The following is a 119,247-nucleotide window of genomic DNA, read 5'->3' as shown; positions in this document are numbered from 1 at the left end:
TGCAGTGTCAGTTGGCACAGATACTTTAGAGGAGGATGCACTTAAAATAGGTAGAATCCAAAGCACGCCTACCATCATTATGATACTCTGTTAAAGGGGCACTGATGCGAAGAGAATTATTTTTCTCGCAAACGGTCTAATTACGAAACCAAGCTGCAAATTGGTCAGCACTCGCTCCCTCGACCGTGACGGACAAAGGGACTGGGCTTCTGTCTACATTAGTAGAATTTCTTCACCCTAAGCAGTCAGGAGGCCGGTTGGGTTACGAAATCACCGCGTCTACGAAAACACCGTCTCCCATGCCCATCACATACCATTACTTAAAAATAGCCACGGTATTCCTTGTCTGCTTGTAACAAAATATCACTGCAGTGTACTTTATTTCTGATGTCTGGATGGTATAGTGACTGATCCAATTTCATCCTATTTCTGTATTTTTTACCTCGTTAAGCGTTACCTCGCCTGGTGTAAGGCAGACGTTTAAGAAATAAGCGCCGGGTCTCTAATAAGCGCCTGGTACGCGTGTTATATAAATGTTTTCTTTCTTGCTCCAAAAACAGACGGCCGCTACCTTGAAGTGACGTAATGCTCACTAGTGGTGACCCAGTTAATTGAAACAATCGAAGCTTGCTCGCAATGAATAACGACCAAGCGATCGATCATGTTTTCTCATAATCGAACACAAACAATTTTGGAACACTTGTTTGTTGTAACAGTGTATTTCACAGAATCAACTTGTCATAGTTGATTTTGCCTGTTGAATTTTATAAGCACTACAACCTCGTTCTCAGTCATCATTTATCTTAAAGACACCAGGAAATGTATGTTCCTATCATGCTACTTATCCTGTGATATTTGCAAATGCAGTTTCTGCAATTTGAAAAAAAACGACCTACGTGTTTCTTTATTTATTTATTGTGCATTAACAAACATAACCAGGAACATTTGATAAATAATTATAACTATTATTTTCGATGATTTTATCTGTTGTTATGAACCAATCATCAATTATGAGATCTAAACCAATCCACAAAGCTAATATGCTCTGGATCTCTAACAGTCTCTGTCCGTTGAAAAAGTAAGTTCCAGGGAGCTTATTAGAGGAAATACGGTATTGATATTAAAGTCTCATTTTCGCGATGTCGGTTACTTGTATTTCTGTATAACAATTTTATGTGCTAGAAGTAAGAGACAACAGATGCAAAGGTTAGAAGTTGGTGAGTAATAAGACATTAAGATACGTGATAGATGACAAGTTTTTTATGATATATGATGCAACGTTTCTTAAAGAATACGGTAAACAAGGACACCATTTTTATTGCTACTCAAAGACAGATTGAACATTCACACTTCCCGCGTTTTAAACAAGACATCACATGACTTGAATCACATGATATAAAGATGGCGGACAATCCACCAGTTGTAGGCGTGCCTCCAGAATCGAGAGAGAGGTGATTTTTTGGTACACATTATCGCCACAGCAATGGCACTTATGCTGAGGGTTATCCTTAGCCCCAGTCTGTAGTATACATTGAAACATTTTGGTAATAATGCATATCCATCCACCGTACCACTTGAAGTAAATCTAATAAACAAAAACATTCCACGTGGCATGTTAAAGAGCAAACATTTCTTCTAGCCATTATTGTATTATAACCATCACGGCATGATATCAGGCCATCTCCAAAAAGTAGTAGTGAAATGTTTAGTGATTTGGCTTTGCTTGAAGCCTTATGAATGTATGCTGCAGTTAGAGTATTGTTTACTTTGTAGTTGTACAGATAGCTGACTGGTAATCAAGTATATATCTGTACAGATCACGTGTATAACTGTCAAGAATTCCCAGCTATTCCTTCATCGTATGGATGAGAACTCTAACTGCATAGTTGTAGATATTGAAAATCATGTTGTTGTTTTTTCATTTAAAAAGATGTACACATTTCATTTCGTTAGGTATGTTAAAATTTTATGTCTCTTAGTACGTGCTTGTCTATATGATCATACACAAAACTAGATACACTTTCATTTGGCTAAATGCTTCTTACAAACTTAGAAGGCCAAATAATAAATGCACTTGCATGTCATATCGTGTATCATCACCCATTTTTGAAGGCGAGAAGTGCTGTTACACGAACCAATCTGACCTCTTCTTTCCATCTCATAATTGCAAAGTAACAGTTTAGTCAACCAGTCTACACGTTTAAGTGAACATGGTTGACTGAAGAGTTACTTTGTGAAGCTCATTTGATGGACTGGAAGCACACCAGTGTTGCTAATTATATATATAACTCACTAACTGCATTATGTAAAATGTTGGTATTTCAGATATGATGCAATTAAAGCTGCATTCAAATCCAAGTTTGAAGCAGATCCCACTTTTTATGCCAGAGCGTCAGGACGGGTGAATCTCATTGGTGAGTTTCAAATACAAGACTAAAGAGTGAAGAGAGTTGACATGTATCCATTGTTTGCAATACTTTAATTTGCCAATTGGCCATCATAACTATCAGTTTTAAAATCTACAGGCCCTGAAGGAAATCTGCAGGTCCATTTTCTTCCAGTCAAACTAATAAAAGCATAATAGACTACACTGGTAACAGTTTCATGCTGTTTCTACAAATTAGCGAATCCCATGCCATTGAGATGGTTTTATTTGTTAAAGACTGATGTTGACGTTTCTATGCACAAAGCACTGAAATACCTAAACATGAAACTAATTTATTGAAACATGATGGATCACAGATGATTCCAGAACATTAATAAAGGTTAAAAAAACAAGGGAAAGATTCTAGTTGTAAGAAAAGACAGATAATTTACTGAAGGCCACAATGGCCTGCAGATATTTGAAACTGCCAGCTCAAAGCAATAACAACCGGCGCTGGGTCTCCAGGCTACCAATTATTTCAAACACTGCATGTATCCATGTCATACGGAGAAAGATAGTTGAAATTCAATGTCTCATTGGCTCTGTTTCAAAGATTGGTAGCAGCCATGTGATACTGAACACATTGAGCTGGGATACCCAAAAGGCTTGAAGTAGGAAGTAGGTTTTACAGAATATACAATTTAAAATGGCAAAGAGGTGACCCTAATTTTATGTCATTGTTATTCCACATTATTTTAAAGGAAATGCTTTGCAAAACTGACATTACAATAAAACGTTTACCTCAGTTGAATTGATCTTATAGGTGAACACATTGACTACTGTGGCTATGCTGTTTTGCCTATGGCAATTGAACAGGATGTTGTCTTTGCTGCCAGACCTAATGACTCCGGAAAGATTACCATGTCCAACACAAACCCCAAATATCTGTAAGTATATGCAGTGTGATATCTCTCCTTCATGCATGGGCATATGAGAACTGTATTGCTTTCCCACTTAGAGAGTGAGTGAGTATGGTGTTGTGCCGCTTTTAGCAATATTCTAGCAAGATCACAAAAGGGAACAGCAGAGATGGGATTTACACATTATTTGTATCCATGTGGGAAATCGAACCTGGGTCTTTAGCAAATGCCTCAACCACTAAGCTAATACCCACAAGTAGCTTTTGCCCACAAGCCAAGACTTGGTTTGTTAATGTTACAGGTATCGTAAGTGCTTAAGAAATTTATCATTATTGGGGCCAGAAGATGTGCTTGATTAATTTCCTTCCCTAAATAGTAGCTTTTCTCAGCGTTGGGCTTCTCTACTGTGTCTTTGTCTCCAATACAGTGATTTTGAGACTGATGTTGAGAGCTTCACCATCAGCAGCTCTGACCCACAGTGGTACAACTATGCGCTGTGTGGCATCAAGGGGGTGATGGAGCACATGGGCAGCAACGGGCAGGGCTTCACCTGTATGGTGGAGGGGACGGTGCCACAGAGTGCAGGTTTGTCCAGTTCCAGTGCCCTAGTCTGCTGCGCTGCCCTCACTATGATGCATGCTAATGGCTGGACAATGTCCAAGGTGAGAGTCTTCATAAACAGTTGCAGCAGGCTGTTATCTAGGATTCCAAAACCGTTATAGCAGGATGTTATCTAAGATTCCAAAACAGCTGTAGCAGGATGTTATCTAGGATTCCAAAACAGTTGTAGCAGGATGTTATCTAGGATTCCAAAGCAGTTATAGCAGGGTGTTATATAAGATTCCAAAACAGTTATAGCAGGGTGTTATCTAAGATTCTAAAACAGTTATATGTGGGTGTTATCCAAGATTCCAAAACAAATATAGCAGGGTGTCATCTACGATTCAAAACATTTGTTGCTGGGTGTTATCTATGATTCCAAAACTGTTATAGCAGGGTGTTATCTAGGATTCCAAAACAGTTATAGCAAGGTGTTATCTAAGATTCCAAAACAGCTGTAGCAGGGTGTTATCTAGGATTCCAAAATGTTGTAGGAAGGTGTTATCTAGGATTCCAAAACAGTTATGATTGGGTGTTATCTAGGATCCCAAACCATGTGACATTGGAAGAAAGTGGTGATATTCTTCAGTGGTGATAAGTTTGATTATTTTAACATTCACATTATCGTAGATTCTGAGGAACGGGGATTTTATTTCTTCAAAAATTGGTAAAATGTAGGCAGGAATCTAATTCCAGCAGATGTACTTCTGTTGGGATATTCATAATGGATGTTGATATGGGGTCAAATGTCAGCCTCTGAGCTGGTCCACCAAAGTCTAAAATGTTTTTCTCTTTCATGCTGAATTAGTATTTTTCATTGTACTGATAAATTGTTGTATTTCATCAGAAAGTGTCAATCTGGGTGTGAAATGTAGGAATTTATTGTTGTGGTTGATTACGTGAGAGAATTCTGGGAATTTTGGATTATGTTCATATGTGTCCTTACTTGTTTTCTTTCTTTTATCCATACCAAGTATGGAAACGCTCTATCAGTGATGCTTTGTCGCTCACAAGTCATTGTTACAGCTCTACTAAATAGAGTATTTAGTACCTATTGGGATTCTCATTGTGAAATAAATCCCCAGCTGGCAATGCTGGTCATATGAGTGGTCAGGCTGCGTGGTTGATGCTATGGCATTGTATTCCAATTGCTTAGACCAATGCTTATGGTGACAATCCCTGTATTGTCAGGTCCTTACTCATTGTTTGCAGAGCATCGTTTTATCGCTCTATCTTCCTTTGTATTGCTGAATATTCCTGAGTGTTGAACATAATGAATTTTCTGGATTTCATTTTCTTTATTCTTTGATACAACATTTCGGGGTCTGCCCCGATGAAGTCCACAAAATTCTTTGTTTTCATCAAATCACATCTTTTAAAATGCTAGTCAAGCATTTATTCCAGTGTTGCATTAAACAAACAGTAAAACTTTTGCCCTGACACTGACATTGTTCACAGAAAGAAATAGCAGATGTGTGTGCGCACTGTGAACGCTACATCGGTACTGAAGGGGGTGGGATGGACCAAGCCATCTGCTTCATGGCTCAGAGGGGAACAGTGAGTATACGAAGAATAGGAACTCTGTACCAAAGTGTTCTTTGTACAGTGATGCCAACCCTTGCACTTTGGGTATACAGTAATTATTACGATTTCGACCATTAAATTACAGTAGCCATTACACTTAATCTGTGAAAATTACGCTTCACTACTCATTTTATGAAAATCAATGAAGTGGATGCAATTTTACAGGGAAGTGTTTCATTGCACACTGGTGCAGAGGTTCAGAAATGGCCTTACACCAACAGGAATTGCTTACTGTTAGCATCATGCTCATTCCAGTCAGCTTGATCGGAATTATGTGTTTTGTGTGACATGAGCAACAGTTTTTTATGTATGGAGTTTCATCTAGGATATTCCTTATGTCAGAATGTGCACCATGTCATGCACTATGTTCTTTGAATTAAGGGAACAAGTGGTACATGTACTTTCAGTACTCATTGCACACACAATATATAAAGTCAGTCTCTGGTGTGCATTTGATTCAATAGCTGTTTCTGGTCTCTTTTAAGAACTTAATTTGTGGAACATCTATTGCTCTTTCTCTGAAATAAACCCCTAATGAGAAACATTAATTAAAACACATAACTTATACAGCCTTGAATGTAGGAACATTCAGAATAATAAAGTTCAACAATTTTTCGTCATTTCAGGCAAAGTTGATAGAGTTCAACCCCTTGAGGTCAATGGATGTAGAGCTACCAGAGGGAGCTGCTTTCGTCATCAGCAACAGCTGTGTTGAGTCTAACAAGGCGGCAACATCCCACTTCAACATCCGGGTTGTGGAGTGTAGACTTGCAACACAGGTGATCAACTAGACTTGCTCAATGATAATTCATAGATTATATGTCTTATACAAACAAGTTGTCCTTGTACTGTGTGCTTTCAGACGTGCCTATCGGGAGGATAGAAGCACCATATATTTCTGGACTTAGTACAGTGGTTTTGCATACAGACTGTTGATCACTGGATCGTCTGGTCCAGACTCGATTATTTACAGACCGCTGCCATATAGCTTGAATATTGCTAAGTGTGGCGTAAAACTAAACTCACACACTCACTCATTGCATACAGATCTCAGTTTTGTTTAGACAGCAGTCTGAATTAGACAGAAATCTAATTTCTGCTAAGAGTTATGTCCCTTGGTATCTTCACTGTGAAAGTCTTCACTGTGTCCATTGGCTGTAATGCCACAATAATAAACCTTGGAGATCTTGCTCTATATTTCACAGAAGCAAGAGATGCCATGACAAGTACATCCAAAGTAATATTCCCAATAATATTCAAAATTAGTTCTGATCTACGTCTGTCAAATAATCCCGTATGACAAAATAAAAGAAGAATTACAATACCTTTACAGTTAATTTATAGTACAGGTAATACAAAGAGTGAAAAAATCGAAGTGCATATTATGAACTGTGTGTAAGTACATGTATTGAAGTTATACTTTTCCAAAATTAAACCCCAATCCTGAGCCGTAAGATAAGCAGATTGATTTGTTGATTTTTATACCGGTCACCTGTAGGTGATGGCCAAGGCGAGAGGGTTGGAGTGGCGAGGTCTGAAACGCCTCGGCGACCTGCAGCAACAGCTAGGTCTGGGCCTTGAGGACATGCTAGGAGTGGTGGAGGACGTCCTTCACCAGGGACCGTACTCAAAGGATGAGGTGTGTCAGATCCTGGGAGTCACAGCTGATGAACTTGCCAGCACCACTCTCAGTGCAAATACTCTCACAAGTTAGTACAATACAACACAAGTTCATGTTCAGATTAAATTAATTTTTACTTAGGCCAAAATTGTACCTTTTATGGAGAAATGACTTTAAATGAATTCATTACCGCGTGTCCCTGGTGCCTGATGTTTGGTACATGACTGATAATTGATATTTCAAATATCAATTTCAGTCTATGATATTTGATGTACAGCCTTAAATTATGATGCAGGACGTCAGTATTTGATGGTATGGCTTTAAGTTTGCACATACCGTGAAGTAGTTATCTGAGAGTATGGTACACAACACAATTACAATGCTTTACAGGCCCCTCATATTACCAGCAAGGATCCATGAAATGTGTTGATGGGGGTCTTCTATGATCCTAAGGTTAACCCCTTAGGGCCTGATATTTATTGTATGAACAGATGTTAATACACAGACTATATTTAATGTATGGCTGTGAATCTTGATGTATTTCCAAACTGTTTATATATGCCTGTACTGGTGCACAGGTGTGATGACAGATTAATTTGTTTTTCAACAGTTCAAAGCTTTAAGCTTTACCAGCGTGCTAGGCATGTATACAGTGAAGCTAATCGCGTGTGGCAGTTCAAGGCCGTGTGTGATGACAAGCCAGCCAATGGCATGGAGCGTCTTGGGGAGCTGATGAGTGCGAGTCATGAGAGTTGTCGAGACCTGTATCAGTGCAGTCATCCAGACCTGGACAGTCTTGTCGACATCTGCATGTATGTGTGCACAAGTGTATTAATCATTTTATATTTGGAGAATCCTGAACTGAATGTCACAGTTTTGTTTTTAATTCACTGTTCAACTTTTGGTAGTGAAAGCCTTCGGTTCATCTGCTTTTGATTGTAGCTGTCCTGCATAACCTCCCTTTAATAGGCAAGTACTGTATGCAATCTAGCAAGTGCTGCTCTTTCCCCACACCTGTTAAAATCTTAGAGAACTCCAAATCATTTTCTGATTTTTATTGGACCTGTCTTCATATGTAGAGCAAAATGTTCAACTCAAGTTTATAATAACCTGTAATTGTGACTTGATCCTGAACACAAACAGGTTTCTGTGGCCAGAATAGGTCGTAAGGCCTCACTACTTATGAGCATTGTGTGGGCCCCAACAACTCAGATTGCTTCACCTGTGTAAAGACTGTCTGTTTGTGCAACATTGTTATGTATTTGTGTTCAAAAACATCTCACTCTCAATTTATCTACAGACCTTGAGCATAGGCTATCCATACTCAGTTACAACACAGACTGTGTAAACAAACATTGTAGGATGTGGGAATACAGTTTGTAGTGACTTATTCCATCTTCACATATATATTTTGTTGTTACTTCTATTTGTGCCCCTACAAATAGTGTGTATTCACAGCACCCATCCATACGTCCGTAGATACGTACATCCCTATTTCAAACACTTGTTAACACAATATCTCATCAAGTCTTTGAAGGGCATTTATCTCATGCACTGTTGTACCCAGTATCTTCCAATTTGGTGACAGCCTATATTGGGGGATTACTCCAGTCGATTTGAGTGACCTTGACCTTACATTAAAGTCACCTTGAGACTTTGATCACACAAAAGGTAGTCTTCTGTGTTCCCAAAAGATATAAACTAGTAGATTTCATTCATTCTTCTTTTGCGACGGGGAACATTGTCATGTTAGTCTTGCTTTGCGTTTCAATGTGTATGGTTTTCAATACCATGTGTCAAAGTGATATCATTATCTTGATTTGAGAAACTACTGTATGGTAATATACCGAGCTCTCTGTCACTTTTGTATGGCTGTGTATTCCAGGAAGGCTGGAGCACTAGGGTCCCGTCTGACTGGAGCTGGCTGGGGAGGATGTGCTGTGTCTGTAGTGCCAGCAGATCAAGTCAAGCCATTCCTGGCCAGAGTGAAAGAAGGATACTATGATGGTACCTCACGCCAGTCTCGAGTAGCATTATCTTTGTTTGGCACCCAGCCTGGTGGTGGTGCTGCGATATACACAGACTGAAAGATGTCCCCAAACTGCAACAAGTGCCTTGTACTTCTCTCTAAAATGGCCACATTGTTCCCTTGCCTGTTACTATGTGAAATTTTGTGTCAGCTTGTATGGTTAATATCATGTTCCTTGGGAGTAAACTGACTGTTTAAGTCAAGTTCCACACATCTTGGCATCACATTATTACTGCAGTGAAGACTTGGAGAGTACAGTCAACTAGGCATCAGATATTTTCAAAACCATTTCATGTTATTTATCAAGGCACTCAAATAACCTGTTGCACTTCATAAGGTAACGCCTTTTATTTTACAATAATATCTTGATTATCAGTTGGATTATGGTGACTCTGCTCCACCAGATGGAATCTGAGTACAGGTATTGGATGGCCATGACACTTTTTAGCCACTGGTGGCGCTGTCATCCAACCGCAAAGTTCCACCCTGTTTTGGCAAGAATTGGAAACTGGAATTCTACTAATCCTCCAGAGGATTGGTTAATATTTAGAACAAAGGACAGGCTGTATCATATGGATACCAGTAGATCTACAGAGCTGAAATTATCTCATTCTTTTTAACACATTGTTCAGCTGTGATGTGAAATAAGTTATATATCAAGGTGGACAGAATGTAGTCCTGTGTTCGGTGCCATTGTAGACTAGTTGTGAGGGAAGATGCATTCAGAAGGTAATTTGGCTTTATTGTATTTAGCTTTATTGTAGTTGTATGAAAGGAGGATCACAGTTACGAGGAAAGATTTGTTTTGTTGTGGCTAGTGTCTGAGAGTCCTTGTATATTTAATGTGGTAGTGAATCTGTCTATCCTTCAATACACTCTTCTAGGAAGAGTAGAATGTTATAGTATTGTCAGTGATACCTAAAATGGTATCACTTTGGGAAGTTATGAGTGAAGAACGCACTGAATAAATAATGTTTTGAGATTAGGATATGAGCACTCGGTTTTCTCTACAGTGATTCTATATTTTACTTTCACTGTTCTACATGTTATGCATTCCAATAGTGTCAAATAAGCATACGTTTGGTTTAACAAATAGAGAGACAAACCAGTAGATTATTGTTTAAAAACTAAAACCCACTCAAACTAAATATGCTTTATGGTTCAACTTCTTTATTATACAAGGTCACAACCATAAAGCATATTTAGTATGATTGCACCAACTTCTAAATGCCATTGAAACAACTTAAAACCCACTCACTCTCTCACTTACATACTCACTATTGTTGGTGGTAGGGGGTGCTTAAAAACACAAACCCATTCACTCACTCTCTGTTGTAGGGTGGTAGGTGGAGCTTAAATATTACACCCCAATCACTCACTATTGTTAGTGGTAGGGGGTGCTTAAAAATAAAGCCCAACTCGCTTACTCACTATTGTTGTTGGTAGGTGAAGCCTAAAAACTAAACCCTACTCACTCACTATTGTTTTCGGTAGGTGGAGCTTAAATACTAAACCACACTACTAACTCACTCAATATTGTTGGTGGTAGGGAGTGCTTAAAAAAGAAAACACTCATTCCATCACTATTGTAGGTGGTTGTGATGATGTGCTTTATGTACAATAACTCTGGCATTTTTATATTAAGGGAGAATACTTGTAATATAATTTGGTGACATGAAAGGATGCTTGAGTCCATCCATTACCCAACTCCTAATGAAGTGTTTCAGTGTTTGCACTCCTTTGTCACAAACATGCATACAAGGCTGATGACATAATGTCTTCATTAGCATTTTCATTTATATTTTGGCAGCTGTTGTTTTGACACAACACTCATGACTCTCAGAGGCATTTTTTTTATTTCATTCTTTTTTATATGTACACAAAAACATATATCACAACTACAGCATTGAGTTTGAGGTAAATAGAGGAGGGATCTTTGTTTTATAAACAATATGTTTTCCTTATATACAGACCTTTCATGATCTTTGTACACTGTTTCTAAATAAAGGTATTTCTAAAATGTATGCTTCCTTCATGATTCAGTTGACTGCTTCTGTTATTGTTATGTAAAAACATGTTCCAGTAGAAAATAACACTATGTGGCATTAGTGTCTGATTACACTTTTTATCATGCCATTGTACGTTATTTGAGAGGCTTTTTTAAGTGAACCAACAATGGAGTGAAGACATAATGTTCCTAATCACAGAACTTTCTTTTCAAAACATGAACACCTTCTTGTTTTTGACTGCAAATCAGGTAAGGGGATTGTCAGTTTCCCATGACTGTCCAGAGTTGGCGACAGAGTGTGCCCCTCTCAGAATCATGTAGATGAGGTGCATGGCTGTTGTCAGACATGTTTCCTGATGTGGATGTTATTCCTTCTCCTCCACACTGTCATCATAACTGATGCTGCTGTCATCAGACAACTCCGGCGTATCCCTGTCTGTCGTCAGTAGCGGGGTCATGCGATCTCTATCCTGCATTAACAATAAATCATAATTCTTTAGCTTAAAGTATAGGAATTGAAAACAACATGACAGTTCAGCATTTCAGAACTTGAGTGACTTAGTCATCAAAGGTGCAGCAATAATCATGGGCAGTATATCACTTATCCTAGGTTGGAATCCATGTCTCGCCCCAATATGTTTCTAGGTCTGTTAGCAGTCTAAGTAAACTTATCCTCAGTACTTTTCGTTACACTCAACTACTGAGTCTAACAAAACCTTATGGGAGGTCGCGTCAGGTAACCTTTGAGATTGACCAATCAGAACACAGCTTACCAAATCACGAAAGTGGGCATTCGCACATACCTTTGGAACTTTTTATCCCGAAAAGGTTCATACCCGAACGATTCCGAATGCTATTTAGCATACGCTCGTTTCCGGGTGATGCACACGGCGTACGTACAACCATGACAACGGTGAGTAAACATTCAAGGATGTCATCTTGCGGGAATATTAGCTAATTGTAACCATGTCAACAGAAACCCGAAAGCGTATATACTGCAGGTCAAATAATTGTGTTATATGCGGATTTTTGTTTATAGAGAGATCTGTGTCAGTGACCTGAATATTTTGAAAGCCCCTCCGATTCCTAAATAGTAGCCGTTGTCTGATTGGTTAAATCTATTTAACCGTCTAGCGTTTGATTGGACGGTCATTAGTCGCTCTTAGATTACCTGATGCGACCCTCTACTAGGTTTTGTTAGACTCAGGTGTGTGGTGTAACGAAATACACTGAGACTAAGTTTACTTAGACTGGGTCTGTTAGCACCATAACCTTTTATGGGTTTAACTGAAGTAGTAGGAGTTTGAGATATACATCTCTTCATGATTTTCTCCCAGCATAACACTGACAGGCTTTGATATACAGAGGATATTCGACAACCTTCTGTGTAATTCCATCTTTATTAAACAAGTCAATGATTTGTATTAAATGAATAAAAGGAAGATTGATAATAAATCTTTCTCTATTTTAATACAAATGGTATTTCACAGAAGTGAGTTTCATGTTCTCTTTATTACTCTCCAACGTAAATTGATGGAAAGTGCTTATGGTTAGATGACTCTCACCTTTCCGCGAGTCAAGCAAGGTCTAATACCATTCTGACAGAGGTACTAGCATTGTGACATAACTGTTATGATATCATGCATCTATCAGTATTACACTACTGTAACACATACAGTATCTTCCATGTGTGAATAACAAAACTGGAATAATGTTTAAGCAGTGTCAGACCCACCTCATTGGTACTCGTACAATGAGTGAAAACCATTTCTGGTGTCCCACACTGTGATATTGCTGGAATATTGCTAAAAGCAGGGTAAAACTATACTCACTCACTCATATTAGGGGTGTAATGATTGATCAAACTTTTGATATGCATACAACTGTCCTAGATGGCAACATACAGCATCAACAGATGACATGCTAGACAAACAAAGCGAAAAAGCTGCATGATGACAGCCATTCAGAATCTACATATATTCAGACAATACAGGAACCTCTAACAAGTGCTGGCAGACAGATATAATACTGCTCCCAGTGTTATCTAAAGCAGCAAACACAAGGTTGACATGTTGAGCATCACCTTATGCCAGATGAATAGAAATATAAATATATTGGGATGGTTAATATCATCCATTAGGAATAAACATTGTATTTAGCGAGCCTTGATGTGGCATCACAAACTCTGTGACACAATTTTCTACTGATCACTCATTTGACTGCATTACGTTATCTAGTTCCCACTAAGCTTTTATGTTAAAGAGCCTGGTATTGTCAACAAATCTTAGCTTATATTTGAAAAGTAACAAACTCGTGCGGAAGTTTGGAACCCATTCATAAACCTATAGAACAACAAACACACTTTATCAATGTTCGTGTGACATCCTGTGGCCTTCTCTCGCAAACACTGACAGTCGGTCGAGGAATTGATGTTGGTATCTTCATAAGACTATGGATTTCTACCTTCACCCTCGATGCCATGTTTGTTTACACTGTGACAGTAGTCCCTAAAATTTCCATATGACCTCTATAGTTTGCATCGATATCCACATATGACCCCAATGGATACTGAAAATATCCGTTGGCCTTATCCTGCCGAGAACATTATCCATTGTATGATAAATAAGCTTCCCCAACCATTTGTACTTGATTTTCAGTTATGGTATCTGCAACACACATTGTGATCAGTGTGGCCTATTTCCACCATCATTCAGCGGCGGTGGGGTAGCCTAATGGTTAGCCTAGGCATTGGCTTGTCATGCCGAAGACCCGGGTTCAATTCCCCACAATGTATGAAGCCCATTTTCTGGTGTCCCCTGCTGTGATATTGCTGGAGTATTGCTAAAAAGCGGCATAAACCTAAACTCACTCACTCACTCCACCATCATACCTTAAGTTCCATGATTCTTTCACTGAGAATCTTCAGGTCCAATGGATTCCGTGTAAACAGCAACTCCTTCTGTAGAGCATCAATCTCACGATTCATGTCTCGCTTCTTCCTCTCAAGCTCATAGATCTCATTGTTTGTCTCTTCACAAATTCTGCAACCAAGAATTATAGCAATCCTACCTTATCCTTGATCCAGGCATGTGATAGGCATGACAAGAAGGGACTGGGCAGACTTATCTTTGCTAACAAAGGCAACATAGCATAACCAAAGATTCCTGATGACAGGATATAAGTGCTGATTGTAAATGTACATCATCATGAGCCTTTGCAAGTGAATGTAAATCAAATAGTCTTTTCTGGTTTGTGAATACATATGTAAAGAATACAACCTTAAGTAGAATGGAAGTTTGCATAAGCACAATTTTTGTAAGCTTTCAGAACCTTTCAATTCTGATTAAATACTTTCAAGACAAATCTGTTCAAGAAATATTTTTAAACATGTTCGTCAGTATAAGTGTGTGTGAACTAGATTATTCAAGTTATGGTCTCACCTCTGGTATTCCTTGTTGAGGGCATCAGACAATGCCAAAGTGTTATGGATCAGCTGTTGGTACGTCTGGCCTGCTGGAGTCAATAGGTCAAGGTCATACTACTCCAGGATGATGCTGGCATGGCCATGTCTTAATTAGTGGCTTTTGTCTCATTCTTATAACTTCTTTCACAAGAAAATGTCATATTAACCCAGTCTGCATTCTATTTCATCTCAAGGACTGATTAACATAGTGTATACATTAGATGAAACAAACTGGTGGCATTATGTAGATGGCGGGTCTTACTCTTGTTAACATGTAATATTAAGGTAGGGCAAATCATGCTGCTTATGCTAGGATTATTCTGTTATGGCCAATGGTAACCTATGGGACAAAAGGCCAAAGTGATGCAGTTCTCAATTCGGTGAAATCCTAGAAGCAGATCTGGCTGAACTGTGATTGAACCAAGAGACACAACTTTAACACATCACAAACTGACAACAGGGGCATCTGTGCCTTCCTTTCAGAGATGTCTCTGGTGTTCATGAGTAGTTCCAGAAGGGTATTCCTGTAATTCTTCAACTATTTCTGAATATAAACACTGAACTATTGCTTCAACTCACTATAGCAACTGTAAAATAATTTAATGTAATCAATCTTAATTCCTGTGCTCTTTCCAATAATCTTTAAGGCATCTTTCCAAGCTTTTGTCTGGACAAAAGAAATGTATCAGCATGAAATAGAGTAGAAAACAAAGAACACAATGTGGCTGTAACAGCTCCAAACATGCACGCATCCAAACTGTTCAGATGCAGTAAATGTCACTGTAAAAGGATATGGCACTTGGGATATCTCTGTCCTGCGGACCTTCCTGCCAGCCTGCTTGTAGTGCCGCAGTTGTCTCATGTGAAGATAGTGAGAGATTAGGGGACTACGACCCTTCGTGTTGAACTTAACCCTCTCGTACTCACGCCCAGGGCCGATCTGATGAGACTGTGGAAGAAGAGTAGGCATTTGCTGTCTAAATCTTCAGGCGATGTATGGAAGACATGATCTAATAAGAGATGTTGTTAACTTGTTCACTTGTTCACCAAGTTCTGTGATAGTTGCTTATAGATCCACAGCATTATGTAATTTTCTGTATAAAATTGATATTTTATACATATCCTGACTCATGCTTAATTGCTTACTCTCCTCTTCCTGGTGAAGGTACTGGAACACCTGAAATCCCTAGAAGTTCCCTTCTAAAAGAAGCAGACGTAAAATCACACTCACCCAAGTATTACCTCCCTTTTCCCTCCACATGTTCAGCTGAACGCCATGATATTTCACTCTCTCCTGTAATCGCCCAACAAGAATGTGAGAATTCAGTGTGTCAGTGAGGGGCGGTTGGGAGGGCTTTCGCCATGAGTCGGGATAAGCATAAAATGTCATTTTTATTCAGAACATTACATATTTTTCCTTATCCTGACTCATGCTTAATTGCTTACAGAATCAGACGGAAACGTCGGTGGGTCAGGCCACCCTCGATTCTGCTGTCGCTTGTAACGGCGTTAATTCAGTCTTATTCTTCTCATATTCGTTGTTGATTTTGGGGGAGAATCACATCCAGAGGAAAAAAGGTTTTGTTGACTGATACGTGATGACACTAATAAATGTAGTGTCTTGTTAGTTTCTGATGCAACTGAATATCACGATATAACAATCGAAACTAGTTGCGACCTTTCTTCATGTTCAAATATCTTCATAATGAATATAAGGTCATAATCACTTATGCTAGTCTGTCCAAGACTTTCCACCAAAATACTCCGCAGAGCGTCTGGCTTCCATAAGTCACGTGATAGATCGGGTGAGTTAAGTCAGCATCATCGGGGAACTGTTAGTAGCTGAGCAACAACAAGTGGCCCAAACTGATGAATGCCAGTGACTTCCCCGTGGCTATGTTTCACAGATAATGGTTGGCGAATACTGTATTTGACCTCCAAAAACAGCCTTCCATAATAGTAGATAGCAAGCAATTACCAGGTAGTGCTAGTGTAGAGGCTAGAACTCTGAGGCTCGTGGAGGGTCTAATCCTGCTGCTTTATACACTCTAAGTATAACAGCTTTGATCCAGACTGAGATAGTGTTGCAGGACACTTCCGTGGTTGTCCAGACTGAGATAGTGTTGCAGGATACTTCCATGGGTGTCTCAGTAAATATAGGGATAAATAGACGCTTGAACTGTTGTCTTCAAGACTTGGTACGTGCAATGCATATTTTCAATGCTCTCACTGGACATAATGATAAATCTTGTGTATCATGTGGTCCTAAGACTGAAGACAAAGGCGGTATACGGAACTGTCTATCTGGTTGAACTGGCAGTTGATTCTTTGCTATGAAATCTCATCTTAGACATAAATGAGCTGTTTCCTGGTAACTTGTGTCCAAGCTTGTTCGATTAAAGTCTAGAGCATGAATTTCTGATATTCTTGCCGCTGTAGCCAAGGCAAGTAAAAATAGCGTCTTTTGAGTCAACATTTCAGCTGAAGTTCAATCAAGTGGTTCATAGGTATCACTTTTGAGATGTTGGAGTACAATATTTCGATCCCACGCTGGAGCTCTAAATCTGTGTTGCTGATCTTACGAATGTAGTAAGGCAATGAGCTCTGGTACTTTAGTCAGTTTGGTCCTTGTTCCCATGGTGATGACTGAGCTGAGAGCAGCTAAGTATGTAGATAATGTAGAACCCTTCAGACCTGTAGACTGATGTAAATAGCATAAATAATCTGTTAATTGAGGATGAGTTGCCTTGTTCACAGAAAATCCCTTTTTCCTGGTGCATGTCTCAACCGTTTCTACTTGTCATCATAAAGTGTGCGAGTGGATTTCCGTAAAGCTAAGGTGACTGTTCTCGCTGAATATCCTCTGCATTGCAGTCTTAATACGGTCCATACATGAAGACGGAATACCGACGGTTGGCCATGCTCTTGTTTTGTGTGGGGATGAATGAGAAGATTCTTCCACTCTGGTAACTGTAGTTTTGATTGTCCTAGCTCTCCTATAAGTGTTCGAAACCAATCTCGCATTGGCTACCAAGGGGCAACCAATATCAGTTGTAACCTCTTTGTTTGTCTGATTTTTGGTAACAGTACTGGAGGGAGAAATGTGTACGCATTTAGTCCTTCCCATGGAATGCTGAGAGCATCCATTGCCCAGGTTAAGGGTTCCAGTACTGGCGACACAAAGGTTGTTGTCTGTTTGTTGAATCTAGTTGCAAATAGGTCTATTTGTGGTGATCCGAAAGTTTGACTGATTAGTTGAAACACTTCCCAATGCAGCATCCATTCTGTTGGAGATGGATGCAGGCAACAAGATAAGGCGTCTACCATGACGTTGCAGACCCCTGGTATGTGACATGCTTTTACTTGAAGATTCAGACTGTCGACTAGGTTGAACAGTTGAAACATTAAGCGTAGCTGAGAGACAGCGATCTTGTTGACCTTTGTTGGTTTATGTAAAACGCTACTGTTGAGTAGCTGTCGACCAGTGGTGGATGGCATGAATGACCGCTTTCATTTCCAATTGGTTGATGTGAAGAGCCTGTTCCTCTTTGTTCCAGATTCCTACTGCTACATCATTTTCCCATCCTTGTAGAGATGCGTCTGCGTAAAGGTGGTTGTTGAATACCGGCTCTAACATGTAGGTTGCTGCACAGACATTCGATCGGCAAGTCTGCCACATCAGAAAAGGCTTCAGACTGTCTGGGAGCGGAATCTGTCCTCTGTTGTTGAGATGAAGATTCAAAATCGTTGTAAGGGATGCAACTGCAGTCTTCCTCTTCTGGTCATATCTTGCGCTGATGTGAGGAGGCCTAATAGACACTGCCACTGTTGAAGTGTTAGTGGAGAGAGTAGAGCTTGCGTTATTATTTCTTGAATCTTGACCCACCGGTCCTCCGGAACTACAATCTGATTCAATGTAGTGATGAAACGAATCCCAAGGAATTTGATATCTTGTTGAGGTTCCAATTCTGACATTAGGTGATTCACTAACCAACCCAGCTGTGTTAGTAGCCTGATCATGAAGTCTAATTGTAGTCTGAGTTGACTTTTCCAATGATGCGCTTGTATCCCGTCATCCAGATAATAAGCACTGAGTAGCCCCCTGAGGTGTAGATAATTGATGATGGGCTTGGTTATCTGTGCAAATAGCCATGGGGTCGCAGATATTCCAAATGGCAGGACTGTCCATTGATAATGCTGGCCGTTGAAAAGGAAACATAGATATTTTCTGGATACTCAATGTATTGGGATATGCAGGTATGCATCTTGTAGATCTATGCTGGCTAGATAGTTCGCTGGTCTGATGAAGAGTCTTAGTTGAGGGAGATGTACCATCTTGAAATGTTCTGGCTTCCATAGAATTTTTTTGTTGAATTCCTTCATATTGTAAATGAGACAGAATTTCTCTCTGGAATTCTTCTTCCGTACTAGGGAAATTGGAGAGTAAAATCCGGCCATTAGATTCTGTGGCTGTATTACTTCTATTGCTCCCTTCTGCAACAGTGTTGACATAGCATCGATCAACCTGTCTAGTTGATTGTTTGCATAGATGATGGGAGTTGGTAGTTTTGTGAGTGGAATCCAGTGGAATCTTGTAGCCATCTCGTAGAATATTTATGACATAGTTGTCATTGAGGATTCCCCAATTTTCCCAGTAGCATTGAAGACGTCCACCCACTTGAGACGGTTGTACAGGAATGGCTGGGGGTGGAAGACTCCAGTCATTCTGAACCTGATCTTCAGCGTTTATATCCTCCACCACCCCTAGACGATTTTCCTGATGTCTAAGAACATTTACTTCCTCCATAGGGGCGACGAAATGAAGAAGACGATTTCTCCCCTATATCGTTGAATTTCTTGTCCCTCGCTCTTCGAACCCTGGAAAACTTGGACTTGCAACTGTAACGTTGATTTGTCTGTTTAAGGACAGAAGTCAAAGTGTCGATGGATTTTATCATTATAACTTCCCTTGAATCTTGAGTAACCGATCTCGCTACCCCTTCAATCCTACCGTCGAATACCATAGGTGCAGACCATGGGACTTGATACAATGGTTTTGTGAAGTTCTCTCTCCATGAGGTGGTAGAGAGGAGCCCCTGCCTATGAAGTAGATTAATTCCCGCAGTGGTAGAAGCTAGATGTTCAGACATTAACTGTTGATCCTTCCATTGTGTAACAAGTGCTGACAGGATCATCCTCTCTTCCTCATTTACTGGATCGCTAAACTTAGTGATGAGAGTCTCATTGATGGCTCTAGATCGAGCTAATCCAAAAAAGCTTCACCTAGTTGTAGTGTCCAGTTGCGCCAGTCTTCTGTCTTCCACCTTGTAAAATCTACTTCGAGCTGGGTTGATGACTTTATAGCCTTTGTCGACCTCAGGCGCTCTGATGAATGGTTCCATATTATGAAGAGAGAGATGACGTGCGTTAAAGGGTGACACATGTTGCTGTTGAAATTTGGTTGCTGTAGATAAAGTCTCAGGTATCGTAGATACAGTAGGTATCAGCAGAAATGTTAACTTATCAATGTCATCATTCTTCATCATGTATGTGTTGAGTTCGTTGGTATCCTTAGATGGAGAAGCCAGGTTTAAACCATCTGTGATCCACGATGAGATTTCCGAATCCGGAAATAAGACTTCCTACGGTGAAAATTCACGTTGATGTCTAACTTCAGTCCTCCAAGAGAGAGACGAATTCATAGATCGCTTACGATCCTGACTGTGTGAGACCGAAGGGAAGGATGACTGCATACGACATCTTCTATGAACAGGGGAGACAGAAGGAGACCTTCTCTGCTGACGAGTCCATCCACGAGTGCACTCACGCGAGCGCGTGACGTCACTCACCCGAGTATAGATACTCGGGTGAGTGCACTCACTTGGCGTTGGTGTATCCTTCTCTGCACTGTGACCTGATGATCGGGACTTGGATCTTCTGGAGTGCGTGCGTGCATGCACCTACTCTTCATCCTCAGACGTGAGTGCCAGTCTAGATGAATGATCTCGCTTATTCACAGTCAATATCGTAGACGAGTGCATTCTTTTTTCCTCTTCCAATCTTCGGTCCATGAGGTTCATCATCTATGTTGTAAATTGTTGCATGTGCGTGCATTGACGACTGTGTTGAAGAGTTGTCTACGATGCCCGTGAATGCAGTTGACATCTGTGATGTCTGTTGTAGCTGAGATGTGTCTGTGTCGATCTAGTTGCCGATGTCTGATGCATGGTGTCTTCACTCCATATCATTAACGGAGACTCGTCAAAATATTGACGTTCTTCTAAGGGGACTATCTCATCCCCGAATGACTTCTTTATCAGCAAGGGATGATTCTGCGATGATCTTGCAGATGACGACTTTGACTTCTTAATTTTGAGATACGGCTGGCCTCTCACTGGAATGAATCTCAGCATCCACAATTGAACGGTTACTCGACTTTATTTCACTAGATTTAGACATGACTAATGCGAGCCGACACTGCTTATCTCTAGCACGTCTGTGAATAAACCGTAAATATAATAAGAATTCTGCTTCAGACAATTTAAAGCAAAATACACAACGAGTATGAGCAGAACATAAAGGTTTACATGCCTGGCGGAGTACATGTGCGTCAACTGACGACAGCTTTAATCTGCACTGAAAACACGATTTCATCAAATGAGACTAAGTCTCAGTTGACGAAATATGTGTTAGAAATAGACACAATAAATACAAAATTGTATAATAATAATAAATATATACAAGCCAAAAACCGTATACAGCACAAATTTAGTTATAAAAACCGAAAGTAAGAAAGAGTTATCGCCGTGTATGGGACCCCAGGTGCCTCCAGCCGCCGTCGTCGGGCGATAGGGAGAGAGTGAAGTGTCATGGCAGTCAGCTGACCATGTGGAGGGAAAAGGAAGGTAATACTTGGGTGAATGTGATTTTACCTCCCCTTCTTTTAGAAGGGAACTTCAAGGGATTTCAGGTGTTCCACAACCTTTGCCAGGAGAGGAAAGTAAGCAATTAGTCAGGATAAGGAAAAATAGAGAAAGATCCACAATCCAATTGTAACCAGCCAATCCTCGTTTTGGACAGCTCCCTTAGCCCATGGTACCATTATACAGTCTAAAACAGGATTGTGTGGTCACTGTATCAGACATGCTGTGCAACTTTCCTCCTAATGAATCTTTGGTTATGTTATCAACAACCCTGACTCCACTGTATACAGGATGTCAATGAAATTATTTGTAATTTTGCACACTGAGGTATGACCACAAATTTTCATTCAGTCACGTAATAGTTAGTTGTAACAATAATCATGGGATTCTTACTTCATCCCCTCAACTTAGCATTGATTTAGGTGCAATACATAACACCATCAAGTCTCTGTAGAAAACACAATCAAAATAATCTACTCACTTCTTTTGGAGGAGATTTGTGAACGTATGGAATCCTAGACTGGGAACTGGAAGGTATCGTGGTCTGTGTAGTGGTATTGGTCACCTTGGTCAGCTCCTTTGACATGCCCAGCGGTGTGCCTGACGACACACCAGACTCCTGCCCCATCTTGTCCATCACCTTATTGAAGGACTCCATGTCCAGAGAAAGAGCAACTGTAAAGAGGACACATATTCAGGAACAGCTGATCACATTTTGCTTTATCCAGATCCTATACTCCACAGAGGTAGCAATATTTGCCATTTTGACAATCTCGAAATTATTGGACAAAACCATTTTAGTGCAGAGTCACTAGTGAAGATGCTTGCTGTCCTTTTTTCTCAGCTCTGCTTTTCTTTTCATCAAAACTGAACCAAAATTTGGCGCTATCAAATTATCTTTGCTGCACAGTCATAATACAGTGATTATGTTTACAAAGTAATAACATACAAAGTAATAACATACTGACGAAAATAATTAACTGTTTTTTCTATCTAAATCATTTGCTGTATATTTTAGTTGAAATATGCATAATGAACTAAAATTAGATGTCCCTTTAGTTTGTTATAAGTGTAGTTCTCTGCATCTTCTGGATGACTGATAGATGAGAATGCTTGACTTGAGGTCAAAATGTCTTTGAAAGAAATACGTCTGCTTTCCAATACCTTTATAAAGGATGTGATATCATGAGATAGAGGATTACAACTGACCTTCTTTGTTGAGTGCTGCAGCCTGCATCATCTGTTTGGCTGCAACTGATGCCTCATCTCCAGCTAATTTAGGTTTTAAACGCTCATCATCCCACTGCTTCCATGTGCCAGGGACAGGCTTCAGACCTAGAACAGTATCCAGGATGAACTGATGTCATGTCTCAACAAGGTCAGCTCAACTGTACCTGGCTGATATGTCATATCATGGTCATATCCGGGACGGAAATAGTTCTTGAAATGCTAATGCACCCTAGTACAGTGTCACTTGTAAAATCATTTGTTCTGATACTTTTTCCACTATATCACTATATTCTTGTTGATTATTTAAATAAACAACATAATTAGCAATGGAAAGTCAACTGGGCACCGGTACAGCATGATATACCAATTGGCTTGCCCGACAGAAAAAAGCACTAGACTGGGATGTCGGGCAATGGGTTATTTCCACCAGTGCATATCATGGTCATATCATGGTCATATCATGGTCATATCATTGTCATATCATGGTCATATCATTGTCATATCACATGGTTGGGCGGATGACTTTGAGTGCTTATTAGGTGCCTGATACTAAAGGTGTGGGTTTGAATCTCAGATTTCTAGAATGTGTGCTTTGCTGAGAAAGTGCAATCACAAATTTAACTTGTGTTACATCTTTACTCTGGGGTGACTGAATGCTCATTTTGAGTAAACCACATGTTGTAAGTGTGAAAATGTTTAAAACAAATAAAACATTGTTGCTACCATTGGTTTCCCAAAACATGTTGTAAATGAACTTCCATCTTTATTTTCAAGTCTTCAAATGCTACTTACCAGTGACCCACTCGTGTACAAGATAGACAAGCTCCTGCTTAAACTGGTCATCAAACTTGGTTTCTGATTCCGGAAACGCTTCCATATATGTAGAGTAAATAGACTGAGCCAAACAATCCGGGTACACCTACAGCAAAGGACACATCATGAGTGTAATTCTTGATAATACAACTGAAAATACTGCTAAGTTTGAGTACAAAGAGTTTATAACTCTTTTTAAGTTAATTTTGAAGGAAAACAATTATATTAATAAAACAATTGCATTTTCTTTGTAAAAGACCTCCAGACGTCTCTGCCCATACCTTGAAAGTCCACAAAATTCATATAATGTAAGAGGCTGTGGGTAGCCTGGTGGTTAAAGTGTTTGCTCATCACACCAAAGACCCAAGTTTAGATTCCCCACATGGCAATGTGCGAAGCCCATTTCTGGGGTCCACTACCATGATATTACTGAAATATGCCTAAAAACTGAGTAAAACTAAACACACTCATTCATACGGCATTATGTCTGAAAAATGACAAGTAACTTCAGATGATAAATTCTTAGCTTTACTGAAACAGAAGCTGACTATGCTACTCACAGACATGAATTTGTCTTTGACATCTTTGTGGATACTGGCAAATAATGCCACAAAACTGTCAGCAATTCTGTCAAACAGGCGGTCCTTGTCCTTCTTGAAACCTCTCTGAATTGAAGCAAAAGAAACACACATTCAAACCTAAGAAAAAGACAAGAGATGGCTCTATCCATCTCACTCACAACTTTCTAGAAAATGATGAAACTGCAAGGTCATGGAGAATACCTGCCTGACAGTGACCCTTTTGCATTGGTTGTCAAGGATGCAAAAATTTCTACCTTGGACATTTAAATACAAGACAAACAATTTTACACCCCAAACACCAATACAGTAACACACAGTCCAAATCAAGCTCAATATTTAAATTATCACACAATAGGAACATATAGTTAGAGTCCCACTGTAAATTATATACATGTGCACAAATGACATAAGCTGATAAGGTCTCTTGAGTCAAGGGAGCTAAGAATGTAGGCCCTTAGAATCTCCCAAATTTTCTACTGTATTATCACAGTACATACATGTTACAATCGAAATGAATTCTACACTTTCCAGCTTTGAACAGAAACTCCAAACTTTCTGATTGTGCAAAACACTGGCACAACTGCACTGGATTTGGAGCATGAATCTTTCATGAAGATGCTTTAGTCTTTAGTAGAGTCAAACAGTGACACAGAAATGCCACAAAAATATGAGTGGGGTAGCAACTGCTACACCCATAAGAGTAATGAAGAAGAGAATGGAACTTGGTCTCGAAGGAAGAGGCCATGTATCTGGGTGTTCTTTACCTCTTTGTTGAAGCGATCCAAGAACACCCACCAGAATGTGTCCTGCATCACTGCTACTGATGCCTCCGAGAGAAACAGCTTTTTCCAGAACTTCTTGAATCCAGACTATAACATCAAACAATGGACTTGAACTAATTTCCCCGAGTACAGAACCTCAGTGAATGAGGTTTAAACACACACATTGAAATGTATTTTGTGCTACAGTAGTTTCTAACAAATCTGTTCATGTAATCTAACATTTGTGTAAAAAAAATAATATGAGTAAAATAGAATAAACGACACATTTTCCTTGGTTCGTTGGTTGCTACACAGATTGAAATCTTGTGCACTTGGGGCACTGAGGAGACTTACGACATTACTTGTGATTACTCACATTGAAGTCCTGTGCATTTGTGACTCGGTTGAGTAATGGTGGGGCCTCCAGCTGTCCCGGAAGCTCCACTAGTTCTCCATGACGGAATCCTGGAAAGGAGCAGTAGTCCAGACTTTTCTTCCGAGTCTCCATTAGAGAGTCCACAAAGTCCTGTAGATATGATGGAGTGAAACGTTAACTGAAACAATGTCAATACTAGGCTATCCACCATCCCAGCTTTGTCAAGATTTAGTAATGCTGTTCACCTTCCCAACATTGTCTAGACTATGCTACCCACCATCCCAACTGTGCCATGACAAGGCTACCCACCATCCCAGCATTGTCAAGACTAGGCTATCCACCATCCAAACTGTGACATGACAAGGCTACCCACCAACCTAGCATTGTCAAGACTTTGCTATCCACCATCCCAACTGTGCCATGACAAGGCTACTCACCATCCCAGCATTGTCAAGACTAGGCTATCCACCATTCCAGCATTGTCAAGACTAGGCTATCCACCATCCCAACATTGTTAAGACTAGGCTACCCACCATCCCAACATTGTCAAGCCTAGGCTATCCACCATTCCAGCATTGTCAAGACTAGGCTATCCACCATCCCAGCTTTGTCGAGACAAGGCTAACCACCATCCCAGCCTTGTCAAAACTAGGCAAATCACCATCCCAACTTTGTCAAAAATAGGCTGTCCCACCACCCCAAATGTCTCAAATGACTACTGTAGAACACAGATGTGACTATAAACAACTCTGAATTAACTCACAATACTTTTATGTCCTCGAGCACTGCTGTGTGATTTCACCGCATCGGACTCAGACATCTCCGTCATAAATGCTGAAAATTAGAATGATAGATATCAACTTCCCTCACAGTGGGACTTATCCTGCAGTCACTCCATCTAAAATACATTGATTCTGTACATGTATACATGATAGGTCAACAGAACAAAATCCTAAGACAATCTGGAGTCATTTGTTGGTTGTAAACCCACTTTAGTGCAGGGACAGGGTGCTGACAAACACAGAAACATACACTGGGAATGGAACCCACAATATCCTGCATTCTAATGGGACACAACTCTATGTCACATTGAAACTGTGCTCTTCATCTGTTCTTTCTCCACGGCACAGTCAAAAGTTTCACAGCCTCGATGTAGCTTCTAGTGAAGAGTACTGAACTGTCATCTGAATGTAATTATGTACTCATTCAGTGAAAATGTGTGATTGCTTTAGATGCACAGTGACTTTGTCTTTTCCATTGCCTTACCAAGATACATGCATAGAGAGTATGTGTTGAATTTTATTTTATACCTGGTATTTTGTTTGGCTTGATATAAATATATGACATTTTCATACATTGTTTTCTGTTTTCAAAAGTATTCTTCTAACAATATGTTTTGGGTCTTGTTAAACAAAAACAATCAAAAAAGAAAAATGGTTCAACAAGAACACCTAGACATGTATCATATTTGATGATATATACTGCAATAAACTCCATCATCACATCCCTAGTAATCTCTTTACACAAAATACCATTACAATAACACAACAATATGAAGGAAATCTTACTTCTGGAAGGAGAGTGGAACAGCCTGTCTGTCAGACGAGATTCTCGCTTGTTATCAGTGACAATACGATCTGCAAAATATACCAGCTTCTCCTCGAGACACATCAGTCTATCCTCCAGTTTCTCCAGCATGTGCAGACCCAGGGCTGGTGCAAAGTCAAGGGAAACACTGCGAGTGAGCACACAACACTGCTAACTTAGTTCTGTAGTGTGAGTGGGATGTGTTTGAAAGCTGCTTCAAAACAGCAGTTATCTAGGTATTCACAACCATGGTATGCATATCCTGACACAGAGAAGGGATACAACTCTTCACAGCAAGATGTGATGTGTTTTTACTTTGTGAAACAAGAGTCATCAGAAGATGACATATCACCCCTGGCTTCCACATACTTGCAAGGACAAATCATCTGACAGTTACTTGATGTATTTTGAGACAGAGTTTGAGTCGTTTCCATGGAAATCATGAAAAACATAAATGCCATACATCTGTAAACAGCAAAAGGCACCACTGCAAGATATGTCTCATATATCTGCCAAGACCTGTTGAAAGATATCAAATGGTTTTCAAGTTGTACACAGCCAATCGCTCTCTTTTGAGACTAAGTACGAATCATTTCCACGGAAACTGGGACAAATAAAAATGTCAAAAATTTGTAAATAACAAAAGCTACCACTCTGGGGTCTAGCTCACATATTTGCCAAGCTTTGCAGAGAGATATTGAGCAGTTTTCATGTTGTGCTCAGGAAACAGAGCACATCCCTCCGTTTTGAGACTCAGTACAAATCATTGCCATGGAAACCCAGAAAATATATCACCAAATTCTGTAAATAGCAAAAGGCACTACTTTAGGGTCTGCCTAACATATCTGCAAAGTTTTGCAGAAAGATATTAAGAAGTTTTGAGTTGTGCTCTGGAAACGAAACCCATGCTTCCATTTTGAGACAAACTGTGAACAGTTTCCATGGAAACCCAGAAAATCATAAATCACAAAAACCTGCAAAGTGCAAAAGCCACCACTTTGGGGTCTGCTACACATATCTACCAAGTTTTACTGACAGATATTACTGGTAAGAAGTTTTCGAGTTGTGCTCTGGAAACTAAACACATCTCTCACTTTTGAAACGAAGTCCGAAACATTTTCATGAAAGCTGAGAAAATAATAAATCACAAAACCCTGTAAATAGCAAAAGGCACCACTTTAGGTTCTGACTGATATATCTACCAAGTTTCGCAGGAAGATATCGAATGGTTTTTGAGTTATTCTCCGGAAACGAAGCCCACTCCTTACACGGGCACAACCAGAGGTTCAGTTTATTATATCTTCCAATTTTGGTCTAAAAATAATGAACAGTTTTTCAGTTATGCTCTAGAAACAAAATGATAACTGACAGATGGACAAGGCATCGACTATATCCCCCCCAGCATTACATGCCCGGGGGGATAATGAGCTCTGACCTATCTAAGTTGTATCAGATTCTTCTTTGCCAAAGGTCCTCACACAACTGACTAGTATTAAGTGGCATTTACCAAGAATTCTTACTTCTCACACTGAGAGATTCCATTTGTTTTGGGGGGGTGGGGTTAAGAAATAACATGTTATATAGACAGATGATCAAAACTTGATTCCCTCTTTGTATATTGGTCGATGCAGTGTTAAGCCCCTACAAACGGCACTGCTCTGTCTAGTCATGAAGTACTTGAGTTAGTAAGATCACCCAGGACTTAATAAAGATATCTGGAATTTATAACAATCAGGATATTCAATATTTCGGATAATCAGGAATTAAATGATAAGACACTGCTACGACTAATCTGACTGATCATGTTACTTATTTATCTTGTACACAGAGTCTGCTGAACATGATTTGTCAATGATAATATTTCCGTTTAATACTTTCTAAATTCAACATTCTTCCATGAAAGTCTGAGGTAGTTTCATGAACATAGGCCTCAGTGTAACCAATACATAAAATGTGATGTGGAGAAGTACAAGTGACATCTTAGAGGACTTACTGACACCTAACCATCATGATCATTGATCGCACAATCCTGTAAGGTAATGCACTTCCTGAACTGTGGTCTACATTACACTCTAAATCAATTGAGATGAAGCTTTGAGTAAATACACAAAGAATATCCCATTATGAGGCTGACAAAGTGGTTCTTGAGGACTAGTAAACGGTACAGCTTAGCTCTTGTTACAATTTAGTAGACAGAAAATATGTAATGTCAAAAGAAAATATAAAAGAAAATTAATAGGTATTATGGTGTTACACTGTTTGTCTGATTATTCAAGAAAACCTTGAATGTTTTTAAGCATCTGAAATACCACAGATATGCATGATGACAATTGTTCATTGCAATCCGTACTGAATTATTTTACAATGTGATTAACCTGATCCCAACAACAGATTTGTATTTTTGATGATGTTAAGATGCATGATCACAGGGCAACTGTTTTTATAGGAGCCACAGATTACTCTGTGCTTTAACCGAATCCGCAGTATCGCGAAGAGTGTTATTGTGAAGGATGATTGTAGTTATTTATAAGTTGACATAAAATTTAAATAATATTCCCTAGTGCAAGTAGGTGACTAGAATAATCATTGCATGAATAAAACTACAAGCTGCGAAGTTGATCACCTCAGGCTTGACAAACACAGACAAACTCAGACATTGACATACACAGACATTGAGATACTCAGATATGAATCTTCAGTCAAGGTAGTTTTGAGTGAGTGTGAGTGAGTGCTGAGTTATGTCAGTCATAACATGGCACATGGGAGGATATCGTGATGAGTCTTGGATTCTAACCCTTGAGCAAGGATATCAGACTAAACATATCAGGGCCAACTTGGGTTATGAACCCACAATCACAGTGTCATGGCAACACAGCATGGCTTATTGCGGTACCTTTAACAAATGGCTTTGATCATCTAAAGAATTTGAAGACGATGAGATATCATTTAGACCTCTCATATACAGTACTTTACATACTTCATTCAAACAGGACCCGTGAAGATCCGTGTCAGAAGTATAAGAGAAAACACGCTTCCGAGTTTCTGGTAGACAATTTGAAACCAGAGGGGGAGGGAAAGCGTGACTCTGATGATTTTACATTGTCTACCAAAACCGAGGAGAAGTGTTTTCTCTAACATATATACCATCAACGATGCGTAATTACATTGTAGATGATCATTTAATGAAGCTGCATAACAATAACTGAAGTGTGCATAAAATCAATTTCATAGATGCTCACGTCGTTGATCACTGGATTGTCTGTGTCAGACTCAAATATTTACAGGCCATCTCCATATAGCTGGAATATGGCTCAGTACTTTAAACAACAAACCAAACCATCATTCAAACAGGAAGAGACTCAGTGTAATAAACGGCAATAATTTTTTCATTTGTTTATTTATTCTAAGTCTTAGCCAAAGAACAGCCTACGGGTGCCAGACAAGGATACGAGCTGCTTCTCTCAGTATGTCAGAGATATCCTCCTGGGATCCTAGCAGAGTTCCTTCTTTGTTGAAGTTCAAGGGTGGAAGTCCACTCACAGGGTGTGGCCAGTCACGCTTAAATAGGAAATCAAAGTAATTTTACATATTCATACATCTGAGCCTCAAGAGAATGTAATTAATTTTTCTCAACAAATTCATCAATCCACATACACCTTTGATTGACTGATTGAGTTTAGCTTTGCAATATTCCAGCAGTAACACGTCAGGGAACACCAGAAATGGATTTCACACATGCCACGTCTTCGGAATGATGAGAAGATGCTTTAACCACTAGACTACGCCATCCCCACACGTCTCATGCTCCCAAACAACTGTTATGACAGTTAGGTATGTTTTATAGATCAGCCAAACCCAGAAATTTAAATGTATATAAGGATTCTGTTTACCCCTTTGCTCAACAATGATTAGAGATAAGTCATATATTTAAAGGAGTAGTTTGGAGGGGGTGCATCAGAGTGAATCATGGGATGGTCCCCAAATACTATGAATGAGTGAGTTTAGTTTTAAACCACTTTGTAAACAATCTTTTTGAGAAAATATGACAAGTATCACGGGAGGGGCTTTATTGTAAATATAGTGTTGTATCAAAATCTTTAGAACATCCCTACTGGCAAACAACCAGTTATCGCTGCATACTAGTGATCTCCAACACCTGGCTGTAGCACTTGCACAGACAGCTAGCTTGACTTGTACCTCAGTAGAATTTCACACACTGACACATCATAAAAGCAAGAGGCTACCAGAGTTAAAATCAAGCTGTTGGAGCAAGAGCTACATCCAGGTTTTGGAGATGGCTGGTACGCAAAGATAACTGGTCACTAGCCAATATGGGTAGTTAAGATACCTAGCACTGACATACATGTGTCTTAGCTACCCTATGGAATAAATGACCTGACCCTTAGATTGGTTGTAAAACTTAATGTCCACATATAAATTTCACGTTATGCGAGCTTTTGCAACGTAAAACTGCTTAGTAAACATACCCATCCCTCAGCCTGCAGGTATTCCTCCAGGTTGGTAGGGGGGTTATCTGCATCATCCCGATCCACAGACGTCACTTGTCTCTCCTTCTCCTTGTTCTCTAGCTTGGCCATAATGGCTGCTATTTTGGGGTCCATCTTGTGTAAATGCTTAAGACCCGCTCTTCTGAATCTCTATACAGTAGCTGCAGTAAAATAGTATGCTTCAAAATTTTCATTTTTGTCCATTTGATTCGCTTTTTCCATTCATACAGAAGTGATTGTGGCTGTAGTGAGTAAGTTTAGTTTTAATTTGCACTCAGCAATATTCCAGCTATATGGCGACAGTCTGTAAATAACTGAATCTGGACCAGACAATTCTGTGCTCAACAACATGACCATCGATCTGCACAATTGGAAACCGTTGACATGTGTAAACCAAGTCATGGAGCCTGACCACCTGTATTCGAACTGTAACTACATAGAAGATCTTAATGACATTTATGCAAAACTTTATGATTGAATATGCTGATCTCTTACAGTGAACTTCAGAGTCAAAGACGGCAGGTATCCGGTATTCGATCTGTAATCATTCCAACAGTTCATAATGCATTAGTCTACACTCAAATCTGTCGGAACTGACAATAACGAAATGTGGAAAACAAACGCATTTTAAATGTTTTAAACAAGCAGTTTACACTTTATGTAAGGATACACATATCTGCACACCTTACACAACATGCATGGGAGCCTGAGCCATCGAGATATTTTGATATTTAGAGCCTAAAATAAATCTATCAAATCCATCGCTGATCTCAGATAATCTGCTCCTTATTTTTATTGGTGAGTTGATACATCCTGAGCATTACCTTAGCATCAATATGTTCACAATATCACATCGAACTATAGCGATCGGCACATGAATGTTGAAAACACTGTGCTCTTCGTTACGCTCATTCTGACAGTCGAGTTGCTAAGAACGCCATAGATGTACTTCCGGTGGAATTAGAGTTACCTCCCCTGACTTAACTTGCACGGGAGCTTTGTTCTGGTTAGTAAATAATATTGCTTATTTCTATATTGTTTCATTCTAATGGCAATGCGTTTCACATAATTAAGTTGGTATTGAATGGAATAATAAAAAAATATCAGGTATCACACAACACATGTTGGAGTCCTCATCATCAGCTGCAACATCACACAATCAACACGCTTTTATCCCAATAATTTATTATCCCATTAGTATCACCACTGTCCATGCTCGTCGACCCACTAGCCTTTAACGATATGTCCTTTATTAAACTATTCATGGCGAATTCGTAACATCAAGCAGTAAAAGCAAATATTCATAAAACGGTGCTGTTACGTACAAGAAGTTGGACATCCAGAAACGGAGACACAGTGGTACTTGTCGTTTTTCGTTTTTAATTTCCAGGGAGTGAGAATGGTTTTACGCCGCTTTTAGCAATTTTCAAGCAATACCATCAGGGGGCACCAGAGGCGGGCATCATCACACATTGTACCAATGTGGAGAATGGAACCAGGGCCTTAATCGTGACGAACGGACGCTTTAACTGTTATGCTACCCCAACGCCCATTTTCATTATGAAGGGCCAATACATTACTATACTACATGCATCGTGTTCTTCACTACTGAATCATCCTTTCTTGTGGTTTCATCAGAGATAATGAATTATATATACAGTCCCTGGTTTCATCTATCACACGTTGTGAAAATGTTCATGTTGAATGCGCACCAATTATGATTTATACCACTTCAGTCTTTGCCTTTATACATGCTTCAAATGTCCTAATGCGAGAACTTTAGGTATCATCGCGATTTGGAACATCGTTTACTTTCCATACCTGCATGTAATTGACAACGTCAATTAGTGAGAATAATGAGTGTCCACTATGAGAGACAAATTGTTTCTTTTTCCTTGAATACATTCGTTTATTATATGGTGAAACATCTTCTGTTGGGTGTCAATTGTTTGCTAGTTTGGTGTTTACCGCCTTTGTAAACTGTAAATAATCGAATCTGTGATCAACAACATGAGCATCGATCTTGGAAAATGGGATACGATGACATGTGTCAATCAAACTACCGATCGTGACCACCCAATCCCGTTGATCGTGATCGCGGAAGACCGATCGAGCTGGGATCTTCACGGGTCGGGTGTCAAAGGCAAAACACATGAACGTTTTCAAACCAGATTTACGGTATTAGGGTGAGCATGTTCTCTTGTGTCGGTAGCAACAGCCCGAGTCACAACTACTATTAGCATTTGTGTGCATGTTGCTTCTCCCAGAGAAACAGTAATGGCAGTGAAATAGGTCTTAAGAAACCTGCGAATAGTTTATCAAATACATTTATGCGAATCGATTGGCGGCAATGCATTAGTCTATTGACGAAGTGGTACCAGGTAATTGATTAGTTTCTTTTCCCTCTACCTTTCCAAAGAAAACCTGCTCAAATAAAAAAATAGTTATCAATCTTTGATAATAGCATTACCATTGCCATAGTTAGTTATTATCAGTTTGACAAATAACATAATCTTATCGATTAGACTTGGCTTAAATTTTGACACTATAGATAAATATAGCTTTACACCGGTTTCTGTCTATTGCCAAATAACGCTGTACTAATATAGCTTTCCATTAAGAAATTACCATTTCGTAATTGTTCCTAGAGAATATTACGCACGTATCACGATTGGTCGAGGTAATAGAAGAAGAGTATAAGAATGATACTGATGATGTAGTCGTAAATCGATGTATCTATCCACAAGGTGCAGGCACATACACATTGGTTCTACGTGTTGGTGTCTCGGCAGTGCTTGCTTGTAACAAAACAGTTCTACATAGGTTTGTCTGAAGTTTATTCTGTTTATATGAAATATGTGTTTATGTCGGGGACACAGTCCTCATTAATGAGGTTACCAAAAGGATCGATCGCACTCTTGGCCCTTATTTAAACACACGATCAATGCTAGGAAATCAAGACAATTGTCGGAGTGTATCGATAATTTCGTTATTGACAACTAGAGTAATGTTGTACTAACTCTTAGCAACCCGTGTCAACCAATCAGTGATGTAGGCATACGAATCACGGGTAAACTAAGGGAAGTATTTAACCCTTGATGACTGTTGTCAACCTACGAATTCCGTGGCTCACACAGACCGGCATCGGAGGACTCCAGGTAAGTTGTTTTTGACTCGTTATGCAACACAAGCAGTGGACACATTAAATACATTAACTCCACAGGGGAAGGAAGTTGTGTGGAATTCAATCCTTTATTATCAGAACAAATCGTGTTTTGTTAGTCAATTGCCAAATGTAGAAAGAAATAACTGCACCCATATCGATGGCTATTCAACGCTAAAGCTTGTTGACCGAAGGCTACACCACACCTTTGGTTGACTGGTTGGTTAACGCCACACTCAGCAATATTCCAGAGAGTTGCGGTCTATAAATAATAATCGAGTCTGGACCAGACAATTCAGTGATCACCACCATGAGCAGACAGGTGGATGCGCCCCCAGAGGGCGCATAAGGCAACAGTAAGACATTTGGGAGACTCCCCAATATGTTTCATTACACGCTATGTATCAACTGTCCTGATTACTGAAACTACCTATTATTACATACTGATACACATGTCAACAAATTTAGTGTCCAGCATATATTGGAAATCTGTGTGTAGCATCATTCAGAATAAATATTTCGACTGTCTTTTTTAAACATACTGTTAGTGAAGGAAGATTGTCAATAAATATAATTTGACCTTCATTAGTTTTTCAAGGAGAACATAGAGCCATCCTTTTTTGGTAAGAGCAAGAACAACATACCACGTCGTTATATGGCATAAAAAACAATTCACCAGTTCAGTGAACCTTTCAACAGTGAATGTGGAAACATTAAGCACGGGTCCTCTCGAACTCGCTGAAATCAGATCCTATATCCCGAGTGGAATCTCTCCTCATTTAATGAAACTCGAATTGTTCGTTTTCAAACTTAAACTCTGAATATGCTTACGTGCGAAACATATATGCATAATTAATGTAATACTGATTCTGTGATTTCAAAGCCTGGGGTCGAATGTTGTCAAGGATTTATTATACGCGCTGAGAAGCTGATATCATGTCCAGAGTCTGAAAGTCATGTTCGTAAAGATAGTCCTAAATAAAGTAATGTCGGAAATAAGACAAAACCACTGTTTTTCGTTTTTATATCTACAATGAATGTAGTTAATATGTGAAAGTGTGAAACATTGGCCTAACTACAGTCTCCGTTTTAGTGAGATAGGAAAGGTAGAAAAGGGACTTTACTGAGGAGAGATTAATGCGGCTTTTACCCAAGTCCAAATGCAAATTAGTGTGAGATGGTATTGTATTTTAAAGGACATTTTTTATATACCCATCATAAAATCAAACTCTGCTCCATTATAAACGACTGGTGATGTAAAACGTGCAACATTAATACTGGAACTATTAATGATGTCGTTACCAAGGAGTCTAACATTAATACTGGAACTATTAATGATGTCGTTACCAAGGAGTCTCTTACTTTGAAAAGAAACAAGTAGGAGGCGTCGTCTCAAACGGTGTGTCAAGACGGGTGTCACGGACGGTGGCTGGAGTCGGATTGGGAATAGAGATATCGGCTGAGAAACGATAATCTTTTAGGGGAATTCAACTAGGGAAGCAAACGGCATGTCATAACAATTTACACACAATATCCATATCCATCTAGATTCGTTTCCGACAGTACTTTAATGTCCAATATATGCTATGCTGCTATTTTAACCGTGTCTTGTACTTCCAGGGCTGGAAAACCAGTATTAAACAGGAGACTTAATGCTTTGTTTACTGCATAAAATGCAACATGATAGTTGTTGAATAAATGTTATATCCCCCTTAAATAGAACCTTTAAAATCCCCATCTGGAGCTATTTGTTTTAAAAGTTTGCCAAGAATAGTTGTCCGAATTGTTTTAACGAATACTGAATACAGGGCTTCATAGATCGCCAACAGTGCTGTACGGATCTATATAAGACGAGGCAGTAACCAAACAGAAGAAATACGCGGACTATACTGACTCGAGAAAGACAATGGACACCAATAAGTATACCAGAAATGGCGCGATGGGTGCACATTATTTGACAAAAAAAGAAAGACCCATGTTTGGCGTAAGAGGCGACTAACAGGATCGAGTGGTCAGGCTCGTCGACTAGGTTAATGCATGTCATCGTACCCAGCTGCGTATAGATCGATGCTCATGCTGTTGATCATGGTTGCTTCCTTCACACTCAGTTATTTACAGATCTCCGCCAAACAGTTGAAATGTGGCTGAGTGCATTAAACAACAAACCAAGCAATCATTCAAACTGGAAGAAAGTCATGATGTCAATCACGGAATAGTCTGATCTCTAAAGATGTGTATACATGCACTCAAATATCCCCGTGGTATATTTTCCCGGGAGTATATCTGCCCCCACGAGGGTATTATATGTCGGGAAAAGGCATATACCCCCGGGGGTAAATTTACCCCAGTGGGTATATTTGCGCTTGCTCCAGAGATTATTTGCCTACGGGAGAACATTTACCCCCAGGGGTATTTCATGCATATAAACGCATTTTTAACAATATACAGCGTTGATCTAGGTGTTCTTCTGGCTTCTTCTGCACTCGATCAGACAACATTCTGTCCATCTCAATCAAAAGAACGTTGGGTGACATCCACCATTGAAAGCTTTTGATGAACAGTTCAAGTTGGGACATTGCATTCTGAATGTTGATCGGTTTAATGCTGACGTACAGCTAGCTGTTGGTCACCTGCATAACTGTTGAAGAGAAGAGAATGTTTTTGCATCAGGATTCCGAGTGGCTGAGTGCAAGAGAAAAGATCAGGACCTAGGACAGATCCCTATGGAACACCACACGTCAAGTCAGTAGATTGAAGTGTGTTGTTGTTGTTTAAGTTCTTTAACAGTTCGACTCACTGGAAGTGAAGCAATAATCCAGCAATATGTCGACGATCTGTAAATAGTCTGGACCTGGCAATCAAACCAAGCCAGCGGGCCGGTCTCGACAAGCCTGTGTTGCTGAAGACCAATTAACCTAAGGCTTGCATTTCTTTGAAACCTCCTTCTTATTACGCTATGTAACTATGTAGATCCAAGCATCTAATTATGTTGTAACTTAATGTCAATGCTCGAGACCATTTTATAAATACACACCCAATTACACGCATCCCAGGCCGTGATATTGCTGGATATTGCTCAAACCATACTCACTCATACTATAAATATTGTTATTGTAGAACAAAAGTTTGTCTCTTCAGTAAACGTTTTGTCTTGTGTATTTCAAACTTTATTCATATTTATTTATCAGTCTGACATGTCGCTGTGGTTATCAACAGGAAATATATCCAATAGACTCATATCTGGTCGACATTTTAGTAACGATCGGTTTGTAGTTCTGATACATCACCATAGCAACAATCACGCAACACAAAACTCAGCTTGATTCCATCTACCGTACTGATAATTCTAATGTAATCACCATTTAATCTTTGTTCCCACTTCGACACACCTGTACCCAATTCACAATGGTTAATGATTTTATCCAAGACTTCGAGGTTTTCGAGCTTTCTGTTTGCCCAAATTGTCAATCGAATGGTATTTTCAATGAACAAATTACCTATAGAAAAATGATTGCCTACAAGGTATGAACATTTACAACCACCAGGATTAATTGATCCTACCTGATGTTAGACGCCGTCTTCAAGGTTATTTCCCCTACCCAGGAAAACATGCAGGTAAAAATATGTGGAAAGTATCGGCACCGTTAAGGCTAACGTCTACAAACAATGTTCCCAAAGAATTCTCATAAGAATAATGAAAGAGACTTTCTTCCTCAAACTGAGGAAAACTGGACTTGCCGCATATTCTAGACTTGCGAGGGATTTCTTGGACATATTTGTTTCAACGTCTGTTTGACAGACTAAATTACCGTTTACTGTGCGGGTGCAGGTTTAATATTGTTAGCCTGCCTAGGTACCGTGCCGTAGTTAAATGTTTAAACCTAGGTATTCTCAAAATGGTGAGCTTGTCATGGCTCCTGTCACAAACACTAACAAGGGCAAGTCAATTATTCTTCGAAATAAACAGCAAGGGACATATAGTACAAGTTATAATGAGGATATTACACAAACTGGAGAATACCCTCCACGTTTACCATGAAATGTTTGCAAGCATATTAACTATAAGGCCTTATGTCCTGCAGCCCTGACCATTCAGCTTTTGTTCAAACATTTTAGTATGGTTCTCCTATGCCCAGCGTCCTGCTTGTGTTGATTGATTGTCGCTGAATAAATACACCCACACTAAATATTGACTCCAGAAATCTGGACAACAACTGTCAAATAGACGACAGAGAAATGACATTAATCGATCAACTGCGTGTATTGTAATATAGCACTGAAGATTTCAAACGGTGGAAATTCCTAAAATCTCGGTCCAATAAATCGAAAACTAGCCCCTCACCTATTACGTCATGGATCGTGTCTGTACGAAGCCAGATGTTAGAGGGTAAGTAAATTTACAATCATCCAGGGTAAGTCACTAACGCAATACCACTCGCACATGTCAAGCGATCAAATTAGGGTTAACCGACATTGGTTAGAGAGAGAGAGAGAGAGAGAGAGAGAGAGACAGAGAGAGAGAGAGACAGAGAGACAGAGAGTGAGAGAGAATTTTTCAGAATTTTCACAGAGAGAGAAAGGCACTTTATATTTAGAGTGAGTGCGGGAGTGAGTGAGTGATTAAGGTTTAACGCCGCTTTTAGTAACATTCCAGCAATATCACGGCAGGGGACATCAGAAATGGGCTTCACACAATATACCCATGTGAGAATTCGAACGAAGGTCTGCAGCTTGTCAAGCAGACGTGTTAATCACTGGGCTACCCCACCACCCTTTTATATTTAGATATGACTCGTCACTATAGACAGTTACATCTACATCTGCATGTTGTGTCATGATGACACATATTACAGATGCGCAGTCAATGTAATGTTTTGACACATCATTTCAATATACGTAAGCATTCACCCATTATAGTTGCAAGTGCATAGCATAATATAAACAAGTAAACACTGCATTACACCTGTAAATACAGACTTAAATAATACACTCGTGTTCCTATCTTTATTCCAGGACCAGAACAAATGTCTTCGATGGAAAGCCAATCACTAATCTGCAAAATTTTAGCAGTCACATGTCTCATCAGCGTAGCAACGTGCCACTTTCAGTTCAACACGAAGAATTTCAAACTGTACCGGTTGTGGGACATGGATGATCGAATGCCGCCCTTTCCCCCTCTCAGTCCCATCACCTGTAAGGAGGAGTGCGCCATGTTCTGCCTGAATGACGTCACGTGTGCAGCTTTCACATACGGAGAATACGTCAAGTTCTGTATGATGACCCCGGAAGTAGTCCGACCTTACGATGTGTCCATCAGCATGTCACTCCCTGGCTACACACACTACAGCATATACGAAGGTAGGTCCACTCTGTGGGTGTAGCTGGTCAATTGTAATATTCAAAATACCAGTCACCAAAAAGGATAATTCTTTACGCTTCGTCCTCAGGAAACTAAAACTGTGTTTTAGTATGCTCAGCCACAGATAGTAGCACATGTAGTATTTCATATATATAAAAACATACATATAAAAGGATTCCCATGAGTACACACATTCCGTGCAGCTGTTGTGAGCTGATACAGACTTAGAAAGGCATTACGTCTTCAAAAGAGAGACGCGCAATGTTCAGCCATATTAAATCCCTTTGGGCAGTTTTGGCGCAATGAATGTTGAGATTTATGAAATGAATGGCTAATGAATGATTCTGTTGGTTTGGTTTCCGAATAGTTGCTCAGCACCAACTTCAGACCACCGACAATCCCCTTGGAAATCCACGCAAAGACTTCAGAACCAACCTGTCAAATATTGCACAATGTAAGAAATGACAAACTACCAATCGAAACAAAGGTATAACTCATAAAATTAATTCTAACAATAGCGTAGCCGGTATACGTAGGGTTGAGTCCTATCCTGGATTTGAACCCATGCACTCGGAGTTCTGAGAGTCAGACGCCAACATCATGACTCAGAGAATGCACTGAGAAAGTGTATTGCCTACTATGACACACTTAACATGTTTTATACCGGTGCTAATGGTATATCATTTCAGCTAATACATGTGTATAATTAGTGAGTAGTTGATATGAATATTTAAACACTGGTCGCACGCTCGACTGACAATTGTCACCACAGGTCCCGGCATCCCCGAATATTTACAGACAACCACAGACTCAAATTTACTTTATGTTAAGATACACTGACTAACTTTTCAACGTTATATGGTTAGCCTCAAAGGACGGAGCGAGTTATTTGCGAAAAACAGTGAGTTTTTAATGACTCTTCATTTCTCCTCAAGGTAGTGAATTACAACATTAAGTGCCACTACCAGTGGTTGTATTTTCAATTACGAAATGAGTCTCTTGTTACTCGTGTCTGCTCATGGCATTGTCAATGATCCCATAGAGATTACTGTTCAGTGTAGACTGAATGGATGATTGGATATTCAATACTTACGAAACATGCAGACACTCCTCATGAAAACTAAAGCAACAGTCGGTACTTTTCTTTCACCTTTAACAGAACTACCGGGCAAAAGAAAGTTATCACACTTAAAGTAATTGTATGAAAACGTAGGGACGTAGGGACTTGTATCAACACAAGCCTGAAACATTCACCAAAACGTAACATGGTCCTGATAACAATGCAGCTGTACGAATCGTACATTTTTCAAAACGTGAAAAACGTCATTGTGGCTCAGATCCAAATGCACGTGCATGATTGTGGTATAAATACCTATGTTATATCTGCAGCCAATATTGGGTCTTCACGTCACTCCGGCTTCGGTTGTCTAATTGATAAACCGCTACAGCAAACAGGTAGGACCCAAGACCTCCCACGATCGGGAAGACCAAGCGTTCGAAGATCACTACATCCGACAGATTCACCCCCGGAACGTATTCACATGGGTGATGTCAACAGCAGCGGAAGCACTAGAACATGCCATCAGGAGAGGAACAGCCTTTCTACGACTTGGAATGGCTGGTATACAACCCTACTACCCTTTCCGTGGAATGGCCCTGACCCGTCTTCACAGGCAACTGTAATGGACATGTGCGCCTGTGGCAGCAACGTGACTTTAAGAACGTCCTTTTTACAGATGCAGGTCGGTTCAGTCTCTTCATAAACAAAGGCCGAGATCGAGTATACTACGTAGAGCAGATGCGCCAAGCTGTGCACGAAGTTCGGCGGCTGTGAAGGCGTCACGGTTTAGGGCGACGTGTGTGGCCTGGTTAGGCTACATAAAAAAGTGAACTCTTTTTCGGGCATCAGCGCATCACTTATTTTTGTGGGCCTAACAATTTTTGTTGCCATTTACAAAAAATAATTTCGAATTGACCGCGTCCCGATCATCCTAACTGTAGAATGAGTGGCTGTAAGAGCGAGTGTGTATGGCTCTACAAGTCAGTAACAGGAGCTAAAGTTCCAAAGCTGTATTTCTGAGAGAGAAAAAATAAAAATGTGTCACATTTTTCTGTCAAACATTTTAAAAAAAGACCTACCGCCCTCGTCACCTTTGACAAAAATGTGCCCGAGAAACATTTATTATTTTTTTATGCAGCCATATCATCATAGGAATCTGAGTATCCCGCGATACAGGGCTGAAGTGTTAAAAGACCGTTTGTAGTACCATCGCGTGAACCCCAGTGAACATCTCTTGGGTTATCGTGATCGTCAGTTGAGACAGCGTGTATCACCTTCAGCGAACCGACAGGAACTAAAATGGACTCTCTCTTGGACTTATGGAACGGGATTCTTGCTGACTTCATCCGCCGACTGACGATGTCAATGGGGAGACGTGTGTTGGCGTGTATAGAACTACAGGGTGGCCGCACTCGCTGCTGATGGTGTGTTCCCAGAGTGAGGGGTGTTTTTCTAAATGGTTCTAGATAGATGCTTTTCCAATCAAGGTGTCTATCAATAATATTTTCCCATTTACGTTCAAATAAAATGTTAATTAATGTTCACCATTTCAGTCATTGTATAATTATATTCAAAACGTTCGATCTCACCGTGTCAGACATTCTATGTATTCAAGTACACTTCACCGTTTCAAACATTGTATAAAAATACTGAGTCTCAACACGTTCGATGTAACTGTGACAGACATTGTATGTATTCAATAATATTTCACCGTTTCAGACATTGTATAATCAGATTTAATGAGTTCGATCACACGATGCAAGACAGAAGTTTATTCAGTACAAACATATAACAAGAACAAGAACATTGTAATTAGTAATTGTAATTAGTTCATTTTCATACAGTCAAGTTTAGCTTTAGAAGTATTGCAACTGACTTCAATAGATGTGCATTTGTTAAAAGAAGTTTACATTTTAATCTTGATGGAAACGTTTGGTAGAAACTAGGTAGATACAGGACTTGGAGACTTAGTGTTTCACATGTCTTCGACCATATCAGTTTGTTGTAAAAACAACACCTAGATATTTATGACGTGATACAAAATTCATTTGCTTTCCATTATGGAACCATATTTCTAATTTCTTAAGATATTCCCACTTAGAGCAAAAACGATACAAGGTATCAAGTTTTCTTTGTAAACCGATAACAGTGCCATCAAGAAAGGTAACATCATCTGCAAAATGCAGTAACAAAATATCATTAAAACCATCTTTGACAAATATTCCTCTTAATTCTCAATTATTCATTTCTACACAAGCTCATTGAGAAAAAATGTAAGACAGAGCTGGACTAAACATGTAACCATGGTTTACACCATATGGTGGGTTAAAGATTCAAGATCTCTTATTTCCTACTTTAACGCAAGCTGATACCTATCATCATATATTATCATACATATCTTTCGGCAACTTGAACATTTTACCATGGACACCTTTGACGAGAAGTACATGTACATATATAAAAGCTTATTTCTATCTACAAAATTAAAGGCTTTTCTAAAGCCAATAAAAACTGCATAAAATCGATGTTTGGGTTTTCTTAGATATTTCTGGCATAGAGACTGAAGGACAAATATGGTATCGACTATTGTATAGACAGCTCTAAATCCTGCTTGACGCTCATGTAAAATCGCATGCAATCCCCAACCAGATACGAATTCTGGAGTCAAGGATAGAAGTAAAACTTTTACCCAACATATTCAAAAATGATATATCACGATAATTCTTCGGGCCATGCTTATTACCTTTCTTATACAATGGTGTAATCATACTGATGTCGAATACAGCGTTGTAAGCAATCCTAAGTCTGGGATAAAAGCAATCCCAAGTCTGGGATAAAAGCAATCCCAAGTCTGGGATAAAAGCAATCCCAAGTCTGGGATAAAAGCAATCCCAAGTCTGGGATAATGACATGTGCGACATTTATTGTGTATTATCAAAGCGTTTGATTTTACTCACAATGTCACTTTGGATTATCTGTTCTGTCCAAAGTTTAATAGACACTATAAACTTTCTTTACAACAAACATAATGTAAATCACAACATTTTACCATCGTGATATTTTTGCAAGTGGCAACCAACAGATATTTTGCGTCAGGATGTTTTTTGTGACTTGCCCAATTCTCAAAATTTAATTGCAACTGAAAGTCTACCCTAAGGTAAATCCAGTCACAAATGAAGGTTGCCGCTAGTCTTGAAATGAACTCAGTAGATTACTTCCACGTGTATGCTGTCAGTAATGTTTTCCTGAAGACAACATATACTGCAATGAACAGATAAGCCTGAAACACTTCAAAGGGATTATAATAAGTGGAATGCCCCTATTGTTTTTTTGGACTCGGGAGCAAAGTATAATGAAGTTGACATCGCCAAAGCTGTTGATCTCCAGATAAGTGTGATAGAACCTATCCACACCCATATCTACTCTTGATGGTGTAGACCAATCAATCGGGTGGTATTCCGTACGTGGACGGGGATTTTCCGATCTTGAGGGATTTGATATCCTGGGCCCTTATTCTCGAAACGTTCGTAGCCCTAAGAATTCGTAACTTTGATCGTAGCCAATGTGTTAAGAATGGGCGTAAGAAGTTCGTAAGGCTACGAATGTTTCGAGAATAGGTAGCCAGTTCTGTTTCACTTCTAGTTACTGGATCTGATAAGTAGTCGTCACCGTCACGATCTGAACAGTTATAACTTGATATATATTCATGGCGTTTTCATCAAACCCTTCATCATTTACATTGGTTGCAGGATGAAGTAATTTCTTGAAATGTGTAACCCATTTACCAGTGGGAATACAGTTATTTCCTCCCGAACCATCTGTAAGGGATTTTACCTCTGCAGCTGCTACAAATATTTCATCAGCAATCATGCTACCACATTGTCGAGATTTTTACCGGTATACACTTTTGAGATTCCTCTTTGCATAATATTTGAGAGTTTCTCTGGCCCCACATCTCCGAAACGTGTTCAGGTAAAAGAATGTTTTCTCCTAGCACGCTCAGTCTTGATCCAGCCACTAAGGTAGTGCAGGCTTATGTTTAGTTACTTTATGTACGTCAGTTACACGTAAATGGCTTCCTACATGACTCATAACTTCTACCAGCATGTCCGCTGCAGCACTGATGTTTATGTTTACAAATTGTTGAAAGACATCAAATGCTACATCAGACGTTATGTTGGCACCATCATGATAATCTATACTCTTAAATGAATTTGTCAATTTGATAACACTCTACGCTTCCTTCATTTCGATTGTTATCGGTTTCTATCCCTAAATCACCAATGTTTATAGGGCATGATAATGGTACTTGATCTGAGTCTGAAATATGTAATTTTGAATCTATACAACTTAACGTTTTAATATAACCCGTGCCTGCCATATTGGATTTTTGATTGGCCAACGTTATTTTCTGAGCAATCCTGCCAATTTTAGTGCATGTACCAATTTTGATCCCCTATCTGCCCCTCTGTTCAGACAACGTATTTATTTAATAATATATCATTTTTAGACATTGAGGGTGGCATCCTGCCACCTGGTTACCGGACATTCAACATTTCCAAACTGGCACTGCGGTTCCACTACTACTGGCCAATGAACTGGACAGACGCACGTGACACGTGCAACAGCGAAGGCGGTCGTCTGCTGACTCTCGACACGGAGCAGAAGAGACAACTACTGGAGGACCTCATCATAAGCAATAAAGGTGAATACCAACTAATAATTTCGTGTATCGTTTAAGGGCGAATCTGCAAGTACCGAATAGACATAGTGACAAAACTCTATGGATATCATAAGACTGCACGGAAAGAGGGATGGCTTAAAGTTTGAACAACTTTCCAATATTCACTTTCCCTCTATGTCTAGCAATAGTCAGAAGACCAGTCAGGAATCAGAAGATTCCAAGGGATCGTGACCCAGTATGTTCGACTTAGGGAAACACAAACACTCGATGGTCAGTCAATCACGTGACATGGAAGGTATCGCTGGAAATGTGATTATGATTTAGTTTAAGGCACAGTGTTTATGTTACATTGATTACTTGTGCTAATGATGGTCGTGCGTGAACCACCATAACAGCGCACGTCATGTTCATATGGATATACCACTCTCGCGCTATGGGCACTGATGACGATACAAGTCGATTCGTTTGGCTTGGTAAATATGAGGACATTAATGTAGAAGGTGTATCGGGGCACACGCCATTAAACACTCGCTGTACCACTTGTCCATCTGACAACAAGGCCCCACATGCTGTAATGTGAATCCTCATACAGATACACACTCGTTGCTAAACGATATCATGACTTCTTGTATTTACTGACTTCCTGTTGGTAGGTAACCTCAGACCCACGGAACCAGTACTGCCTATTATGTCATGAATCAGAAAGCCATATAGTTGACTCTTACTAAATGTAGGTTATCGCGAGTATTCAGGACATAGAGGACATCCTGTTTATGTCAGCAGTGACACTGAAATCGAACGACCCTTGTGGTTTTAAACAGCCTTTAGCAATTTGCCAACAAAATCACGGTTGGGGGCCTCAGAAAAGGGTTTAAAACATTGTGTCCATGGGGAATCTAACCCAGGTCATCGGCGTGACAAGCGAACGCTTTAACCACATGGCTATCCCACCGCATCCTTTAGCCATTATAGTATTATACTATCCTATTCATGTGGTAATTCCTTTATCATCAAAAGTTAGTCTTACATTCCACTGTAGGAAAACATATTCTCATCTCTCTAATTTTGCATAAGCGAAACGACACCTATTTTCCTAGTGGTCTTTCGCGTTCATCCATCGGTATGCCTGATTAAATAAAAGGCATTGCAACGTAAAGCAGCTGAAGCTGTCAGTAGTAGTTCACGTTTGTTCAGAATGCCATGACATTATTAAATGCAATCACATGTCCAAAGTGTTGATAACTCCGGCAGTGGAGATACCTCCGGCTGTTGTAACTTGTAAAGGGACTTATAAGTGCACACATAGAAACTGATCTCGATCGAGTTCTCATGAAATATTGCCAGAGGTGTGTCCATTCTCATGTTTTCAGCTTGTAAAAGCTCTCAGCTAAGCCACTGACAGAGACTGATATTCTGTGCCTTAGACGAATATTTAGATGATGATAAGAAATATTCCAGAAATATTTGTCAAGATCTCCGAGGTAACTTTTGACTTGATTCCCGATTAACAATGAAAGTAGAACCCGCTGACCTTTTATATTTCAATATTCCATTCACTGACATTAGCATGGTGATATTTGTTAAGTGTTCAATGGCGTTTCCAAAACTGCTAACTTTTACGCTTTGTCTTGGAAGATAATGAGGTTGAACTCCTATAGCCGTATTTATGTACGGTAGCATCTGCCGGTTTTTTTTCAGACTTGAGCACTACTGGGACAGGGTTGTTCATTGGTGGGATGGTGAATGGTACAGAGTTCTATTGGCAGGATGGTACTCTCCTTGCAAGCAACGATCCATTGTGGGCACCATCACAACCAACCGGAATCGGAAACTGCACCATCTTGGACCGGGATAAGGGCTTTCGGCTCGCTGATGGTGACTGTTCGCTCAAGCAACCCTACATATGTGAACACCTGCATTTTGAGACACAGAGTTCACTTCCTTCTGTTGGTAGATACAGTTTAACTTAGATACACCAAGCAGTAACCGGTGCAGGATTGTGATTATGGTAAAGATCATCTATTTTCTAAAACTGATCGCACTTGAACCTTTAGTAGGCTATACAAATCGTCGATTGAACTGTGAGTGAACAACACAACTGACAATCAAAACCACGCAAGCTGCGTTGCCGAGCAATATGTTAATATGGTAGATTAAATGGTAACTATAATCACATTTTCTTAAATCAGAACCATCTGTACATCGAACCACATGCAAACTGTAGCGCAAATGTGGTTGCACAGCGTAGAGAAAATGACCAGTCTTCATATATGCGAGCGAAGCGATGAAGACTGGTCATATTCTCTACGCTGCGCAATCCCACTTGCGCTACAGTTTGCCTGTGATCGAACTCAGCACCTGATCATTTATGACTGATGGTGGAAAACAGTTTTGTTGCTCACACATTCCTGAAAGAAGTACATGCAAATGCACTATTTAATCAAAAAATGTCAGCCTCCCAACAATAAATCACGACCATGTATCACTCGTATCGCTCATATATTATGGTGTTGCCGAAATTCACAAATATTGGTTTGGTGAAGTATGGGAGTCATTAAATTATTTTCATTATACTCCTTCCATGTGTGATGATAGCCGGGCGTTCAGCGAAGTGATAAGGGTAGCTAGATATGCAGTCTCTTAGTTAACAGTAATAGTTTTGATGCCAATTTCTAAAATAAAATCTATCAATAACAGACTAGCGTCCTTAGACTGTACTGCCCCCTTTTTCTAGACTTGCCTATTGAAAGGATAGAAGTACAGTACATGTATGGGCTTAGTGCTCAACACAGGCTTGCAGCAAGGCAAAAGAGTACTCTTATTTATATATTCCCGTCAAAGGCTTAAGGCAGGTGGCATGGTTAAACGCACCGGGCTCTCCTTCCAAAACAACGGACAACGCTAAGGGGGTTATACTGATTACTTAAAGAGAAATATTCTCACCAACAGCACTGCCCATGACGTTACATCTAATTATAAATATACGAAGTAGAATCGCCATAGGTCCAAAGGAAATGTGATTCGCAGATTCCTTCGAAGTTAAACAGCTGATTGTACCTTTTCTAAAAGCTATCTATATATTTTTTTCTTCTATTGTCATCGCGGCTACGACAGGAATCTTCAATTGTTACATTTAATAACAGTAAGGTTTAAACAGTAATAGGGTCTCGTGAGAGACAAAGTGCACACTTTGGGACCAGATTTGTGAATATAAAGGCAAATATACGATAAGAAAAAAATCTACACCTTTTGTTTGCGTAAACCCGAACACGCGGGAGTGCTGGCGTCAGTGATGCTTCTCAGGTCGTGGACGCCGTGTAAACAGGATAGTAAGTACATTAAGAGTTATCCAAGACTGTCGCACACACAACTCGCGGGGTTGCCAAATAACGTTTGCGGTGGAGTTATCAGTGTCTTTGAAAAGAATCATTGCGAAAATGTCTGGGAAGGTACTAATGGCAAATGTCAAGGACTTTCAACAAAGACACTTATTCTGTCCATGCTGAATGTCAGCAAGGGTCATGCTTCATACTTCCAAACACAAAGATTTGAAGAAAAATGTAATTTTTGTATTTCACAGTTCGATGGCAGGTTGCCGGCGCTGCAGGGCGCTGACATCGGGTGAGAGAGTTTAGTTTTGCATCGCACCCAACAAAATTCCAAATGTGTAAATAATCGAGTCTGAACCAGATAATCCAGTGATCAACATCATGAGCATCGATCTGCGCAATTGGGATACGATGACGTATCAACCCAGAAAGTGAGCCTGGTCATCCCGGCCGGTTAGTCGCCTCTTACAATAGGCACGGGCTGCTGAAGATTAGTTCTACGCGGATCTTCATGGGTATGACACACAATTTTGTCACAGGACAAATCAAACATCATAATTGAGTCTTTGGATCATTTACAGTGATGACCTTATTTTGACCACCCAAACTTATTAGTTGAAATGAAAGATGCGGGGTTCTTGGGCTTTCTGAAATGGCTTGTTTTAACAAACCGCGATTCGGAAATTACGGTTTTTATTATTAAAAGATCTTCATTGGCCTCACACGTTTCTTCGAGGTACTCCCTTTAAGAAACGACAGTGTGTGTAACATAGACACAAAGGCTTAATAACACAGATTGCTTTGCCATTTGTAATATCATCGATAACCAACCATGTTTGGAGAATTACAAAGTCTGGACGATTATTTTCTGATCACCTGACGCTCTCTTTTCACACTTAGCCTTTGATATTCTCAAAGAATTCGACTCAATGCAAAAGACTGTTTAGCTTTTGTTTCGCGTCATTACTTGGGCTAAAAGACATTGTATTTTTAAATACCTTATTCTAAAAAATCCTCTTGATTACCACCAGTTGTTAGATGAATGTATAATATATTTTTATCATTTCCAGTGTATCTACCAATCGGTATATTCTTACCCAATGTATTTATGTACACCTGTATATGGCCTTTCATACAAATAAAACATGTTTGATTTAACACCCGTGTACCTTTAACTGAGGTATGAAGACTGCAATAAATCGGGTTCTGTCAGTACATAAAATAATGACATTCCCCAATACGTTTATCACACCTATGCCCCTTATACGGATCTATACAAGACTATATTCTACAGGTTAAGTTCAGTCATTACATTTTCCGCTCAGACTCTTGACTAAACGCATTGTTCTTTAAGTAACTGACAACACTTCCCTTTGGTAGACATGCATTTATACGAACAAGTCAAATTTTAACCAATATACGGCGATTTATCTGACTTAGGAGAGTAGCCCCTTCGCTTTAAAGTGGTGTCACTTTAGCCCCTTCAGACACGTACCTCGTAAAGGGTTCATGGTTGTCGCAAACTGTCCTCTCGAGTCAGTCGCAGTAGGCTAAACGCGCTCGTAAAATATAGCAAATGGCACTGTTCAAAGGAGTACAAATGACTTGCCTGGTGCTTAAACTACACGGAAACACCAATTGCCGAGATCCAATTGTTTGAGGTGATTAATACGGATAAAAAGACCATTCCTGATAAATCACTGATGGGTTAAGGACCGATAAAGGCTGTTCCTGACACCAGAATGGCTTTGTTCATGTGACAATGGCATCAGTTAGACAGTAAATTCAAACGGCCAGACATAACGCCCCGTGCATGTGGGCGACAAACTTTAATAATTTCCATGCAGCCTGTTGCAACGTTGGAATCAAACATGGTGCTTGTGTGCTTCAGCATCCTTGTTGTAGCTGTTTTTGACTGTTTCGTTTCACCCAAACTCAACGAATATTTAATCGGTTCTTCACAGCATGTCGTTTAATGTGCCCATTAGGCACACAAAAAGTTGCAATACTTAGAGTATAAATGACCTTACCACGTTTAAATCTATATATGAATAACAACTTTTAGGGTATTTCCATGTTTTTTGTTTGCAGTATACATATTTTGCTAAGAAATCATTTGCATGCATATGGTTGCAATTCGTAGGGAAGGACGGTCCAAGTTGCAACCGTCACAAAACCAGCCCTTTTTGTCATAGACGACACTGCAGTCTCCAAACACCAAAGCCACACACGCTGTAATGTTAATTTATTTGGCATATCATGAACCTCGAGTTAATACAAAACGTTGACATTCAAAGTGTGTGGTGCCGCGAAGACGGACGGACAGAAACCTGTATCAAGGGAGGCAACTCCGTTTGGCCTCAGACATTTAAGTCGACCACTCTGAGGCGACATTAAAATATTGTTCTTGCGTTGGGTTAGCCTCGAATACACTTTGATTATTGAAAGCCGTTGAAACGAACGGCAACTTCAAGAGTGAAGCACTTCATCAAACTCAGCTCAAAGCACACGCGTGGAGCTGTTATGCTATCATTCGTCACATTTGTGCCAAATGAATGAAACGAATCACACCACGTCCGACTAAAATGTTCACTTCTGCTGGCAATCAATACGTCTTTACATGTTTAAAGACGAGCAGCTACATCGACCGAGGCGCCGAATACTCAGATCTCCCATCTGTTACGCTGTTACATCGCTTAGGTAGTTAGTTTAAATAGAGAACCTTCATTTTTTTCAACAAAACGACTCAAAGTTTTCATTCAAATTGCAATCACCATGTCAAGATATATCACCCAAGACTTTGGCTTACTGCTTAAAGCTGGCATAACGATGAAGCAGGATCCTGAAAAAAAGTGTGAGTGTTTTGGTTGGTAGTGTGAGTGTTATGGACTGGGAGTGTTAAACAACAGTGATATATGAATGCAAACACAGTTTGAATTGTATGTGTGTTGCATTCCTGCCAACTCTCGCTCTTATATTTAATTTACTTGTCTCACGCTCTCACGACATAACTGATCAATTTTGAGGTTCATATGAAAAATAGATATACAACCCTGCTTCGTTAAATGGAACCATTAAATGTATGTGCAGCATAGGTCCTCCTGTCTTTGCGGAATAAGGATTTTTAAAAACGAATATAAAAATTTGAGATGATCTTTAATCCTCGCTAAGGCATATGGTCTGAATGCATCGTTTTCAGTGATGTTCCAGAGAAGAGAATTTGCAGTTACGCATCCCCTCTGAACTCCACGCAGGGTTCAATCCGTCCATGACCAAGCGGGGCTAGCGGCCATTGGAACCCTCCATCTCAGACTTTGGTCTTTCTTGTGGTTGGAAGCTCTTTTGTCTGGGGAGGGGGAGTTGGTTTCCAACGTAGATGTCTTGAACGCTGACGATGTTGCATCTGAAAACGATAGGCCGATTAGGTCCAATTCAGAAACGTGTGTATCCATCATAGTTCGCCCTTGTTACTGAAAGGGTCAATTGGCGACGAGTCTCTTGCTTGTCAACTGGTCGGCTGACGATACTCTAACAAGTCTGTATGTGTTGGGTGTGTGAACTAGACAGTTGATTTACGGCGTCTAGAAATGCCCCAAGGCTTTACTGAATGGTAATCCTTGGACGTATAGTTTTTCTATCCATGTAACAGGCAAAGCTAGGAACGCTGGTCTTCTGTTTCAACTTTTGATATGTTTAATCTACATGTAGATATAATGATTTGAACTAGCATTTTGTGCTTTAGGTGTTAGTGGACGTTTATGCGGCACCCGCCTCATGGAGTAGCTTACAGAATGACTAACAATGATTGGTGTCTGGCAAACAGTGATGAAGAGAAACGACAGGCGAATAAAGGTGATAACTCCATCCCTACCCACTGCCAGCTACATGTTTCCCTCATCACTGATCTTCAGTGTCCATTCATACCATTTTCTGTTTCATTTCTGTTTCTATTTTTTATAATATAAAGAATATGTTTTAGCAGATAATCGAGACTGGATTATCTTTGTCGTTGACATTTAATATTATTTTAGTACGATTTGAATGACACGACGCTAAAAATAACCGTCCAATCAAATTGCATCTTCATGCAAGAGTAATTTTGTGCAAAGCGTTATTAATAATGCACTTTAAGACTGGCGTCTCGGGGCTAACACCCATGGTATTTATTGCACAACATTACACTCTTTGATATCCAGAATGATTCCTGTAATAACGGAACGGTTCCTAGGGATGCATTTGGGGATCAATACCGTCAAAGACGGAGCGGTAATGTCACCTATAGCTGCTTCTGTTAATTCCGTTTCTGTAAATATGTTTAGGAAATCACGTCTACTCACCTATTCTTTTAATTGTTGTTCTCGGAGAATATTTATATAATGCTGGAATACCTTGTTTCCCTTGAAATTACCCGTGAAGATCCGGGTTAGAATTGGTATTCAGCAACTCATGTTTGTAGTGAGAGGCGACTAGCGGGATTGGGTGGTCAGGCTAGGTGCCTTAGTTGATTCAAGTCATGCATATCAACCTATCCCAATTGCGTAGATAGATGTCCATGATGTCAGTCACTGGATTGTAAGGTCCAGACTCGAGTGTTTACAGACAGCCGTCAAAAGAGCCGGCAAATTTACTGTGTTCAGCTACTACTACTAAACAGACAAACCTTTATCCTACTGTCAGTCTGCTGACTCCGCACTGCCAGCTCGGTTGATGTGATGACTGCAGTATGTACAATACCTAAAACTTTGAACACTTCTAGTTTAAAGCAGTTCATTTTCAGTAGCTGTGGTAGTCTGTCCTACAGTCCCCGAACCACATTATTTTCCTACTGCCAAGCCGTCTCTGCAGTGCTATGAGGCAGTCTGAATCTCTGGCATGGTCTCTCTGGGCTCCTTTCCAATCTAAATGGGTTAGTTTGTTACCATCAAGTTACCATTATATATATTCAGAGACTAAGCATTAGTCTCTGTCAGTGGTATAAAGGCCTGTATGCTACTTATGTCTGTGGTGGCATGTGATGATATGCATTGTATTATACGTGCACTCACCCTTGTGTGGCTGTTTAATGAGAGACAGAGAGAGATTTAGCCTATACAATACCATACCAAACGTTAACATGGATGTTCCTCTCAGACAAAGGACATAGACATAAAGCCGACCATTTTGTCCTATTCCTCAACTATCGCCAGGTAGGCACAGCAACAACAATTATCATCATTTTTCGTTTTGGGTTTTTTCTGTTTGTTTGCTTTTTTGTTGTTGTTTTTCAAAGCGGTGGCGAGTGGTTAAACCGTTCGCCCAACACACCGAGGACGTCGGAATATTAACAGCGACGAAAAATCACGCTCACTCATTCACTTTTGTTAACGCCGATGCTGGAACCAGCAACCCCTATCCACTAGACCAAGGAGACAGTATATTCGAGGACATGGCTATGACTATAGCAGTATTTACAACCGGATCGCCAACACCCAAGATTCGATATAGTCAGGTTATATATAGAGAGTAGGATTAATTTCATTTGTATCATCCCTTATCATCTCAAGGATGATAGCTCTCACACACACTTCAGACACACTGTTCTAACTGTCACCACTCTCTGATAACCCCGACGATCGAGTTGAAAGAGCTTTGTGCTAGCAAGCGCGGCAGCGCAATGCTTGATTCATACCGCTTGACCTTTTTAGCTCATTGTCTACAAATAAGTTGTCTGAAACTTATGTTCTTCCTGTGTGTATGCTAGACATACATTGCAGATACTTCTGCCCTGGTGATTAAGTCATTAGAATCTCTCTTATCTCAGGTCTTTATCTCCATGCCTTGTTGGAAACCCCTTTGACATTCGCGTCCTCGTTTGATCTGGGAGACGGTCCGGCTTGTCTAGGCGCTCTGGTAGAATCACTGGAGTCGAGACGCACCATCATGCGCGCTTTCTTCAAGTGGTGTCACCGCGTATTAGCATTTTTCCTGCCAAGATACCATTACAAACCCCATTATTGCCTAGGAATTCTTGGTATCTAATTACGGCTAGGACTTTTTCCTTGATATCTTGAAGATTTGAAGAATTCCCACGCCAAGATAGCTATTGTCTTGTAATACTTCTTGTGTATGTTTATCTAGACATCTAGACGTATCGCAACCTGTGTATATCGTACTGTAGTTATTTAACCATTTAAAAAGTGTATCGTTTATCTATGTAACCAAAGTGTATATACATGAAATTATAACTGGACTTTAAATCTTTGAATAAAACTAGTTCCTATGTGTCTCAGACAAGTGTTGGAGCCGGTTTTAAGTGTGCAGCATCTTGGAACGAGACGATGGTGTATCTTGAGATAGTCAATAACTTCTAAATTTAATTAAGTTATTGACAAGACTGTCTTAATGACAGCAACTGACAGGCACGCGCCAGTCTGGACAATCACTTGAGATGGATGCGGCAGACGCACGTCGGCTTCAAACATTACAGACACCAACACATTGATGAGGTCAACGATGCCCAAATGACCGGAACTTGTTCCGCACGTGCATAGACACGTGTAAGTGCATGCACGTGTGTTGGGAAGGTTTGGTAATCGGTATAACGTGCGTACCGCCAGCTGACGGAAGCTTTGGAATCCAGTATGTTAGCTTGGCGATACTGAACCCTGAATGTTTATTGCTGGTAATATCTGAATGTTTAATTTTACATCTATTCCTGTCTACTGGTGTTTATTGTTGTGACGATTTCCAGTAAACCGTATATATCTAGATACACAATCATCATAAATGTCGAAATTATGTTCTTGTTTCAAAGACACAAACTCTTGGAGTGTATGTTGTAATGCTATTTAAGCCATAACCATAGACATAAAGGGTCTACAATTGTGTTGCAAGATGGCCAAAGGTATGAATACAGATCAATACAAGGAGAAAAAATATATTTTACGATTTTGTTTTACTATTTGAGAGAGTGTGGAATAGAATTCTACATCACCTTGAGCACGAATCCAGCAATAACATTGCGGAGGACACCAGAAATGGCCTTCTCATGCTTTAACCATATGAGGAATCCAACCCGGGTTTTCGATGTGGCGAGCGAACGTTTTAATCACTTGGCTTCCCCAATACTAGTGATTATTAGTATTTAAAAATAAGATCAGTGCGTGATATAATACTACATAACAGAGTAAGTGGTTAGTGCACAGACAACTTGTGCACAGACAACCAGTGGTCGATAATGTGAATATCGATCGATTTGAGTGAGATATCCTAAAATTCACAACTGATAAAACTTTCCCCACCAATGCAGGTATTTGTCATACTGGCCAAAACCGACTCCGAACAATCTATGAAGGCCATTTTGTGCTCCGGAAATCCGACAGTGTAAGGTGAGTCGAGGAAAAAACGGTGAATATCAACATCGTCTTTCAAAGACTTATTAGGTTATATTGTATTCCTGGATACCTCCAGCAACGTGACTGAACCAGACATACGTCATCTAGGAGTTAAAAGGTATAGTTACGAACTTAAAACGCTACAACGGTATAGAATGCGATGACGTCAGAGTCAGGTTCCACAGAAGTTCCTAGGGAAAGGATCGTTTCTGTAATACGTGGACCGAGGTTTCAGTAGTATAAGAGATACGATCGCTCTGTGGAGCGAGTCCAGATTTTGTAGCATGCGTTTGACTAACGCTTAAACGATTTTAAAAGAAAGGAACAACTCCATTTAAATTTAAAAGGATCCCTAATACGTTGGGAGTAATGCAGTCTGTGTCCCAGTCATTTTCATTACTGACCAGCCTTCTCTGCTACAGGACTACGTGAAGCCAGTCTAGATTTCTTCAGGTTCAGTCTTAATGTCTACTCTCCCTGAGGCCCCTTTTCAATACACAATGTATATGGGTTTGTTTGTTACTATTGTTTGTTACTATTAAAGGTATATATATTCAGAGACTAAACGTTAGCCTCGGAGTAAAGTATAAACGTCATTTAGACCCTTTGCACCGAGGAAAAGTTTTAGGGGAAAGGAAAGTGACATAGTTCATGGACTCGAGACAAGTATCGTCATAACATGAATGGATCTTGGGTGGGGGTTGGGGTTGTGCGATCGCCCTCACGCCCCTTTTCATCCAGATTGCTTATTATCTGCCACCGTATTTCATGATACTTTGTTACGTACTAGTTGTACATTTTTATTTACTAAGTGTTTTAACATTTGCTGTTGTGCATTTTCCAATTGAAAATATTACTGAAATGAAGAAGTATATATTTTACGACACTCCTTTATACTTTGACAATGACAATTGATTGAAACAATGCAGATGCGACGTAAATCCACTCACTCACCCACACTAACACCAGCAAGAGTGCTTCTGCATGTTGTTTCAAAGTACTTTAAAATTTCCCTACGATTCCCCAAATTTAAATTTAATCCCGCATTTTGTACACTGGTTTGGAGATGAGTCAGAAACAGAACCACTCAAAATGCGTTCACCAATAGAGGTTTATAGTGTTCTTTATAAAAACTACATTTCATACACATTAATGATATTAGTACATGATAGGTTAAATCTGAACTCAAGAAACAAGGGACCTCTGTAAAATGTTTCCTCCCTTGAGAACACCACATTTACCCATGCCGTTTATGACGTTATTGTGATTACCTAGAAAAATGAAGTTTGGATATTACATTAAATATTCGTTACCCTAATAGGCAGTCATTAATGTCCCCGGGGTCAAATAATTGATTTGAAACGTGGAAATAATTTCAAAAGGAATATGAAGCTATTCCACAACACGAGACAGCGCTGAACGTTCAACTAGGTCCTGTCCTATGCAAATGTTATCAGTATTTCACTGTCACAGACGGACGTGTGTAGCAATTCCCTGTCGACCAGCTCATCGCTTCTTCTGCTAATGACACACTCTTGCAGATGAACGTCGCTTCGCTGTTTTATAAGTCTTGCCCACTACATAGGGCTACGTCTATGTCAGATGACCTATGCAACAGAGGAGAGCTCCACAGGGGAGATAATCTCCTTAGGTTTCCGACCTGAGGACGGGCATACATGCGACATTGAGGAGATTAGGAATTAGTTTCCAAGATGCAGCGAGTTTATTTTCCGTTTTTAAGACACACAAGGGATCGGCCAAGATGTCCACATCCTTCCTTCGGATGTCAAAGGGTTAAGTTGTTCCATCCAGAATGCCGACAGTGAATTTCAATGCTATTGTGATCTATGTAATGACTGACAAATAAAAACGATGTTAAAAACTCAGAGGTACCGTAAGTCAATGTCTCAGAGCTTCACTGCATCGCCACACCGCAGTTAATTCCTGAAAATAGCATCTATTTTACTAGGAAGTGTTTGCTTAGCAATTTGCCTCCCATCCGAACCAGGGTCCATGGACTCCTCGCAGCTGAATCTCGGCTATATTCGATCAATCCCGAGCGTGTTTTACACGCAGTTGGTAAGGTTTTGTGAGCTGTTGGCCGTCAAATGACTTACACAATCTTTACACGCCGTCAAGGCTTGCGAACACTGATGAAATATCCCAGAAGTAAAGCTGAGTTGTTTACGTCAAGAACTAGAAATTACACACAATAGGAGCGTTACAAAGCAAACATAAGCACCGGTTTAACACACACAGCCAAATCAACATGGTGATAATGCAATACCTGCATGCAACTATTTAAGCAAGCGTTGAAAAAATAGTTTAATGTTTTTTTAGTTATTTGAATCAAGATTCCTTAACGCGAGATGTTACTCTCAAACCAACAGGAGATTCGGATACCAAGACAATACAAAACGAACACATTGTCTCATAGTTATTTTCACCTAGACTATTTTCAGCCAACATGAATGTATGCTTCCCTGATGTACTCGTACGCATTGTTAACTGTAGGATTTGACCATGAATGTGAAAGAGTGCACTCGTGAAGATCCGGCCTGGTTGGAATTGGTCTAAATGAACCCTCGTTTCGTAAAAGGCGTTCAACGTGATTACGTGTCTGAAATTGCCTTGGGAGGCATTTATTTAGTGTAAACATGGTTTCCTTCATAGTCAAGTTGAATAAAAGGGAGAGGAAGACTAATATCTAGTCTGAGGAATGAAATATTTCATAGAAAAATAGTCCTTAAATTGCTTTCACACAATTATGAAGAACCATGAGACTTTTTTTCATTTTCACGAACTGGAGAAGTCTGGACTAATAAAATGTTTGAGACTAGCTTGTCATATATCTGTTTCAGGGTCTGTATAATAGAATGGGAAATTGGTAAGAGAAAGGGTTAACACAGATGTAGTTTGTGTTAAGATTAAGTCGTCTTCCAGAAGCAGCTTATGGTCATTTGTAGGCGTTGTGGCCAGCAGGGGTCTGTGGGTAAGCGTGCGGTTTACAGGAATGTTGCCCCGCTCTTCTGTGTCGTTCCTCCCTGTCTAGAACCACGTGGCACCACTGAACATACATGTTCATCAATTTGTTGCCAATAAATACTCCATAAAGTAATTTAGAGGAGAGGTTTATTCCCCGGACATCCTCCACAGATGACGAGGAATGGTATGTGTGGGCAGCCCCTGCTGGTGAACACTTTAGCTTAAAGGGCGTTCGTTTCTGTAATGGCCCAGCCGACACTGCCTTTCAACTTTAAATCTCTTTAGCATCAACATGCATATGGATGCAGTTTAGGTATAGTTGAAATTACCCAGGTTCGATAGCCATGTGATAGTGTTTGCGATCGCGTAGGGTATAAAGTCTTCCACACCGAAGGTATTGAATTTGGAGATTCCTACTGAGGAAAAAGCGTGCATTTGGAACACATTCCATACTTGCAAAATATGTGTGTTTGTTGTTTAACGCAGTAGTCGGGAGTCTGTAAATACTCGAGACAATTAAAAGATTGTGCATAGACGTACACAGCTGGGTTACGATGACATGGCTCAACACATCCATCCAGCCTGACAACCCAGAGTCGTTAGTCACCTCCCAGGATAGGCGGATGCTGAAACCAGTTTTAGTAAAGTGAGTGACTTTAGTTACGTCGCACTCAGCAATATTCCATCTATATGGTGGCGGTCTGTAAATACTCGAGTCTGGACCAGACAATCCAGTGATCAGCAGAAGGAGCATCGATCGGCGAAAACGGGAGATGACAGGTGTCAGCTAAGTCAGCGAGCCTGACCACCCGATCCCGTTCGTCGCCTTTTAAGACAAGCATAGTCGCGTTTTTATGGCAAGCATGGGTTGCTGAAGGTCTATTCTATCCCGGATCTTCACGGGTCCACTTTAAGAAAAGAAACAAAGGTATAACGTATAATTACAAAAATAATTATACCGAATAGCGTAGCGGGTATATGAAGGGTTGAGTCCTATCCTGGATTTGAACCCATGCACTGGGAGTTCTAACCTGGATCTTGACGGAAGGTTGTCCATTGTCAGCATGCTGTTTCAGCGCTGACATTTTAAAATCATAAATGGTTTTGAGCGTTTATTGTCGACCGGATATGTTTCTTAATTACTTCGCTGTACGTCTTCATAGAGATTATGATGAAATGTTTGAATAAGTACGTGTGTTAAGAAATATTCCACGATGAAATAGTTTTTTTCCCCTGGATTCGGAGTTAAACACAGCGGTGTTTTGTTATATGGACCAGGGATAATCAGACATAATCTGTATATAGTCTCCATGTATGGACAGAGTTTAGCACAGTGGTTTGTTATAATTTCATATTATGTGTCTCTTATTTGTTTATATTTTCTTTTTCCCTTCATAAAAGCGCAAATCTAAATAGAAATTAACCCTTAACAGTAGTGTCGCTTTAATTGATTTTGCACTTATAGTTGATGGCAGAGTGTGTGCCTCGTCTCGCAGATCGTTATTTAATTAATGAAGTAATTAATTAATGCTCCACTCCCCTCGCTCAGAAGCCCCGCCGGCTCATTTGCGCAGTTTGGGGTTTAGGTGGTCGGGCTGTTTACAGTGTGAATCATTTTGTTTGGTTTAATGACGAAGAGATAGGGATTTAACGACGCGACGGTTTATACCCCTGTAAATCATACAATAAGAGCGCTTTGATAAACCTTATAGATCACGCTCTCCGCAATTTTCAGCTACTTTGACAGATCAACGATCACATCAAAATTACTCCTGGTTTTACGATACATGGAATCAAGAAGGCTTCATAACAATGAGACGCGCTATCAATCATGGACGATGGAGGTGGATGGTGCATATTCCAATATAACGCATGTTTTGGAAAGAAATCTCTATATTGTACAAACAAAATCACAACGCTTCCAGACCATCTGCGCTCCTGAGAATTACTCTCCCCCGTCTCAAGAGCATGTCGTATTTAAATTCATCAACTTGGTGTGTTTATGTCCCTGTCCATTGAACGGTGTCTACGCGCCAGGAGTAGCAGTCAATAATTTAGCGTTGATGTGATTCGGTGCAAAATGGAACTCCGTTACCCCCAAATTAGGCTTCCATATGTAAACAATCTAGTGGAATATTTTTCCAGGTGTTTAATTCGACATGGACCAACAAATCGTAGGCTTTAAGTAGGTGAATCCAACGTTGTGTTTCCGTATCGTGTTTAGAGAAGGGGAGTAATTACCCCACTGCCACACCTCATATTCCGGGGCTAGGGGCGCAGACTAGGGTAATGAGGAATGAGGTGAATGCCGGCCTCCCTCCCCCTGCTGTTTCTTTAACGGTAATTCACCCCTGAGTCCAAACCGTGCTGGTGTTAGTGTCTGTTTATACGTTATACATAGGGTCAAGAGACGATGGGTAGGGGGTCGGAGAGGGTGTGTGTGTGTGTGTGCCGGTTGTGGGTTGAGTTGAGTTGGGTTGGATTTCACGTCACTCTGGCAATATTCCAGCCATATAATGACGAGACCAAGTCTCTAATCATAAGCATTTTAAGAACGAAGTCCAATATTAATTTGAAAACATACATAGTCATTACATTATTTGAAAACAGAGAATGTCATAGCACTAAATCCAAAGCAAGCGATAACTGCAGGTTGTGGGAAGGGCAATGAGGGTGAGTTTCTTGCAAACAGCTTTACTGGACATTCATATACCCTTTGATATTTGAACCGTGAAGGCCCCGGGGTAGAATAGGCCTTCAGGAACCCACGCTTGCCATAAAAGGCGACTCAGCTTGTCGTAAGAAGCGACTAACGGGATCGGGTGGTCAGGCTCGCTGACTTGGTTGACACATGTCATCGGTTCCCAATTGCACAGATCGATGGTCATGTTGTTGATCACTGGATTGTCTGGTCCATACTCGATTATTTACAGACCGCCGCCATATAGCTGTAATATTGCTGAGTGCGGCGTAAAACTAAACTCACTCACTCACTCCCTTTGATATTTCTTTAACACACATATCCATGTTTTAAGACTTAGCAGTGCGAATAATGCCTTTCGGTAAACTGTAAAGGTTTGCAGTTACATGGTTTTATTGTGATACCACGTGGAGTATGGCCATATTACCTAGGTGTCCACTGCCTGTAATATGTAAAACAGGGGGGGGAAATTGTATGGAATCCAAGGAGAGACATTATAGCATCCTCACCCCTTACAATAACGAGAAGAGTCCTAATTAATCGAAGTGAGACAATCTTGACAAGTCGACATCTTGACCACTTGTGGCACTGCCACCCTTTGGCAGAATAAACAATATATTTGAACTGCGACGCCGTGACAAATGGTCAAAATGTGTTATGGCATAGTCTCACTTTGGTCAATTTTTAACACCTTTTGCTTGTTTTTGTAAGGGCGACACCATATGTCCCTTCCAAGATTCCATAAAGTTGTATGCATGGACCATTATAACGTCGCGATGACTGACGATGGCATTTACGCTCTCACCATAACAGCATGGTTTGTTTGCACAATGCATGTGGTCTACGTGAACAGATAGTTACGGGAAATCAATACATTATGACAGTGGCGGGTGCGGACAGTTGATCAAATCCATTCATCACATGTCCTCTTCAGATTGGAGTGGATGCAAGTGAATGTTTACCCGACAAACCGCCTTGTTTATTACATACATACGATTTGGGTTTGACAGGCACTGCACTGCTGGGGTGATTCCATTAAAGAAATAGATTCCTTGTCCATTTCTGACGTTTGATAGGTAACGTAACTGGCACTTACACCAAATGACTGTCAAGATCCAAATTCTGAATATATCATCAAGTTTTGTTTCTTTATCTGTGCACAGTGAACGAGATTGTCAGTATTTTATTATGCATACACGACATGAGGACAGGTAATTATGAAACTGCACTTGCTAGTTGTAGATAATAAGAACTTCTCAAACCCATATATCGTTTTGAAAAAAATGCGACTTCATCCATGGCAGCTATATTTATAGAATTTCATTATCTATCATTCTAAATAGTACACATTGATGTTTTCTTTGTTTATTTTACGCCGCAATTAATAATATTCCCACAAATATGAAGAAAAAGAAGATTATACTAAAAGTTAAAAGTGCCTGTGTAACTTCTTGACTCGGACAAGTTGATCTTTTGTTTGCATGTTTTTGACCACAGTTAAAATTTCCAAAGGTACTCTGTAAATGAGTCAATGAGGGCTAAGTTAACGGTGACTGTTGTTAAAGCACGGATATTATGATATACAGTCGGCCAATACACAGAGCCAAACCACCCAATTCACATCTCAATCACTTTCTTTGACAAACATGAACAACCAGTAACCTGTTCGACGCGGAGCGCTAAGAGTGTATATTTCGGATAAAGGTTTTCTGGTTTCCGTTATTGCAAAGCGTGATCTCTCTGTCCCCCATCGCGGCTTATGCATTCGTATGTGGCACTAATTGCATGAGCTTGGCGACACTGATGGGAGCTGTCAGTGGTGACCATACACGTGACTCACTTGCTTCCTTCATCCAGGGAACCTGCGGGGTGATTCCAATTTCGGTCACAACACAGTGCAGTCATTAATTCATGTTGCACTAATCAAATAGCCCGCATTAATTGAAATAACGGTCCTCTTCACGGGGAAGTCGTCGCGTCTTTCACAGCACCTGTTTATCAATTTAGGGAATGAGTGAGTGATTATTGGAAAGCGCTGCTCCAGCTTCTTGCCAGCGTGGCATTGTCACCTCAATTTTTATTTCTATATCGACATGTCAGCTGAATGTGGAAGAAAATCCCACAGATATTCGCCATTTTGGTGAAACCCGAGAACAGGATAAGGATGCTAAGCCGAGGATCATAATCACGGCTAATCAGGGATTTGGTTCCCCGTCTACTGGGATCCTGTTACAAATAACGCACAGACAACAGCAAAACGATTTGCGGTGGTTTAGTTTAGTTCGTCCGGCTGACCTTGACCTTGTGGCCCGAAACAAATGTGGAGAATTGGTAAATGTAGATTTGACACCACAATTGATCGTCTAAAATCTGGGAATCGAACTTTGAATGAGTACTCTCAGCACAAAACTAAACCAGTAGATAGATCAATAGATTCCGTTAAACGTCCCCTGTGGAGTAGGGACATCGCTGATGGGGCTGTGTACGATGTGTGTGGGTGATAATTGTAGGGGATCGACCGTCCATGTCATAAATAGACACGACATAAAAGACAACGTAAGTGCTCATGTGACTTATCAAAGAATGATTGTTATCCTAAACACTGTGTTTCGAGGACCTTTCACTCTATAGAAAGCTGACGGTGTTTCTTTCCATTGAGCGTTTAGCTTAAACTACCTTCGCATATAAGGAGCCTGTTTTTGGAATATGATTCTTAAGGACACAGAAGTCGTTTGAATAACAGTCAGTTAAAGTAGGTCACTGCTCTGAGAGCCTGAACGCAGCTAGATTCCTTGTCCATCAACTTGACTGTGGAATAATGATCATATACCCAGCTCGGAGTCAAACAGTCAATTCAAGTGCAACATTACAGTTTTAATATTTATTTAAAGGAAGCAAATGTGTTTGATTTCATAAAAGTTTTGTACAGAAGACCAAAGGATGGGAAGGGAGGGGATGTGACCCATCATCTAAGGCACTGTTGTTCATAGTTGTTCTGTGCATTGCTTGTGCCAGAGACTTAATGTCTGTGTCTGTACCGTGTCCTCCGATTCTGATACTGGTGAAGACACGATTATAATTGGTCTTCACCAGTCCATGTATGTCGTAAGAGGTGACTAACGGGATCAGGTGGTCAGGACTTGGTTGATGCATGCGATCGTATGCCAGTTGCGTAGATCGATGACCATGCTGTTGATCACTGGATTATCTGGTTCAGACAAAATTATTTACAGACCCCAGCCACATAGGTGGAATATTGCTGAGTGTGAAGTTAAACAACAAACAAACAAATCCAGTTCCATTGTTCAACTAGGTTATGTTCCAGGCCCAGTTGCACAATTAGCGTTAAGACTATCTTAGGCATGTGTTGAAGAATTTGGATATACAATCATTGCAACGCTAATATCGCTTTGTGCAAGTGAGCCATGGTTTCCTTTTGTGACTTGGAATCATCAGTTTGGGGAACGTCCCAGACTTTTGGCTTGCCTCATACAAGACACTGACTGACACAGCTGTGATGTATCTAAAATAACGTATATATTACACGGTTAACAAACAAAACCTACAATACCTTTAACATAGCATCTTTGAACATGTGAAACACAAACTGGACCGATTCCAAAACCGTGTTCTGCTACCTTTAAACAGGGATATTGTACAACTGTATGTAGTCTCCCTGCTTTAAACTGTTCTGTCGCACAGTCTATGAACCACATTGTTTGCCCTTGCTCAGCCTTTCCGCAAAGCAGATGCAACAAAAGAAACAACTGCAGGCATCCGTCGGGATTCCCGATCTCTCTGGTTCTCCTTTTCAGTTTAATTTGAGTTATCTGTTGCTATCAAAATTATACATTTTCAGAGGCTAGGCTTTCGTATACCTTCAAACGTCTATCAATTTTCAAAGAGGCTATCCACAGAGCTATCACGGCACCGACAACGACGCCTTGTTCGTTACCTGTTTCCATCTTCATTAAAAACGTAGCGTACAGGCACACGCAAAACAGTGAATTTCACGCACAAGGTCATGGCAACGGAAATAGCGTACAAAAAGGCACACAACTCCATCTCCAAATGAAACATCTTTCCGCAAAAAATCTGGCACACTCTCGAAAATGTGATGAAAGTCCTGAATGTCCACGACGAATTTGTGACATTCATCTCTAGCCGACCGTCAGCGTGACAGTTTCAAACCATTGGTCACCCGCGTTAATGAAGACATAAGCCAAGTTAAACTAGGTCGATGAATGTTAGCATTATAACTGATTTACGTCATACAGTGCACTTATTTTGGACCGACTGAAAAGTCCGAATTAGGCATCAGTCCGAGTTACAGATAATTAACGCAAAATTTAATGGAGTTATATCCCTTTGACGATCATACAGAGAAAGACGAGACATTTACTGACATAGTCATTTGTTTATTACATACATTCGTTCATTCATCATACCATTCTGTTGAGCTGAGGTGTTCATGCCTCTTATTCACTCTTGTTATATTAAGTCTGTTTCCAGTCTCTAACATACACAAGCATGAATCTCATTGACCTATTCAGACAATGACCTACTTTTCAGCCGATCCGTATTTTCTCCTGTGAACGTGAAAAAAGACACCACAAACAACTCTGGTTATACTGAATTCCAATACCTTGTTTAATAAGAAAAGTATTATTTACAGATGACGTTTAAGTTTAAACTTTAACAACATCATATTTCTATATTTTATGTCGAGGTGTAGGTAGCGTGACCATAACTAAGACATCACAGATTGCCCCTGTTTGATGAGGTCGTAAAATGATTCACAATGCATCTGGCTCACTGGTTACAGCTGTTATGCGTTGTTTGCGTTTATTTAGTGTAGTTATGTAATGCACAGTGAGATTGATGTAATTTCAATTCCGTACTAGACTGCCAAACTTTTCGAGCGGAGAGAGCCTCGTTTTGAGATTTCCACCATTCCCAGGTTTCCGTTTGTCAGAGCTCGCTGTGCGACAGAGCATGCTGTGCGACGTGTTTGCAAGGATTAGAAGGAGTGTAGTATTGCAATATACAAATGCTTACACATATCAAATGACACTGATAAATATTTATGTATCCCTTTCAATGTTTTCTCTAAAACGTTTGACCTGGGTATTGGAACAGGATGGAACCCAGTCAAAAGGAAACGAGACTGTTGTATGATCAGTGTTTTGACTTGTAAGTAGTAACAGCGTTGCTAAGTCGAATTAGTTTCATTTGTTTGTGCGTTTTTTGTCTAACGCCACACTCAGCAATATTCAGGCTATACGACAGTGGTCTGTAAATAATCGAATCTGGACCAAACAATCCAGGGGATGACATCATGAACATCGATCTACAAATGGAATTACAATAACATGCGTCAACCAAGTCAGCGAGGAGTCTTACTACCCGATCCCGTTAGTCCCCTCTTACGACAATGGTTTCCTGAAAATAAATTCTAATCAAGATCTTCAGTTACTTATTGAATAGCGAATCCAAGCTTTTTATTTAATACGGGTACTTACGCATTAACGGCAAATATGCATCATACGATTATTAACCAACCATTACCAAGGCTTTCCTATGTATTACTAACTCCCATAACCCGTCTGGGAGGCGTTTATGCAATGTGTAATTATGTATAAGTGATGAAACAAAACTATTGCACACACCACTATTCACTTTTGACGTGTGTCAAAGCAGATTTAACTTTTGGCGGTGGATACCAATAACTTAAATTAGATTTGCAACCTGAAGATGATTGTGCGTGTCGTGTTCTACGCCTTATTTTTACATTCTTTCCTGTGTGTTTATAATGTTTAAGCAGAAGAGCTTCAATGTCAACTTAGCGAAGTCACGAAATACTGGTTAAGCACTTGGGTTGCTTAATGGAGGGTTGCAGCAATACTCGTGGCATTTGCGTTTCTGACAGCCATATCAGAATGACAGAAATATCATTCTTGGGATGCATTTTATTATTTTTATTTCAGACAAGAACCTATGTTATCACTGAGTGCACTGGTTAACAAAAACTCGTCAATCCGTTTCAGGTTTTTAATGTGTATTTTACTGTTTGTAAAATGTTATTGGCGTTAAAATGTCGAATGGATTAATCCGAATTTGTCTCACTTCGATTCTCATTCCATTAACCTACATACAGACCGCGGCTAGTTGTAACTATTACATATGGGCATTGCAAACAGACTGCGATACTTCAGTATTATTAATATTTCATAAACTCCATGTGACTTTACACGAGAAATGTGTCCCAAGTCACTCCGATGTTGATATTTGCGTAATAGACTATTGAAGCGCTACCTAAGTCTTCATTTTACACTGCATACCATGACAGTAAACACGTTTAGAGGTTGGCTGAACGGTAGACTTGCACAAGTCCCTAAGGTAATAATGAATTGTTTAAATGATAATTTCTATAAAATATAAGCATTCATCTAGCAGAGTGGAGACTGTACTGCCCGCTTATCGAGACTTGCCTCTTCGAAGGATAGAATTTCTATACATCCATGGCCTCAGCTAGTCTGTCGTGCAGACCCTGAAGCAAATATATCCAAGAAAGCCCATGCAAATCTAGAAAATGTGGCAAGTAGCTTCAGGAAAATAGCCTCTGAAAATGAAGAAAGTCTCAGGGCTCCATTTCATTATATTATTATTTTTTAACTATGAACTTTGTTCAGTAAAATATGTTCATTTCAGAGACTAGTTGTTAGTCTAGACCTCAGTACGACACTGGAGCAACAACAGCTCAAGAAGGGGTGTGTGTCTTCCTTGTGCCTGATATAGTAGGGGATCCTAGTGTTGTAACCCATACCGTTTACAGTATTGACTAGTGGTGTGTACAACCAACGGTAGTCGATAAAACCATCACCATTTACTTGCTTTTAACCTTATAAAATATATATTTGCCCTTGATTTACTTGACAGTGCTTTCTACTCCATGACCCAAACACATGTTAGAATACTGTCAAGTAAATAATATGTTCAGCAAATTCCCTACAAAGATCCCTTCGTAGTTTTGACGCGCATGTAATACATGATTCATGCATATACATGTTCTAGTCGTTGTGTGGAAGAAATAGTGAGTGAGTGAGTGAGTGAGTTTAGTTTTACGCCACATTCCAACTATACAACGTCGGTCGTAAATAGTCTGGACCACACAATCCAGTGATCAGTGTCATGAGCATCGGTCTGTGCACTTGGGATGCGCTGAGCAGTGTAAACCAAATCAGCGAGCCCGACCATCCAGTCCCATTAGTCCACTGAAGATCAATCCCAACCCGGATCTTCACGGGTTTAGCGTGCCTTAACGACGTTCAGTCACTTAAACGGTTGCCCGGTTCACTTTCGATTGTTTACAAGCCATCGCGAAACCTAATGTTACATACTGCGGCTTAAAACTACTTTCCATCCCTTAGTTTGCATGATAACTACCAGAGGTTGTACTCGGGAAAAACAAAGGATTCACACCAGGTAATCAATTTCAAAATGTTGTCACACCATGAATAATGTTTAAATTCTCAGAGCGGGCGCTAAAACTAAATTTGGCCAGGAGCTGATAGTTATATTTGATAAAGAATACGCCTTTGTTGTGAACGAGCTTTATGAGTCCAGCAGCAAGAGCTTGGATAGCCTACAAGTTCTTTCTTTTCTATGTAGGCCTTGCTACCGGCAAGACATAAACGTAATTACACGTTATTGAATATATATAGCTCTAAATCTAACTTTATAGGTGGGGGTAGAAGATAGTAATAGGGGGATAATTTTAAAAAGGGAGGATGGTTTGAAATATTAATAGTATACGTCCTTTCCGCCAGGAGCGACGTTATGTTTTTTTCTTTCGATTGCTCTATCGCTGCGATTAACCACTTATGTGCCTATTTGTAGGCGAGTGATAGACAGATAGGACAGGAAACGTTGATTTTTATTTTTTCGGGCAAAGTGAAATCTTGGATTGCCGTGATGGGTGACTCAATGGTGGGCAACCATGAAGATATCAGTGACAAAAGGCCATGGGAGGTAGTTGAGAAATCACCTGCCGTTGATGTTTGTACCAGGAATCTACGAGTGGTTTTGAGGTATCTTGAGCGATACTTCAGAATTCCAAATACTCAAATTACTAGGAGTTCGACCATTTGACCAAGTTTTAACTTTGGGCGTCAAGCAAGCTTCCAAAGCTAAGATTACTGGGGCTTGGGCCATGTGACCAAGTTTTAACACTAGGAGGTCAAGCAAATGTTTTTCGCTTGAAGTGGAGAATGTTTCTTGACCAAGTCCTAACGTTTGTCCAGACCTTTTATGAAGGTTATCAGATTTCGAAGGTGAAACATTTATCGGCCAGTAGATAAGCACCGAGAGATAATGTGTATAGAACAATATTTTTAAAAAAAAAAAAAAAAACATATTAAAGGAATGTTTGGATTAGTAAGGCGAGAGTGAAACACAATGACAATTTATTCTGGAAACATTTTGCTTTAGTCAAGTAAAAAATCCTTCAAGTTGCATTATGTGTATTGTCTATCTGTAAAGGTGAAAAAGAACACACTTGCAATTGTGATTTGATTTTATGTTCGAAGGATCCGAAAATCAAAGTAACAAAATCTACGGTCTCACTGTGGATTGAGATTTCGTACATAGCAGAACATGAATCAACGATGGACCTTACCTGGGCGATCTTAAGTTTAATTAAAAAAATCATTCATGTCGGGGGTTTCGCATTTTCTTCATAAAGTGGTTACTTGTCACATCTTCCTACGTAACCTCTGTTCTAATACGATCCTTTCATGGTGCGAGTGTTTAAGACTTGTTATTGGAGGCAATCAGATTTAGTAGTGCAATCAGCGACCTTGTTTCAAAAGTGATCATTCGAAAGATCTCGGTAATTTCCGAATGCATCGTGAAAACTAGAACCTGTTCCCGAGCTCTATACTCAAATGTTTCTTCTAGACAGAACTCAGTCATGTCATTTTTGTTTCTCCACATTGCTAGCATTTGTCAAGTTGAATCTAGCTCGATGTAACACGTGTTCTGATTGGACAGAAAAAAGGGAAATAAATCTGCTGCCATTTTTTGGCTGCTAGGGGATTTCATGAGAACCGCGAAATATGGCCGTATTAGAACAGGGGTTTCTTAGGAAGATATGACAAGTAATCTCTGTGGGAAGAGAATGGAGATATGACAAGTAACCTATGTCAAATTGTGTTTTGTATATACAATTGAGAATGAGTGATTGCCTAAACAAGGCAGAATCAATGTATAAGTTTCAGACATTTCGTTTATTAAAGCCTAGACATGGACTTAAACTGGGAACCAGGGCATCATTCCCCAAAGCGATGGTAGCAATAAGGTAATAGTGACGTCTATACTTTAACATAGACTAACGACAGTTAGCTGCTGAGATCCTCAATTTTGCTGTGTTACCAGTACCATACTGTCGCATACAGGAGATCGTTACCCCATTCCTTTAACGTTGGTCGTACGACATTAGCTTTTCTCATATCCCGATGTTTTCCATTGTTTCAACGTAGCGATCGAGTTGCTAAGGCAACCGCAAACTTCTATACTTTAAACGTAGACTTACGTCTCGGACAGTTGAGTTGCTGTCATTCCGACGTTTGTGTTGTTGCAACAAAGTGGATGAAGCGCTATAACTCGTGTTCTTTAGCGTAGACTTACAACAGTCATGTTGCAGTGGTTCCGACGTTTGTGTTGTTGCAGCAATGTAACGACAACACGAGGGACATCCTAACTCATGTACTTCAACTACTTACAAAAATTGTAGTTGCGATCGCTTTGTGGAACAGGGCGTAGACATTGTGGGCCACGACGGGACATCTAAATCGCTGAACTGCGTAACTCCACATGTAAGACGTCACCTCCATTTAACAGAACTACACTACAAACACGAATAATAAGAGACTCTATTTCTGGAAAATGTTGGCAAAGCATACCAGAACTTCGAAAAATAGAACTTTTTATCTTCCGAGTGAATTAAAGTTGAAATTACCGAGCATGGATCGATACGTGTATCATCCTCAATTAAATTGAAGTGTAATTTGTGATGAAATGTTCATTATTAAACTCAAAATGTCGATGTTGGTGATAGGGAAACTCGTCGACGACGTAGCAGGTGACGTTCATGTGACAATGGCAGCACGCCGCCCTGCAGTGGACGTTGTCAGTGAACAAGATCATCACTTGATCGACGTACAGAACAAATCACACACTTAAATCTCGTGTACCTCTATGAGTGAACACAACCCCAACAATGCATTATCAGCTCATCTCTGACTTTCCATTTCCAAAAAGGTTCTCTATCATTATAAAGATTTAAGGTTTTAAAGTTTACACAACACAGATTAAACATTTCAGAGATGTAAATACATGCTGTATTATAAAATGGAGAACAAAGAAGAAAGGTAAACGACGGTGCTTTTAGATGATCTGGGGTTAATCTCGGCGGTACACCACGCCACTGTAGGCCAACATGTTCGCCCAGCCAAGTGTCATCTCAGCGCTAATGGTATTCCAGGCCATTAGACTAGTTTCACCAACTGGATATGATGCCGCGATTGACGAACTCAAACTTTACTTTTTATCCAGTTCGTTTCACTAAAAAAGCAAGGTTGGATTTGTCGTGGCTGTGATCAGTTTTCAGGAAGTCCGTCCTTGTGTAATGCTTTTAGACAGAAAAGCTTAAAAATCTTGAATAAATATCACATCCGCGGATTTTCAGTTATTTTGCTTTGACAGGATCGCTTTAATGCAATCGAATGAAGACCCGAAAAGGGGATGGGTGGAATCTAGTTCCGATGACGAATTATCGTTGACGTGAAGGATGTGGTCAAGCCCTGATGACCTAAGGTTTCAGTGGCATTCTGGTGTACAATTACAGTTAGACTAACGCCTAGTCTCTGAAGGTATATAATTTAGTTGAAACAAATAATTTCATGTAAACTGGAAAGGAGACCCAGTGCCTAAGGAAATCTACACGTGGCGTTTCGTTTAGGGCATTACCATTGCAGAAAGTGCTGAACAGATGGGATGATGGTGAAATTTAAAGGGGCTACCAGACAGTCCCTGAATCGCAAAATTTTCGGTTCCCCAAAGCCCTCATCGCACACCAAAAGCCGTAAGTGGAACAAGTTTAGATTTACTCAAGGTCTGAATCTCTGAGTTTATTGGAGGTCCGCTTCAATTGAAATTGTGGTTCTTTGGTTTCTATCAAAATGATACATTCAGAGACAAACAAGTCAAAACATTGATTACAGAACAGTGTCGTTTCCTGATTACTGAGTTCTGTCTTTTTGCGCAACTAACTTCAAAATATTCAGAATAATTCATTTAACAGGATAAACAGATATTAATCAGAATGATTCGATACGTGTAAGCACTTGCACGTTGTAACTGCATGCTCCTTCTGATCCCTGCAAACACGTCGTAAAGCGTGCTCTGTCGCACAACGAGTTTTGATAGATGGAAACCTTGAAGTCGTGGAAATCTCAAAACGAGGCTCTGGCTCTAGAAAGCTTTTCCGGTCTGGTACGGAATCGATATTGTATCAATCTCATTGTGCATTAAAGAACTACACTGAAAAAGGCAAACTCACAACAGGTGTAACCAGTGAGCCAGATGCATTGGGAATCATTTTACGATCTCATCAAACAATGACAGTCTGTGATTTCTTAGTTAAGGTATACTGCCTAAACGTTTACCTAAAATATAGAAATACGGTGGTATTAAAGTTTAAACTTAAATTTCATTTGTAAATACCATTTGATATGAAACAAGGAATAGGAATTCAGTATAACCAGGTTGTTTGTGGTGTCTGTTTTCACTTTCACAAGAGAATATTCGGATCGGCTGAAAAGTAGGTCATTGTCTGAATAGGTTAATGAGGCTCATGTTTCGGTATGCCTTTACGGTTAACCGTTTCTGCCACAATAGAACCGTGCCCTGTTATGCCTGCCCTCATGTGGAATCATTTGCAAGGTTTACACATAATGGGTTATGTATGGAATTCATGGTGTGGTGTAGTTTTAAGCATTGGATGAATTGTTTTATTTCACAAAGAGTTGATGAGTAATTGAGTGAGCGAGTGAGTGCGATTAGTTTTGCTCCGCACAATATTCCACCTACATGGCAGAGTTCTGTAAATAATCGAGTGTGAGCCAGACAATCCAGTGATCAACAGAATGAACATCGATCTGTGCAACTGCGATGACATGTATAAACCAAGTCAGTGAGCCTGACCACCTGATCCTGTTAGTAGCATCTTACGACAAGCATAATCACCTTTTGTGGCAAGCATGGGTTACCGAAGACCTATTCTCTCCCAGATCTTCACGGGGATGATGAGTATTTCAGTCAAGTTAGTTTAATGTTCGACAAAATCCAGCAATGATGCAGGATACCGACATGCATGAAATTTGATGTGGAGCTGACAAACAAATTTACTCAAAGAAACTCATTCAGGATGAAAAGGAAAGTGATTTATAAATTTAGCAACTATTTACAGCGATTTCCCTACACGACTGGATAGTCAGTGTCTGTATGATTGTACAGCATTGACTTTAGTCAGTGAGAATGAATTTACTCCGCTTACAGCATCGAACCAGTGACTTTAGTATGACGAGCGAACGCTTTAACCACTAGGCTCCTCCATCAACACGTTGACTAGACGTGTCTCCAAGAACAATGAGAAACAACAAAGAAATAAATTCATCTCAAGTCAAAGATTATTTGACAAGTCCAGATTGCCTCGTCTTTTTCTGAAGTTTTGGCTATTTGGTCAAAATTTTGTACGTGTATTAATACCAAAATAAACCACACCCCGAAAACATTGATTTATTTCTGGGACCAAATCTTAGTCTAACGACTGTGCCCAGTTATGCAAATGCTGTCTTAACTGTAAGTAGGTCATTACATCTTTTACATATTTCACAGGTTTGAGTCTGCTTTACTGAAGAAAGGAACAGAGCACTTCACACGTATTAAAGACTTTAGTACTCAGAAATGAACGACAGGTCAAAGCCTGTATCCGGTAGAGTATAAAGATGAATGTACCAGATCTCTATTCTGTGCGGATGTATGGCAATTTTTCAGCTTCAAGGAAAGGTTCATTTTCAATGATTGATATTCAAAGTTTGACTTTCTTTTTCAGGTTCGAAATAAAACAAGTGTGTATGATACTCTCGCAACTGAAATTATTCCTGGGAGTGCTTGACTGGAGCTATGTTGTTAAATAACTACACCTTTATGGCCTAGTAAACGTTTATCGTACAAATACGCAGGTTGTTCACTCCATCGATTAATGAAAGAAATTTAATAACATTTCCATGTTACTGACATCGTCGAGTGCGGAAACAAACTCTGTGACATTTGCAAGGAAAAAAACACAGTTGACTTAATGAATTCTTCAAGATTGAGTTATATTTTTACTGGTCTCCAGGTAACATACACCGCTAAGCTTCTACTGGTTTTGTTATCTCATTTGCTGTTAAACCACTTTTAGTGTAGTCTCTCCGAAGGTTAACCAGAGCAGTAAACAGGAATATGTCAGCGTTTCGAGTCATTTGCCAGAGGATAAGAAATTCTCTTTGTGAAATGAAGAACTTGATTGGTACGAGGGTCGTTTGAATCGAAGTAACGAACCCATCAACGTACCATTGTTTTAGGGCCATTTTAATCAGTTGGTGAAATTTACTCCACCAATTGGGAACATTCCATCCCTTGTCCAATAATTAGCACTTAAAATTAGTACGTCGGTAACTCTTTCAAGCCGTTTCACGCCCGTCCAGAAAGTAAACCAAACCGGTCGGTACAGTTGAGGTTCTCTTGATGTTCCAGTTGTCGGAAGGGAGATAGCATCTTGCTTTGCGATTACACATGTCGACGGAATTCATCAAGGCCTTCCACTGTGCCCGTGCTTGAAATACCTGGGGTAAATGTATTGGTTCTGTGTAACAAGCATTACTGGGATGTTTTACATGGGTAATATTTGTTTTCGCCCAATGTGACATTTTGTCTACAGGTGGAACAATAACTCCTGTTGAGAAATGCACGTGCAAGCCGTGCTGCACGTGGTGTCGGAGGTCGTCAGTTGCTTCAGGCATCAGCAGGGACATGGGCGCCGCCAGGGGTGGCCTTCTAATGATTTCGCAAGCTATCTCGCACGTTGCGTTTGATGAAATAATTGGGATAGAGAGCCGCCAAAATGTCATGAGTTGACGATTAAAGACCACATGCATTCGAATAATTGCCTCATCCATTCATTCGTCGTTGCGGGATGAGGCTTATCATGCATGAAATATTCAGTTATCAAAACCCTTTCACTTACTGCTGGCAGAAAATGTTATTTTAATTCACCAAGCCTTATCACGTGTGTCTAGTTCAACAGAGGATCGCAAATTTAATCTGAATTAACTGTTAATGCACATGGTGTCTTTTAGGAATTCAATCAACCATGTTGAAAAATATTCAGCAGGAATTTATTTCAATACAGGAAAGAAATGTAAACTGCTCCTGATGAAATGGCAGTGCTCCCAGTTACGAGGCTGCACATGATAGCACTGGCAGGATGGTTGAGGAAGGAACTGGATGTGAAAAGCTTTCACATGAAGTAGAACCATCACTGTAACATGTGGTGGTATGTACTTCCTTTGATGTGCAATTCAAAATCACATCAAATTTGAACAGGTTAATTGAATTTCCAGCTGCATTCAGGTGTTCTGCTCCCCCAAAAATGAACAGTTGATGTAGAACATTTTCCTGATATGTGTTACCTGACAATGATAATGATCACAAAGACAAAATACAGCTATTACTTGATATCATTTTAACTTTCACTTTTTAAGATTTGTCAGTTGATTGATGAAATTATCACCCATGAAGAGCCTGGTAGTTTATCTTCAGTAACCCATGCTTGTGATAAGAGGCGACTAACAGAATCGGGTCAGGCTTGATGGCTTTGTTGCCACATGTCATAGTGTTCTAGTTGCATGGATCAGTGCTCATGCTGATGATCACTGTATTAACTGGTCCAGACTTGATTATTTACAGACCTCTGTTATATAGCTGAAATATTGCTGAGTGTGGCATAAAACTAAACTCACTCACTACTGCTGATGAAATAGTGTTAAGCTTGTGTAAGGTGTCAGTTTCATGATGTATCCATACAAATCTAAATGTTCATGATTGGAGATTTCCAGAAGTTTCAGACCCATGAAGGTCCTGGGGTAGAATAGGCCTTCAGCAACCCATGCTTGCCATCAAAGGTGACTATGCTTGTCATAAGAGGCGACTAACGGGATCAGGTGGTCAGACTAGCTGACTTGGTTGACACATGTCATCAGTTCCCAATTGCGCAGATCGATGCTCATGTTGTTGATCACTGGATTGTCTGGTCCAGACTCGATTATTTACAGACCGTCGCCATATAGCTGGAATATTGCTAAGTGCGACGTAAAACTAAACTCACTCACTCACTCCAAAAGTTTCAGGATTTCTTCTTTGACTGGCATTGTAGAAGATGGGAAGTACAATGCAGAGAGCTTTATGTATATCTTCTCCTATATAATGAGTGAGATGTTTCGGAATTTGATTCTCGTACTGTTAACAAGCAAGATTGAGAAGGTCATTTCCTGCTCTGTAGCTTGAGACTATAGAAAAACTTTGTGCACAACAACGTTAGATTTGGATGTGTGTGATGTTTCGGTTCAAATTCTTGCCTGACAATGGTATGAGAATCAGTACCAAAATTTTTGTCTCATTAAATAAAAGAAGTTAACTATAAAATTTGTCTATATTGATACAGGATTCTGTAACATTAAATCTCAATTGTTTTGGGGGACAGGTTTTGGGTTTTGTAGACTTGTGTTTAAGACATTCACTCATCATCCCGAAGACCCAAGTTCGATTCAGAACATAGACACAATATGTGAAGCACATATCAAACAGGGTATTTTGGCAAACAGGTTTCTCAAACCATAACAGCTTATGTTTTAATTCAGTATTGAAATTTTGGTTTAAATGAAGTACAAGGTTATGACGCGACTGTGTACATGCAGCACTACCTTTTGATGAAGTAAGCGACATATCGTAAATATTGGCTTTATACGATGTGTTAATAAGTGCTTGTTTTCATAGGCTCAACCCCTTCAGTTAACACAGTTTCACTCAATACAAGGGTGGAGAATATTGACAAATGTTATGAGTTTATTGTTACGTTGCGTCACTCTATAAGTGTTTATCTTCCTATTTGTGTAGATCTGACTTAACATTTATTTGAAGGAGATTCGACAAAGTAGAACCATATTTGTTTTTCTCCATCAATGATCAATCAGCGATGTGAAGGCCAAATGAGAAATGTAATTGTCATTTGTATTAAGCAAACAATCCATGAGTCGTTATGATGAGAATTTGGTGTAGAACTAATCACACAGAATAACAGTGTTTACTGGTAAATCAAAACGGCTCCATCACTTCTTTCGTTTCAGTCAAAAGAATTCTATTGACCGAAGGACATTGATTGGGCTCTTGAATTCGTCTACTTGCTTCAATATGCGAAAACATGGAAGAATTGTCTGATTAAGGACCTGTGGAATTGCTAGTGATCTGCATCATATAGTCCAAACAAAACAAGGTGCCTTGGGACTCCAGGGGTCATTCAAGGTCAAATTATCTATTGATCAAGGTGCGTACTCTTGGAAGTGGAGATAGCTTTGTTTATTACATGGAATTAGATATGTTATTATACAATATTAAATGTTATGATATCATTTATATGTGAAATATAATGGGATAATAACAAACCCTTGACACGTTTATGGTGCCGATGTCTATTTATCGGATCCCGGTGATTCAGATATGTATCAAGAGGGTGTTTATCTGGTTTATTGATTATTAACACTTGTATAAAGTTTGCATTATCACAACTGTTTGGCTGATAGTGTTTATATAAAGACACAGTCATTTTTTAATTTTCTAATCCATCTCAGAGCTGTGGGCCTTTCCAGTATCAAGATCAATATTGAAACTCAAAATCAACCTCACTTTAGTCAGATGTAGGGTTATTTTTGTATATAAAGATGTATGATGTATATAGCTGTATATCATTGTAAAATGTGGACATATTATTGAAAAAATGCTTGACTTGACATTTAAATCCGATAGAAGTTAGGGAACATGCATAAGTTATGGGTAGAGGTGGTGATAATATTTTTGAGAAGCATGTATTAAATGTATGACTCCCCCCCTACCCATTCCTAAGATTTATGTACGAAGTAAGTGACCTCCCTGCATGTCATGTACAAAATCAGTTTAAGTCCAGTACAGAGTGCTCTCACACATTTGTGGAACAGGCTGTTTCTGGAACATATGACCCACAATTTTGGATATGTATTTTGAAAAGACTTTCTCAAAGAAGGTCTGTCTGTAATATTACTGAAAGTACAAAACCATCATCACTTTCCTGATGTTCTGTTGTAAATCAACTCTGGCATAAGTTGTGAATGAAATTCTATTATGTGCTAAATGTTGGTGGGTATTCCCCGGAGTAGGAACTAATCCCATCTGTACTGTCTGCACTTAATCTTTGTCCAGACACTAGTAATTATCAAATCTCAAGTGTCAAATTGTCTGCTATGTAATTTAAAGGTCAGTAGTTTGGTAGAAATCTCAAATGGGGCTTTTGAGAAAATCTATACATGAAATGTATGGTAAGTCTACAAGCCTACGTGTAATGTAGATATATTTTTAAAACCTTTAGCATTTATATTGAAACTGTCTTTTGAAATGTATGTAATGACCAAGTATTGAAACAGTCGTTTGGGAAGTAGTTTTATTTGTCGCATACATGTCGAGTATAGCATATATTACTATCATGATGTGCTATCAAAGATGAGGTAATCTAGTCTTTAAGTTGTGAGTTTTTGCACTAAATGCTCACGTTCAGTATCCCCACATGAATGTGATATGTGAAAGTGATATTTGGTGCCTCCCAGCCAAGATGTTGTAGTGATATATAAGTTTCCTAGCTATGAGTGTGAAAATATCACTAACTTTTATACACTTCTGCCTAAATATTGGTATATTCGTACCTCTTGCTCCAGTAATACCAAAATTTAGGCACTTGTCTTTAACAGAGTATGACTTGAGCACTTGATACAGCACTCTGATTACTGGAAATCTTTGTTCACATAAGGTTTATGATACATGCCAACATCTACATTCAGAATGTTGTTCACATAGATGTAGCATGGTAGACCAAGCTGAAAAAAACGAATGTTCACATTAAATACTATGCTATGCATGCTATATACAGAGAATCTCAAGTGTCTACTCATATCAGTTACATAAACACGAGTTAATAACTTTACAAATTTCTCATGCTTGCTGAAGATATTTGTGCTTTTGTCAATGAGTGTTGATATAATTGATGTCGGCAGATATGAGGATGAGATTCAATTTATCATCAAGCATCACTTTTCATTAGTTTTCAATAATAAATGTACATTTCTCAACATGGTACTTCCATTAGACTAGCAGTGCATCAGTGTCATAGCATTGTGATGTCATCAAGTTCATGATGTCATAGCATTGGCAGATCATTGAACAAAATCTAAACGATCTCACACAAGCAATATCTCCAGTGGAACACAGTTTTGGCAGATTAAGAATGTTGTTCATGACATGTATTCTGGGTGTAAAGATCAATGTATTGTATGTCCATCAAGTTAGGTGAGTCATTCATGACACCTTGATAACAGTCCTTCATGAACTTGCATATGGTTGCCTTGGTATTTCCTGCCATCCTGCCAATGAAAACTCCCCTTACTTGGGCCATGGTGGCAGGTGTTGGGTCTCTGGCATGCCCTTTCAGGCCAAAATGCCAGTCCCACAGATTGTGGGGACAAATCAGAGGACTTACCAAGCCAGCCTTATGTTTGTCTGGCTTTTCATCAGAAACAATGGGTGATGATGACATGGGCACCACATGGTCTGACTTTGCTTTCTTGCAGTTAAAGATTTCTACTGATAATTCTAAAGAATGGAACAACATGGCAGAAAAATTCTTGAACATATTACTGCCCTGTCAAATGTCCTACCAAAGTAACCAGATTTGTTTGCCTGTCAGTTGTGATAATGCCAGACTATCACTAACAACCCTATGTCTGGCATGGTAAAGACTTGTTGCTCTGGAATTCGCTAACTGCTATACATTTGGCCAGTTGAAGTGGAGGCAAGACCATGGTTTGTCTTTACACGGAGGGTTACCCCTCTAGTGCATAGACAGGAAGGATAGTACATTGCCTGTACATAGTTTGTCCTTTGTATAATGCCCCGCTGAACCCAATCGTTGACATCAGTGGTCATCTTCCAAGGTCACATCCTGCAGTGGGGGTCTTGTATTTCAGCATGGCTGCTTAGGACCTGTTTTGATGGGGAATGTTTGAATTGCCTTCTTCATTTTTAATGAAGTTTTCTTTTGCTTAAAGGAGCAGATTTGTATCACTGTATAGTGCACTGAATGCTTTGGATGTCAGTTGTTTAGGTCTGTCACAACTAAATCTCATTCCTCTCTCTGTCTCTCTCACACACACACACACACACTCTCACTCAATGCCCAGGTGTATTGCAACCACTACCTACATCTCATTGAAAGCCCCCCCCCGGCAAACCTCATTGAAACACGATGCTGATCTCATTGAAACACCACCCAGATAACACCTCCATTTGACAGTTCTTCGGTTAATAAAATACCCTTTGGTTGCAAAACATTTTGACAACTTGTGAATATCAATGCCTGCTGCCCCTTCCTCCTCTCAATAATGAAGCCATTAACTGTTGTTTCATGCACAGTGAGAAATTTCAGTGTGTTTAGATTTTGTTCAGGAGCAGTGCCATGCATTTTTTTTGTCAGGTTTATGGAATAGTTTCATGCCATGCGGAACACCTGCTTTAGGAGTTTCATGATACACAAACACTGACACCCAGACGTTTATATAGAAACTTGTATGATTGTCTGAATATCTCAGTGAATGAGACATTAGTCTTATAAACTGGTTGTCTCTAATTGCTGCCAGACATTTCTGCAGTTAAAGTATCGGGTGACATGACACATGGCAAAGGAATGTCATATGTACTATGCTGTACTAAATACATGGGTACAGTATTTTTCTCTAGTATAGTGTGTACTGTTTTGTTTCCAAAACACACCTCTGTGGAAAGGGATGAACATTATGCAAACAAAATACAGTGTGATGTTTTCAGCCCATTGTCATTATAATCAGACATCAAATCAGACATAACCACTGAAATAACCTTTTAGTTCACAGACAATGGATGCAGTTATTGTAAATGCTATACTCTTTGTTTCGTAAAAAGTAGTGTGTTGTGAATCCCCATCCATGTCACTCCAAAAGATGTTAAAATATGTAGGTCCCGTCCTGGTGCAGGTTCAATCCCTGGTTGTGTGTCAAACCAAAAGACATTAAAATATGGTACTTGTCGGTAGTGGCCTGGTGTTAGGCATTAATGGGTACAGAAGGACTTATCAGCTCAGAGTCAGTATATGTATGAATGGTGTATTCATGCTTAACTGTGTCAGTGAGGTATCTCGGTGAGCTAGCACTATAAAACCAGCTTTTGTCAGGAGTAATACAAGCAGCTACACATACACACACATGCATGTTGCACAGCTTCCTTCTGGAAGAGTGACAAAAACTTGAGATGCCTGAGTAAGGTCATTCTCTTCCCACAGAGGTTACTTGTCATATCTTCCTAAGAAACCCCTGTTCTAATACGGCCATATTTCGCGGTTCTCATAAAATCCCCTAGCAGCAAAAAATGGCAGCAGATTTATCTCCTTTTTTTTCTGTCCAATCAGAACATGTGTTACATCGAGCTAGATTCAACTTGACAAATGCAAGCAGTGTGGAGAAACAAAAATGACATGACCGTGTTCTGTCTAGAAGAAACATTTGAGTATCGGGCTTGGGAAGAGGTTCTAGTTTTCACGATGCATCCAGAAATTACCGAGATCTTTCAAATGATCACTTTTGAAACAAGGTCGCTGATTGCACTACTGAATCTGATTGCCTCCAGTCAGAACACTTAAACACTCGCACCATGAAAAGATCGTATTAGAACAGAGGTTACGTAGGAAGAAATGACCAGTAACCACTGTGGGAAGAGAATGAAGTAAGGTTCCACAAGTCAACACATTTTTCAAATTTCCCTCTTAGAAAAGTTACTGAAAAGTATTCAGACCTATTTTTCTTATTTTAAGTGTCAAAATGTTGAACCAAGTTTCGGGTAGGATTTTATCAGATTTGTCATGAGGTTCATCTTTAGTGCCTAGTGGGACTCCACTCACTACTTGGCCTTGCTCCAAGGGTATAATGGTGTATCCCATGGATGTATAGAAATTATATCCTTCAAAGAGGCAAGTGTATATGAAGGCCCCTGGTCTTATTTATTATTTTTTTTTAAATTTGAATTATTAATTTTTACCTTGGAGGCTTGTGCACGTTGACATATTACTGTACTTGCCTGTTTATTATTTCTTTTAAAGCTGTTACTGGAATATATGACAAGATGACTGAATGACATTGATTTTAAGTTTTTCAGTAGTCCAAACACAAGTTTATCTTTACAGATGCCAGAGCAGAACATAAGTCATCTTGGTTCTTAAGAACTTTGTGCAATAACTTACTGACAATAAGACTGTTGTGAACAAGTAAGAAATGACAGCATGTGAATGAATGAATTAATAACAAAGTGAGAAATAAGAAAATTGCTGGTATTTTCCTAAAGACTACTCAAGAGTTGAAATATGCATCTGTTGACTGGTGTAGCCCTCTTTCCTCAGATATCATATTGAAGAACAAATGATTTGACAGCAGTCAGCACTAAAAAGAAAAGGATATTGAACATCAAAATGACCAAGTAATTAGAAGTCCCAAAAATATACTCTGAAGATCTGAGGCGTTATCAGAGACAATTGACTGCTGGTCTTAATTAGTCTAACAGCACAAAGGAAGGGCTGGTGGGTCTTTGTAGAACTGACTTACTTTACTGCACCAAGTAACTGGCAATAAACTCACAGGGTAGGTACAGAAACATGTAGCAATGATTGACTGGGACACGGAAATTGAGTTAATCAAGTTTTGGGTAACACTTGACTGGTGCAGGCTCGGCCACTGCCGCAGGATTAACTACTTCACTTTCATCTGTTCTTGGCTTGCAGCAGTCTTTTGAAATTCAATCATGACTTTTTTTTCTTGAGTGTAGACATGTTTGAGTTTTTGATAATGATTTTTAGCAAAATAACTACTGGTAGATACATCAGCAGATTGAAGCTTGAAAAATGTGTCTGTTTTGTTATAAATGTCAATGTTTCTTACGTTGTCTTGTAGATTTCTGTTTCAGACCAGACCAGTTATATTTCTTGTTTTATGGAATCACTGGTCATATTTTTTAAAAAATAAGGAAAAATAAAAATTCATTTCCCTGCAACCAAAAATGTAAACGTACAAGAAAATGGCAGCATATATGCTTCATAAATTGCCAGAAGTAAAATACTTTTAGCATCTAGAAGTGTTTTTCCCCTCCTGCCCTTAGGTTTTCTGTAAACAAAAATTTGTGAATTAAAGAAGTATTATTGGTCTGGCCTTAGGTACATTTTAATGTTCGTTTTGGTAGCCATGATCTGTTTCTTGGCCGTAAAGGTGTTTGTGATGAGGTAGGTCATGATAGGCATTAAAAGACCATGTTTATATTCTCATATTTTTGGTGAAGGTAAGCAAAAATTCTTTAAAATCCTATGCTCAACTTCTGAAATAGCCTGAGACCTTGTGACCATGAGAACTTGTAACTGCTATATATCCTCTCCAAACATGACACATGGATAGTGATGAAATTGTGGCTTTTGTTATTTTGTATAATTTTTTGAATAACCATATATCACCGTGGAAAAGCAACACCCATGCATAAGGCGACTGTGTTCAAGCATTCAAATCAAAGATAATTTATATATCCATAACACAGCCTCAAAGGACATACATCATCAGTGCATACATGCTCATTATGTTTGTATTAAAAGTCAGTTTGTGTCAGTTATATGATGCTTTGTAGCAAAGATCCCCAGCCTCAGAATGATGATATCAGTGTGCAACACCAAATTGGTTTCAATGACAAGAGCCAGTAAGTGAGTATAGTTTTATGAATCTTTTAGCTATTACTATCACTCCACATCACAGCAGATGACACCAGAAATAGGCTTCACACATTGTTCCCAGTGGGGAATTGAACCCAGGCCTTTAGCATGACAAGTGAAGTATTTAACCACCAAGCTACCCTGCAGCCATTCAGTAACAACATCTGTTGTTTGTTTCTTCAACATGTCAGTGGGCAGTAGGGTAGCTTAGTGGTAAGCAACCATTGTTATGCCGAAGACCTTGGTTCAATTCCCCACATGGGTACAATGTTTGAAACCCATTTCTGGTGTTGTTGGAGTATTCCTATAAGCACTGTTAAACCAGTCTCTCTCTCTCACTCACTCACTCACTCACTCACTCACTCACTCAGCATGACAATCAAGGCACTATTTGCAGAACATGTAAAGCATAAACATTGAATTCACATACAGTACATAGAAGCTTGCATACCAAAATAGTTCTTGGAACAGTTATTTTTAGTTAAAGGTCATGTGCAATGTAAAACACAACTCTTGCCGAAACAAATCATGAAAGTGCCAATTCAGTCTATAAAGATGAAAAAATGTGACGAAAAAAAAGCCCGCGAAAACGGAGTTCAAAAGATGCACTAAATTTCCCCCGGCGCAGGGGGGAAAACTGGTTTCAACAGCTGTGCTGCGCTGCGCCCATAACGCATGCGCAGGGAATACATTCGCGGAGCTTGAAACAGTAAGCATGCTCGGAGTATGAGGTCGTGAGCAGTAGTCTAATCTTGGTTGTGTACACAAACAAGTAAATAATCTACTCGTTACATTGAAAAAAAATTGTTGATTGTAGTAAGCATCATCTGTCACAGAGAAGCTCAATGTCTGGTTTATTGACACCTGTATGTCTGATGTCTGCCTGCCTGTCTGCTAAAGACAGCATACAATAGACAGCTTCAATCATTGACCACATGCAATTTGAACTTAACACCTATCAGGCTATACGTAATAAACAAAATAAATTGATTTATGACTCATGCACCTGAGTGGAGTCTCTGCCACATTATGTAATTAGGCAGGTGTAATACTTGCACACATGACAAGTTTTTATGTCTGTGGGTTGCAAACAAACTACAGCCTTTTTTTTTTCGGATGACTGGATTTGACGGAAAATGGTGCAAACTCTTGTCAGTTCAAGTCCTGCTTTGTACTTGGACGAATGACACTTTCCAGTCACGCAGTAGTTCACCATCTCTGCTGAGATGATTTTTTATTTGATCGAGCTCAAATTCAGAGAACTTGTACAAAACCCAACATGTCTATATGCATTCTCTAAGGATAACAACTTCTTCTAGTGTAGATGATTTTCTATGACAACGGTATATGAATCCATACTGAAACGATGCATCAAGTACAATAAAAGAAGTTGTTATCAATAAAGAATCTTACTTTCTTGTGACTAGCCATACTTATAAAAGGCTCATCAAACAGATCATCTTTCTGTACACACAATGAGCCCTCAGCGTATCAGCAAATGAAACAGCCAATTGGCAGTCGTCGTTACCCTTGAGTGCACAGCCACCCACTATGACTGGGTTCGGTCTCCCAAGGGCTTCGTTTCGAGGGAAGTAAGCCTAAGTACAAAATTTTGCACTTTTGAATCGCGATTGTACACTTATAATTTTGTTTATTTGTTTTTTAACAAGCAGCAATGTATATTATATGTCATGAATAAGTGATAATTGTGTTTTAGTTATGTTTGATTTTTTGGTTGCATGTGACCCTTAATGTGACGTTTTACTATCAACCAGTATCAATGGGTGTTGGATACCAGTTGGCATCACTAGTATATTAATTTGAAAGCTTCTAACGTATAAAGTGACCCCCTTTAAATGCCTGTAATTCAAAAACTTTCCTTATACATAGCAATATAAGCTGTATATACACAGTTTCCATGACAACAACTTGGACTTGGATGCATATGGTGTTACTACAGCAGATCTTGAAAATCATAAATATAGCCTCAGGTCTAGGTAAGTTTTTTGCATGTTTTATAGATATTTATGAATTTTGTATGACAGATTTTGAGTCAGTCACTTGGCTTTGATCCATGGACTTAGATCCTTTTTTCTTCCAAGACAAAAATAGAAAAATGTGAAGCTTCTAGCAAATGGGAACTTTGACCAAGAGAGTTCTAGGGTAAACTGATGATATGTCATGGCCTTAAGATGAATTTTCGTATGGCATCAATATTTCTGTTTAGTTTTGAAAAAATGATTTGTTACCTGATTTGAAACATAGTGCTACTGGTATCTAAAACAGCTGTCCTTGTAGTTCAGTAGTTGAACAGAGGTATTTTGACCATCCTTCATTTAACATCCAGAGGTGCCAACCCATATGATTTTACCATATATGTCTTGGAAAAACAAAACAACACAAAATCTGCGACATTGATACATTAAAAACATAATTAAAATTAAATTATCAAATTAGATTAAATTATCAAATAGCATGCACCCCACAATAAAATTTCAACCACATTTTGTTCAGTATCAAGCTATATGTGGATTCTAAGTGCTGATTTAGAGCAGTACAATGTTAATAACAAGTTTGTTAGCATAACTGTATATTTTTGTATTAAATGTGAAAATTTTTATTCTATTTTTAGCCAAGAAATACTGATTTTTCTATCGGTAATTAATTTAGTCAAAATACTAATTGGGCTAAATTACTGTTAGCATCTCTGAACATCTTTAATCAGACGGATTTGTCTTTGATTGTTTTGGACATGGCAATGGCTAAGCTTGGTGGTTAAAGTGTTTGCTTGCCACAACGCAGTCCTGGGTTCGATTCCCCACATGGGTTCGATTCCCCACATGGGTTCAATGTGTGAAGCATATTTCAATTAAAGTCTTATGTACGGTCAATTTATCTTTGGCTGTTTCAGACAAATAAAAAAGAATTGCCATGGTAGGTAGCAAAAGAGTTCATACATTGTTATAACCTTCATCCTTTCAAATGCAACCAAAAAATCAAACATTATGAATTAAAACACTGATTCATGAAATATAAAATGCTTTGCTGATTAAGTAAAGAATAAATAAACAAAATTATAAGCGTATAATCACAAATCAAAAGTGCAATATTTTGTACATGGGTTAACCCATGCCACACTACCAAACCCAGTCAGAGCCATTGGGGGTGCACTGAAGTGTATCAAAGCCTTTTCATTTGCCGATATGCATAGCAGCTCTTTGTTTATGCCGATAGATGTTAATTTCAAATTTCATGTGGTCAGTGATTGAAGTTGTGCATTGCATATTGTCATTAGCAGACAGGCAGGCAGATATAGAGGTGTTAATAAACCAGACATTGAGTTTTTCTCTGTGACAAAGTCTGCTTACCACAATCAGTGTGGGTTATTTTTTCATGTAACAAGTAGATTGTTTGCTTGTTCATGTATACATCCAAGATCAGACTACTGCTCATGACCTCATACTCTGGGCAGGCATTGAGTTTTTCTCTGTGACAAAGTCTGCTTACCACAATCAGTGTGGGTTATTTTTTCATGTAACAAGTAGATTGTTTGCTTGTTCATGTATACATCCAAGATCAGACTACTGCTCATGACCTCATACTCTGGGCAGGCATATGGTTTCAAGAAGACTAACAGCTAATCTCTGAAATGAACATATTTTACTGAAAAAACGTTCATAGTGAAAAAAAAATAATATAATGAAATTTTGCCCTGAGACTTTCTTCATTTTCGGAAGCTATGGAAATCTAGACTTGCCACATTTTCTAGACTTGCGTGGGCTTTCTTGGATATATGTACTTCAGGGTCTGTACGGCAGACTAGGTTTCCAGCTCCATGACCCTATTCACTATGAATGCTTCTTGAGTGCAGCGCTGCATTTTTGATGATTTGTTTCAGTAAGTTCATACCAAAAGGTATCACAATCTGCAGTGTTGTGTTTTACATTACATATGACCTTTTAACTTTAAAGGAATTTTTAAAAATAATTGTAAAAAGAAGTTATGTATGTGATCCATTTTGGTAAGTGTCTTTGGGGCTTTTGTTTTGATAAAATTAATGTTGACATGCTGGTAAGCCTCATTAAGCTGGCAGTTTCTTCCTGTTTGTCCTGGCTTTGATTTCTGGCATTATTTATGCAGAATGAGGTAAAGAGAGTAACTCATTGAAACAGTTCAGACCCAGACAGTTTGTCATTCAGTAATTGTTTGGTGGATCTTTTCTTGTCTTTCCTTTCTTTTGGGGTTGCAGCAGACATGATATAATTAGGCAGCATATTTTCACGACAAGGATAAGAAGTGAACTTGTGATATTCAGGGCACGACCACCTGGTGTCGCAGGGAATGCTGTGGCTGAGAATCAAAGGTGACGCTAGGCTATTTTGGGAGACTCTGGCAGTGAAAAAGTCTTTGGTTTCATAGTCCTCAGGTGGATGGTTTGTGTTTTTATCAATTTTCTGTTGATCTAGGTTGAAGTTCTTCATGTGGGTTATCGGTGGTTGGTGCTGCAATATTAATCATGAGCAGTCGTGGATGTTAGGACTTCAGACATACGAGAAGAGGGAAAAGATGGTGCCTGTGGAAAATAAGTGTTTGTCATGCTTCTGGAGGGTCTCCAGACAGCCTTAACCATGCTCAAATGGTAATGAGGGGTCAATTATAATACTGAGTTTTTTTATTTCTGTTTACAATGAATGTAGGCCATCGATCATGCATTAACAGAATTAGAAAAACATTGAAAACATTGTGGTGTCTCATATTGATATCTTTGATGTAGAGGCTGATGTTGGAGCAATGCCATCATGATTATGATTTGTGTTTGCTGTTGCACCATCTCATTTAACTTTATGTACTTTGGTAAATATAACTGATGCTCCAGTGATGTTCCTGTATTATTGTCACAATTTTACTGACCCATGAAGGTCCCGGGGTAGAATAGGCCTTCAGCAAACCATGCTTGCCATAAAAGGCGACTATGCTTGTCGTAAAAGGCAACTAACGGAATCAGGTGGTCCAGACTTGATTATTTACAGACTGTCGCCGTATAGCTGGAATATTGTTTAGTGCAGCGTAAAACTGAACTCACTTACTCACAATTTTACTGTGATGAGGCCATGATATTGCCGTGGCATGGCCATGATGCTGTTGCTCTGATGTTCCTGTGGGATGGCCAGATGTTGCTGTGGAATTGCTGGATGTTGTGGGATGACCAGATGTTGCTGTGGTATTGCTGGATTTTGTGGGATGACCAGATGTTGCTGTGGTATTGCTGGATTTTGTGGGATGACCAGATGTTGCTGTGGTATTGCTCTGATGTTACAGTAACAGTCATGTTGTTGTTTGATTGTCCAGCTGCTAAAGCTTCAGGCTGCTTGTACTGTGTGTCTGGTACATGAGATAGAAGTGTCTGACTGGAGACATTCCCCTCCTCTTTGTTGGATTCTTTGGAATGAGATTGTGAGACTTACTGACAGACTGAATGAGGTAGCCTTTCAAACATGATGCTACATTGATTTGTGAAGGTTGTCCAGGACCAGTACGTCATGTCCCAACTAACACTGTACAGCCAATTTTCATGTTTGAGACAACATGTCCATGCATATATGTTGTGTTTATGAGGCTGGTTACACTGTTAAAAACATCCTTCTCCACTTTAATCTCTAGTATTGGCCAACCTAATGATAACTTACTGGTTGAAGTTGTTTCATTCGTCATGCTAAAAAATTGGATTTGATTCTCCACATGGGTACAATGTGTGAAACCCATTTCTGGCGTCCCCGGCCTTGATTTTGCTGGAATGTTGCTAAAAAGCAGCGTCAAACTAAACTCACTCACTCAAAGCAGTTCCCATTAGGGTTGTGTTCAATGATACTTATAAATGGACTTACGAGAGCAGCTCTCACCTTGCCAATGTTTCCTTGGGCTTCATGTAATCACAGTATCTAACTGTTCTTGAATTTACTTGGCAATTTCAACATTAATGTTTTAAGGGACTGTGCATTAAGGCTGTGTAGCCTACATTGTTATTGCACCTTGGAGGATAATTTGTTTTTATCATGCTTGGTAGAGTGTGTAAGCGAAATGTTTGATGTAATTCTATTGTCAAATGAACAGAGGTTTTGTTTAATGAAATTAAGATATGATTACTTAACCAATATTTCCATTTTACTCATGGTGGTAGAAATATAATTACTATCCTCCTTTATCATATTTCTCAATGTCCCAGGAGATAGAAAACTATTATTTTTTAATGTTCAGGCAATGTGTTTTACTTTTTATTTCCCCACACAATGTTTTTATCTTTTCTGACAAACATGTCCGAAGCAGAGAAGGAATAATATTATGCTGGATTTGTATCACGTTACTCTTAAAGGCCACATCTCAGCTATATGCCATTGATCATGATTTCTCCTAAACAATCAAGCCCAAACCAGACAATCCCGTGATTATACTGTTAGCAATTATTTTTTGTCATTAAAGGGATAAAGCCTAGTCTTTTCAGTTATTGGGAAGGATGTTCATGTTAAACTATGGGTGTTATCTCAGTGAGTGAACACAATTTTTTAATATCAATTTGGCTTTCTAAAGCAGCCACATACTAATCACATTTTGCTCTTCAAGGGATGACAGGGCTTATTTTATATCAACTCATATCATTGGTACTTTCCACTTTGACCTGTGAAGATCTGAGTTAGAATTTCTCGTCAGTAAACCTTGTCACAAGAGGCAACTAGGTTTGCTGACTGGGTTGATCCACAGTTCCCTTTTGTGCAGATTGATGCTCATGCTGTTGAACACAGGATTGTCCACACTTAATTATTTACAGACTGACGACATATGATGGAATATTGCTGAGAGTGGCGTTAAATGAACAACTAACAAAACAACTTTTCACTTTAAGAATTAGTAACGGGTAAGAACTAAACATTTTGTAAAGAGATGAATGTCTTTTTCTTTGGTTGAACACAATGTAGGTCGTTATACAACAGTGGAAGTACTACCAAGACATGGGCATTGTAGACAGTCATGCATCAGGATTTCCTTTGCTGAGTACTAAAAACTTCACTAATTGTACTCTCCATATGAGCAAGTAAGTCCTATAATAGTAATCCAGCTTATTTGGGAGGTAAGCCTGAAGGAGGAGGTGGGGGGCAAATTTTCAACATTGTCTCCTTTGATAACACCCACAGACATGACTGTGGTGGTGAGAAACTTACAAACATTCTTGGGATGAATTAGGATTCAGACATACAAACATTAGTTTCTGTTAATCACAGTAAGGGGTGGTGGGGTAGCCCAGTGGTTAAAGTGTCTGCTTGTCATGTCAAAGACCCGGTTTCCATTTCCCACATGGGGACAATGTGTAGAGTCCATTTCTGGTGCCCCCTGCTATGGTCTTGCTGGAATACTGCTAAGAATGCTATAAAACCATACTCATTTCCATGCTCTACACAGCAATTGGAGCTCCTTTGATGGCTCCATGGCCTTGTCCTTTGAGCAGGCATGACAATGTGTTTAACAAACAAGTCACTTGTGTTTCAGATTGACATTGAAGTCACTTCCTTCTCCTGTGCTTATTAGGGAATAATGGTCCGATAAAGCAGAGTAAAGACCCGCTGATTTACATAGAATGTGCTTGTAATGACAAGAAGATGAGACCAAACCTGTATTGCGTGTGGAGTTTGAAATTTATTTGAATAAAACATGATCTCTGAAATCTGAAACAACCCTGACCATGTTATTTTCAAGCCAAATTCCCGATACCAACATCAATAATTGGAAAAAAAAAGGAGGAAACTTCAAGAAGTATAGAACTCCAAAGGATCAAACCATAAAACACACCAGGCATCACACCAGGCATCACACCAGGCATCGCACCAGGCATCGCACCAGGCATCGCACCAGGCATCGCACCAGGCATCACACCAGGCATGGCATCACACCAGGCATCGCACCAGGCATCGCACCAGGCATGGCATCACACCAGGCATGGCATCACACCAGGCATGGCATCACACCAGGCATGGCATCACACCAGGCATCACACCAGGCATGGCATCACACCAGGCATGGCATCACACCAGGCATCACACCAGGCATGGCATCACACCAGGCATGGCATCACACCAGGCATCACACCAGGCATCACACCAGGCATCACACCAGGCATCACACCAGGCATGGCATCACACCAGGCATCACACCAGGCATCACACCAGGCATCACACCAGGCATGGCATCACACCAGGCATGGCATCACACCAGGCATGGCATCACACCAGGCATGGCATCACACCAGGCATGGCATCACACCAGGCATCACACCAGGCATGGCATCACACCAGGCATGGCATCACACCAGGCATGGCATCACACCAGGCATCGCACCAGGCATCGCACCAGGCATCGCACCAGGCATCGCACCAGGCATGGCATCGCACCAGGCATCGCACCAGGCATCGCACCAGGCATCGCACCAGGCATGGCATCGCACCAGGCATGGCATCGCACCAGGCATGGCATCGCACCAGGCATCACACCAGGCATCACACCAGGCATCACACCAGGCATCACACATGGCATCACACCAGGCATGGCATCACACCAGGCATCACACCAGGCATCGCACCAGGCATCGCACCAGGCATCGCACCAGGCATGGCATCACACCAGGCATGGCATCACACCAGGCATCACACCAGGCATCACACCAGGCATGGCATCACACCAGGCATCACACCAGGCATCACACCAGGCATGGCATCACACCAGGCATCACACCAGGCATCACACCAGGCATGGCATCACACCAGGCATGGCATCACACCAGGCATCACACCAGGCATGGCATCACACCAGGCATGGCATCACACCAGGCATGGCATCACACCAGGCATCACACCAGGCATGGCATCACACCAGGCATCACACCAGGCATGGCATCACACCAGGCATCACACCAGGCATGGCATCACACCAGGCATGGCATCACACCAGGCATCACACCAGGCATGGCATCACACCAGGCATGGCATCACACCAGGCATGGCATCACACCAGGCATCACACCAGGCATCACACCAGGCATGGCATCACACCAGGCATGGCATCACACCAGGCATCGCACCAGGCATCGCACCAGGCATCACACCAGGCATCACACCAGGCATCACACCAGGCATCACACCAGGCAACGCACCAGGCATCGCACCAGGCATCGCACCAGGCATCACACCAGGCATCGCACCAGGCATGGCATCACACCAGGCATGGCATCACACCAGGCATGGCATCACACCAGGCATCACACCAGGCATGGCATCACACCAGGCATCACACCAGGCATCGCACCAGGCATCACACCAGGCATCACACCAGGCATCACACCAGGCATCACACCAGGCAACACACCAGGCATCACACCAGGCATCACACCAGGCAACACACCAGGCATCACACCAGGCATCGCACCAGGCATCGCACCAGGCATCGCACCAGGCATGGCATCACACCAGGCATCACACCAGGCATGGCATCACACCAGGCATGGCATCACACCAGGCATCACACCAGGCATCACACCAGGCATGGCATCACACCAGGCATGGCATCACACCAGGCATGGCATCACACCAGGCATCGCACCAGGCATGGCATCACACCAGGCATGGCATCACACCAGGCATCACACCAGGCATCACACCAGGCATCACACCAGGCATGGCATCGCACCAGGCATCGCACCAGGCATCGCACCAGGCATCGCACCAGGCATCGCACCAGGCATCACACCAGGCATCACACCAGGCATCACACCATGGCATCACACCAGGCATGGCATCACACCAGGCATCACACCAGGCATCACACCAGGCATCACACATGGCATCACACATGGCATCACACCAGGCATGGCATCACACCAGGCATCACACCAGGCATCACACCAGGCATCACACCAGGCATCACACCAGGCATGGCATCACACCAGGCATCACACCAGGCATCACACCAGGCATCACACCAGGCATCGCACCAGGCATCGCACCAGGCATCGCACCAGGCATCACACCAGGCATCACACCAGGCATCACACCATAGTCCAGTGCGCAGAGGCAGTGACATACCTTGTCTGTCTCCAGTCCCTGGACCGCACTATTTACCCCTTTGCCTAGCGCTTTCTGCAGTGCTTAGACACTAAATGAAGCAAGTCTAGATTTCCAAAGGTTCAGATCAGAATCTCCCTTCACCCTGGAGCTTCTTTTCTAATTTAAAAAGGAATTATTTGATAAGAGACTGAGCATTAGTCTACTACCAAAAACATGTCTGTTCTATCATATTTGCTGCAATCATTACCTGCAAATGGACATCTTTGTCCCATAGTGTTATATTATGGGGCACTGGTAGTTAAGACTAAACAAGTGAATGGAACCAAAATGAATGAAAAAAATGTGTGGCTGCAAAGTGCTTTAGTAAATTTTGGGAAAGGTTCTGGGCATGCCACCTAAAAATGTTTGCCATATACTCCCGAGTAATTGCATGTCTTGCAACAAATACAGCCAAGGATGCTGGTGGTAAAATGGTTAATTGTATATTTAATATAGTTAGCAGTTATCTCCTTTATTATTTAATAGTGTTCTGTCATTGCCTTTAAATGATAGCTGTTTTGCATGTGTTCTATTAGGCATAATTCAGATGTTCCAAAACAATAACTTGAAAATGAGAATTGACTTCTATATTGGTATAGGTGAATTTGGTGCCTAATTACAAAGCTTCATGGAACATGTCATGGGAGAAAGTCATACAAGGAGTTTCCCTGCTGGGAGAGTCAGGTCCAGTTGTGTCACCATTGGAGACAGCAATGTCTCTGTACACACATTGAGGCCATTTTTCTCACCACTATACTTGCGTCCAGTCACAAAACATATTTTATAAATACTTGTTTTATCTTTTTGTTTAAAGAAGTCAGCTGGTATGTCAAAATCTGAGGCAAGTAAGTGCAGCCTGCTCAGTGTCTGAGGTCAGTTAGTGCAATCTAGACAGTGTCTGATATCAAGTAATGCCATCCAGACAGAGTCTGAGATCAGCTATTGCAACCCTGTCTGAGGTCAACTAGTGCAACCCATAGAGTGACTTAGGTCAGTCATTGCAGTCTATCCTGTCGAAAAAAAAGATCATGAATTCTTCTTATTTGGCAAGTAAAGGCAAGTATTCTATTTATTCTAGATTCTTTTTTCTTATTATGACACCCGTGAAGGTCCCAGGGTAGAATAGGCCTTGCCATAAAAGGCGCCTAAGCTTGTCGTAAGAGGTGACTAATGGGTTCAGGTGGTCAGGCTTGCTGACTTGGTTAACATATGTCATCGGTTCCCAATTGCGCAGATCGATGCTCATGTTGTTGATCACTGGATTGTCTGGTCCAGACTCGATTATTTAGAGACCGCCGCCATATAGCTGTAATATTGCTGAGTGCGGCGTAAAACTAAACTCACTCACTCACTCACTCATTATCATGAACTCAAAGTGCTTGTGGAGCCCATTAAAGACAGTTACTGAATGTTGTTTCACTCAGATGAAAGTATTCCGATTTGAGACAAATCCAGTATTAAATCATTATGAATGCAAAATAAATAACCATGATCAAAGAACCCACTGGATGTAGCTCATCAGTTTTGTAACATTATCTATGTTTGGGAGGTGTGTGTGTATATACTCAAGGATTTATGACAAGGGGATAACTACATTTTTCTTTCCTCACTCCATGTCAAGCAATGTATTTATTCTCCTGAAGTTGATTAGCAAGTGTTACACAAGAACTGTATGATGGTAAATACTCTGAAACAATCAACCCATATCTACAGAATTTGTCTTCAGTACCCCATACTTATCATTAGAGAGACTAATGTAATCCAGTGGTATGGCTCAGGCTCGTGCTGTTGATCACTGGATTGTCTGGTGCTTTAGACAAACAAATGTTTATTTGCGATTATACAAGCAACATATGAATAGGGAGATTATGTGGTATTTCTTACCCAAAACATTAGGTGTTTGGTACTGGCTTAGTCTTGGCCAGGCTCGAACAAAATCAGGCAACACTGATCTAGCTCAAATGATGCGGTGATGATGGTGTGACATGCACTGACTCTTTTGATGATTGTGAACATCTTTTCTTGTGTTTAAATGAGTGTCTGAGGTCAGTTAGTGTTCATCACATTAATTGCCATTAATTTGATTAGCTGGGGCTGTGGGTGGCCTAGTTGTTAAAATGTTCACTCTTTATGCCTAAGGCCATGGTTTGATTTCCCATATGGATACAATGTGTGAAGACCATTTGTGGTGTTTCCTGCAGTGATAATGCTGGAATATTGCTGAAGCAGCATAAAATCCAACTCACTCACTGCACATGAAGCTGACATATCGAGTAATAGTTCTACTGTTGTATCATGTGGTCTATTTGTCCAAGTGCATGTTGGATGTTTGGACGAGAACTACAAGACAGACATGAAAATCCCCAAGGAATTACTTTCATTTATGTGGTAAGTCGATCTGTCCATCTAATGTGGGGAGTGTTGCCACGTTTACTGCTCAAAGCCTGTATGTATAACATAACGAGAATCAAAAGCCCACAAATTTAATATTGATAGCATCATTGTCCAGCCAAGTATTATCCAGACTCACGTGATTGCCACAACAGCATCACCCGCTGGACCGTGCTGTCAAGCCTGAATCGGAGGATTGGCATTAGCTGTAATAGCAGCTGGATCTACCACCACTAGTCATCACTGTAGCCTTATAATTGGAAATGTAGTATGGTTGCCTCGGTAAAAAATCCGACTGCAGAACAGGCAGATAATATATTCTCTCTTTTTTTTATTTTCTAGGTAAAGTTAATTTTTCAAAATTTAATTAAACCTTCCTTATATTCATTTCAGTTCACTCATTGTATTTGATAACTTGCTTATATAGAACCTTAATGCTGTTTTTTTGTTGGATTTACATCAGAAGCTATTTGGGTAGATCAATAAACCTGACTGCTGTCCACAAGCAGCTGACAGTATTACCTTTGTTTTTTCATCCTATGTAATTGACTACCATCCACCCTCCATCGTAATGTGCTTCTCTGGAAGTAACGTTGACCTTTGAAAATGTGAAAATCCGTCCTAGTTCCCATCTTTGTCAGAATGTGGCTATGAATGATTGTTTGAGCATAGGAAGAAGATGGTGTGTCTGATGGTGCTGTAATCATGTCGTCACCAGATATATTAAACCCTTGACAGCCGTTGTGGAACGGTTGGTTTTAGTGGTCTGGTGTATTTCACTCGATCAATCCCTTTTCAGTTGATGTTCATAGCAAGAAGGGCTTGTAATGTCCAACTGATGTAACAGTGAGAGTTGATGAAATAGTGATGTCTACAAGAAACTGACACTGCTTTGATTATTTTTGTACAGTTATATACCATGAAAATAGTGCAGGGATATTTTTGCAAGGATACTAGCTAATGCCAGTATATATGAGAAAAGAAATAGATATCAATGCAGATGAAAAATTTTCAACAGAATGGAATAAACTGTCACATTTTCCTTAATTGCTCATTATCATCTGTTTCTTCCTTGGCTTCATCATTTGCATTTATCAATCTTTTAATCCAATATCCCCTACTTTTTTCAAATGGTATATGAGTGAGTGAGTTTAGTTTTACGCCGCACTCAGCAATATTCCAGCTATATGGCAGTGGTCTGTAAGCAATCAAGTCTGGACCAGACAATCCAGTGATCAACAACATGAGCATCGATCTGCGCAATGGGGAACCGATGACACGTGTCAACCAAGTCAGCAAGTCTGACCACCTGATCCCGTAAGTCGCCTCTTACAAGCACAGTCACCTTTTATGGCAAGCATGGGTTGCTGAAGGCCTATTCTACCCCGGGACCTTCACGGGTCTCATGGCAAGCATGGGTTGCTGAAGGCCTATTCTACCCCGGGACCTTCACGGGTCTCATGGCAAGCATGGGTTGCTGAAGGCCTATTCTACCCCGGGACCTTCACGGGTCTCATGGGAAGCATGGGTTGCTGAAGGCCTATTCTACCCCGGGACCTTCACGGGTCTCATGGGAAGCATGGGTTGCTGAAGGCCTATTCTACCCCGGGACCTTCACGGGTCTCATGGCAAGCATGGGTTGCTGAAGGCCTATTCTACCCCGGGACCTTCACGGGTCTCATGGCAAGCATGGGTTGCTGAAGGCCTATTCCACGCCGGGACCTTCACGGGTCTCAAATGGTATATATTTCTGTGGTATTTCATCTGCATAGTAACTATTGTTTTCTGTTTGGCAATGTTGACAGCCATGAGACAAACATGTAATTGATAGTGTGAGCACATGTTCTTGATGTGGTTAATGTCACCAAGCCTGATCACCAAGTCCAGTTAGTTACGTCTGTGACTGATCTAAGTTGTTGAGGGTATGGTGGAGTAGCGGTTAAAGCATTTGATAGTCACGCCTATGGCCTCAGTTCCCCATATGAGTACAATGTATGAAGTCTCATTTTGTGCCCCACCATGATGTTTTGTAACATCAAAAACAGCTAGAAATTCACACTCACTCACTCAGTTTTTGAGAACCAGTTGAACCCATGATCACGTGACCGGTGGGTATGTACACTTATGTAAAGAATGTTCACGAATGTTCTGTGGTGCAAGCCATCTTGAAGATCAGCTGGTCAACTTCCACATAACTTTTGCTCGACTATCTGCCATATGAATGATTCCACATTTACCTTTCAATAGCACTTCCCAACAAGAGAACCGAGGACTGCTAACAGTTCAAGAAGCACAGAAGGAATGGATTCATTTGCCATTTTCAAAAAGTGTTCTCACTGAAGGAAGAGTGGCGGACAATTCAGATAAGCTGTAATCATCCTGAGTACATTCATCACTTTGTGTTTTCACCTGTCTGGACTTAATTCCTTCATTTACTTATATAAGTATTATCAGAGTGAAGCAAAGCGAGTGACATAAATATTTGATTGTAAACATGTCAGTTGTCATGCTGATTGAGAGACGTGTTTCATGTCTGACCTTTCTGTGGGTACATCCAAATCAGGACGTGGGTATTGATTGTAGAAGGATCTGGATTTATTCAATGATTGGGTGGATTATCATTCATTATTGAAGTCAGACAAGGTGCAGTTAGCCTGATATGAAAACACCTTGAATTAACAGGAATTGTTTTTATTAATCAGTCTGGTGCAGCTTTCATCAAAACAATTTGAAGAAATGGATGGTTGGGTTTCACTTAGACTGTCATGCTTAGATTGAGAACTGTCAAAATGTATTTGGTGGAATTAACAGAGAGGTTTTTAGCATGGAACCATCTGATCAGATCTGATGAAACAATTTTCCAGAATGTTTAGACTGTCTAAATTCTTCAGCGAATGATAACAATAATTCAGGTTGTTGCAGATAATGGTGGAAGAACGCTTTTGAAGGGTAATAATGAAACAGAAATGTTTTTAGAGTTTGGAAAGTGTTTTAATGTGAAAACCTTGTGATAACATTTCACTCTATTTTCATTTTTTTCCGCTCCCCCTTCCTCCCTCTTCCTCCCCCTTCCAGGGCTGTGGCAAGGCTTAATGGTTACAGTATTCTCTCCTCACACCAAACACCCAGGTATGATTCCCACTTGGTAAGATGTAGCAAAGACATTGCTGGAATACTTGTATTTGTAAATGTGGTGCTAAACTAAACCCACTCACTCAGTTCTCCCCTTTCCTGACTTCACTTCTGGTACATCAGCAGATTAATGCCCCAAACCATCTGAAACCTTCTTGATTTACCTTTTAAATTTAATTTTTATCTGTATACAAATTGGGGTCCTCAGAGTGCCTAGTAATATCCCATGTCATGTCCAAGGGTTTGGGTAGCCATATGGCTAACACATTCATTGCTATCACTCCAAAGACTCAGGTTCAATTCCCTACATAAGTAAAATGTGGCAAGCCCATTTCTGGTGTCCATTGCCATGATATTGTGGGAATCTTGCTTGTAAAACTAAACTCCCTTTCGATTCCAGGATGTGGAATCTCTTGAGAATGATATAAAGGGGGTTTACAGGAGGGCAGTGAGATCACTGATGTACGTTTATAATGAATGTCTTGCAGAATTTCATTCCACTAATCTGAATCTGAATAATTCAAAGATGCCAACCTCTACAATTTTATCGTAGTTGCTACTAATTTTAGCCTCAAACTACGCCAATACAATTGCACTAGAATTCTATGAATCTTAATGACATTAAAATTCCAATATATATACAAAAACATATTTTAATTGATTAAATCAATTTTTTTGCCAAAAAGTGACAAGAAGAGATGTGATGCTGATAATTTGGAAATATGCTGTTGGACCTATGTGGAGTTAAAGCTTCACTCTTGATGAGTGTCATATTATCTTCCTCCAAATCCATCATGATTTTAAGTATCACTAATTCTGTGGTCAAACTGTTTAGACGTAAGTTTAGTCTCCTGGGCATAATGATGTCCAGTTTTCATCTCTGTGTGATGTGGCTACGTATTGCCAACATATTGCTTCAAGTGTGTCTCAGCATCAAAAAGCTGTATCAGTTTCCTTCTATAGTGTTTTTATGCACCATTATCAAACTGAAACACTGTGGAATTATTCTGTTACTTATTGTCGTGTTTTCAAGGCACAAATATCAGCTGTATCAAGTGAAATATTTCTTTTTATATCATTACCCTTTAATAAGTTTTTTTTAGTTTGTTTTATTGCATGTAGGTCTCACTGTATTAGTACTAGCAAATTTTCCTTTGTCTGCTCCATTTCAATGTAGTTTCGGTTTTTTTTGGTAATTTGGTTCGATGAAACTGCTTCTCTTGATGTTTCTTTGGATACACTAGTGTGGGTGAAGTGAAAAGACTTATTTTGTAAGGAATTACTACAGGTATCAGTAGGGGACTGATAATGACCTTTTGTCTGAATACAGTCTCCAGGGACTTTTGTTGTTGTTAAGGTAGCCATATTCTTTGGCTTTGCCTTTGCCTTTAGATGACAAAGAGATCTAATTTAACATTGTCACAAGAGAGGTTTAGTGATGTCATGTCACTGATGAAAAACGATGAGACAGACTTGCCTGACAAAGCTGTGTAGCACCAAGATAAACGTCATTTGGAATTTTGTTTAGAATGAAAACAGGCATGTATTTTTTAAAAACACCACTGAAATTACTTTGAGAGAAATCTACAGTTTCATCATAACAGACGTATGTGATAGTTTCATGAAATATCCAGTCAGAAAGGTGTTTACATTAAGCTGTAGGAGCCATGGGGTAGCCTAGTGGTTAAAACATTCGCTGATCATACTGAGGAGCGTTGTTCATTTCCACACATAGGTATAATGTGTGAAGCCCATTTCTGGTGCACTGTGCCATGATATTGATGGAATATTGCTCTGAGCAGCATAAAATTAAACTTGCTTACTCATACATTTAGCTCTGTTTGTTGAAAATGTCAAATGAGAACAATATCTATATTTTTGTCATTTTAGCAGCATTGTGCTTCACTGAATAAAATGGGAAGACCATATTTGCAGAAAGACACTTTTCTATTCAATATGTTGCTATCCAGGAGTTAAATTACATATAATAATGATGGTTATTGATTTAAAACTGTGTGAAAATTCTGTTTGACATTTGATGCTCTGTGTTATACACAGACATGCTCATCTTGTCAGGACAATCCTGTTTTGTGGAAACTGCTTTCCTTGGTTTGATTGCTTGTTGCCTATTGATATATATCATAAATTTTAATGCATTTGATGCATTTCTTTCCCAGTTGTATCATGTGTCTAATGTTGTTAAGAAAAGATGTGAAAAATATTTTTTTAATGAATTTGATGAACTGACATGGAGAAATTGAGTTTGCCTCCAAGATCATTTAAAATGGTCTTTTAGGAGAAAAGAAGAGCAGGATATTTTCATTTCTGATGAAAACTAATTTAATTCAGTAACCATGTTTTTGCACTTAGAACACCAAATGTCATAGTCTGACAATATTTCCAATAAAACCTTTCCAACCTAGACGCACTGAATGAAAGTATTGACAGGCAGTTAACAATCAATTCCATTTGTGTGACACCCATTCTAAGTTGAAATATTTCGGAGTCAAATTTACATTGGGACTGGTGACTGGCAGAATCCTTCCATTCCATTACGCTTGAATAGACCTAAATGTGACATGACTTTTATTTCACGGATTACATGGCCACCAGCCATGTTGGCGAATGACATCATGTGACCTATCCCATATGTTGGTGACTGAATTCGGAAATTTTCAGTGATGTCCAGATCTCAGCAGAAGGAAGGGTTGTCCTCATGATCGGGCTGGGTCCGGGCTTCTTGCTTTCAATTCGGCACACACAATATTAAATTTCATCTGGGACAAACTCTTGTTTGTGTGGCAAATCAATTGACTAATCTCCACAACACAAAGCTCAACTATAAAACTCAAGCCTGACTGGGAGGCAGCCATTCTTTGATCTTGAGTGCTTTAGCATGTTCACTGGGGATTAGGAATTTCTTACTAAATAAATAATCATACAAAATTAGAGTTTTGCATCTGAGATGTGGGACCATAGAATTGAAGTCGCCCAAATCCACAGGGCAAACCTTAAAGAGAAGCCATGTGTTACCGCCGCATTCTCCGGTTTATGAGGGTTTGATCAGTTTGTGTTTCCCTTTATACTCCATCAAAGTTGGTATTATGATAGGGGCAGATAAGCCAGGATATTGAAGACAAATCAATTGGCAAACATAAGATCAAGGGTTACTGCCCCTGGTCAAAACATAACATTGCATGTTCGGTGTTGCCAGGCTCCTCCAGGAGCAAATTGAAGAAAGTGATTGAAAGCCCTCATTCATGCCTCATATTAAAGGATTCAGTAACTGACTTTGATTTGCTAGTGTTCAATGAAAGAGTTTGTTTGCGAACAAACATGGGTTTATGTAAGAAAAACAAAGGCTTATTACTATGAACAAGTCAGTGTTTAAGGGACAGTCTTTGCCTTGTTGCATATCCTGTTTAGTCTTCATAAGTGATGTATCTATGTGAGTCTGCAGTTAATAGGACCTCAGATGTTGCTCACCAGGATCACATCATCTTGTTTGGATATTTCCTGTGTTTCAAAACAATCCAACAAGGATCTCACTCATGTTGACACTGCCACCCAGGATCTCACTCATCTTTACTCTTCCATCCTGGTTGTCGCTCATCTGCTCTCTCCCACCTAGGATGTCTCTCATCTCCTCTCTGCCACTCAGGATGTCTCTCATCTCCACTCTTCCACCCAGGAGGTCGCTCATCTCCTCTCTGCCACTCAGGATGTCTCTCATTTCCTCTCTTCCACCCAGGAGGTCGCTCATCTCCTCTCTTCCACCTGGAATGTTGCTCATCTCCTCTCTCCCACCCAGGATGTCTCTCATCTCCTGTCTTCCACCCAGGATCTCACTCATCTTTACTCTTCCACCCAGGATGTTGCTCATCTTCACTCCACTCCACTCTTCCACCCAGGATGTTGCTCATTTCCTCTCTTCCACCCAGGATCTCATTCATCTCCACTCTTCCACCCAGGATGTTGCTCATTTCCTCTCTTCCACCCAGGATCTCATTCATCTCCACTCTTCCACCCAGGATGTTGCTCATTTCCTCTCTTCCACCCAGGATGTTGCTCATTTCCTCTCTTCCACCCAGGATGTTGCTCATTTCCTCTCTTCCACCCAGGATCTCATTCATCTCCACTCTTCCACCCAGGATGTTGCTCATTTCCTCTCTTCCACCCAGGATGTTGCTCATTTCCTCTCTTCCACCCAGGATGTTGCTCATTTCCTCTCTTCCACCCAGGATCTCATTCATCTCCACTCTTCCACCCAGGATGTTGCTCATTTCCTCTCTTCCACCCAGGATGTTGCTCATTTCCTCTCTTCCACCCAGGATGTTGCTCATTTCCTCTCTTCCACCCAGGATCTCATTCATCTCCACTCTTCCACCCAGGATGTTGCTCATTTCCTCTCTTCCACCCAGGATGTTGCTCATTTCCTCTCTTCCACCCAGGATGTTGCTCATTTCCTCTCTTCCACCCAGGATGTTGCTCATTTCCTCTCTTCCACCCAGGATGTTGCTCATTTCCTCTCTTCCACCCAGGATGTTGCTCATTTCCTCTCTTCCACCCAGGATGTTGCTCATTTCCTCTCTTCCACCCAGGATGTTGCTCATTTCCTCTCTTCCACCCAGGATGTTGCTCATTTCCTCTCTTCCACCCAGGATGTTGCTCATTTCCTCTCTTCCACCCAGGATCTCATTCATCTCCACTCTTCCACCCAGGATGTTGCTCATTTCCTCTCTTCCACCCAGGATGTTGCTCATTTCCTCTCTTCCACCCAGGATGTTGCTCATTTCCTCTCTTCCACCCAGGATGTTGCTCATTTCCTCTCTTCCACCCAGGATGTTGCTCATTTCCTCTCTTCCACCCAGGATGTTGCTCATTTCCTCTCTTCCACCCAGGATGTTGCTCATTTCCTCTCTTCCACCCAGGATGTTGCTCATTTCCTCTCTTCCACCCAGGATGTTGCTCATTTCCTCTCTTCCACCCAGGATCTCATTCATCTCCACTCTTCCACCCAGGATGTTGCTCATTTCCTCTCTTCCACCCAGGATGTTGCTCATTTCCTCTCTTCCACCCAGGATCTCATTCATCTCCACTCTTCCACCCAGGATGTTGCTCATTTCCTCTCTTCCACCCAGGATGTTGCTCATTTCCTCTCTTCCACCCAGGATGTTGCTCATTTCCTCTCTTCCACCCAGGATGTTGCTCATTTCCTCTCTTCCACCCAGGATGTTGCTCATTTCCTCTCTTCCACCCAGGATGTTGCTCATTTCCTCTCTTCCACCCAGGATGTTGCTCATTTCCTCTCTTCCACCCAGGATGTTGCTCATTTCCTCTCTTCCACCCAGGATCTCATTCATCTCCACTCTTCCACCCAGGATGTTGCTCATTTCCTCTCTTCCACCCAGGATGTTGCTCATTTCCTCTCTTCCACCCAGGATGTTGCTCATTTCCTCTCTTCCACCCAGGATGTTGCTCATTTCCTCTCTTCCACCCAGGATCTCATTCATCTCCACTCTTCCACCCAGGATGTTGCTCATTTCCTCTCTTCCACCCAGGATGTTGCTCATTTCCTCTCTTCCACCCAGGATCTCATTCATCTCCACTCTTCCACCCAGGATCTCATTCATCTCCACTCTTCCACCCAGGATCTCATTCATCTCCACTCTTCCACCCAGGATGTTGCTCATTTCCTCTCTTCCACCCAGGATCTCACTCATCTCCTCTCTTCCACCCAGGATGTTGCTCATTTCCTCTCTTCCACCCAGGATGTTGCTCATTTCCTCTCTTCCACCCAGGATCTCATTCACCTCCACTCTTCCACCCAGGATCTCATTCATCTCCACTCTTCCACCCAGGATCTCATTCATCTCCACTCTTCCACCCAGGATCTCATTCATCTCCACTCTTCCACCCAGGATGTTGCTCATCTCCTCTCTTCCATTCTGGGTGTCGCTCATTTCCTCTCTTCCATCCTGGATGTTGCTCGTTTCCTTTCTTCCACCCAGGATCTCATTCATCTCCACTCTTCCACCCAGGATTTTGCTCATTTCCTCTCTTCCACCCAGGATCTCATTCACCTCCACTCTTCCACCCAGGATCTCATTCATCTCCACTCTTCCACCCAGGATCTCATTCATCTCCACTCTTCCACCCAGGATCTCATTCATCTCCACTCTTCCACCCAGGATGTTGCTCATCTCCTCTCTTCCATTCTGGGTGTCGCTCATTTCCACTCTTCCACCCAGGCTTTCGCTCATCTCTGATCTGCCACCCAGGATGTCACCCATCTCTACTCTTCCACCATGGATGTCACTCATCTCCATTCTTCCACCATGGATGTCACCCATCTCTGCTCTTCCACCCAGGATGTCACCCATCTCTACTCTTCCACCATGGATGTCACTCATCTCCATTCTTCCACCATGGATGTCACTCATCTCCATTCTTCCACCATGGATGTCACTCATCTCCATTCTTCCACCATGGATGTCACCCATCTCTGCTCTTCCACCCAGGATGTCACCCATCTCTACTCTTCCACCATGGATGTCACCCATCTCCATTCTTCCACCATGGATGTCACCCATCTCTCCTCTTCCACCCAGGATGTCACCCATCTCTACTCTTCCACCATGGATGTCACCCATCTCCATTCTTCCACCATGGATGTCACCCATCTCTCCTCTTCCACCCAGGATGTCACCCATCTCTACTCTTCCACCATGGATGTCACCCATCTCCATTCTTCCACCATGGATGTCACCCATCTCTGCTCTTCCACCCAGGATGTCACCCATCTCTACTCTTCCACCATGGATGTCACTCATCTCCATTCTTCCACCATGGATGTCACCCATCTCTCCTCTTCCACCCAGGATGTCACCCATCTCTACTCTTCCACCATGGATGTCACCCATCTCCATTCTTCCACCATGGATGTCACCCATCTCTGCTCTTCCACCCAGGATGTCACCCATCTCTACTCTTCCACCATGGATGTCACTCATCTCCATTCTTCCACCATGGATGTCACCCATCTCTCCTCTTCCACCCAGGATGTCACCCATCTCTACTCTTCCACCATGGATGTCACTCATCTTCAATCTTCCATTCAGGATTTTTCTCATCACCTCTCTTCCACATCTCCTCTCTTCCACATCTCCTCTTTGGTACCCAGGATGTTGCTCACCTCCATTCTTCCACCTGGAATTTTGCTCATCTCCATTCTTGCACCCAGTATCTTCCTCATCTCTGTTCTTCCACCCAGGACCTCTGGTATCTTCAACCCATGAAGGTCCTGGGTAGAATAGGCCTTCAGCCTTGCCTTAAAAGGCGCCTATGCTTGTCGTAAGAGGCAACTAACAGGATCGGGTGGTCAGGCTTGCTGACTTGCTTGACACATGTCATCAGTTCACATTTGTGCAGATCGATGGTCATGCTGTTGATCACCGGATAGTCTAATAGAGACTATTATTTACAGACCACCATACAGCTGGAATATTGCTGAGTGTAGCGTAAAACTGAATTTGTGTCACTTGTCTCCACATAAAACTGGCTCTTCATCACCTCCATCCTTGCTCACCCTTACACATGTGATTTGTTTGTTGACTGAGATCCTGCAGTCATATTAATATAAATTGAAATGTGCTGAATCATCCCTACTACCTTACTGTGTATATTTGGAGTTGTCCTGAAACATTTTCCCAAAAGAGAGAAAATACAAACCAACACATGCTGTTACCAAGTAGCACATGTTCCGGTGTGAAGCAAGGTGGTAAAAGAAGACAAGAGACAAGGTGTGAAGGAGCTGAGGTATATTTCCATCCACTGACCCTTTTCTGCTTGCTATTTTCCTCACGACACTGCAGGTGTGTTGAGTGATCTTTATTTGCAGTTCAGTACTCCTACTGAAGTTTCTGCAGAGGAAGAGTGCTCTCTGATGTGCTGAGTGTTGGGGAAATCCATAGTGAAACATGTGAACATACATCACAAGCTGAGAGCGGGAAGAACACAGACATATGTGACTGATATCTGCAAGTAAAAAATATTTAAACAGTTCTGAAAACTAACACTTAGGTCAACCTGCCAAAGGGAAATAACTTGATTGAACTGTAGACCCTGGAGTATTTCTCTTACTCTGACCTTCAGATATCAGATTAAGATTTCCCGAAATATTGATTTGCCTTTACTGGTACAAATGTTAGACCATTTCATGTTTTTGATCAGTTTATAGTGAAATAGAAAACATGTTCTACATTTTTGTGACTTGTCATTCACAGTGAATATGGTTTGATGGGGTAGCTTAGTGGTTAAATTGTTCACACAACACACAGAAGACCTGGGTTTGATTCCCACATGGATGCAATATGTGAATTCCATGATATTACGAGCAGTGTAAAATTAAACTCCCTCACTTGTAGTGAGTAATGAGTTGCCAGGATGCTGTTTCCTTATTTCATCCTCCCCTTGCCTCCATCTTACTTCTGAGAGATTTTAACATGAGGGTTACATCATAAAACATGTCTCTTTTCCAGACAGAGATCCTATGAACATTGAGGGTAATGGTTTGGGTCAAATTTTGATGGCTCACACAGATACATAGTCAGTACTACCGTCACTGAACCACAATATTTTCCTTAGCCCTCTCTGCAGTGCCAACTCCTTAAATGAAGCAAGCCTAGATTTCCCAAGGTTCCAACTCACAGGGGCTCCTATTCAATTTCAAAGGGTTCATTTATTTGTTTCAATCAAAATTATTTATGTCCAGAGACTCAGGGCTACAGTGTGTAAAGCTGAACCTGGTGTCCCTGCCTTGATATTGCAAAGAGCGAAATAAAATCATGCTCACTCTTCTTTTACCAACATATATGGTAGTTAACAGAGACGTTTCATAAAGCAGTGACTATGATTATCACCAGTGTCATACATTAACATCATTATTGCTATGACATTACTAGGCTTGTTACCCCCAATGGACACATGAAGATCAGGGCTGGGAATGATCTTCAGTAGCATATGCTTGTCATAAAAGGTGACTGATGGGATTGGATGGTCCGGCATGCTGACTTGGTTGACTCTTGGTTGTCGCAATTGCTTATGTTGATGTTCATGCTGTTGATCACTGGATTGTCTGGTCCAGAGTCTATTTACAGATCACTGCTGTAGGTGGAATATTGCTGAGTGTCATGTAAAACTTAACAACACTGATATTTAATGACTGTTAAGTCAATCTACCTTGTCATAGAGAAAAATTTGGCAATCTCCGCAATACATTTGTTTTAACACCCATTTCAGCATAAGGGTATGGCAACCACTGACCACAGACCCTTTTCTTGGTATAGACCAATGAAAGTGTGAGGTAGAACAGGCCTTAAGCAACCCATGATTGCCATTAAAGGTGACTATGCTTGTCATAAGAGTTGACTAATGGGATCAGGTGGTCAGGCATGCTGTCTTGGTTGACACATGTCATCGGTTCAGATCGATGATCATGTTGTTGATTTGTGGATTATCTGGTCCAGAGTTGATTATTTACAGACCACTAACCATATAGCTGGAAAATTGCTGAGTGCAACTCAACTTTCTCACTCACTCACTCACTCACTCACTCACTCACTCACTCACTGTTTCCTAGTATAGAAAAGAAGCTGAATACAGTGTAGTGAAAAGAAAAGCATGGTCCCTGATGCCTGGGGAGTCGGCTGGATAAGAGTAGTGTTGATGTCATGAGAGGTGAAACTCTTTAAACTACCATTGCAAAGCAAGTTGTCCATGGCTCATTGACAAGTTCAAAGATTAGCAGTGTGTTAATGTTAAAAATAGACAGTCAGTAGTGTGGATGACTGCCATTGTCATTTGGTTGATAGAGTATCTGTCTATAGGGAGCAGAAAGGCAGTGGTCAATCTCTGGCTGTATCATGCTACAACACTTTTAAAGCTGATATATTATCACCCTTCCTAGTCCTGGACACTGAGTGAGTGAGTTTAGTTTTAATCTGCTTTTATCAGTACTCTAGCAATATCATGGCAGGGGACAAGAGCAATAAGCTTCACGGATTGTACCCATGTGGGGATTTGAAGCAGGGTCTTTAGTATGATGTATCCGTGAAGGTCCGGGGGTAGAAAAGGCCTTCAGCAACCCATGCTTGCCATAAAAGGCAACTATGCTTGTCATAAGAGGCGACTAACGGGATCGGGTGGTCAGGTTCGCTGACTTGGTTGACACGTGTCATCGGTTCCCAATTGCGCAGATCGATGCTCATGTTGTTGGTCACTGGATTGTCTGGTCCAGGCTTGATTATTTGCAGACTACCACCATATAGCTGGAATATTGCTGAGTGCGGCGTAAAACTAAACTCACTCACTTTAGTATGACAAGCGACATTGATGGGTTAAACCAAGGACTACTTTGAGTCTGGGATGCCATGTTCAAACTCCCTCACTCACAACCTCATGCTGGTATCAGAATGCAAAATTCTTTAACATTATTTCACTTGACTGAAGATGAAGTGGTCAAAGTAATTTTTGTTTCTAAAAAGTCATTTCTGTCCCAAATAGTTATATACAGAATGTCTTTATTCACCTGATGACTGGGCAATGGTCATTCTATTGATGTGTCATATTTTCCATGCAACTGATTGCCCTGGGCCAGACCTGTTGTCAGTCTCTGAGTGAGTGAGGGAGGGACTGTCACACTGGGATGAACAGTAGCTTCACTCTCAAGCAGATCTATGCCTTGTTTGGAGAGTGATGTTACTGTTGATCTCAGTGTGACAGCCTGTCCCTCCCTCACTCACTCACACCTTCCTGCATGGGGATGATTTAATGATGCCATCAGTAACTCCGACCATAAAGATGTGGATCTACTGTACAGCATCTGCCTGACAGGTTCCTGTCTCCAGGAAGCAGTAATTGGTCATATCACACAAACTTTTCTGTACTCCATGAACAGAATATAGATGGTTCCAATGCAGCACTTTCCACAGAATTCTCCAAGAAAATGTTACTCTTTTCATGGCCGTTATGAAAAAAATCCAATTGTTAATAAACAGTTATCAGTATGATAATAATTAATAAATGAAAGGAAATAAGGGCGGTGTTAGGCTGTAAATGTCAGGTTGGGGGTGTGGACCGGTGGGTGGACCTCTCGGGCATTAGCAGTTGTGGAAAGACATTGTGGAATTTTGTTGGTGTCAGAAATATTAATATCATTGGTGATCAGATATTACAGATGGTTTGCTGACAGAGGTGCTTCAGATTGTAGGAACAGAGATTGTGACGACATGTTTGTACAAGTAGCAGTGAATGTATTGAGGCAGTGGAGAAATGACAAAGGTGGGGAAAGCGACAAGGAGATGGAGAATGCCACTGTGTAGCTAATTAGCACACTTGAGAACGCATACTGTTCACAACATCAAACCTTCATGCTCCAAATCTTCTTTAAAATCAATTTTCACCTAAGACACGCCTTGCTATGAGAGTATTGGTACACTTGAAGAATCTATGTCAATAGTCTCCTCGAAAATATTGACAAAGTGATTGACGCACATCGTGAGAGATGCTTTGCTTGTAGGACATCCAAACCAGGGTATCATTAAATCCTAATTTGAGAGCTGCTACTATATTTTAGTATCATGCTACCCTGATAGGCACAATTGCTCCCACTTAAATCAACAATACAGCCTCCACTGTCATCAGATATGCCAACAGTTTGTAGGAAAACAGTATTGATAATTCGCCATACATTTTGTCTGCAAACACACCCATAATGATTCCATCATTAACTTTGCATCAAAAGACCATTAATAGATCTGATTGCATGATGTAGCTGGGCCTGTGTGCGAGGACCAGACCCCCTGGGGTCAGAGCAAGACTTTGAAGCATCGGCAGTCGGCCCAGGGTGAGATGCCTCATACAATATAAGATTTCATGAGCCACATGTCTGCATGAGGTGCCTAAGTACCAAGATTACTTACTCCCGAGATATTACTTTCTGATTAACTTTGTTTTAACAGACTTGATGTTTAATTTGTTTTCGCAACAGGTTGAAATTGTTTCACAGTCAGTTTTGTGTTCATGTTAGTATTTTATTCCCAGAACTACTGACATTTATTTCTCTTGATTTTTCCCAGAAGCGTCCCCAGGATTAGATGTTCATCAGGTTCTCCTCACTGGGATATGAATGTAGTGTTTCTTCAATGAGATTTTTGCACATATTGGCAGCATGGAGGTCCCTATGTTTTATGTTTGATGCTGCCATGCCAGTTCTGGCATATACCAAGTTCAATTAAATATATTTTTCTCACCACACATCCATTTATTTTATGACATTGTATTTAATATGGTGATGAAAGAGGCAGTAAGAACTATGCCTGTGCAACTCTGCAGTCATATATTTCAGTGATTGACATTGTTGGTTGAAATAGTGTTTGAAATTTGCCTCATTTTCAGAGTGGTGTTCTTAATAATCCTGCTACATCATACCCCTGGGCAGAATGAATCTTCTGACGATCATAAGCGATTCTAACTTAAAAATTATCAGGTCTATATGCATCACTATAAAATTATAATTATAGTTCATGTTCACAAATGATGAGCACATCCTGTACCATCCTTGACACCCATTACAAACACACACACTGAGACACGTCAGTTGTTGACCTGACATTTGAAACATGAGTGAGTGTTGTATAACAGCTGAATAAGCACTATTCCAACATCACCATGGCTGTCCTATTGTAACTATGGACGGGTTTTGCAAAAAGTGTTCTTATATCAGTCTATTGTGATGTTTTGATATATTTGCAATATGGATTACAATATATTATGAAAGTGTAACACATGGTTAAGGGAATGAAATTATTCTTTCTTTTTATTTGATACACTGCCACTGGCCACTGTCAGGTCTGTCAAGATGTTATTGAACAAGAGATTAATTGAAAATGCTTTTAAGTTGAAGACTTTGCACTATTAAATTCAGAAATCAAGAAAAAGCGTCTGCAGCAGATTCCTCCAAATGCAATTATATGACCATTAAATATTCTCAAAACTATAATTTGTATAATCATATTAGGGAAATATAAATGTTATTAGTATGTTTTACCCCATCTTGGAACTAGATGATCGTATCAGGTGAACCACAATATATCGTATATCATATTGTGAAGTTTGAATTGCAATATACCGGTTAGCCAGTATGACTGCCCACCCCAAATTACCCCTTAGATTCTTAGAAATTCCTTAGTCAGTGAATGAATTTTTCTTGAGCAGAAAAATACTTTGAAAACGTTTGTACAAATTTACACATGTCAGTGAAGCCAGAGAACATAAGATGTAATGTTACATTCAGTGTGTCAAGATGCTTCAGGATAAGGGTCAGTAGAGTTTTCCTATTATTCAGTTTGTATTCAAACTTAGTTGTAGGTCCCAAATTAAATTTAGCAGTCTCAAATCAATGCGTCACACCTCAGGATTCAATGTGTGCAAGGTTTATGTGCTAATTGACTCACTGGCTGTGTAGTTGAACAGACAGTTGAGAATCATGAGAGACTCAAAGATAGAAATCCTTGGAGCAAAGATAGACATCCTTGGAGGTGGAAACAGAAGTGGTTATTTGGCAGTATGGGTGTGAGTAAGTGAGGAGGTTTTAGGCTCATGTGGCGGCAGTCTAAACATTTGAATCTGGATCAAACAATCTAGTGATCAACTGCATGAGCGTCCATTTATGCATTTGGGACATGATGATGTGTGTCAACCAAGCCAGCAAACCTGACTACCCAGTCCCATTAGTTGCCTCTTCTAACCTGGATCTTCACTGGTTTAAGCAGCATGGATTCTGGAAGGTTATAGTCTCCAACAAAAGTCATAATAGAATGTAGACGACCCCTGTGAATGGTATTTAGAAGTGAAGTGCATCAAGGGTGGAGTTTCATGGACATCTCCTGTGATATGTGGAACAGGAAGTTTCTGAGTATATTCTTGGTTCTTCATCAGCTGCAAAATCTTTCTGGATATTAGCTGGACATAAAATGCAATGTGTGATTGAGTTTGGTTTTATGCTGATTCTAGCAATATTCCAGCAGTATTATCAGATGGTGGACACCAGGAATGGGCTTCACACATTGTGGAGAATCGAATCCAGGACTTTCGGTGTGATGAGTGAATGCTTTAACCATTAGGCCAATGCACCACCCCTAAAATGCAATGAAGTGTTTCCACTTATCTAAACATGTTTTGTGGATACTTTTTAAGAAGATTTTATTTCACTGTAGACTCTTGCTGGCATGATTTCTGTTCATTTACCTGTGTGAAATTTTGTTGCAATGTTACATATGCACTTCAACAGAAAAAATACTTTATTTTACAAACACCCTCAGACATAGTGCCTTATTACTATGCACATGACCAATGTCTTCTTTGAAAGTCTACATGCTGTCAAGAAAACCTTAGATGTTTTTCACCATGTTTCCTTACAGTCTGTTTTAATTGTTACGCTTGTACTGGCTTAGATAGTCTTTCAGATGTTTTTGCAGGGTTTACATTACGCACAATGTAAAGTAGTTGTTAATATGTTACTATTTTCCGTCATATGTTATCGCCAGTATAAATTCCATTGTCATTTTAGATAATTAGAAAATGTCTAGACTCTACTTGTGTGAATACAATATATGGAGAAGGGATGCTTAAGATATCAGAGACAGATATTTTATACATGAGTAACTAGTATTTTCAGATAAATCAATGCAGCATTTGCTGAAAGGACTCTGGACAATGTAGAGTGATGATATTACATCTTTAGTAAAAAGTCTGCTCTTTACTCACGTTTCTGCCATGATGTGTTAAAATCATTCAGACGAAAATGACACGTAGCCACTTAAATGTCCCCGCTGTTGAGGTATCATGGCCATCCATGTCAGGGAAATACACTTTGTTGGTTTCTGTAGTTTGCCTTGAAAATGTCAACTATGGAGGAGATTGTGATGCATCTTGTTGGTACTCAGAATCCTGCTGGGTAGGTGGACTAGCATCATTAATACCCACTGCAAGTAATAGCCAAATGAGTCGTAAGCCAACTTCCAGACTAGGTTACAGTATAGAAGAGCTAATGTATTCAAACACCTGTATTGGCTTCTTTAATGAATGCAAATGTTACCTAATCAAAGGTGGTTGTCCATTTGGAGTTGGCTACTGAGAGATACTGATGACCAATTTAAATATTCAGCTCCATGTTTATACTATTCTTATGAATCATTCATTGCCAGGTGTGTGCTCTAGTTTCAGTGTGGACAGGTTAATTGTTTTCAACATGGCCTTGATGTAGGCATATTTTATTTGTGTTTTTCTGTTAGCAAAGGCATGGGGTAGCCATGAGGTTAAGGTGTTCACTCATCACACTGAAGATCTGGGTTTGATTCTCCTTATGGGTACAATGTGTGAAGATCGTTTCAGATGATGTTGTTGGAATATTGGTACAAGTGGCTTGAAACTAAACTCACTCACTCACTCACTCATTCCTTGTTATAACCATGGTGAAGGTGCTATCTCACCTTTTATGAAACATCCATAAATAATCAGGCTCATGAAGATCTAGGTTAGAATTGATGTTTAGTAACACGTTTGTCGTAAGAGGTGACTGATGAGGCTCAGGTGATCAGGTCGCAGATTTGGTTGACACATGTCATCATATCACAGTTGCTCATGCTATGGATCATTGGATTGTCTAGCAAAGACTTAATTATTTAGAGACTGCTGACATTCAGTAGGAATATTGCTGAGTGCAGCTTTAAATAAGAAACCAACCTTGCACTTCAAGGAAGGATAATGATAAACTCACTCACTAAAATAATGTTTACATATACCAGGTATACTGCAGACAGTGATATCTATATTACTATTATGCGGCTCAGTAGATTAGTGTACATTCCATTCTCAACTGTCTGGGGAGTGTATAGCCCTGTTACCACTGACATCCATAAGGATGAGAGTTCAACTCAGTCTACAGGATACTTAAGCAGAACAAAGACATGAAAAAAGGGCACCTGCTCTATGAGACATTGTCTCTCAGTCTTATTGAGATGTGATTCAGGACCAAATACTTAGAAACTTAAGGACCTGACTGTTGAATGCATTCATCTTTTTGACTAGTCACCACAACCAAAGTTTCTAGACTCCACCAAACTTGTGACCCATGTGTGATACACACGGCCATGATACACATGGTGCCTGTGCAGTCAAGTTAATTAGGTTTATTTTTATTCGTTCATGTCAAAACAATCTGTAAGAACCTGTAAAATGATTTCACTTGAGACTGATGTTATTTGAATGTAATGAATGACACCAACAAAATAAAACTCAGGACTTTTATGAGACAAACACTCACGTTGTGATTACTTTGGCAGACCAACTTCAAGATGGCATGTTTAGTGATGGAGCTTAAACTTCACATCCATCATAAGGGAAATATTTCAACAGAAGTACCGGTTAGCACCAGTGAAACATGAAAATCTAAATTAATGTTCAATTCTTGTTTAGTGCAACATCTGAAATGAAACAAACGTAATCAACAGAAACAAAACTATGGATAAGTGAAAGAACAAAAACCATGATTACCCATTTCCAATATTAATTGAAGTGCCTCAAGTAATTTAAATTTGCCCATATTTCCCTGAAATAAAATTGAATTTCTTGAAAACATTTGGAAATCACATGTCAAGACAGTTATCCTCTAGTACAAATGGTAAAACAATGGAGCGAGCCACAATTATTCAGAAGACAGGTCATGCATTCCCCATCCTTTCCATCTTATAAGACAATGTACATATGTAAATCTTAGACTTCAGTGATAAGAGGCTTCAGTTCTAACCTCCTGAGACATTTGTAAAGTAACACAGAGAAACTGTGACGGTTAGTCATGGGATACAAACTGTCCTAACTTTTTGCCATGGAAACATGAAAGTTCAGTACTTGCCTGTGAGTAATGTGTGTCATGAAGATTTGCTGAAAGGTTCCTGGCATCTGTTCTTGAAAGGAGCACCATGTTCATTTATAGAAATACAAACCAGGCCATTGGTGACTGATGCATAATGATTCTCAATGACAATATGCAAACTTGAAAACATCTTCATCACTTAATGCTGTTTTCAAAATGTAATCAAAACAGGTTTCTAAAATACATTTCCCTATATTAGTGGTACTAAGCACATGCATAAAGATCAAATAACTGTCATATATAAATTTTCTATGATGGATTTTAAATTAAGCTGGTTCAATCCTCCTTTAAAAAAATACATTGCAAAATGTTGTCCTTGCGTCCGTTTTCAAAAATATCTGTTCCATTTGTGATCACCATGCATCATGTCCAAAGATATTAGGCACAGTCTATAATCCTAAAACATGAAGTCATAATCTGGATATATCCCATAACAATACATTCAAATATCATCTTTGTATCTACAGCAATTACCTGAGACGAGATTTCCAGACACTGGAAATCTGGTCTTGCCACATATTCTAGACTTGCATGAGCTTTCTTGGAATACATTTGTGTCAGGGGTCTGTATAACAGACTAGTTTCCTGTCCCCACTAGGCATGCATTTCCAGAAGTCTGTACGATGTCGTGATGTAATTGTCCTCACACCACAGTAATCAGTGTAGGCAATATTTGATTGTTGTTCATAGACAGTGTGCAAGCATTTGAACTGATGCATTTAAGGTGAGAATGCATATAAAATTTACCATGTATTTTGGTTAATTAGTTTAAATAATGTTACAAATTCTTTTTGTGCAACGGCCAGCTGGAAAATAACAAGGTCCAAATTATTGAATTATTAATCAAGTGAAAGTTCCTATGTATTAATACTTATGAAACTGAAATATTTTTCATACATTTTGTATGAATTTCAGGCTTGATATTCAAGGGCGTGATTGAGGTTGGTTTTGCTCTACTTCTAGCAATATTCCAGCAAAATCATGGCAGGGTTCAGTATTCAAGAAGTTCGATGGGTATACACATGGATTCATGTGCTGTGTCTAGTTATCAAGAAGCTGTCATACCTCTGTCCCTCTGCTAGCAACAGAGACACTGATTTAGATCGATGCTCATACTGTTGATCACTGGATTGTCTGATCCAGACTTGAATGGTTACAGACCACCTTTATACAGCTGAAATATTGATGAGTGCAACGTAATACTAAACACGCTCACTCACTTTTAGTCACCTCCAAGAACAACCATAGCTTGTTGAAGAGCAGTTTGATCTAGGTGACAAACAAGTCTCAGGTCACTGACATTGTACATTCTTCATATTGCTCTCTGCCTGCT

The 119,247-nt window shown here is 40.1% G+C and overlaps 4 protein-coding genes across 4 annotated transcripts; 3 read left to right on the top strand and 1 right to left on the bottom strand.

Moving 5' to 3' along the window:
• The first annotated feature begins 1,380 nt into the window (after positions 1-1,380).
• On the top strand, positions 1,381-11,143 carry LOC137277796 (N-acetylgalactosamine kinase-like). The gene is made up of 9 exons (XM_067809727.1): positions 1,381-1,451; positions 2,326-2,414; positions 3,189-3,312; positions 3,713-3,947; positions 5,344-5,442; positions 6,096-6,248; positions 6,968-7,178; positions 7,701-7,902; positions 8,976-11,143. Exons 1-9 carry the CDS (start codon positions 1,402-1,404, stop codon positions 9,175-9,177), a joined length of 1,365 nt encoding a protein of 454 aa, XP_067665828.1. The 5' UTR covers positions 1,381-1,401; the 3' UTR covers positions 9,178-11,143.
• LOC137277795 (protein FAM227B-like) lies at positions 10,957-32,331 on the bottom strand. The gene is made up of 15 exons (XM_067809726.1): positions 32,194-32,331; positions 31,349-31,530; positions 30,311-30,419; positions 26,843-26,986; positions 26,038-26,108; positions 25,275-25,424; positions 24,902-25,006; positions 24,117-24,221; positions 23,536-23,662; positions 22,723-22,848; positions 21,995-22,188; positions 15,385-15,539; positions 14,568-14,645; positions 14,018-14,168; positions 10,957-11,597 (listed from the first exon to the last, which is right to left on the bottom strand). The coding sequence occupies exons 2-15, from the start codon at positions 31,481-31,483 to the stop codon at positions 11,493-11,495; spliced, it is 1,755 nt and encodes a 584-aa protein (XP_067665827.1). The 5' UTR covers positions 31,484-31,530; positions 32,194-32,331; the 3' UTR covers positions 10,957-11,492.
• Positions 32,332-39,556: 7,225 nt separating this feature from the next.
• LOC137277203 (uncharacterized) lies at positions 39,557-47,605 on the top strand. Its single transcript, XM_067808877.1, has 3 exons — positions 39,557-39,890; positions 45,462-45,656; positions 47,334-47,605. Exons 1-3 carry the CDS (start codon positions 39,557-39,559, stop codon positions 47,603-47,605), a joined length of 801 nt encoding a protein of 266 aa, XP_067664978.1.
• A 45,992-nt stretch (positions 47,606-93,597) lies between these two features.
• On the top strand, positions 93,598-95,351 carry LOC137278820 (uncharacterized). The gene is made up of 3 exons (XM_067811330.1): positions 93,598-93,964; positions 94,311-94,835; positions 94,933-95,351. Exons 1-3 carry the CDS (start codon positions 93,598-93,600, stop codon positions 95,349-95,351), a joined length of 1,311 nt encoding a protein of 436 aa, XP_067667431.1.
• The last annotated feature ends 23,896 nt before the right edge of the window (positions 95,352-119,247 follow it).

This window comes from Haliotis asinina, chromosome 3 (genome assembly GCF_037392515.1).
Source record: "Haliotis asinina isolate JCU_RB_2024 chromosome 3, JCU_Hal_asi_v2, whole genome shotgun sequence".
NCBI lineage: Eukaryota > Metazoa > Mollusca > Gastropoda > Lepetellida > Haliotidae > Haliotis > Haliotis asinina.
Note: the sequence above shows the minus strand (reverse complement) of the source record. Positions and strands in the feature narration are given on the sequence as shown.

What these genes read in the sequence shown, in the direction of transcription:
- LOC137277796 (XM_067809727.1), top strand. Translation starts at nt 1,402, where the DNA reads ATGGCGGACAATCCACCAGTTGTAGGCGTGCCTCCAGAATCGAGAGAG. An exon ending in ATGGCTGGACAATGTCCAAG is followed by an intron (nt 3,948 to 5,343) that starts GTGAGAGTCTTC and finishes CATTGTTCACAG; the next exon opens with AAAGAAATAGCAGATGTGTG. An exon ending in AGTGTAGACTTGCAACACAG is followed by an intron (nt 6,249 to 6,967) that starts GTGATCAACTAG and finishes GGTCACCTGTAG; the next exon opens with GTGATGGCCAAGGCGAGAGG.
- LOC137277795 (XM_067809726.1), bottom strand. Translation starts at nt 31,483, where the DNA reads ATGGACCCCAAAATAGCAGCCATTATGGCCAAGCTAGAGAACAAGGAG. An exon ending in CTCGAGGACATAAAAGTATT is followed by an intron (nt 25,425 to 26,037) that starts GTGAGTTAATTC and finishes TCATATCTACAG; the next exon opens with GACTTTGTGGACTCTCTAAT. An exon ending in CTCAACAAGGAATACCAGAG is followed by an intron (nt 14,169 to 14,567) that starts GTGAGACCATAA and finishes TCTTGGTTGCAG; the next exon opens with AATTTGTGAAGAGACAAACA.
- LOC137277203 (XM_067808877.1), top strand. Translation starts at nt 39,557, where the DNA reads ATGTCTTCGATGGAAAGCCAATCACTAATCTGCAAAATTTTAGCAGTC. An exon ending in ACACTACAGCATATACGAAG is followed by an intron (nt 39,891 to 45,461) that starts GTAGGTCCACTC and finishes TATCATTTTTAG; the next exon opens with ACATTGAGGGTGGCATCCTG. An exon ending in CCTCATCATAAGCAATAAAG is followed by an intron (nt 45,657 to 47,333) that starts GTGAATACCAAC and finishes GTTTTTTTTCAG; the next exon opens with ACTTGAGCACTACTGGGACA.
- LOC137278820 (XM_067811330.1), top strand. Translation starts at nt 93,598, where the DNA reads ATGGCATCACACCAGGCATGGCATCACACCAGGCATCGCACCAGGCAT. An exon ending in CACACCAGGCATCACACCAG is followed by an intron (nt 93,965 to 94,310) that starts GCATGGCATCAC and finishes GCATCACACCAG; the next exon opens with GCATCACACCAGGCATCACA. An exon ending in CACACCAGGCATCACACCAG is followed by an intron (nt 94,836 to 94,932) that starts GCATGGCATCAC and finishes GCATCACACCAG; the next exon opens with GCATCACACCAGGCATCACA.